Source organism: Leucopleurus acutus (assembly GCF_964270905.1).
Source record: "Leucopleurus acutus genome assembly, chromosome: 20".
Lineage (NCBI taxonomy): Eukaryota > Metazoa > Chordata > Mammalia > Artiodactyla > Delphinidae > Leucopleurus > Leucopleurus acutus.
In genome coordinates, this window is record NC_139162.1 from 43967756 (window position 1) to 44081207 (window position 113452).

The 113452-nt window shown below is 51.4% G+C and overlaps 9 protein-coding genes across 16 annotated transcripts; 4 read left to right on the plus strand and 5 right to left on the minus strand.

The window, feature by feature from the left end:
* Positions 1-6033: 6033 nt before the first annotated feature.
* SDHAF1 (succinate dehydrogenase complex assembly factor 1) lies at positions 6034-7172 on the plus strand. Its single transcript, XM_082862609.1, has one exon. It carries the CDS (start codon positions 6102-6104, stop codon positions 6456-6458), a length of 357 nt encoding a protein of 118 aa, XP_082718735.1. The 5' UTR covers positions 6034-6101; the 3' UTR covers positions 6459-7172.
* Positions 7173-13329: 6157 nt separating this feature from the next.
* On the minus strand, positions 13330-17241 carry SYNE4 (spectrin repeat containing nuclear envelope family member 4; the record flags this gene model as incomplete). Its single annotated transcript, XM_082863593.1, has 8 exons — positions 16958-17241; positions 16608-16758; positions 15971-16111; positions 15544-15738; positions 15224-15472; positions 14362-14439; positions 13600-13658; positions 13330-13507 (listed from the first exon to the last, which is right to left on the minus strand). The coding sequence occupies exons 1-8, from the start codon at positions 17083-17085 to the stop codon at positions 13330-13332; spliced, it is 1179 nt and encodes a 392-aa protein (XP_082719719.1). The 5' UTR covers positions 17086-17241.
* Positions 17242-17251: 10 nt separating this feature from the next.
* On the minus strand, positions 17252-22529 carry ALKBH6 (alkB homolog 6). Of its 2 annotated transcripts, none has more exons than XM_082863595.1 (7): positions 22481-22529; positions 21610-21692; positions 21225-21293; positions 19915-19975; positions 19383-19534; positions 19062-19178; positions 17252-17929 (listed from the first exon to the last, which is right to left on the minus strand). In XM_082863595.1, the coding sequence occupies exons 2-7, from the start codon at positions 21688-21690 to the stop codon at positions 17666-17668; spliced, it is 744 nt and encodes a 247-aa protein (XP_082719721.1). In that variant the 5' UTR covers positions 21691-21692; positions 22481-22529; the 3' UTR covers positions 17252-17665. The 2 variants fall into 2 exon arrangements, with proteins under 2 accessions (XP_082719721.1, XP_082719720.1); XM_082863594.1 differs by having other exon boundaries at positions 19383-19555.
* A 1899-nt stretch (positions 22530-24428) lies between these two features.
* Positions 24429-34958, minus strand: CLIP3 (CAP-Gly domain containing linker protein 3; the record flags this gene model as incomplete). The annotated part of the gene is made up of 14 exons (XM_082862245.1): positions 34861-34958; positions 34323-34546; positions 31176-31315; positions 30997-31090; positions 30648-30809; positions 30134-30252; positions 29388-29624; positions 26967-27102; positions 26699-26827; positions 25932-26075; positions 25741-25864; positions 25469-25533; positions 25016-25088; positions 24429-24483 (listed from the first exon to the last, which is right to left on the minus strand). Exons 2-14 carry the CDS (start codon positions 34486-34488, stop codon positions 24429-24431), a joined length of 1644 nt encoding a protein of 547 aa, XP_082718371.1. The 5' UTR covers positions 34489-34546; positions 34861-34958.
* Positions 34959-36786: 1828 nt separating this feature from the next.
* On the minus strand, positions 36787-48627 carry THAP8 (THAP domain containing 8). Of its 2 annotated transcripts, none has more exons than XM_082862409.1 (4): positions 48402-48627; positions 39607-39799; positions 39053-39445; positions 36787-37346 (listed from the first exon to the last, which is right to left on the minus strand). In XM_082862409.1, the coding sequence occupies exons 1-4, from the start codon at positions 48482-48484 to the stop codon at positions 37206-37208; spliced, it is 810 nt and encodes a 269-aa protein (XP_082718535.1). In that variant the 5' UTR covers positions 48485-48627; the 3' UTR covers positions 36787-37205. The 2 variants fall into 2 exon arrangements, with proteins under 2 accessions (XP_082718535.1, XP_082718534.1); XM_082862408.1 differs by having other exon boundaries at positions 36787-37270; positions 48402-48526.
* Positions 48628-48865: 238 nt separating this feature from the next.
* WDR62 (WD repeat domain 62) lies at positions 48866-94387 on the plus strand (the record flags this gene model as incomplete). Of its 5 annotated transcripts, none has more annotated exons than XM_082863254.1 (32): positions 48866-49361; positions 52156-52247; positions 53617-53679; positions 57906-57963; positions 58201-58371; positions 59241-59378; positions 59793-59975; positions 61338-61498; positions 62936-63125; positions 70981-71118; positions 72776-72954; positions 74547-74638; positions 76180-76305; positions 79222-79289; positions 79369-79490; positions 80265-80340; positions 81123-81234; positions 81330-81393; positions 81997-82122; positions 83796-83929; positions 86105-86157; positions 88132-88350; positions 90170-90297; positions 90634-90737; positions 91092-91199; positions 91508-91666; positions 91959-92049; positions 92173-92314; positions 92396-92456; positions 92638-93321; positions 93872-94029; positions 94124-94387. In XM_082863254.1, the coding sequence occupies exons 1-32, from the start codon at positions 49185-49187 to the stop codon at positions 94385-94387; spliced, it is 4641 nt and encodes a 1546-aa protein (XP_082719380.1). In that variant the 5' UTR covers positions 48866-49184. The 5 variants fall into 5 exon arrangements, with proteins under 5 accessions (XP_082719380.1, XP_082719379.1, XP_082719381.1 ...); XM_082863253.1 differs by having other exon boundaries at positions 91508-91642; positions 91935-92049; XM_082863255.1 differs by having other exon boundaries at positions 62951-63125; positions 91508-91642; positions 91935-92049.
* Positions 94388-98986: 4599 nt separating this feature from the next.
* On the plus strand, positions 98987-100923 carry OVOL3 (ovo like zinc finger 3; the record flags this gene model as incomplete). The annotated part of the gene is given in 8 exon segments (XM_082861888.1): positions 98987-99050; positions 99125-99189; positions 99971-100037; positions 100040-100077; positions 100081-100171; positions 100687-100829; positions 100833-100883; positions 100885-100923. Coding segments are annotated over 8 exon segments (558 nt in total).
* A 27-nt stretch (positions 100924-100950) lies between these two features.
* POLR2I (RNA polymerase II subunit I) lies at positions 100951-102342 on the minus strand. The gene is made up of 6 exons (XM_082862182.1): positions 102104-102342; positions 101971-102025; positions 101605-101678; positions 101443-101517; positions 101284-101335; positions 100951-101052 (listed from the first exon to the last, which is right to left on the minus strand). The coding sequence occupies exons 1-6, from the start codon at positions 102160-102162 to the stop codon at positions 100990-100992; spliced, it is 378 nt and encodes a 125-aa protein (XP_082718308.1). The 5' UTR covers positions 102163-102342; the 3' UTR covers positions 100951-100989.
* Positions 102343-102712: 370 nt separating this feature from the next.
* On the plus strand, positions 102713-110855 carry TBCB (tubulin folding cofactor B; the record flags this gene model as incomplete). Of its 2 annotated transcripts, XM_082863596.1 has the most annotated exons (6): positions 102713-102904; positions 103303-103446; positions 106791-106887; positions 107621-107812; positions 110358-110430; positions 110586-110855. In XM_082863596.1, the coding sequence occupies exons 1-6, from the start codon at positions 102791-102793 to the stop codon at positions 110698-110700; spliced, it is 735 nt and encodes a 244-aa protein (XP_082719722.1). In that variant the 5' UTR covers positions 102713-102790. The 2 variants fall into 2 exon arrangements, with proteins under 2 accessions (XP_082719722.1, XP_082719723.1); XM_082863597.1 differs by lacking the exon at positions 110586-110855 and having other exon boundaries at positions 107621-107763; positions 110358-110414.
* Positions 110856-113452: the final 2597 nt, after the last annotated feature.

A 113452-nucleotide genomic window follows, 5' to 3' on the forward strand; every position in this document is an offset into this window, starting at 1 on the left:
AGACAACTGTATTCAGCATGGCCACTGCCTGGCCACTGGGGCCCTGGTAAGCAACATGCCCCAGTGATGGCCTGAGAAGTGCTGTGGTCATTGCAAGGCTGCCACAGGTGGCTGGTATCACTGCCTGTTAGCCTAGTCCCCACCCAGCCCCACTGTCCTGGAGGAGCCGCTGGTCTCCACTGCTACTGGAGACTTCCACTTCCGCACATTCGGAGGAGCCCGCTGTGAATCCCCGGGCTCCTGTGTCTACCGCCTGGTGGGTCTCTGTGGCATAGCCCACGCCAACCTTGACCCCTTCAGTCTGGATTTGATCCCTTTTCTGCAGCCACGTGGCTGCACCTAGGGCCAGACCCTCTCAGCCAGTCTGATACTGGACATGAGTCCGAAAGATCTCAACCACATCTGGGTGAGGTTTCTAAGGCCCACACTGACCCACCAACCCTCACTGTCCCCACTACCCTCAGGTAACCCATAGTAACCCCTTTTTCCTGCTGGTGCCCCCATTATTGACTCTCCCACTGGTCCTGAAAGATATCTACTCCAATTCCCTAGTGGCCCTATTCATCCCCTACCAATGGCTACTGACCCCCCTCTCCTCATTGACTTGCTTGTTGACTCCTTCCTACTGACTCTCACTTGTCATTATTTACCACCCTTGAGACTCCTATTACCCTCCCATTAACTCTCCTTTGAGTCCTCATTTGACTCCCTAATTGACTCCCCTTTAACCCACAGGCTCAGCCCTGACCTCCGCATTGACCCTCCCTTTCACCTCCCCATTTAACATCCCCTTAAGCCATTGCCTCCCCAAGTGATGCTTCTATTGTTATATCCACTTGCCCATTAACCCTACTTACTGTCCTGTTGACCCCACCCCACACCCTTCCCCCATTTATCTGTACTGAGCTATCTATTTGACACTCCCAGGGATCCATGACTGGCCCATTAATGGCCCCATTTACACCGCTGTGGAGCTTCCCATTGAGCTTCCTAGTGATACTGACTCCTCCATTGAATTCTTGGACCTTTCAGTTATCCTAATTCAGCCTCTTTGACTCATTGTCTCATTCACTGAGACTTTCAAAGTGTCCTATTAATTCATCAACTCACCTTCTGACTCCACCCGAATTTACCCACCAGCTGAGTCCTCCCATTGCCACCCAAAGCCATCTAAGCCTTCTCTTGACCCTCAGTGATGCATGGATTTGTCCATCCACTTCTTCCATTTGCCCTCTTCATGATCCTCCCCTTGATCTCCCACTGACCCCTCCCTACTGACTCCCTAATTATCCTTTTTACCCCTCATTGATCTTCCATTGACCCCTCATTAATTCTGACGATCTAGTCACTCTACCATTGATTCCTCATTGGGTTCTTTATTGACCCTCCATTTAGCCTCCAACTGACCTCCCACTGTAGTCTCTTTTGATCCCTAATGACTAAACCCCCGTTAACCAACCAGAATGTTCTCCTTGATCCCTCTCTGATCCTTCATTGACATTTCCAAGAATGTCTGCTGACAGCCACTACCCCCTTCCCTGGCTGTTCTCCCCTCCCGCATTCCCTCCCTGGAGGTGGTTGGAATTCTGGAATCACCACCCTTCATTCACAGCTGCCGCCTCCTCGCCTACCGCCGGGGATGCCTGCCCTACATGTGCGCCCCACGGCGTCCGCTGCATAGTCGACCAAGCCCTGGTCGCCTACATTGTCACCTGTCAGGCTCTGGGCGTGCGCCTGGGCCCTGGAGGACGCCTGAATTCTGCTGTGAGTGTGTGGGGCTGGCTGGAGATAGTGGGTGAAGCTCTGGAAACTCAGATTTGGGCCACCAGAGGACGGACGCTGGAGGACCAATGGAGAAGTTTAGGCCTGGTTGAGCGGGGGCCAGGCGAAGAAGGGTGGGACTTGAAGAGTTAAGACTACGTTTGAAGAAGCAGCCAGACCTGGAGGGACAGCAGTTTAACAAGGTCTTTCTGTTTTTTGTGCCTGTCTCTTTTTCTCACTATATGTCTCCCCTTTGCCCCCCAGCCTACACTGCAGGCTCGCCAGGAGGCTGGGATCCCCGTGATACCCTGGACGGGTCCCCAACTACGCTGTGAGTGCTCTGGCTGGGTCTGGGATGCATGCCGGGCGGGTTGTGGGCCGGCAGGAAGAGCCCGCTCTCCTGATGGAGATCAGAGAAGACCTGACATAGATGGAATTGGCTGGAGAGTGTGTGGGAGGGGCATCCAAGGGAAAGGAAACTGTAATTGCAAAGTTGTGGAGGTTGGAAAACACCAATGGGAAGCTAGCCTGACTGGATGCAGGAGGCAGTAGGACTGGAAAAGGAAACTTGAGTACCAAGCGCTCACCTTTGCCATCCACCTGCAGCCCTGACTTGTCCACCTGAAGCCACTACAGCATCTGTGCATGGACCTGTCATGGGGGCTGTGTCCCACCTCTCAGCCCTGCTCACTGTTCTACCCAATGCCATGAGGGCCGTGAGTGTGACCCTGGCCTCATCTTTGATGGCACAGACTGTGTATCCAAGGACCACTGTGGCTGCTTCCACAGTGGATGCGACATCCCTGTCAGAGAGGCCTCCAGGCCTGGGTGGGTAGGCACAGAGTCTCCCGTACCTCATCATAAAATGTTCCCTGAAACACACCATATCAGTAAGACTTTCAGCTGTAACTGACAGAAAATGATGCCAACTATCTTAAATACAACAGGGAATTTATATCCTTTCATTTGTGTAAAGTTGAGGCCTTCAGACATGGCTGGATTCAGGGACCCAAATAATGTCACTAGGACTCAAGTTTCCATCTTTCATCCCTGCCTTTTCCTTTTTCTGTGTTAGCATCTATATTAAGTAGGCTCTACATCCAAATGCTATAACAGAGGCTCAACATTACAGTGGCTTAAACTTGATAAAAGCTTATTTCTCATGAACAATCCAAGTATAACCAGTTTGTTTCCTCCGAGTCAGGAACACCGGCTCCTTCTATCACACAACACAGCAGGGGTCAGCTCCTGGATTGCAGGGTTGAGGAATGAGACAGCTGGAGACAGCAGGTATAGACACCTCTCTTGACAAGTTGTCCATGCAGAAAGGGGAGAATAAAGATCAGCTAGAAAGTTCCAGAGGGCAAAGGTATCTTAGAATTGATGATGATGACGATGATGATGATGATGATTTTGAGATGGGAGAAACTCAGGGATGTTTAAGTGCTGATGGGAAGAAGCCAGACAAGGAGAGGTTGGAAATCCAGCAGGGAGAGATGCCAGGGTGGAGGATGCATGGCTCCCCCAGGAACTTGGAAGCAGGAGAGCAACAGGAGAATTGAAATTTGGGCAGGCAAAATGGATAGTATTTCTAAGTAAGAGGAAAACAAACCTGAAATCTCATGATGAGAAATAGAAACATCAGTGAGTTCAAGGTTAATTGTAGGAGTGGGAGGATGGGCCAGCAAGAGAACAGCTGGGTATCTGCCACAACCTGGCAGGTAAACTAAGCCAGAACCTTTGGTTAAAGGATCAAGAAACCCCCACTATGTCTCTTAAACTTCTAGTGTAACTTTGGGTAAGTGACTCAACCTCTCTCTGTGCCTCAGTTTGCTCATCCACAAAAAGTGGTGATAAGAGTGGTGCCCACCACATAGGGTAGCTGTGAAGATACATATAAAGTGCTTGGGGGACTTCTGTGGTGGCGCAGTGGATAAGAATCTGCCTGCCAATGTGGGGGACACGGGTTCGATCCCTGGTCTGGGAAGATCCCACATGTCATGGAGCAACTAAGCCCGGGAGCCACAACTACTGAGCCCATGTGCCACAACTACTGAAGCCTACACACCTAGAGCCCGTGCTCCACAACAAGAGAAGCCACCACGATAAGCCCACACACCGCAACAAAGAGTAGCCCCCACTCGTAGCCCCCACTCTCCGCAACCAGAGAAAGCTGGCGCCAGCAACGAAGACCCAATGCAACCAAAAATAAATAAATAAATTTTTTAAAAAATTAAGTGCTTGGTATAAGTAAGTGCCCACTAAGTATAAGCTGTGATTGCTCTTGCAGCCATTTTTATATTATCTTTGGTGAGGCAGTATGTATAGCAGAGTGGTTAAAAACACAGGCCATAAAATCAGATCCCTGGGGTTTGAAACCTGGCTCTGCCACTTACCAGCTATGTGAACCTGGGCAGGCTATGTTACTGCTCTGGCCTTGGTTTCCTAAGAGGCAAGAGGCATATGGTCCTGCAGATCTACCTTGTCAGAGTGTTGGTGAGGATTTAATGTCACTTAAAATATCAAATGTTTAGGGACTTCCCTGGCAGTCCAGTGGTTAAGACTCTGCCTCCCAATGCAGTGAGCGCAGGTTTGATCCCTGATCGGGCACGGCCAAAACTTAAAACAAACAAAAAATGTTTTAAATATTCACTATTTTAAAAATAAACTGTTTTAAATATTCACTATTTTCAAATAAATGTATTATATAATATAAATTAGGTGACAAGATATTAAAATAGCATCATATTATATTGCATATTTTATTAACATACTGTGTCATACATTATCTTATAAATAAAATATTAAAGCACTTGAAAGAGTGCCTGGCACAGAGTAGTGCTCAGTAAACAGTTACTAGATTACGAAGACACAGGTGAGAGAGATGTGACAGGATCCAAAGGCTTTTTTTTCTCTCTCTCTAAATCTCCCTTTTAAGAAAGTGTTTATTACGGAAAATTTCAAGCATCACAAAAGAAGAGAGAATAGTGTTATGAAACCCCATTACAGTTACAAATATTTTGCCACTCTTGCTTTCTTTTCCTCTCACTCTTTGTCGCTCCGCGGCATGTGGGATCCTCCCGGACCGGGGCACGAACCCGTGTCCCCTGCATCGGCAGGGGGACCCTCAACCACTGCACCACCAGGGAAGCACCTCCTCTCGCTCTTTTTGTTTTGTTTGTGCTGGAGGATTTTAAAGCAAATCCCAGACCTTATTCCTCTAGCAAAGACCTGGATATGTATTTCTGATAGAGACACCAAGGGGATTCATAGCGGTTTCAGATCTCCCGTTTGACTCCCAAACTCCGACCCTCTCCCCAGTCCCTGACCCGCCTCCCTTCTAGCATAAGAACCCACGCCCAGCGCAGCTCGCCGCCCAGGTGTGCCGGGTCGTGGTCGCACGCTGGGCGGAGGGTTCTGGGTTATTGTCCAGCGGCCCCCCACGCTCCGGGTGCTGGTAGGGTCCGAGGGGGTCGTGGCATTGCAGGTCTCCCAGCCCTACAAGTACGCCTCCGCGTAGCCTGCGGGGACTCTAACGGAATTGAGGCTGACCTGATACTCCCTGGACATCGGGGTGCCAGCCTAGTCGAAATGTGCCATGTGGGCTGGACTCTGGACTTCAACAGCTGGGGAGGCCGCTCCCTCTCCTACCCTCGGACCCGACTCATGTCGGTAGAGGGCGCTAAGAGCCCAACTCCCTGCGCTACAGGCTGCGTCTGGGGGCTTACAGCCCACACCATCTCTCACGCCATCTTCTCAGCACCGAGAAGCTTGTCCTGCCGGCTGTGACCCAACACTTCACCGCGTGACCCCGTCTCTCTGCCCGTCCCCAGGGTTGGGACTCTCGACGCACACCTGCTCTGCGGGTGGGAACGCATGGAGCTTCCCGAGATTGCTTTAAAAAATAACTGAGGACAAAAGCATGCCTGTGCCTGTCTTCTCTCTCCCAGTGCCCCCAGAGCCCTGAGGCTCACAAGGGCTCCAACCTCTAGCTCTCTCCACTCGCAGGACCCAAGAGTCAGGTCAGGATCCCCTGGTCCCTTCCGACCCCAAACCTAAGAGCCTCAGCGCCTAGCGCCCTCCTCATCCAGGCCCTCCGAAGTACCGTCCTCTAAAGGACACTGATTTCCTGTGGGGCGGGCCAGTGAACCAGAAGCTCCGCCCCTTACCCACAACATTGTGACGTAGCAGCAGCGACAACCTATGGGACGCGACGGCGCCGCAAAGCTGGGGGTGGGTGGTGAAAGCGTCAGTTGTCGCGTTTCACCGCTTCTTCCAACTGTTCTGCCGCGCCACTCGGTGGGGCGTCCACTGTGTGAGCCCGCGGCCCAGCTGCTACCATGAGCCGGCACAGCCGGCTTCAGAGACAAGTTCTGAGTCTGTACCGCGAGTTGCTGCGCGCCGGGCACGGAAAGCCGGGCGCCGAGTCGCGGGTGCGGGCCGAGTTCCGGCAGCACGCCCGCCTGCCACGCTCCGACGTACTGCGCATCGAGTACCTGTACCGCCGTGGACGGCGCCAGCTTCAGCTGCTACGCTCGGGTCACGCCACGGCCATGGGTGCCTTTGTGAGTACGCGGGGCCCGACTGAGGAGTCCCCCGGCGCGGGGGCCCCAGGGACCCCACCTGACGAAGGTGACGGCCCAAGGAGACCGCTGGACAGCATGGGGGTACCGAAGACCGCGCCGGATGGACGGTGACCGTCACCCGGTGGCTCAGGGGAACCGGGGGCCCGCCTGACTGCGTGGGGGGACCGGGGAACCGGCCTGATGGAAGGTGAGAGGTCTTGAGAGACCAGATCGACAGATTGGGGGAATTGAAGAGCCCTCCTGGCGACGTAGGATGCGATGGCGAGAGATGCCCGACTTTGCCCGATGTATGGTAACGGGTCAGACTTACCCATGAGGGCTTGGGGCAGCCTGGGTCGCCGGCTGGCTGGACTGTCAAGCTGAGAGCTACTTACCCGAAGGCCTTGGGGAACCAGGACGCCCCGCTGTTGGACAGAAAGAGACAGACACGCCCTTCTCCAGACCCGGGAGAACATACCACTCCTGGCTCCTCAAGGAGACTCCCTTCTTTGTAACTATGAGGAGAGCAGACTTTTTTGCTGAGGAGTTTGGGAAGATGCCCTGATGGCCAGTGAGAAGCCTGAAATCCCCTTAGAAAAATCTTTCGCCCATTGTGACAAACTAGGATCGATGAGGAAGCGGGTAGGGAGTCTCTCACCCCAGCTAATCAATTAAAGACCCCCTCAAGACCTCTACGTGATACTTCTGAGGGAGACTCCGGATTCCTGCTCCTTTCCCTGCTCAGGACTGTTGGACAAAAAGGCAATAAAATTGGGGATGTGCTTACTTCCCTGTTGGTGGCCTTAAAGATTTAATGTTTGGGGGGATTTTTGAAGAGGCACACACACACACACACACACACACACACACACACACACACACACACACACACACACACACACACACACACACACACACACACACACACACACACCCCAACTAGTGACCCTCTGGCAAGGGATGGGTGTGGGGAGCTGTCTCTTCCCCTCTGGAGCCCTCTAGAATGGCAGATTGGTTGGAGCCGCATAGTTCTCTCTCCTGGGCAGATCCATGGAGGGGACCCAGCCTGGCTTGACCCCAAAGAAGCCCCAGTAGACTCCTTAATGGAGGGTAATGAGGCAGGAGAGGAATAGTGGAGCTGAGGAGACCTGGCTGGTAACCCCTGAGGTAGTAGTGGGGCCCTCAAACCTGGCTGAGGAGTCCAGCCTCAGCTACAAGCTGGGATTTTTGTTAGCAAGGCTGAGGGGTTGGGGAGGAGAGGTGGACCCAAAGGCCGCAGGCATGCCTCCCCCCATAGACCTGCCCTAGGTATTCTCTGGAGTACTGCACTTTGCAGCCCTCAGCTGTATTTGCACTGATGTCGGTTAAATAAGTGGAAAGCAGTTGAATGCAGTTGAGAGGAGGAGGAGGACCTCAGGAAAGGAGCCCAGACCTCAGATCAAAGGTAGTACGGACAGAAGAGAAACACAGTCTCTGCCCCAATCCCAGTGGGGGAGGCAGGAACCCAAATAGTAATAAAGTTGGGGTGCAGTTTAAAGAATTATAAAGTGTTTGCCAGAATGTAGGGATAGGCTTCCAAGCAGGGGGACCAGTGTGGGTAAAGGCCCGGAGAGGGCGAGGGGAGAAATGCTGGGGCCTGGAGTGCCCCAGAGCACAGGCTGTGCTGTTCGCGCAAGTGACTTCTACTTCAGCTTTGTCTCTGGTTGGTGCTTGGCCTCCATGGGCATGTTCGTCTCTCTGCCTCAGTTTCTTTGGCCAGGGTGATGCTGTTAATCCTGGCCTGACTCCATTTTGGAGTAAAAGCCAAAGTCTTGAAAGTGGCTTAAGGGGTTAAGTCCTACCTATCCAGCCCCCATTACCTCTCCACCTGCATCTCCCTCCTCTTCCTCTTGCTCACTCCTGGCTCCAAGATCTTGAGCCTTAATAAGCTCCAGGATGGGAGCTTCTGGCAGGGCTGCAGGCAATGACTGAGTTCTCACTGGGGCTGGGTATCCCTGTCAGGAAGGGAGACATTCACTCGGGTATTACAGAGGAATGGAGTTTGTCTGGTAGAGAGGATGAGGGAGGGGATTGCCTGATTTGAGGGAGGAGGTTGTAGGTGAGTGAGCAGTGATTAAGAGCATGGACCCTGGAACTGGAATGCCTAGGTTTGAATCGCAGTTTCAACACTTACTGATTACATGATCGGAGGCAAGTGATTTAACCTCTTTGTGCCTCAACACCCTTATCTGCAAAAATGGGCACACTAATAGTGCCTCCCTCCTGTGGCTGTTATAATGATACAGTGAATTAAATACATGTGGCAGCAGGTGATGATGTCCCAACCCCACTTGTAGCTGCAGAGGAGGGTTCCCAAGAGGCAGCCAGCTTCCTGCTCTGAGCCCCTGCATCTCTGCTTCTCTGCTTGAGGGCTTTTGGGGAATTATGGGGGGTGGGTTAATACCCTTAGGAGCAAACTACAGCCTGTGGGGGACAGCAGTCACTGGATAAGTGCCTGTTGTCTGGTGGGACAAATGAAATGTGTTCTACAAGGTGCCCCCATGGGACTGAGCCCCAGTTGCTCACAGTGGCTATCACTCCATGAGCACGTTTTTTGATCTTCCCCTGCCCTGTCTCACTCTCCGCACTCCCGAACTCCTGCCTCCTGGGATCACATCCCAAATAAACCACCTCACTTCAGTGCTGACGTTAAAGCCCCCCCGCTGGTAATCTCTGTGTCTGCTGCTGTGTTTTTCACTCTTCTAAGGCACAGGGTCAGTGCCTCTCAACCTGTCTGTTAAAAGAATCTCCTGATGTAAGAAAATTGCTATAAAGGACTTAAGGGGCTTGGAATAACTTGGAATATGGATTGTGGGTTAATAATAGACTTGAACTGAGTTTTTAAATTTCCTGATTCCAATAACTGTACTCTAGTTGTATAAGATCTGTACTTTTGATCTTAAGAACTATACACTGAAGTACTTAGGAATTAAAAGTATCATGTCTACAACTTACTCTCAAATGGTTCCAAATTATGTGCACATATATATTAGTGAGAGTGTGAATGGTGAAGCCCATGGGGTAAAATGTTAACATTTTATGTGAATGTGGGTAAAGGGTATATGGGGGTTTGTTGTACTCGTCCTAAAGCTTTTCAGTAATTTGAAACAAAACAAAAAGTTACAAAAAAGACAATGGTCATATCACTGGTCATTCCTCTTTGGGCACCAGAGATCTTCACACAGAGGATACATTTTTACAAGAGGTTTGAGAAGAGTAAAGTCTGCACCTTCTGAGACTTTATAAATCTCTCATGCATACCTTCTTCGCAGATTTAACAATCAATTTAAATTAAATTTCTGACCTTTGAAATAATAACATCTGCTCTCCCTTACAGATTCTGATCTCCACCCTATTGGGAGTGATGGGTCACTAGAATATGTTCCTGTCTTGGGTCACAAGCTCAGTGGTCCCAAAGGGGCGACCAGGTGCATGAGGTGGCCCAGTGGGGCCTTGGGGAATTCTGGGAAACTCATAGTACCTGATGAGGATGAGGAGCCAGCCATACCCTCAGATTCCCAGCACTCCTGCTCAGCTCCCTTCCTCAAATAGTGACATCCTAGGTGTAAGTGATGTAGAGGAATGACTAGAATTTTTTTTATAGTAGTAAGAGCGTTGTGATTGGATTTTTTGTGGGGGTGTGGGAGGGGCACGCGCAGCACAGCTTGTGGGATCTTAAGTTCCCCGACCAGGGATCGAACCCGCAAGCTCGGCAATGAAAGCATGAAGTCTTAACCACTGGACTGCCAGGGAATTCCGTGATTAAATTTTAAAACTGAATCGATCTTCTGGAGATGGTCCATGAATTGCTGGTGAATAGAAAGATACAATGTCTAGAATTGACTTCAAAGTAGTAATCTAGGAAGAGGGGAGTGAGCACCTGGGAGCATTAAACGGGATTGGCCCTGAGTTGATAATATTTGGAGCCAGTGATGAGTTCACAAGGACTTGTAATGCTGTTCTTTCTCCTTTTGTACAAGTTCAAAAATTATCAGAATGAAAGCTGACACAACAAAAGCCCCTCCAGTGCCCATCTTACTCAAACTAGAAGTCCTCACTGTGGTCCACAAGGCTTCACCTGATCTGGCCCTACTGCCTCTCTCACCTTACCTCCTTCCATTCTCGCACTCCAACCACACTGGCTTTCCCACGCGCCAGGCACACTTCTACCTCAGGGCCTTTGCACTTGCTGTCCCCTCTACCTAGAATGCTCTTCCTCCAGGCCTGTACTGTCCAGTATGGTATCTGGGAAGTACCTGTGACTTGAGCATTTGAAATGTGATTAGTGCAACTGGGGAATTTTTTTTAACTTTATAAATTTTAAGTAACTTAAAATTTTAAACTGTAGCAGTGTAAAATATTTTGTCATTAAACACAGCTGTATTGTTTTGGTAGCACTACATTTCATTTTATGCGTTGAAAATTAAGCATCTGAATTGAGATGTGCTATAAAGTATAAAACACATACCAGACTTCAAAGACTTAGTAAGAAGAAAGGATTGTAAAATACCTCATTATTTTTATATTGATTACATATCGAAATGATAATATTTTGGATATGTTGCGTTAGAGTATAAATTAAATTAAAATTAATTTCACCTGTTTCTACGGTTTTACTGTGACAGCTAGGAAATTTAAAATTATATTTGTGGTTCACATTATATTTCTTTTGGACAGCACCCCTCTAGGAGTCCTCCTGGTTTGTGTTCTCACTGCAATTTGGTATAATGACTTAATTATAGCACAGTGATATAATTGTCTCCCTGATTCTTTCTTCAACCATCCTAATTGTACCCCTCCCCCTTTGCCTTTGCCCACATTAGTTTTCTCCTTAGCACTTAACCACTCTCTGACCTGTTACGTATTTTACCTGTTTCTTTTACTTACTGTTGTTTTCTCCCACTAGAATGTCAGCTCCACAGGGACCAGGATTTTAGCCTGACTTGTTCACGATCATAGCCCTGCTCTTTGACCAGGACCTGGTTCATAGCAGACTCAGTCAATATTAAATGAATGAATGAATGAATGGCATGGATTTGCTCCATTACCCAATCGGTTGGGTCAATATTGCCAAGACTCTGCCTGTCCCATTTGCTGGTAACCCCAGGAACACCATGCCTCCTCAGGGATAGGACCTGGCCTGGCATTTGAAACAGAACAGATCTACGTTTGCATCCTGACTTCTCCCCGAACTTGGAGTCACTCCCAGAATCTGCTGCTTCCTGCCCCCTTCCCTCAGTGTCCATCCCCCCTTCTGGTGACAGCTCCCTGATTTTTTTTGGAGAACAACTTCTCCCCCTGTTTTCAGTACACATGGTTCAGTCAAGGCTGACTGCAGCCCCCAGTGAAGTATGTGACACTGGCTTTGGGTCCTTGGCTGGAACTGTAAGGGAAGAGTAACTCTCCTATTGGCTGCTAAATTGGTGGGATGTAGGCTTGGAGGTTTTGAGGGGCACTCTGGCGATCACTTGCATAAGAGTGAAGCCAAAACAGAGGAAAGAACTGAGCCTCTGGATCCAGCTGTGCTTCTGGTCCTGAACTTTTCAGTTACCCACGAAAACAAATTCCCATTTCTTTTTAAATCAGTGCGGATTTGGCTTCAGTCACTTGCTCCCTGTGTGGCCTCAGGCTGGTGGCTTCCCGTCTAGAGCCTCAGTTTCCCATTCTGTTAAGCGGGGCCACATCATCAGGTGGTTGTGAGAATTAAAGGAGAAGGGATCTGTCTTAAGTGCACATCCAGGAGCCTAGCACAGGGCTTCTGCCTCTGTTCTTGAGTCCGGTTCTGCTCTACCCCTTGTCCTGATACCTTAAGCTCTGGGGAGAGGATGAGCTTAGACACCTGGGGCTGGGGACTGGACTTCAGGACTGAAGCCTGGCAATTCAGCATGATGACCTGGGAGAAGGGGGCTTTCACAGTCGTGCATCAGTGATGGCCAGCCTGGGAGCCCACCACGTGGAGTGTTTGAATAGAGCACGTGGATGAATGCAGGTCAGGGGCTATAGCAAGTGCTGTCGGCAACCCAGCACCAACATCACCTGCACCCCTCCTGCACACCTGCACCCCTCCTCTAGCATCCTGTAGCAAGCACCTGTGCCTTTTGCCTGAGGGTCGTTTACAGGCAGGAGAGGCTAGAAGTGCTGGGGAGTTAATATCTCTAGGAATAGTCCTTAACCAATGAAAGATGGGAGCTGGTACATATATGCCACAACTTCTTCACCTCTTGGGTGGGACAATTTTGAGTGTGTCTCACAGTCTCCCAGAGGTCCCTAGGGGGATGGCACTCTAGGTGCCCAGAGCAGCAACCAGCTCATTAACTCCTTTCCATGGCTCACTTCCCATTCCCCTATCCATTTGCCTAGGATCAACTCCCTAAAAAACTACCTGTGCTTGAATCTTTGTCTCAGGGTCTGGGGGAACCCAACCCAAGATGGGCTGATTCAGTTCCATGTTCTGTGCTCAAGGCAAAGGGATCTGTGGAGGGGGCTGTCCAGATGTACCAGGGCCATACCCAAGATTCTCAGTACTCAAGCACCCAATATCCCCACATATCCTGCTATAGACTGAATGTTTGTGTCCCCTCAAAATTCATATGTTGAAATCCTAACCCCCAAAATGATAGTATTAGGAGGTGAGGCCTTTGGGAGGTGATTAGGTCATGAGGATGGAGCCCTCATGAAAGGGATTAGTGCCCTTATAAAAGAGACCCCCAGAGGATTCTCTGCCCCTTCTTCTATGTGCAGATACAGTGAAAAGACAGCCGTCTATGAAGCAGGAAGTGGGTCCTCATCACACACTGAATCGACAGGCACCTTGATCTTGGACTTTACAACCTCCAGAACTGTGAAAAATCAATTTCTATTGTTTATAAGCCACCAGTCTATGTTATTTTGTTGTAGCAGCCCGAACAGACTAAGACACATCCTTTGACAGTGACCCTTTATTACATATGTCTGGACTGTGTAGTCAGATTGGGGGAGGACCATTGACATAGCTGAGCACCAGGTAAGGTGTCCTGGCCAGTCGGGCAGGAGAGCAGCAGGAGCCCCCTGACATGGGCAGGAGCAATGTGGCACCCACCAGCAGAAGGAAAAGGAGGAGGAGGAGGAAGGTCAGGGGCCTCCTGGATGCAGGAGTGGGGGATCTGCAAAGGGAAATGCAGTGTTCAATGTATGGGTGGGCTGCCACCATGAGCCCTACCCCCACACCCCCAGACCCATCTCCCAGGCATCTCACCCAGGGTCTACCTCCAGCATCACATCCTGGACATTGGGAGATGCTTGCCTCATCTTGTCCTAAAGGTAGAGAGCAGCCAGCAGTAGCACGGGTGGAAGTGATATTTAATGTGGCCTTTACCTTACTCCCACAGACCTACAGAGTTGGGCTTATTTCTCCTCCTTTCCTAGCACTCCCTCCATCCCCAAGACCCCACATGGACTTGGAATATCTCCAGGTATAGTGGATGTCTGTCAGTGCCTGCCCTCCAAACAGTCTCCCTTTTCCTGGTAACAGTGGTTCAATTTGGGGAGAAGGGTATCATACCTCCCTACTTTCCTGAACTCAAAACTCCACCTCCATGGTTAGGCATGTGACCCAGATCTGGCCAACCAGAGCCCTCCATCAGCTTGGCTACTGTGATTGGTTCAGGGTGTAGGCCATGACCCAAGCTGGGGAAGCAGAAGTCAGCCCTAGGACTTGGCTGCCGTAGGTCAGTGGCAGTCTCTCCTCCTGGGGTGGGTAAGCCAGTGGGAAGTGAGTGTGTAGCTGCTGGGGCAGCCATTTTGCTGAGAAGGAATCCACCTTGGAGAAGTAGAGCCCAAGACAGGGAGGGACTGAGCCCTGACAGTATTTGAGGTCTTGAATTCAACACCACCTGGACTTTTCAGTTACATGAAAAAAACAGCATCCTCTTTTTTGTGTGTAATTCAATTTGGGTCGGGTTGCTGTCACTTGCCATCAACATTCCTGAGTGATACACCTGGCCGAGGACCAACTCACCTGAGACTTCCGGAGCAGGGACCGTCTTCGGTGACCTGTTAAGTGTTTCCGGTGGCTGAGGCCTGACATGAGCATGTCCTGTGGGGAGAGAGAGGAGTGGGGTCCCTGGAGAATCAGTGACAAAGAGACACAAAGTTGGGGAAGGGCCAAGAGGGGGGATGTGTCACAGAGATTAGATTCTGTGGGAAGAGAGAGATCTCAGGGAGAGATGAAGAGAGGGGCAGAGCCAAAGAAACCAAGAGAAGAGAGACATTATTTATTCATTCATTCAACAAATATTTAATGAGCATCTGTTACATGCCAGGTGCTATTCTAGGAGCTGGGGACACTGTGAGCATGGAAACAGGCAAAGTCCTGGCATCCATTGAGTTTATATTCTAGTAGGAGAGAGAGAGACCATAAGTTAATAAATGTATAATGTCAAGATGTGGTAAGTGCTGTTAGGAAATAAAATAAGAGGATAAGGAGTGATAATGTTTGGAGGCCAGGGCAGGCCTCTCTGAAGAGGTAACATTTGAGGAGAGACTGGATGGAATGAAGCGAGGAGGTGAGCTCGGTGTCTCTGGGGGCTTTGAGATGGGAGTGTATTTGGAATATTTGAAGAGCCAGGAGGCTAGTGTGGCTGTGGTGGGGTAAATGAGGGGGAGAGTGAGAGGAAATGAGGAAATATAGGTACAACAGAGACACCTGGAGGCCAAGAGAGGCAGAGGGATGAGTGAGGAGACCACTGAGACACCAAAAGCAAGAGACACCGGGAGAGACAGAGCCATGAAGACCTCCTCGGAAGGGAAAAGGGCCCTGCTGGGAGACACACAGAGGGTCCCTTGGGTGCCTGGGGGGAGGTGACCCCACCTGCTCTCACCTCAAGGCTTTGTCCCCTGCCCTGGGGGCCCCTGCGGCCACACAGCTCACAGGGAGTCCCTGGTGTCCAGGCTGTCCTTTGCCCCAAAGGCCCGAGGCCCCCAACGTCCCCCGCCGGGTCCCACTCCAACTCTGCGGGAGTGGGGAGGCTACTGGGTGCCCAGGGCCCCCAGACCCCACCAGGTCCTGGCCCGTCTGAGTCCCCCTCGACCTCCAAGTCCTGCTCCAGTGTGCTGGCCTCCTCAAACACCTGGTCAGAGGACAGAGGTCATGAGGGTTGGGATCGGCGCCTGCGCCAGGGACCACCAGGGTGGGCCATACCAGGCTGTAGCTGACCAGCTGGGCCTGCAGCCGCCACAGCTGCCGGAGGATGCTGTCTCGGTGGGCTCTGAAGGCCCTCAGGACCTGCTCCAGGGATGCCCGGGCCTGAGGCTCACTCCGCTGTGCCAGCCCCTCACCGAACACCAGCAGTGCATCTAAACGCTCAGCTGCCCCACGCAGGTCTGCCTGTAGGGCCTGGGTACACATGGTTGGACATCACCAACACCACACCAGCCCATCCCCACCCCCCGCCTCCATACACACACAGCAGGGGCACCAGAGACCTGAGACCTGGAGTCACTATCCCCACCCCCTCTGCCGTCCAGACACCTGGAACATGGAATAAACCCATTTCCCACCCTGGGAAGCTGGCACCCACTCCTGAGGCCCTGCCCACCCTCCCACGTCTTGGCTTCCCACTGCTCACCTGCAGCTGGACCATCCTGCTCTGGGCTGATGCCCAGGGCCCCAGGCCTTGCTCCAGGTCCTGCAGCCGGAGGCCCAGCCCCAAAAGGCAAAGATGCAGGCTGTCCTGCTCAGCCTCTAATCCCCAGCCAGAGACGGGGCGCTGGGGAACACAGGGGGCTGAGTCAGAGCCAGTGAGCCAACCAAGGCCTGGCCCGCACCCATTGCACCCAGGCTCCTGCCCTCTGGGTGCTTCTCTGCAGCAGAGTCCATCTCTGGGTCTGCACCAGGGTTGCTCCCACCTAGAGAAACTTCCCAGTGGAGCCAGGCCTGAGAACCTCTAGTTCAAATTCTCCAGGTTTTCAAGGCTCCTAGTAACTTGTACATATAGGGCCTGGGGCTCTGGAGAGGGAGAGGGTGATGGAGCTGGATAGCCCCACGAGGAATGGGGCTACACCAGGGCCAATGATGAAAGAATTCTCTCTCAGTTGGTAAAATACTGAATAGTGATAGTTAAAGAATCATTGTCTAGAGCATCCCTCCCCACACAGATGCCCAACATTTTTCCAGAATCACCTCATCCCCGGTGTGGAAGCCAGATCCTGGGAGACAGACAGGAAGTAGGGACTGGCACAGGGGCCTAGTTCACCTCAGCTCACCTCACGGTGTTTGGCCCCAGCCGAGTCCTCATGAGAAGGGGGCGTTGGCAATCTGGGGAGGCCAGCAGCAAGCTCAGTGCCCCTCGGCCCACCCTGGAAGGGCTCGGGAGGGTCCAAGGAGTCCTGCCCCAGCTTCTGGGCCTGTTCTGACCTGGGATGGTGGGGGGGGGGGCATTGACAGGCCCCTGGGTGAGCCTAGGTGCCCGTTATCCACCCTACCCTACCCCTGTCCCCAGTTACCTCTCTCATGTCCCCAGGTGATCTTAGCTACAATACCTCCTACCCTCAAAAGGCCCCTGCTACTGCCTCCACCCTTTGGGGACCACAGTTTCAAAAGCCCCAGCTCGTACCTGATTCTCTCCTCTCCAGAGGCGGAGCAGATGGTGCATCCAGATGTGTTCAGTTCCCTAGGGGCTCCAGGCGGGTGGCTGAAGGGCTCTGAGGGGGGTGTAGGGCCCAGGTGTGGGGGCAGGGCCATATTGGGGAGCCTGAGGACAGAGAGTCAGTGAGTAGAAGCCCTTTTCCTATCCTCCCAGACTTCCTCAGTAGGACTCACCCAGGCCTGAGGCAGCCAGAAGCCCAGGGGCAGGCTCAGCTCCACCTCTTTCTAGGAGGAACCTGGACCCAGGTAATTTGATGCCCAGCTCAGGTGATAGTAGCACCACTTAACTCCTTCCTCCCCAGCGGACCAGTAGCTGAACCTCCCAAGCTCACCCCACCCACCTAAGGGGTTTCCAGATATAACCCTGCCCCTCAAGAGCCCTGGGTTCTTCTCCACTCTGTGACCCGAACATCTGACCTCGGCAGCCCACACCATCCATCTAAGGTCCCGGACGCAGCGCCCCTCAGGAACCCAAACATCTGGCCCCCCACCCCCAAATGTCCAAAACCAGAGTAAGATTGTTTTGTTGGTGGTTTATTTGGAATGGGGCCTTTTCCTGTGGTTCCCTCACAGGTACTGGGAAAATAACCCGGGGGGAACCGCCTCTGCCCACAGGGAGCCAGCAGTCCAGAGCAGGCGAGAGCTCGGGAATCCGAGCGGGTCCTGGGTCCTGGCGTCACTTGCTGAGCAGGAGGCCAGCGCGCAGCACGCGGGGTACGCGGCGGATGGTCAGCGAGACGCGGGTGCCGCGGACCAAGCGGGCTCCAGCTTGCGCCGAGGGGCAAGCGGCTGCGTTGCGCGGCAGGGAGGCGGCGTCGAGCGCGTCTACGCTGGCGGCTGCGATGCCGTGGAGGAGGCTCGTGTAGGCGGTGCCACGGAGCACCAGCAGGCTGCGCGGTTCAAGCAACAGCGAGGTGGCCGGCCGGGGCGGGGGCCGGGGCTGCAGGGCGGGTTGAAGGTTAGCGGGTCCCCAGAAGTTAGGAGTGGGGTGGGCGAGAGGTCAGCGGGTTTGGGGGTTCAGGGGGCGAAGGTCAGCGAGTCCCAGGGGCAAAGGCTGAGGGGCAAGTGTGCTCCTAGGGATCGAGGCTTTGGAGTGAAAATCCCGCGGGGGCCAGGGCCAGGGCCAGGCTTCCAGGGAAGTGGAGACGGGGTGGTGGTGGGGTGTCAGCAGCCCCTCGGCAGGGACTATGCTGCAGATAGGGGTGTCTAAGGGCCTAAGGGAACTGCAGCTGGGCTCTGCAAGGAGCTGGGGCTGGGACCGAGGGATCAGTGGTCCCAGGAAACTGAGTGGAACTGGGCTGAGGACTTGGCTGAAGCCAGGAAGGGAGGCAGAGATGAACAGGTGTGGTCTGGGAGGATGTGCGGATATCAGGATGTTCTGAGGACACCAGCAGAGTGGGAGGGGGTGTCAGTGCATCTAGGAGCGTGTAGGATTAAAAAGGGCAGCCGTAAGGAGCAGTTGGTGTCAGGGTGTCCAGGGGGTGTCAGACATACAGCAAAGAAAGAGGTCAGGAAAGCTGCTGTCATGAGCAACACAGAGGGGAGGCAGGATATCTGGGGGCCCTTGAGCAGCAAGTCATGTGTTGAGGTGCCAAGGAGAATCTGGGGGTGTCCGGCATGACAGATCACATTATTGGAGGGGGAGGTAGGAAGTCAGTGTTGGGGTGCCTGTGCAGTGGCCACTGAAAGTGTGTCTGGCAGGATGTCAGCGACAACCCTGAGTGGCTGGTGTTGGGGTATCTGAGGATATGTGTCTGTTGGAGAACTGGGGAGCCCTGCATGCGGTATTGGAGCGCTCTGAATGTATGGAGCCAGGGGATCTGTAGGATGTCAGGATATTCATTCAGCAGATGGGGGTACTGGGGTACCCGTGGATATCATGATTTCTAGGGCACCCTGCAGGCAGATGGGCTGGGCATCTGGGCGGATGTGGGTGTCCTCCATGAGGGGACAGAGGAAGATGCCTGGAAGGGTATCAGGGGTACCCCGCAGGCAGGTGGGATTGGGGCCTCTTAGAGGATATGGGGTGTCAGAGTGCCCACAAGCAGCTGGGGCAACGTCTCAGGGCCCACCTGCTCTGTAGGGTCGTCATCCTCTGGCTGCCGAGGCTCGTAGAGGTCCAGCATGGTGTGGGAGCCCAAGCTGATGGTGCTGACAGTCGGGTAGTACAGTGGCCCATCCTCGTGGGGCTGGGGAGTGGGTACCAGGGCTGGACAGGGCAGGAGTCCACACACCCCCACCCTCAGGTGAAAGCGGGCCTCCCCAGCTGGGGACAGGGAGGTGAGTGTTTGGTTGGGGTATGTGGCTGCTTAATGAGAGTGGATGTGGGTCGACAGGATGCCCTGCCCCATGATGGATCCGAGGTCTGGGGGTCGGGGTGAGAGTGTGGTTACCATGATGCCCTCCCCAGGCAGATACTGGTTCACAAGGACGTGGTTGGCTGGGAGACCCCCAAAAAGGCTGAGGTCAGACACTTTGTCCACGTAACGCTGGAGCCACGGTGGCAGCCGCTCAGGAACCATCCCCCGGGGATGGGGGAGCCCACCTGGGGGAGGGAAATGGGGTGCTGAGGGCACCCAACAAGGAGCTCTGGCATGTGGAGCCCCCATTAGGGATATCCCAGTGGTTGGTAGCACTCTGACCTCCTCGGGGACCCCTAACTCTTTGGAGATCACCACTCCACCCTTCAAAGGTTTCCTGACTTCTCCAAACCCCTAGAGATACCCTCCAACTCATCAGGAAATCCCTAAGCCCTCAGGACCTCCACTGACCCCTGAGAATCCTCCTGGCCCTTGGGACCCCTTGAACCCTCAAGGACCTCCCCCCAGCACCCTGACGCCTCAGTGTCCTGAGACTATCCAACCTGAGCTGCCTACCCCAGTCCCCAGCCCTAAATCATCCATGCCCACAGCCGGAGACACTTACCCCAGTTCTGTAACTTCCTCCCGGAGAGCTGGGTCCACTTTGGTTTTGGGGCATTGAAGACCTGGGAGGTGGGAAGGGGGTCAGTCCTTTTCCAGGACCACCCTCTCTGATTCTCCCACCCAGGCCAACATAGGGGTTTTCACCTAGGGTGGAAATGGGTCATCTCAGTGTCTGTGGGATCATTCTCCGAGACAGTGTTCCCAGGATTTTGTTCTTGCCCTTTCCCCCTGTGGAGGCCGCTGGCCTCAAAGCACCTCTGTGTCTAGGGATTGAGGGAGGGAACCAGAGCTACACAATCAGGGTCTGAGTCTACTCAGAGCTCTGGGCTGGGTTGGGCTCTTTCAGCCCAGCAAACAGTCTGCACTCTGTAATTTCGTGATTCCTGGGCTATCTCAGCACAGTCTGAGTCCTGGAACCTCCTTGTTCCTCTTGCCTGGGGGAGAAAACGTGCTCAACTGGGCTATTCAGTATAGCCAAGAGAGTACGTTGAAAATTCTCCACTGCCAAGACCCCAAGGGTCTAAAAAGGGTTATCTCAAAAAGTCTAAGAAATCTCCTTATTTCCATCATTGTTATGGGGCTGGAAGCGGCTGTCTCAGTATGAGAGTCTGAGTTTTGGAGCTAACTCATTCCTGGGACTCAAACTAGACAGGACTAGTTGGGATAGCACAGGGAAGATCTGTGCTCTGTAACCAAGGCTCTGGGGCTGCAAAGGGCTATCCCAGTGCACAGACTCTGAGCTTTGTAAAATTCTCCTTTCCCCAGACCTTAAGAATAGAGTACAGACTGGGCTATCTAACACAGGTGGTCTGTGCTTGGTAACCTTGTTCCCAAGACTCTGGGTCTATGCTGAGCTATCAGCACAGGGAAGCGTTTAACATTCTGAGGCCTGGGTTATCTCAGCACAGAAATCTGAACACTGTAAATTCTTCATTCCCCAAATCTCAAGGGAGTGAACTGGGCTATCTCAGCCTATGTTATAACCTCCTTCTCTCTAAGGTAGCCGGATAGGGCTGTCTTAGTACAGGCTGTCTTGGCCCAGGTTCAATCCCTAGGGGAATGAGATCCCACAAGCCGCGTGGCGTGGCCAAAAAAAAAAAAAAGAATCAGTTTGGTTTCCCCTAAGCTTCCTGGGAAAAGCCCTTTCTGACAGGCCCCAGCAGGTGCTGAGAAAGGAATAGGGAAGGTGGTGAGGGATGGGTGCCAGGTGGCACTCTCCCTCCTGCAAGAATCCTCACTGTGACCTTTCGGGCTCTCCTACGAGAACTGGGGGTTGAAGAGGGTTCTGGGAAGAGGGGATAAACAGGTCACCTGTCGAAGCAAATACTCCTCCTCTTCCTTGGAGATGAAGTCAGGGACATAGTAGATTACAGGTGGTGCCTAGGATAGAGAGATCCCCCCTGAAGGTGTGACCTTTGGACCCACACAGGAATGCTGCCATCCATGAGCAGCCCCTCCTCTGGAGCGTAGCTCAGGATGTCCCCAGACAGGCCAGGGCCTTAAGTCGCGGGACCAATGGCTATTTGGGGGATGGGGAGGTGGGGGTGAGGGTAGGGCTAGACCCTGAGGGTAAGGATGAATTGAGAGGGAGGGGGCAGTCCCAGCCCACAAACCCAGGAGTCAGCCTGCCTATCCCCACTCTATCTCCCGCCCTCTAGTTCCCACCTTCACCCTCTGCACCCCCGGTCCTGACAACCTGCTCCACCCTGAATGGTTCCAGAGCTGGAACCCTGGCGTCCTGATCCTCCATTGACATCAAGTCCGTGTGCCCAGTCATTCCTGTGGGGAGGGGAGAACATGCTGAAATCACCAAGCCTCCCACCCGCAGACTGTGATCCAGCTTTCTGGTCTCAGCATGGGCCAGGGCCTCACCTCAGCCCTCTAGTGAAACTCACTTGGTTTTGAAAACCTAGACGTCCTCAGCATCTCAAAAGCCACACAGTGCACCCCTAGGCTCCCTGCCCAAACACAGTGAGCACCCACAGTACTCCCCCCAGACTCCGTCCACCAAATACCCATCAAACTACACGTCTGCCGTCTCAATCCTCTACAGAGAACAGCCTCAGACTCCACTGGGAGCCTTTCTTAAGAGCTCCACACGTATCCCCCAGGGCTGCACCCCAGACCCCCTTTAAACACCTTCATTTGAGACCTCATCCTAAAAACTTCAGACCTGCAATCCCGAGCCCGGCTCTCTAACAATATTCGAGGTCCTCATAGACCCTCCTTCCGCCTCAAGCCTTTTCAGACGCCCCATTCTGAGCACGCTTGTGCCCCCATCTAAGCTTCCTCAGACACATCCATTTTCAGTCTCCTTGTATCCTCCCCACTCTAGACTCCCCTCAGACTTCTCTTCCCGAGCGCCCCTTCGCTGAAGCCCCCTTGGACCTTTGACCCTGAGCCTGACCCCTCTCACACCTTCCCTCCCTGAACCCCTTGGTTCCCCCCGACTCTGTCTTCTAGAACCCCACAATTTTAGCTTCCTCGGACTCCCATCTGAGCTTCCCCGGATCCCCACTCTCAGCCCTCTTGGACCCCCATCTCCGCCCTCGGCGCCCCAAACTGACCGTCCACCAGTGACCCCTCCAAAATCCAAATTCAACACCCCCATTCCCTTCCCAGCCACTTCCTACCCACATGGCCGACGCAGGAATTCTCAGACCAATGGGAATTCTCAAAGGCTCTAAGGCTCCTCCTTCCACCCAATCGGCGCTCTCACACACTGTTGTTCCGCCCCCTCGCCCTCCTTCGGTGACAGGCTGTGCCTCCCGGCCTCTGAGCCACTGGGGCCCCTTCAGAGACGGGTCTTCGTCTGGCATCGACCAATCAGAGCTCCAGAATCGAACCTGTCCACGCTGCGGAGAGCCCAGAAAGGAGGGGCAGCCGTGGCGGCACAGGAAAAACGCGATGGTTGGAAGGACTCCCCGCAGGTTAGGCCATCCTATATAAAGCCGCAGGGATGCGAGACTGCTGTACCCAGCAAGGGTACGGAGGCAGGGCCGTAACTCCCTAAACACCGACCCGACACAGAGAGCCGTAGAAACGTCTTTATTGAAGGGGGTAGGGGTCATGCTGAGTTTGGGGACATGCAGTGAAGGGGCAGTCGTGAGCTGTCCTTGGTTTTCAGGGCCCCAGGTCTGCCCTGGACCCCTGGGCCTTCAGGGTCTCCGTCGGGCTGTTAGTCTGGCCAGGGTGCTTTGAGGTCCTTCAGGGCCAGTAACTTAGATTTGGTGTTTTGGACCTGTGACCAGAATGTAGATTGAAATGGGGACTCCAGGATTTGGGATCCCCTCAAGGCCTTGATGCCCCTCATGTATGAGATGGAGGCTTGAGGATTTGGGGTTCCCTTGGGGCTGGGGCTCTTGGAATTTGGGTGTCTTGAGATCCGTGGACTCAGGGCATTGAAGTCCTCTGGTTTCCGGGGATGAGAATTCCTGTTTGGGGTTTCTGGTGCCTATGAATAGGGTTTGAGGTGCCCTGGGGGCCCAGGATGCGTATCTCCTCCATCCCAGGCACAAGAACCTCCATGATTGAGGTTTCCTGGGGGCTTGGGATTGGATTTTTTTAATTTGGGATTCCCTGGGGATTTGGGGATTCCATGATTTGGGGATCCTGGGAGTTAGGGCTTTGGGGTCTCCTAGGGGCTCTAGGACTTGCGGGCACAGGGGAGTTTAGGACATGTACTCTGGGGTTTGGATCCTCAGAGTCCCAGAATGGGACCTCCAAATTTTGGGGTCCCCCCAAAGGGGGAAATAATTACTTTAAAAATAGAGAATTTTCTGGGAGCCTGGCCAGCACAGGTGCTGTGGGCCACATGGGGTGGGCTTTGTACAAGGCACTGGGGGTTTCTTGAGGGTGCAGAGGATAGGAAGACTTGGGGGTCCTGTAATTAGCACTTCCAGTACTGTTTTGGTATCTGTAAATTGGGGGTGACAGTGGGCTGGTTAATGTGGGTCTCTTCTTGAGGGGTAAGAGCAGGGGAGTTCGTTAATGGAGGGAGTCTCTGATTGCAGCGTAGGGGGTTTGGGGTGACCACGGGGGTCACAACATCTTGAGGGGACTGATATTAAATGTGGGTTTGTTACTGTTGCTTTGGAGGTGTTTCTTTCAAGGGACTTGATGGTGGTGGTGGGGGGGCCTTTGTTAACAGGGAAAGGTTCTGATCCAGTGACTAGTGACTCAGGAATGTTCTGCTGTGGAGCATTATGTAGAGAAAGTCACCGTCATTTGGGGTAATGTGGAAATCTGTTATTGGGGGGTCTCCTCTGAGGGGTTGGGACTAGCCTGAAGGTACTACACTTAGGGAATCTCTTTCTGGGTAACATAGGGTCTGTATTTGGGGGGTTATCATGAGGGAATCTGTTAATAATGGGGCCTCAGTGATCGAGGGCTGGCTAATGGGGGTCTCTATTCTGGACGTGTTACTGGGAATCTCTATCTCAGGGTGACTCGGGGGCTCCTTGTATCAGGAGATGCTAGAGGAGGCTCTGTGTCTCTCTCAGATGTCCAGAGCCTCTAAGACTGCATCTCTGCCCTCAGCATCCAGGGAAACCAGCAACAGAAGAGCAACCTGGGGAAGAGAACTGTGTCACACGCTGGTGCAGGATGCGGAAGCATCTGGATCCATCACCACCCAGCTCTTCCCCGAGTGTCTGGGATTTGGCCTTTCTGGATTCTGCTCTGTCTCTCCAGCTGTGCCCTCTCAGGCTCCCGTGGAGCCGAAGGTGTTCTGTCTCTTTTACCTGCCCCTTAAAAGTTGAAGTCACCAGGGATTTCCCTGGCAGTCCAGTGGTTAAGCCTCTGTGCTCACAACACAGGGGGCCCAGGCCCGGCGCAGCCAAATATATATATATATAAATATATATATATTTATTTATTTATATTATATATATATATATATAAAAAAAAGTTGAAGTCACCAGAATTCATTATGGGGCCTCACTCCCTAAAGACTGCTTCTGGGTAAGCTAACTAGTCGTATGTTTTCCTAACTTCTATTTCCAGCCCCAACCCAGAACTCCAGACTCCCTGTGTCCAATGGCCTGGTGGATGCCTCTCCCTGAATATCGCACAGGAGAGGGGGACCAAGGGTTGCTACGTACCTGGAGATGGAGTTCTCTGATGCGATGTCCTTTGGGGTCCGGACTGTTGTGAAGGTGCGTTTGGGCTGCGTCACTGAAGGGAAGGGCAAGGTCTCGGGTGAGGGGATGATAGACCCACCTCTGTCCTCAATATCTACCCAGACTCTTTTTCATTAATATTTATCCACGTCCCCAATATCCTACATTCCCAATAGCCATCTAGACCTCTTGTCAATAATATTCCCTGTGTCCTCCAAGACCTACCCATGTCCCCGGTGCCTGCTCAGAGCCTTGTCGTTAACATCCCCATCCCTATAGCGCCCATCCTTTTTGGGATCCTGTCTCATCATTTTCCTGGACCCTGTGTCCCCAACTAAATACTGGAGATTCTGTCACCAGCATATACCTGAGGACCCAAGACCTTTCTTCCTATCCCCAAATCCACACTCCTCCCACAGCCAGCCCCCAACTCACTTGTCACTTGATGTACTTTTTTGGCTCCAACATTATCCCCAGGGGGGTCAGTGGATCCACCAATCCTGGGGAAACACGAGGAGTGGGAGGAGTCAGAGCCACAAGAGGCCAGGGTCTGACCAGGAGCGGAGCCCCGGGGGGCCTACAACGAAAGAGCTAGGGTGTGGGGGTGGATATCCACACTGTCCTCCTGGTCCAAGAGAAGGAGACATCCAAGCAGGGGATCAGGATTCTGGGTGGTGCCCTGAGTTGTGGCCAGAGTTTGGGCTCACCTCTGAATTCGAGATGCTGGTGCAAAGACTCCATGCCGTGGGGGGCAGGTGAAGTACCGGACACCAAAGACAGAGCCATCATGTTTGCCGGTGGGCTGGTCTAGCTCTATGCCGTACCAGTAACCTGCAACAGGAGAGTGTCAGGATGCCTCAAGGCCCTGCCTGCCCCCCGCCCAGATAGCTATCCTCACCTGGGGCAAAGTCTGTCTTCCCATAGAAACGCACGATCCCTTGCTTCTGGCCTGCGACAAGCACTTGGTCTCCAACCTCAGCCTTAGCTCCTTCATGCTGCTGCAGGCTGCCCAGAGATGGGGATGATGAGGGCTTCTTCTTACCTGGCGGGAAGGGGACAAGGGGTGACGGTGAGGCCTCCAGATGCCAGCCCTGGGGGCCCCGTGTCACCCAGAAAGCCACAAGGTAGAAACTATCCTGGTTCAAATGAGACGAGCCTTCCCCTGAAATGGGGTTGGGGGGTGGGCTTGAAAGGAAACAATCCCAGCTGCCAGAGAATGGGGGTGGGGGCTTTGGGCCTGAGGGACAACTAAGTCAAGAACCTACAGAACCTCAAAACTCTTTCTCAAAGTTGAAGGTATTTGGGCCAAGGGAAAAACTGAGTCTCAGAAGTCAGAAACTGTCCTTCAGGGGGGAGTTAGGTCTGAGGATAAATCAAGTCACTAAAGCCAGGAACCCCATAGATTCTTCCCTAAAACTGGGAGAGAACCTTTGGGTCTAAGGGGAAACTAAGTCATAGGGGGCAGGGAACACACAGGTCCTTGCAAGAACTGGGTGGGACCAGTACTGAGTCAAAGGAGAAACTGAGGCACAGAAGTCAGGAACTCAGAGGTCATCCTCTAAAATGGGAGTTTGAGCCTGAGGAGAAACTGAGTCACAGAAGCTGGGCTATCCACAGAATATCCTCAAGAATGGCTCTCGTCACCCCTAGGGCTCCCCCTCTGACCTTTGTGTTCCCTGCGGCCTTTGCCTGTGACACGGGAGAAGTCCATCCGGGGAGTCCGCGGTGTGGAGGTGACAGATGAGGGAGGTGCATCCACTGCCTTGGAGATCTTGGACACAGAGGCAAAGAGACCTGGGGGGACAGAGCCTGGGCTGGGAGTTGTCCAAGCCTCTGCCCTCTGACCCCCCTCATCACCTCCCAACCCCAGCACTCAGCAGCAGAACTACTGAGTGGACCCCACCATCACCTTCTGGGCCCCAGTGGGACTGACCCTGCTTGGGAGGGCAGATGAAGTACCGGACACCCCCAACACTGCCATCATTCTTGCCCTCAGGTTCATCCAGTTCCACGCCCACCCACTGGCCGCTGGCGAACTCCGTGGTCCCGCAGAACCGCAGTGTGCCCGTCTGAGGAAACAAGGGAGGAAATGGCTTGGGTGCACCTTGAGAGGCCGATAAGATCACCGGCACACAGGTAGCATGGTGGGATGGATGAGGGAGCCCCAGGCTTAAATCTCAGCTTGGACATCACCATTCACTGGTTGTATAACTTAACTGTGCCTCGATGTCCTCATCTGCGAAATGGGAAAAGAAATCTCACCCGCCTTACAGGATTGTTACAGAGCTGCGCTGTCCGACGCAGTCAACGGCCACTAGCCACATATGACAATTTAAATTAACTAAAATTAAATTAAAATATCATTTCTCCAATCACACTAGCCACATTTCAAGTGCTTAATATCCACATGTGGCTCATGGCTAGTTCACTGGACTACACAGACATAGAACATTTCCAATCTCACAAAAAGGGCTACTGGACATGAATGCTATAGAGACACAAAAGCCCTCAGAACAGGGCCTGGTGCTGAGTAAGGGATCAGTAAGTGTTGCCTGTTAGTATCCTGTAACTTTGGTAAAGGGACCTCACGGGGCCTGAGTTTCATTTGGAAAATGGGGATCACAGTCCACCTCCGAGGCTGGTTATCCGGTGGAAACACTTTTAATATATGTGAAGCTGCTTGGCTGCAGTGAGTGTGGTTATTATCGTTTGTGAGAGGCTTCACTGCTCTAAGCCTCAGTTCCTCATCTATAAAATGGGCTAAATCATAGCACCTACTTTGGAGAGCTGGTGTGGGGATCAGAACAGTGCCTGGCACACAGAGCCAAGCCCTATTCTAAGGGCTTTACACGTTTTAACTAATTTAAACCTCGAAAATAATCTTAAAAGAGAGTGGATATACGTATATACATAACTGATTCACTTTGCTGTTCAGCAGAAACTAACACAACATTGTAAATCAACTCTATGCCAATACAAATTAATTTAAAAAGATAAAATAAAATAAAATAAACCTCAAACAACCTCCCTCAAGTGGGTACTATCAGCTCCATTTTACAGATGAAGAAGCTGATGCCCAGAGAGGTGAAATCACTGGCCCCACAGCTGGTAAGTGGCAAAGCTGAGATTTGCCTGAGCAGATCCCTGAGCCCGAGTTCATAACCTCTGTGCTATGCTGCTTCTCTACAGGCAGAGATTGTTATTACATGTCTTCAGACAAAGAGTTGCACCTCTTGGGCTTCTTACAGTCTTCTATATTGTAAAATGGAGAGAATCAACCCATCCTGCTTTCAAAATTGTCACACTGATTTGATTAAATCATGTACAGAAACTTTCCAGGTGGGGCTGATGCATGCAGAACTCTTGATTACAAAACAAAATGTGACTTTTATGGCTTCTCACTGTACAAAGAAACAAAATTCAAATTCACTCCAGTGGCCTGCAGGTCTGGTGAGATCCAGCCCCTGCTAACGTCGCCACTTCACCCTCCCTAGATAACTCCCCTCCAGTCACACTACCCCTCCCCTCCTCTGGGACTTTGTACCTGCGGTCTCCTCTGTCTCCATATTTTTGCAAGGTGAGCTCCTTCCCCTCTCAGCTCAGATATCACCTCCTCAGAGAAGCCTTCTCAGAAGACCTTAGCTAAAACCACCTCGGCCCTCAGCTAGGGCCAATTTATTAAATGCAAGCATTTAATGGTTTTCAAAGCCTTTGTTGCTACTGGAAATTATCTTAACTATGGGTATACTTTATTGACTGTCTCTTCCTCAATAGAAATGGAGTTCTATGAGAGCAGGTCTGGGGCTAACACAGGCCTTCATCCCCAAGGACAGGCTGGGTCCAGCATGGAGCCTGAGGGACACCAGGTAAATGAATCAAACTTGGAATGATTGAATGAATAAAGATCTCTCTGTCCTCTGGGACTTTATACCTGCTCCCCCTCCCTAGGGCCCCCTTCTCCCTTTCTTCTCCTGGCTCATTCCTCAGCATCTTCAAGTGAGCAAAGTATTGACCACTCTGGGAACACAAGTGGCCCCTGGATGGGAACAAGGCCCAGGGGGACCCAAATGGGGCAGAGTTGCGCTGATCACTCTGCATGTGCTTCCTCGTGAGCCATGACAGCTCTGGGCTGTCACTGTCAGGAGATGGATCTGTCTTCCCCCTTGGACTGAGAGCTCAGCTTGGGTGGGGCACAAAGGAGGCACTCACAGAACAACTGTTAGACAAAATGAATACTGTGTGCATGACTGGGAGGGTGGGCAGGCAAAGGGGAGAGTCTGCACTCTGCCCAAAGACCCAGCTCTGAGGGATGAGGGCTGAGTCCTGCCCGCCCTTCCCTGCTCCAGTCCCTGACCTTCTGGCCATCCAGTAGCACGCGGTCTCCCAGGCGCAGGCCCAGTGCACTGAGCATGAGATTGCCTGGGACGTTGTCATAGTTGGGTAGCGTAACCTTGGGGAGGGCGCAGGAGAGCGGCACAGCCTCCTCCAGTAGCGTCCGCAGCTCCTTGGCCACCAGCGCTGCCTCTGCCTTGTCCAGGGACATGTCCATGGGGTCTGGGACCACCTCCGCTGGCACCTGTCCCTTTCGGTTCTGGGGGCCAACAGGAAGAGAGGGAGCAAAGGCTCAGCGGCATAGGCTGCACTCCCACTGAGCCCATGCCCCCAGAGACCCCGGGTCGAGGTGAGGCAGAGGTGGGAGTAGGTCATACCCTGGGCCAACTTGGAAAGAGGAAGGGATGGGGCATTAAGGTACAGCCCACGATCCCCAGGGAAGTCCACCTCTGAGACCTCAGGCTGGAGATGTCAAGTATGGAGCCAATAGGGAATGAAGGTCCCACTTCAGTGCTGTAGGTCATGCCCTCAGGGCCAAGACCCCAAGCCCGGAATGGGGCCATGTGAAGGACAAACACTGAAAATGGGCTCCTGTGGTACCGGGTTAAGGATCCAACTGGGCCAATGGGGAATGAGAGTTTCAAGAAACTCAAGTGGTCCTGCCCCGCCCCCTCCCCCGCTCCCATCCTCTGCAGAGGCCTGCTGGCCAGAAAGTGGTTGGGGAAGAAGGAGAAGGAAGGTAACAGGACTGGGCCAGCGTGGCAGTACCCGAAGCGCCGGGTTGGCACCGTGTTCCAGCAAACATTTGGCCGCGCCCAGGCACAGGTTGGAGGCAGCGATGTGCAGGGCTGAGCCATGGTTGAAGTCACTGCACGTGGAGTTCACCACTGGGAAGTGGGTGAGAGGAGGGTTCCGGGTGAGCGCCCTCAGCACCCCAGCCCTCCCGCTGCCTTCCAGCCTCTGAAGTCCACCTCTTCATCCATCTCTTAACCCGCAGGCCCCAGGCCCCTCCACCCAACGGCAGCCTCTGACACAGAGCCCCGCCCCTCCTCGGCCACCCCCCTCCCAACCAGCTCCCGCCAGGCCCTGACGTTTTGGACCCCTGAACTCCTTCTCCCGCACCTCCCGCCTCCCACCCTGGCCTCCCATGCCAGGCCCCATCAGTCGCCTTCCCTGCCTTCTCACTCGTCTCCTCCCCCCACACCTGGGTACCCTCCTTCTGCTTCCAGCCCTCCTTCCTCGCCTAGGTCCTGCCCCTCCCAGCCCAGCCCTTCCTCCTCACCTCGGGGCCGTGCACCCTTCAGTAGCACGCGCACGAGATCTGGCACATCAAAATAGGCCGCGTAGTGAAGCGCGTTCATGTTGGTCCAGCGGCTGCGCAGGGTCACGTCTGCACCCAGTGCCAGCAGCTGCTGCGAGAGGCGTACAGCCGCCGCGGGGTCCCCTGCGCGACAGCCCAGGTCAGCTTGGGTTCCCTCCTCCAGAGTGTGGGCCCAGAGCATGGGGAAGGCCCAGGGCTTTAGGGACTGCACTTTGGGATCTTAGGCTGTGGGGTCCAGGATGGAGGTCTGAGGGCCGGGGTTCTGAGAGTGTTGGGCGTGGCAGTTAGGTTTGGGGGTTTGGACCCTCACCGACTCCGTGGGCCCCCGCCTTGCACGCATAATGGAGCAGTGTCATGTCGGTCAGCCCATCACGATCATTCACGTGGCAGCCTCGACGCAGAATCTGGGAGTACCAGGGGACCAGGGAGGGTTACCCAAACACGTGAGGAACCCCTTCCTCTCCTCCCTCGCTTCCCCAGCGCTCTCACCTCATTGCCAATGACATCAATCTTGTGCTGGACTTGGGGCACCCACTGGCGCACAATGGCGAACAGCTCAGGGATGGTGGTCTGCGGGTCAAACAGAATCTCCTGGCAGGCAGGGTCGTTGGGGTCGAAGAAGGTGAAGGCTGGGGTGGTGAGAGGTCCAAGATCACCCCAGGCAAACTGTGGACTGACCCCCCCCTCCTTCCATCCTAAGGCAGAGGAGCTCTAGACCTTTAAAACCTTCTAATACAGAGTCTCAAACTGGTGGCACATGGGCCACAGGTATTTTCTGTGTGGCCAGCGTGAGGTTTCAAAATCAGGTCTCACATAAAAATGTGGATGCCTGGTGTGTCTTGAAAAACTGGAAGATCATATAGCAGCAAACTCCACCCCATGAAACAAGAGTGGTAAGGAGTCTGCATGCCCAAGGGGGCTGCTACTGCTCTAGCGCATGTTGCCCTGTCGGGGCATGCTTTAGCCAAATCTCCAGGGTAAAGAAAATTAAAAAGGCAGAAGTCACGGTTTTTAAGAAAAATCTCCCCGAATTTCAATTACTGTGCAGTCCACATAAAATGGATCCATGGGCAGGACCCAACCTGTGGCCAGCCAGGGGGTGCCCAGAGGAACTTCCATCTCCCCCCTTTAGAGTGTTGCCCTGTAGTAACAACGTCAGCACCCAGCACAGGGCTGGCACAAGGCAGGAGCCCAGTGCATGTTGAATGGATGAGCAAACGAATGACCAGATGACACAGAGCCCAGGGACGTACCGCATAGAAGGTGTCTCCCGGAAGCAGCCTGTGTGCTCTTTTTAAAACCCCAGTCACAGCACAGCTCTCCCTGGCTAAGCCTGCCCTGGCTCCCATCACACTCAGAGTACAGACCCAAATCCTCAGCCCGGCCCGCAGGCCCTCAACAAACTGGCCTCATCTGTTCTCTGCCCTCTCCCCCTCACTCGTTCCCCTCCAGCCACACTGACCTCCTTCTGTCCTTCCAACTCACCAGGCAAATTCCTCTCTCAGGGCTTTGTGCTTGCTGTTTTTCTTGCCTGGGCCCGTCTTCCCTGAGATCTTCCTAAGGCTTCAGAGAGGCCTCCCCAGACCACCCTGGCTAAATCAGCACCTCTGCCATTCTTTATCTCCTGCCCTTTTTCATTTCTTTAAAAATATCACTACTTAGGGATTTCCCTGGTGGTCCAGCGGTTAAGACACTGTGCTTCCTATGCAGGGGGCCCGGGTTCGATCCCTGGTCAGGGAACTAAGATCCCCATATGCCACGTGGCGTGGCCAAAAGAAAAAAAAGAAGAAAAAAATCACTACTTAACATTACTTGTTTACTCCTTCCTCCCTCCCTCTTTTCCTCTCTTTCTCTTCTTCCTCATTCTCTTCTTTTCTTGCTTGTCCCCCTCACTAGGACGTTTCCAGGCTGCCTTGTTCACTCCCCTATCCATGCAGGAGGCGATCTGTCAGTCTAGCTGAATTAATGTACAAATTTAATAAATACACGAGTTTCTCTTGGAGTCCACCTTAGCCCTCTCTCTGTCCTAGACTACATTTTCAGATTCCTTCACATTCTGTGACCAAACCCTCCTTGTTCTACAGGCAGGATTCCTGGGGGCAGGGGGCAGATACCCTAGACTCTCTGACTTCCCAGCAGGCCACAGGTCCCAGCCACATCCAGCCACATTTCCAGTGGAGATTTTCCAGTTTCCCAGGGTGGATACCCGGCCCTAGACACCCAGATAACGTTCTTATTTTTCTATCAGACTGAGGGCAACTTATGGCCTCTCTGACCCACCTCTAGTGGGTGACATGTCCACAGATGCCACCCCTCCTGCCCTATTCTGATGACACCTACTCTCTGAACTTGGAACCTCATTTCCGAACTTACAGCTGCCGGGGATTCCCAGCCAACATCTTTTAAAAGCCTCCTCCTATATCTAATTCTGGCTGAGCTCCACCCTCTCTACCCAGTAGCCAGAGGGAGCTTTTAAAAATATAAATCAGACCTGCCCCCCCACAAACTGCTCTCCCCCGCCATCACACTTAGAATATATCCAACGTTCTCACAGTAGCCTTTAAGGCCCTTCCAGATCTAGCCATTGCCAACCTCTCATCTCAGCTCCAATCACTCCCTAACAGCAACACCAAGATTTTCCTTCTGCTCCAAGCTGTCCTGCCTCAGGGTTTTTGTACTTGCTGCTTACAGCCTGGAACACTCTTTCTCCAGCTCTCCTATGGCCGATTCCTCCTCATGCTCTGGGTCTCAGCCTAAATGCCACCTCGTCAAAGACCCACCCTGACCACTCTGTCTCCAGGTGCTGCCCCCTAGCCATTCTCTATTATATCTCCATCTTTTATTTCTTTCATAGCATCCACTCCAATCTGAACTTATCCGATTTATATACCTGTTACTTGCTTAGTCTTGCCTTCTCTCCTGAGAGCAGGGATCATGCCTGGATTGCTCACCGTTAAATCTTCATCTCCTAGCACAAGGCTTGTCACAGAGTAGTAGTGACGGATAAACAGTGCTTGGTGAATGAGTAGACACTTTCCTTCTCTCCAAGAGGCCACCCTCTCAGCTCCACATCTTCCTACCTCAGAGCCTTTACTCCTGCGGTTACCTTGCCTGGGACCCCCTTCCCCTAATCTTTTCCCTTGTTAACCCTCAATTCATTCTTGAGTCTCCCTCAAATGTTCCTTCCTCAGGGAAAGCGTATCTTAAAAAGCTCTTGCAGAATTCGGTTCTTAGCAAACACAATTCTCATCAAGGCTTGTAATTATGTACTTATATTTTTATACTTATTTGTGTGGTTGTCATTGAGGCCTGTGAGTTCTCTTAGGCAAAGACTAGATCTGTCTTGCTCCATGCTGTGCCCCCAGTTCCTAGGTCCATAGCAGGCTTGCCAAAAATGCTTGTTTAATGACTAAATGACTGAATGATGTGTCATGAATCAAATATTACGATTATCCCAATTCCATTCTCCAATGGGTGAATGAATTAATGAGGGGGGGGAATCCAAGGGCCACGACTCCTCCAGAACACCTTCAGATCCTCCAGATTCCTCCCACCATCTCCACCAGCAGAGTTCAGCCAAACCTCCCTGGCAACCCAAGGCTCCAGGCCATATTGCTGAGTGGGGAGGGTGGTTACCGTAGTCCTTGGGGAGGGGGGCAGGTGCCGAGGGGTGCACAACAGGCTTCTGCCGGCGCTCCTGGGTGGGGCTGGGGGGCTCTGGGACAGGCTCATCCTCCTCCTCCTCCTCTTCTCCCTCCGCCCTGAGCGGCGGGGCCATCGGGGCGGGATCTGTCTTAGTCATGGTCCTTGGTGGCCCTCAGTGGGCAGGTGCAGAGTTGGAGGTGGCCTTCAGGCAAATCCTGGGGGCAGAGGTCAGCTAGAGAGGGTGCCCCAGTCTCTGGAATCTGAGCCCCCCAGACGCTCACCGGGCTCCGGGTGGCTCCCACGCCCCCAGCTCTGGATTTTGGGCAATCATAGGGACGCCAGTCACCCATCAGAGGACGCTGGTTTGTGGGCCCAACGCCTACCACTTCCCCCAGGTCAGTCCCCCATTCTTCTCCTCCCGCGTCAGGGCCCTCAGTCTAGGCCGCCCCCTCCCCCGGTTTGTTTATCTCAGGATGCAGGATGCTTTGCCCCTCCCCTTCTCCGCGGGCCTCCCCTCTACCCATCTTACCTCGGGTGTCTGGGGCTGGAGACCAAAGCTGAAACCGGGGAAGCTGGAGTAATGGGGTGCCAGTGTCTGGGGAAGTGATGGGGGAGAAGAAGACAGAGAGAAGGGGACGAGGCCCGGACGCCGACGGGGGATGGGGGTGGAGAGGGAGGGGCGCTGACGGCGCATGCGCTGTCACCCCCAACCAGGCGTGGGGGCGGAGACACTGCGAGGCTGCTTGCATTGATGAAAAGGCTGGAGGCAGCGGTGGGAAGGGTATAGACTCCGAAGACGGGGAGTAGAAGAAATGGCCACGAAGAAGGATGTGAGGCATGGAGACAGAAGAGAGAGGAAGCAGGGACAAGGGCAAAAAGAGAGGGATGGGAAAACGGGCACATGGATCATTGTCCATCCCGCTGTGATAGTGCCTTTGCGAAGGCCTGCAAACCAGACCAGTCTGGGCAGGGGTCTCGATGTGTGGTAGTGGTGGGTGTTGTCTCTCTCTGACATATCAGACCTGACCTCTACTCCATGTCCACCCTAGACAAGGGATGTCTCAGAGGGATGACTTTGTGGAGACTCCTATAATCGCTGTCATTGTCATTATCGCATAGTGCGCACACAGCATTTACCCAGAGAAGTTAAGCCATTTACCCAAGGGCATACAGCAAACAGGTAATGGAGCTAGGACTTGAATCAAGTCTTAGTGGTCTGGCTATAGAGCCTGGGCTTTTAATCACCGTGCTACATGGCTTTGGCAGTGCCTAGGGGATAGATCTGCCAATGGACTCCTCCCCCCAGAAAGGCCTCCAGGAGCCAGCCCAGGGATGAGGCCTTCCCAGCCCCATCATCCTGGCTGGGCTGTCACACCTGACTGGCTGTGGCCTGCACTGTCCACAATCATCCCAGCCTGAACAGGGCTAGCTGACTTTGCCTTCCACCTCTCATCCTTCTAATGTGCAGGCCCAGTAGCTCCATTAAGATATTTCCAGAATTTCATCCCTCACCCCAGTCCCAAGCCCTAAACCTGGTCCATCCTTCATCCTCTCCCACCTGGACTATGGCAGCTCCCCACAACACTCCAATATGCAGCCAGAGGGACCTATTAATACCTATCAGGGCTTCCCTGGTGGCGCAGTGGTTGAGAGTCCGCCTGCCGATGCAGGGGACACGGGTTCGTGCCCCGGTCCGGGAAGATCCCACATGCTGCGGAGCTGCTAGGCCCGTGAGCCATGGCCGCTGAGCCTGCGCATCCGGAGCCTGTCCTCCGCAATGGGAGAGGCCACAACAGTGAGAGGCCCACGTACCGCAAAAAAAAAAAAAAAAAAAAAAAAAACACCTATCACATCAGGACCTTCCTAAAGGCATCTGCTTGCTGCACCTCACTGCAGGTAACAGCCAATGTCTCAACCACAACCCACAAGTCCATGTGTGAACTTCCCTGTCATCTCTCCAATCTCACCTCCTCTCACTCTCCCCCTCAGTCACTCCACTCTAACCACCCTGGCCTCCTTGTTCCTCCTCACCCCAGGACCTCTGCACTGGCGTTCCTTCTGCCTGGAATGCTCTTTCCCCAGATACCTGGTTCCCTTACTCCTCTCTTTTAGGCTTTCGCTTATTGGTACCTTTCCAATGAGACCTTTTCTGCTCTATCTAACATTGCATCCCAACCCCACCCTCCTCACACACAAACTCACTCCCTTCCCTGCTTCAGTGTTCGCCATAGCAACACTGTCTTCCTCCGGCTTATACCTTAGATGGTAGGGTATGCGCAGAGGCCGTTCTTCTCCCTGGAACATCCAGTCCACGTGCCTTCCAGGCCAGCTCCTTCTCATCATCAGGTGTCTGCTCAGACATTGTCTCCTTAGAGAGTCCTCCCTCCCACCCAGCCCATTACATTTTCATTCAGTCTTTATGGCACTTATCACAACCTGAAATTATACTGTTTATTAATTTACTAGTTCATCTTCTGCTCAAGCAGAAAGTGAGCACCACGAGGACAGGACTTTTGTCAGCTGTGTTCACTGCTGTATCCCCAGCTTGGCACCAGCCTTGGCAAAGGGTACAAGGGGCTCTTCAGAACCAGGTACAACTCTCTCCAAACAAACAACCCTTGCTCTGCTCTGAGAATGTTTTACTGACCGCAAAGATTGAAGGTGGGGTTGGGACCTGGTTCCCAGGGTAATCACTGCTGACAGGGGTCTTGGGCCCACGTCAGCCCTAAGGTTCAAGGGGTCCCTAGGAGGAGGTGGTGGGAGCCAGGGCCCTGAGGGAGGCACTGCTATGCCCCAGGCATGGGTCATGGGGCTGGGCCAAGCCCACGTTTGATGCGTCTCTCTTCCTCTGTCTTCTGTCATCTGTCCTGGTCCTTATGCACTGGGAGTCTGAGTGTCCAGGAGCTCAGGCTTGGCGTCCAGGGTGGGAGGTGCAGGACCTTGGGCAAGGACCACAGCTATGTCAGGCCCTCCACAGATGATGGTGAAGGCTTGGGACTCCTCAGGTCCAGGGAGCTGGGCCGTCCCAGGCAAAGAAGTAGTAGAGATGGAGGACACAGGGGAATGAGGGGAGTGAGGGGAGGGAAGGAGGGAAGGAAAAAGTGGGGGCAGGGGGAGAAATGGTGAGGAACAGGGAGGTAGAGGTGGGAGGGGGGTGTCAGGAGACAGAGAGAGATATGGGCAGAGAGAGATGTGAGGAGAGAGATGTGAGAACCAGAGAGACATTCATGAGGGTATAAAGAGGTATGGGGAAACAGGGAGAGAGATGTGGGGGAAGAGAGACACGGAGAGACAGATATGGGGGGTGGGAGAAATGTAGGGGCAGGGAGACAGGGATATGGATATGGGGGATAAAGATGCAGATGAAGAGAGACACGGGAAGTGGGGAGATAGATGTGATGACAGAGACATGGGGGCAGAAAGACAAAGATGAATGTGGGAGAGAAGAGAGACATGGGAAGTGGGGAGATAGATGGGAATGACAGAGACATAGGGGGCAGAAAGACAAAGATGAATGTGGGAGAGAAAGGAAGAGGTTGAGAGACAGGGATGGAATGGGGACAGGGGAGGCAGAGAGAGACACTGTCAGCCCAGGGGCCCTGGCAGGCTCCATGAAGAGCCGCAGGCCTGAGCCTGAGTTATGTCCTTGCCCCCACCCCCACCCCCTCATATGTCCCTCTTGTGCTCCAGCATGGTTCAGGCCACAGTCTCAAACATGAAGCCTCCGGGGACAGCCACTGCAGCTCTAGCTGACTGCTACTATCTGGGGATGCGAACCCAGTGCTGCTAGATCTGCTGAGCCTTCAGGAAAGACCAGAAAATATTTTACAGCATTACTGAGGCCAAAAGAATAACATCTGTGAGTCAGGCCCAACCCACTGGCTGTCAGGTTGAGACACCTTAGCTACAGAGGTACCTCAGGGGCTTTCTGAAACCCCCTCCCACCTCCCTTGTCCAGGCAGGAACAAGGGCCCTGGGACCTCAAGCTTGACCCTGGGGTTTTAAGCAGGAAAAAGGCCTGGTCAAATTTTGATTTTTAAAGACATGGTCCCCTTGGGAATTCCTTGGTGGTGCAGTGGTTAGGACTCTGTGCTTCCACTGCAGGGGGCATGGATTCGATCCCTAGTCGGGGAACTAAGACCTCACAAGCCGCGTGGTGTGGCCAAATAAAAAAAGACATGATCCCCTCCACTCCCCACGCCAGAAAATACTCAGCAGTAAAACATAGGGGCAAAAGGGCCTTAGATAGGGCCTGGGAGACTCTAGTATAGAGTTGCAAACTCAAGCTCTATAGGGGCCAGGCAGGGAGCTCTCCCACAGAGGAGCACAGGCCTCCTCTGGGGCCAGACACCGGGGTTTGAATCCTGGCTCTGCAACTTACTGACTGCCTGGCTTTGGGCAAGTTACTGGACCACTCTGTGCTTCAGATTTTTCATATGGAAAATGGAGACAAGAGCAGTTTCAATATCAAGGTCATAGTGAGTTTTCAATAAGTTATTTACTCTGTGTCTAGAAGAGAGTAAGGGCTGCTTAAATATTATAATATTATTAATAAATGGAGCAGCCACTACTCAGCTCCCACCGATAGTTGCTTGGCATTGCCATACTGATTTTTTTCAAGCCAGAAATTTGGAAACACGGGTGAAATGTTCTGACTTTCAACTCTGGACTCTAGTTTAGCTGAAAGCACACCCACTGTGTGGGCCAGGCAGGGCACTCACCGCGCACAGCCGGCCCCGGTGCGCCGGCGCCAGTAGGCTCTCCGCGCGCAGCTGCTTCGCCAGCTGTTCCAGAGCCCGCAGCCGCGCCTGGTGCCGCTCGTGGCGCCGCTGGAGCCTCCGCACCCGCCGCTGCAGCGCTCCCAGCGCCGCGCCCAGCCCGGGCCAGGGGTGCTGGGCCGACACTCCAGGGCGCGGCCCCGTGGGAACCGGCGGAAGCGGCAGGGGAATCAGGAACACGGTGGCTGGGACCTCGGGGCCCCCGGATGCTGGCCCCAACACCACAAGCTGTACGGGGCCAGGGGCCGGGACGGCTGGACCAGGGGACAGGGACGTGGCCTCCTGCGGAGTTGGAGGCACGACTGGTTTCTCGGTGCTTCGGGAATTCGTCTGCCTCTGGAAGACAAGGCAAAGGATGGGGGATAGAGGACATCAGGGCCGGACTCCAAGGAAAATTCCTCAGGAGTGGAGGGCTGAGAGTCAGCCTGCAGGAGGGACCTCCCTCAGAGGGGAGGGCGGGGGATCAGACTCCAGCAATGGGACTCTCCTGAGCTCACCTTGGCGGGCGGCGCTCCGGAGAAGATGGAGGGCACAGCATCCGGCCGCAGGTAGCGCACGCCCCAGCGCCACTGGAAGCAAGAGGGGGCGAAGTGCTCGCTGCACAGGTGCTGGTGGCAGCTAGGCACCCAGTGCTCACACCCCATGTGCCTCAGCCAGGCCTGCAGCCGGGGACCATCCTTCAGGGGGAACCTGCCGGGGGGCGGGGTCAGCGAGATCAGGTCCAACCCCACCCCTCCATGAGGATACGCACACCCAGAGGTCCCTGAGCTCCAAACCTCTGCCTCCCCTGGGCCAGAATCTGGCCCTGCCTCCCAACCAGGCTCTCAACCTCCTACTCACATCCAGTTCTTCAGGCTCCACCTTTTAAACACCCAGCATCAGCCCACCTCTCCCACCTCCGCTGACCCTCGCATCCAGCCTCCAGCCTCCCCTGGCTGGGTTTTTGCAACAGTCTCCTTCCTGGTCTCTTTACCCACTGTCACTCTCCCTTCCCCTCCAGTCTGTTCCTCCATATGAATCTCAGGAGGCAGTTTACAGAATTGGACAAATCTAGAATGTGGGAGATCCCATATTCATGGGGGTAGGGGTGGGATTATAGATTAAAAGAGATTTAAGAAACATCAGTCCAAAGGCAGATGTGGACTTTTGTCTGCAACAAGCCATTCTGTAAAAAGACATTTTAATACAATTGGGGGAAACTGAGCATGAATTGGGTATTAGATGATTGTAAGAAGTTAATTTTGCTAGGTGTGATAATTATATTGGTTTAACCTTCTAAATAGTCATCTGTTGGAAAAATATTCTGAAATATTTATGGATAAAAGACCTAATGTCTGGAATTTACTTTAAAATACTGCATTAAAGATGTACATGGGAGGAAGGTGGATGAAAAACATTAGCAAAATGTTGACAACTGGTGTAAATGAGTGATAGATGCACGAGGATTCATTTAAACAACTCTATTTTTTGTGTATGCTTGAAAACATGTTAAAAAGTTTTTAAACAACAACAACAAATAACCCGATTAAAAAATGGGCAAAGGACTTGAATAGACATTTCTCCAAAGAAGATACAAATGGCCAACCAGCATATGAAAAGATGCTCAACATCATTTATCATCAGGAAAATGCCAAACAAAACCACAAGATATCACCTCATAACCATTAGAATGACTACTATACAAAAACAAACAAACACAAAATAACAAGTGTTGGCAAGGACGAGCAGAAACTGGAACCCTGTGCACAGCTGGTGGGAATGTAAAACGGAGCAGCCTCTATGTATGGCTGTTCCTCAAAAAATTGAAAATAGAATTACCATATGATCCAACAATCCCTCTTCTGGATACACACCCCCTAAAAATTGAAAGCAGAGTCTCGAAGAGATATGCGCATACTCATGTGCATAATAGCATTATTTACAATAGCCAAAAGTGGGAAGAAACCCAAGGGTCCATCAACAAATGGATTAGCAAAAGGTGGTATATACATACAATGAAATATTATTCAGCCTTAAAAAGGAAAGAAATTCTGACACATACTATAACATGGATGAATCTTGAGTACATTACGGTAAGTGAAATAAACCAGTCACAAAAAACCCAAATACTGTATGATTCCACTTATATGGGGTATCTAAAGTAGTCAAATTCAGAGAAACAGAAAGTAGAATGGTGGTTGCCAGGGGCTGGGGGGAGGGGGAGGGAAATTGGGAGTTCTTGTTCAATGGGTATAGAGTTTCAGTTTGGCAAGATGGAGAAGTTCTGGAGGGACTTCCCTGGTGGTGCAGTGGTTAAGAATCTGCCTACCGACGCAGGGCACATGGGTTCGATCTCTGGTCCAGGAAGATCCCACATGCCACGGAGCAACTAAGCGCGTGCGCCACAGCTACTGAGCCTGCACTCTAGAGCCCACGAGCCACAACTACTGAGCCTGTGTGCTACAACTACTGAAGTCCGTGTGCCTAGAGCCCGTGCTCTGCAACAAGAGAAGCCAGTGCTCGCCCCAGCTAGAGAAATCCTGCGCATGGCAATGAAGACCCAATGCAGCCAAAAATAAATAAATAAATTAAAAAAAAAAAAAAGAAAGAAAAAGTTCTGGAGATTGGTTGCTCAACAATGTGAACATGCTTAATACTACTGAATTTAAAGATGGTTAAGAGGGGAGATATTATGTTATGTGTATTTTACCACAATTAAAAAAATTTTTAATTTTAAAGTTATTTTTTTAATGAATTAAATAAAAGCTTTCACAGTGGGAGTGGATAGGGATTATCTGATAAGGCACCCTCTACAGGCGCCCAACTACTTCTGTGTCCATAAGAAGTAGTGCCACCCGTTAACTGGTGCCACTGTCCCCAACATCTCTTTTTGCCCTCTTTTACAGCAATTCACTTTCTATTTGGACCTTGGTTCAAGACTGTCCACAATAAAGACCTCATTTCCCAGCTTCATTTGCAGCTAGAGGTGGCCACATGATTAAGTTCTGGCCAGTTTGTTCTGTGGGAGCTGCCAGAAACTGTGAAACATTAAAGGTTTATTTTAAGCTGCTAAATGTTGGGATAGTTTGTTATGGAGCATTAGGTAACTAATACAGTCAGTCATCCACATCCCACCTTCACAATGTCTTCCATATCTGTGACTTTTTTTTTTTTTTTTTTGCAGTACGCGGGCCTCTCACCGTTGTGGCCTCTCCCGCTGTGGAGCACAGGCTCCGGACGCGCAAGCTCAGCGGCCATGGCTCACGGGCCCAGCCGTTCCGAGGCATGTGGGATCTTCCCGGACCAGGGCACGAACCCGTGTCCCCTGCATCGGCAGGAGGACTCTCAACCACTGCGCCACCAGGGAAGCCCTGTGACATTATTTACTTAATATTTTTCTTAAAATTGACCAACTTAAGTATTAAATGAAGATACCTAAAAGAGAAACTTTAAACCACAATTGAAAATGGAATACCAGTATCAATTCCATAAATAGGAGTTAACCATAAAAACACCTGATACCTTTACTTGCTGAGGGCTATAAGGCCTGCTCTCTCTTTGTTAAAAAGGAAGAGTAAGGAGTGTTAGAGGGTGGGGGGCAATCCCATCCATAGGAGACAGGACAAATAAACTCAGGCATATGCACACAAAGAATACCATGCAGCTCTAAAATAGGCTGAAGGCACTGTATGAACTGATATGCTATTGTCAGGCATACATTATGTGAAAAAAGCAAGGTTCCAAATAGAGTATATCAGCTTTTAGTAATTGTGGAAGCCTGAATAACGGTCCCCCAAAAGACATCCATGTCCTAATCCCTGGAGCCTGTGAATATTGCACTTCATGACAAAAGATGTGATTAAGTTAAGGATCTTGAGATGGGTAAAATTATCCTCTACATCATCCGGGTTGGCCCTAAAAGCAGTTGCAAGTATTCTTTTAAGAGGGAAGCAGAAGAACATATTACCACAGATAAAAGAGGAGACGCAATGTGATGATAGAAGCAGAGATTGGAGTGATGTGGCCAAAAGCCAAGGAATGCCTGCGGACACCAGAAACTGGAAGATGCAAGGAACAGATTTTCTCCTAGAGCCTCCTGGGGAATGCAGCCCTGCTGACACCTTTATTTTTGGCCCAGTAAAACCGATCTGGATTGTGAGAGAATAATTCCTATTGTTTTAAGCCACCAGGAGTTTGTAACAGCAGCCATAGGAAACTAACAAAGTAATAAAGGGGGAAACAAGAACATACGTTCAGATTTGCTTGCATTTGCATAAAGAAACACTGGGAAAGACACATAAGAAAGTAAAGAGGCCACCAGTGGGTAGGAGGTGGATGGGATGGACAGAGGTTGTTGGTGGGGAGCAAAGGAAGGCTTCTCAGGCGAAAGGCAGACAGAGAGGGAAGTGGGGGATAGCTGGTGAATGAGGACAGAAGGGCTGACTCAGAGGAGAGCCTGGCATCCAAAGAGCAGAATCCCAGGGCACAGAGCCAGGAACTCTGGCCGATGCAGTTCCTTCACCCTCAAACTGAGATCCAAATGTTCTCACCAGCCTCCTTCTGCCTGGACACGAACATGAAATCCCTTGTACCAGCACTTCCCACCTACTCCTGGGCAGAGACTGCCAACTGATTACTCCACGTCCACCCTCTTCTTCATCCTAACAAACTCCAACTTTTTTGAGGCCATAATGTGCCCTGTTAGACGACTGTCTCCCAGGTTCCTTTGCAGTAGGTGGGCCACGTAACTAAGTTCTGGCCATGTTGGGTGAGACATCTAGGATGGTACCTTAAATGTGAGAGGGTTCTCAAATGGAATCAGAAGCAGCTCAAGGCGCAAAGGAGGAAAGTAATATCATAGAAAACCTCTTCCTAATTTGGTCTTGGTTTTATTCTCTTTTGTTCCTCTAGATGGCAACATTTATGATAGGAAATGTCCCTCTCTAAAATTCTACCTTAAGTGCACAGCCAGTGTCCTCCTGTTTTTTATAGAATATTTTAGTCTTGTTGGCCATTCTATCTACAGCACTGCTAAGAGTTCTTTTCTTCCTTACTAACATAACTCAGAATGTCTTCAGGGTGGTTAACTGCCCATCAAAAGACTACATTTCCCAGGCTCCTTTGCAGTTTTTTGGGGGGTGACCAATGATGAAGAACCTACCGTTGGGTGGGATTTCTGAGGCTTTGTAAAGGGGACCAGCTCAGTTTAGAGTTGTGTCTGTTTTGCTCTTCATCCCTTCTCTTTTCTCCCTACCAGAAATGGTTGGGCATAATGGCTGAGGTACTTGGCAGCCACTGGATGCATATGAAAGATGGGACCCTCATCCCTGATGACTGTGGAACTGCCACACCAGTGCTCATCTGCCAACCTCTATACTTGCTTCATGTGAGAGAAAAATAAACCTTGCGGTAGACTGTATTATTGTTCAAGACATTTGCTGCCCTTCCCCACACGAAGATACACGTTTCCACTCTACTGACCTGACGCTTGCCATAGACTTGCTGTGGCCAAAGAAGTAAAAGTGATATGGGCCACTTCTAAATATGCAATTTACCAGGAGCCATTGGGTGATTCTCCCCACTTTCTCTCTTCCCCCCTCCCACAAGACCACCAATATTCCAGGTAGGGGAGGCTCCTTCAGCCTGAATCCCCAATTAAGATACAGTAGAGAAGGGCCACAAATGGCCGACAAAGGACATTAGTGTGAGTGAGGAATAAACCTTTGTTGTGGTAAGCCACTGAGATTCTGTGAATTTGTTACTGCAGCATAACCTAACCACGCTGATTCCTATAGACCCCGTAATTTGGTAAAGCCACTATTATTTCAGGACTTTGTTACTGCCAGACAGATGCAATTCCTACCTGTGAGACACCTCCCCCTGCCATGAGAGATGACTGTCATTTGTTCCTGAAAGGGCCTAAATCACAACTAATGAATGTTTCCTTTGGCACCCAGGCAGGAATTTTGAGTTACTTCCTAGCAGCCACTTCCCTCAGTGTTTCACCTTGTTCCTTCCTAGCATCCATGCCCTCTCTTGAATCTCCTTTGGAGACTGCTCCTCACCAAACTCTTAGCTAAATGGCTTCTTCAAGAGTGACTCAGGGATGGACCTTGAGGTGGGAATGGGTCAGCCTGTGTGAGGAACAGCGTGGCAGCCACTGGGGGATTTAAACAACACAGGCATGAACTGATTTTTATACGGTCGCCTGGCTGCTATGCACAGTTCTCACTGTTCTCCTTATTATTATGTGTGACACACTTAGAACACTTACCTGGCATACAGTAAGTGCTCTTTAACCAAGTTATTATTGTCATCGCTGTAAGGGAAGCAAGTGTAGAAGTAGGGAGACCAGCAAGCATCTATCACAGCGTCTCATTAAGAAATGATGGGGACTTCCCTGGCGGTCCAACGGGTAAGACTCCGTGCTCCCAATGCAGGGGGCCCGGGTTCGACCCCTGGTCAGGGAACTAGATCCCACATGCATGCCACAATTAGGAAGTCCACATGCTGCAACTAAGAAGTCCGCGTGCCACAACTAAAGATCCCACATGCCACAACTAAATATCCCGCATGCTGCAACTAAGACCCATCACAGCCAAAATAAATAAATAAAGAAAGAAATATTAAAAAAGAAAGAAAGAAAGAAAGAAATGATGGCAGCCTGGGCTATGCTGTGACAGCAGAGGTGATAAGAAGTGGTCAGACTAGGAATGTGGTGGGTTTTCTTTCTTTCCTTATTTCCTAATAGTTTAGTGAGGATTCTGCCATTTGCATTTATAACTGTATTGCCAAGGAGTTAGGGCTTTTGTTGTGATTGCTGCAGGATGGGACTGTTTTGGAGGGTAGAGTCAAAGGATGGATTAATGGACTAGATTGGGGGCAGTGGTGCTGAAGAAGAGAAAGGATCAACTTGTGTCCTCAGTTCTTCAATGACTGACCCCGCACCTATCCATGAGCTCTGTCAGGGCAGAAACAAGATCTGTCAGGGTCCTTTGTGTCCAGCAGGAGCTTACTTACTACAGGAGACACTCAGAGTTGCTGACTTAATAAACGATGTCAGAGTGATATATATTAAAAAGCAAGTCTGGACATACTGATTTAGGTTCAAAAACTCCTCTGCCCTCCTCCTCCCCTGAACCAGGGTCCCTCAAGGGATAGCTGGGACATGGCATTCTGAGTTTCCTGAGGAGCCCACCTGAAATGCATTCATCGAATTCATCCAACAAATATTTACTGAGCACCCACTACATGCCAGGCACTGTTCTAGGTGGTGGGGACACAACAGGAAATAAGACAGAAAAAAATCCCTGCCTTCATGGAGCTGACATTCTAGTGGAGGAGCCAATAAATGAATATATCAAATATGTGGTATGCCAGAAAGTGGTAAATGTTAAAGGAAAAAATAAAGCAGGAGGCGAATAGGGAGAATATGTACGTACGGGAGAGGGTTATCATTTTACAGAGTGGTGGTCATAAAGGGAAGATCTTTCCAGGCAGAGGGAACAGCACAGGCTGTTCAGAACAGGGAAAGGCCCTGGGGCAACACTGTGCCTGGCATGCTAGAGGAACATCGAATAAGCCAGTGACACTGGAGCGGAGTTAAGTAAGGGGCAGGAGGGAGGAGATGAGGTCAGACAGAGAGTGGGGATCCAGCTCCTGTAGGGCTTTGTAGGCCTGTTCTCTGCCTGCTCCAGCCTCACCTTCTTGTCTTTACAGAGTCAGGTGGGAGCTGGGGAGGGGATCTGAGCCCTGAACAGACTGTGGGAGCAGGTTGACAAATGGAGAGGCTACTAAAATAGTGCAGTCATGCAGTCGGGAGGTGACACTGGCCAACACCAGGGTGGGGGCAAGGAAGGGGGTTAGAAGTGGTAAATTCTTGATAGACTTTGAAGGGAGAGCCAACAGGATTTGCTAATGGACTGGCCCACTTAGACTAAGGCCACCAGGGACAAACATGTAGTCTAGGGAAGTCAGGTTTATTTACCACAGCAATAAGGGAACTGTACACCAGAGATACTGTGGGGAGTTTCATCCAACAGAGGAAAATAATTATTATTTGGGTTTGGTGAATAGGTGAAATTTAGGTGAAATGTAAGTGAAACAGTGTTTGGATAGGCTCAAAGCAAAGCAGAACTGTGTGTAAAGGGATCAATATCAGACCTGGATTACAAAGTGGACCCAGGGTCCGTCTCCTTGGAAGCAATAAAGTTTGGATAGATGTGGAATACTGTGTCCAGAAACCCCTTACCTGAAGCTCTGCACCTGGACTGTAAATCAAGGTTGCTTCTCTGTGTCAAAGTGACTCAACTTCTCCAAACCTTAAGATGTTTCATTCTTACTGATGTAATTTCAAACAGCAGTTTGTGATGGCCTACGATTTTAGAGAACAAAGCTTCCTAGTAAGAAAGCAGCAGTCACTCAAAAGAAGGGGAGTTTTGGGCTTCCCTGGTGGCGCAGTGGTTGAGAGTCCCCCTGCCGATGCAGGGGACACGGGTTTGTGCCCCGGTCCGGGAGGATCCCACATGCTGCGGAGCGGCTGGGCCCGTGAGCCATGGCCGCTGAGCCTGCGCGTCCGGAGCCTGTGCTCCGCAACGGGAGAGGCCACAACAGTGAGAGGCCCGCGTACCGCAAAAAAAAAAAAAGAAGGGGAGTTTTGTCACTTTACATCTGCAACACGTCCCTGAGAAAAATATAGAAATTTTTTTCCTATTAACTCTTCAGCTAGCTTTTCCCGTGTCTGTCATTCCAGCCAAATAAATAAGAGAGCAGGTTTTTTGTTATTGGGTTTTTTTTGTTTTACAGTTCAAGCTAATATTTACTTTCTCAAGTGTGAGAAAAGAGAAGAAGTAAAGATGACTCTAAGGGTTTCTAGCCTGAAAGACGGTAAGGATGGAAAGCTATTAACTAGGATAATAAAGGATATGGGAGGTTTTAGGAGAGACAAAATCAGGAGCTTGGTTTCGGATATTTTGAGTTTGAGATGCCTCAAATCCGTGGGGATGGCGAGTGGGCAACTGTAGGCTCTTTCTGAGCCTGGACCAACCTCACTTCTGTCTACACGGCCCTCCCATTCCTCCGCTCGCCCCGTTCACTACCTATCGTCTACCCCTGCTGTTTCACACATCTGCACCTTTACATGTGCGGTGTCTACTGTTAGTGAAACACTGGGAACACGGTCTCTTCAACCTGCTAACCCTGCTTCCAGACACCGGCAAAATGGACTAGGTCCCCCGCACTGCTGCATTTACCCTCGGGCCCGCCCCCACAGGGCCCCGCCTCCCTGCAAGGCCCGCCCCTCGCTTGTGCTCACTTGTAGAAGCTCACCGGGCGGTTGTCCGCGCCCAGTTGGCCCGCATTGTTGGAGCAGTTCGGAGCCCGGCAGTACTTGGGCATGGCTGTCCAACCCAACTGGGTTTTGCCCGGTCTGAAGACACACTTTGGTCCTCGCCGGGCGCCGCCGAACCCCGCCCGCCCGCACGCTTGCAGCGTGCCTGACGTAAGGGGCCTCGTCACGTGCCTGCGTACTGCGCGCCAGGCCGTGTTACCACAGCTACGCCCTCATCGCGTGGCAAATGGAGACAAGCGAGAATGTCTGCGCAAAGCCGGCTCTTAGCCACCCGGACCTCATCACATGATGGGGGAGAGGTGGAGTCAAGGCGTTTCTGAGTCTGCGCCAACTCTTCAGTCTATTTCGGCTCCACCCTACGCTTACATCCGGGCGACTGCCACTGCGCGGATAGTCGCCCTTGGGTGAGGGTGGGGGGGCAGCAAAAAGCGAGGCGAGGAGGCTTTGGCATTAGCTTCGTAAAAGTTAAAACCTGATATTTATTGAATGATGAAAACACAGACGGGATTTAAAAAAAACTCCACAACGCTCGATCAAGTATCAAGCTGAGGAGCCGTGGCTCCACCCTGCCAGACCCTCCGCTCCGAATCTTAGCTCTCATTGGTCAAAAGCGCCGGCTGGCAACCCTGAGATTGGCCAGACCGGCAGCCGGCCGCGTCCAATGGGCGGCGGCGCCGGCTTTCCCGCGGCCGTTCGCTGTTCGGTGGCAGTTGAGGAGTGTAACGGTCGCCGGGCTCCGGAGTGACGATGGCGGCCTTGGGGCCCGGAGGCTACGCGCGGAACGATGCAGTCGAGAAGTTGCCATCCATCATGGCGGGAGTTCCGGCGCGGAGGGCCCAGTCCTCCCCGCCCCCCGTTCTACCGCTCTGCCTCCGGCGGCGGACGAGACTCTCGGCGGCGCCCGAGGACACGGTGCAGAACCGGGTGAGGAGCTGCTTGCCTTGCCCATCTCAGTTCCAGGTTCCCCTGGGTCTCCCTTGGTCCCGCCCTTAGATCTTTGGCCCCGCCTCTCAGCCCCCGGTTGGTACCCCCTCTAGTTGCTCTCTGACCCGACTAGTCCTCTAAACCCCGCCCCCTTAGCCAAGGCTCATCCCACTGCCCTGTCTCCTCCTCTCTCGGGTAGTGCCCGTCGTTCCTACTCCCACTTCTCAAACCCTGGCCCCACCCTTAGCCCTTGGAGCGTTGCCGGGGTTCCTCCCTGGCCTTGTACTTTGGAGCGCATTTTAGTTTTGCTAATCACCTCCTAGTTCTGTTTATCCCTTTAGTTACCTTTAGACGTATCTCTGGGCCACTTTTGTATCCTTCCACTTTTGTTGACCTCACCCCCCTCTTGGTCTTTAGGGTCCCTACCGGGGTTCAGTCCCGAGTCCTACTTGTTCCAACTCTTCCTCAGCTCTAGCCTGCCTTCCTTCATCCGCTGCCTTCTCTTTCCTTCTCCTTTACCAAGGTGGGATTCTTAGTCCATATTGCCACCCTAAATTATGGACAGGATGTGGGTAATATTTGTAAAATCTCAGCAGCACTGCCGGAGTTAGGGAGACGGCGTGTGGAACAGTTCCTTAAATCCTGAGACACAGAAACGAAGATTTTAGAGTAGGTAGAAGAAATTCCAGTAGCACAGCAGCAATTTAAAAAATCGTTTTCCAACTCCCTGAGCTGCAAAGTCTGTTTTTATAAAATGGAGATAACGATAACCATGGTGTTGCAGGGAGATGCGACAAGATTGTGAAAATGACCTACTTGGCACAAAGTCCAGGTAGAGGGTCAGTACTTGGTAGCTGCTGTGGGTCTTGTTCCTCCTCCGTGGCTTTCTGCTACACTCTGATTATATCACCCACTCCTGGGTGCAAGGCGCTAGGCAAGTGGCCTCTGCCCACTTCTGTCGCCATACTTCCCTTGGCCTCCCTCTCATGAAGGTTTAGTCACACTGGCCTGCTTTCTGTTTTCCTGAGGCTCCAATCTCTTTTCCGCCTCTTAGCTTTTGTGTTTGGTGAGTCCTCTCTCTGGGCTTTTTGCTGCAGTCTACCTGGCTGGCTCCTATCCCTCGAGTCTCAGCCTGAATATCCCTACCCTGAAAGGCCTTCTTGAACCCCAGCCTAAAGCAGACCCCCACCTAAGTCTCTCACCCAGGACCCTGTACTTCATAGCCCTTATCTTGTATGTTCCTGAAAGTGCCTTGTGGGCTCTAAAGTGTATAAAGGAGAGGAATAACAATAGTAATTTCAGAGATGCAGTATAACAAGGTGGTTAAGAGCACCGCCTCTGAACCCAGACTGCCTGGGCTTTAACCTTAGTTCTGTTCTTCCTTTCCTGATCTTTTCTGTGCCTCAGTTTCCTCATCTGTAAAATGAGGATAATAATATAAGTGTTGCCTTATAGGGTACTGGTGAAGATTAAGTAAGCTCACATATCTTAAGTACTTAGAACAGCAGCTGGCACACTGTAAGTACTCTCTTGGTGTTAGTTACTGCTGTGATTGTGTATTCAATATTTTGGGTGATTGATGTCATTTATTTTTCTTGTTTGGTGGTGTAGGGGTCCATCCAGCTTGCGAAAGACCTAGTCTAAAAATTACCAGCTAGCTAATGCCCAGTAATGCTGATTAACAGATTAAAAAAACGTGACTGCCGTTGCCTGGTTGCCTGGGTTAGTCCTGGCACTGCTCCTTCCAGATGGATTACCCTCATGGGCCTCTGTTTCCTCATCTGTAAGGTGGAGATGATGATGATGATAGTGACCACATCACAGGGTTGTTGTGAGCATTAAATAAGTTAATACAGTTATAGATATTTAAACAGTGCCTGTCTCCTGGTTAGATGCTCAATAAATATTAGTTATTACTATCTTATATTTGCCTTTCATTTCTGAGGCCCACCACCTTGCTTGAGAATGTTTTACTTTATAATAATTAGAAACTAGTCTCTTCAGAATATGAAAATACCACAGTTTGTTAGTTCATCCTCTAAATTGTTTAATCAGCCATGATGGGGACTGGCTTATCTGACTTATCTTGCTTAGAGAATTTTAAAATTTTAAATGCGATTGTTCAAGTTCGCTTGTTTCTTTACTCGTTGAACCTCTAGACTGTGAATTTATTGAGGGAACGGACAGTGTCCACTTTTGTTCACTGCTGTAAGCAAAGTGCTGCACAAAGTGCTGGCTTTGAAGCCAGAGACTACCTGGGTTTGTATCCCAACCTTGCCACTCCACGGGGGTGGGACCTTGGGCCTCTGTCCTCATCTGTAAAATAGTGGTGATAATAGCACCTTCTTTGCAGTGTTGTGGGCTGTCAAGTCTTTCATTCATATAAAATACTTAGAGTCTTATTCACCTTCTCAGTGAGGCCTTCTCCCCTTCCTCTGTACTCTCAATCTCCCTCCTTGCTTAATTTTTCTCTAATGCTCCCATCGTAACCTGACATCTGTTTTACATATTTGTTCTGTTCATTTTCGATGTCCACCATCCCATCACCCCCAGAATGGGAGCTCCAGGAGGACAGGGATTTTTTTTGTCTATCTTCCTCACCATTCTGTGCCCTTCACCTAGCACTGTATTTATCAAAGCAGCATTTGAGGAGGACAAGCTTTAGTTGCTGGCAGATGACTCGAGACGCTCAGTGAATGTGTTGGAGTGACAGGGATTGAATGGGTGGCTGAGGTGACTGTGCCACGTGGGGCCTGCTGGGCAGCTGCTTCTAATTTGGGCCTTTTCCCTGCAGGTATCACTTGAGAAGGTGCTTGGCATCACAGCCCAGAACAGCAATGGCCTAACCTGTGACCCCAGCACAGGCCACGTGGCCTACCTGGCAGGGTGAGTGAGTGGGTGGGCCTCGGCCTCTGATCACTGATCCTGAGTTCAGAGCCTGAAGTCTTCAGTGAATCTCTCTGGGCCTCGCCTTTTCCGTCTGTAGAATGTATAATGCTGCCTACCTCTGAGGGCTGTGGGAAGGGTTCCATGGGCCCTTCTGTGTATAGAACAGTACCTGGCATGCGTGAGTGCTAAGAAAGCCTTATTGTGACTGCAGGCGGGAGGTGGCAGTGATTCTGGGAAAGGTAGGTGGTTAAGATCCAAGCCATGGTTGGTGTCAGCCATCTGGATTTGTGTCCCAGCTCCACCGTGTGTGCCCTGCTCCAAGCCTCTGCTTCTGTAAAACAGAACTAGTGATACCCTCCTCTTGGGTAGTTAGTTGAGAGGACTGAAGGACATTTGCAACTGTTTATTCCACAAATACTGGTCTAACCTGGCACTCTTCTAGGCACCGAAGGGACCCCTCACCCCCACAGGGCAGGGCAGAGCAGGGCCATAGTAATTCCTGATGAACAGTATCTGTTACTGAGTCTCTGGGAAGCAGCCAGAATAGAGGACAGGGTTGGGCTCTTGAATCTGACAGGTGTGGATTCACTTACCCACCCTGTCCCCAACCTGCTGGGGAGTCTTGGGTAAAGGACCTCCCTCTCTGTAAAGGGCTTCAGTTTCATCATCTATGAAAAGCAACAAAGATTCCTGACCTCATCTGGCGGTTGTGAGGATTTAAAGAGATTGTGCACAGTATGTCTTTATTAGCCCAGAACCTAACAGTTACCACAGAGGAAGTGTTGGCTTCTATTTAAGATTATATTGATATTAATAATAATGTTGGGACTTCCCTGGTGGCGCAGTGGTTAAGAATCCGCCTGCAAATGCAGGGGACACGGGTTCAATCCCTGGTCCGGGAAGATCCCACATGCCGCGGAGCAACTAGGCCCATGTGCCACAGCTATTGAGCCTGTGCTCTAGAGCGCACGAGCCACAACTACTGAGCCTGCGTGCCACAACTACTGAAGCCCGTGCGCCTAGAGCCCGCACTCCGCAGCAAGAGAAGCCACCGCAGTGAGAAGCCCACGCACCACAATGAAGAGTAGCCCCCGCTCGCTGCAACTAGAGAAAGCCTGCATGCAGCAACGAAGACCCAACACAGCCAAAAATAAATAAATAAATAAATGTTTAAAATAATAACAATAATAATAATGTTCAGTGCCCAGAATCCTCAGCATAGATAATGGGGGAGGAGGAGACTGAAGAGAGAAGCATCTGTTCAGAAAGAGCCTTGTTTATATGTGGGCTCTTGTGTTGGGAATAGAGTCATCCCTGGACCCCAATACTCCCCTTAGTTTGGGCACATTTTCCTCTTTCTCCCCAGCTGTGTGGTGGTGATTTTGAACCCCAAGGAGAACAAGCAGCAGCACATTTTTAATACAGCCAGGTAAGCTGGGACGCGGGCATGGGGTAGGGGTGGGACCAGGGTCCTGGCACATCCCTCCTTCCCCACACTGCCTGGAAGTGCTTGTGGGTGGGTGACTCATTCATTCACCTGGTGGTTCAGTGACATTCACCAAGGGTCTGCTCAGTGCTAGGTACTGTTCCAGGTGCTGGGGACATGGAAGTTAACAAAAGAGATGAGAATCTGCTCTCGTAGAGCTGACAGCTTGGGTGGTGGGGGGAGGGACAGACTAAACTAGTTGGCAATTCCTAGCCGACCATGAGACCATGACTGTTGCTATGGAGGAAATGACGAGGATGTGTTAGGGCAGGTTCGCAGGCAAAGGACTCTCGTCAGAGTCTTATTAGAGCCTCCCTGAGGCTGAGAGCTGAAGAAAGTGAGGGGGTGACCCATGTGAAGGTGTGGGGAGAGCATTCAGGCAGAGGGGACAGCAAGAGCAAAGGACCTGCAGTGGTTAAGAATCTCAGGATGTTTGAGGAGCAGTCAGGGTTCCATGGGTGAGGGGGAGGTGGGGCTGGAACCAGCAGAAGCCACATCACAGGGGCCTTGGGAGGGGTTGGCTCTCATGCTGATTGCAAAGAAAAGCCACGAGAGGGCATTTGCAGGCTAAGGATATACTTCACGCACCCCAGCCCTCCAGTACACTCTATCTCCCTTCCTTGCTTTACTTTTTTCCACAAAATGCACTCCTTTTTGATATGCTGTCTGATTTCCTCAGCAATGATATTTACTGTCTCTTTTCACAGTGTGAGCTCTCTGACGGCAGGGACTTTCTCTTAGTTAATTTCTGTGTCCCTATACCTTGGGTCAGTGTCTAGCACATTGATAACACTTATCGTTTCCTGAGTGAATGAGTGTGATTTGGGTTTTAGAAAGATCTCTCCAGCTGCCAGTTTATTGAGGAAGGCCCTTGGCTTTGAGCAGGCCCAAGATGATGCCCGGGTCTGCCTTGGGGCTGATTGAACACTGTGTCCTCCTGGGGCTTTGGTCCCAACCGGGTTGTGACCTTTGGGAGGCACCTCACTGCAACTTTTTATTCCACAAATACTGCACAAATAGCTCAAGCTTAGCTCCTTTGGCCGGGCTCTCCAGGTGGACGGATAAGTTGTGGGTTTTCTTCTTCCCTTACGATCCCTAAGGCAAGGTCCCTAAGATACGGTTTGGTAGATACAGATTCCCTCTCAGAAGGGGCTTCTTGGACCCTTGACTCTGACTGTGGGTTCTGTCACTGGTGGTGAGGGCAGAGATGGGTTCCAATCCAGACTTAAGTGTTTATTCACTATGTGATCTCAGGTGAAATACTTCTTGTCAATAATCACAAACTAGGGGCCCACAGACTTATCTGACAGTATGTTTTAAATATCGGACTTACTTGACAACGTTTAAAGTTTTCTGCACAAAAATTCAGATGCCCTCTCATTTTAGAAATGTGAGAGATTCAGATCTCTGGGGCCCACATTCTCCTATGGCAGGGATGGGCTGGAGCTTGGTGGCATTTGTCAGAATGCCCCTTGCCCAATTCTTCTCATCCTCCCTGTTGCCTCCCTGAGTCCTGTAGGCGGTAGAGTAGGTAACCTTGATCCGAAGTAGATAGCATAGAAGTATCCACTCTCAGTCACAGATGGGTCTGTCTTAGGAGGCAGTGTGGCCAGAGTAGAGGTGTTCATTGTGGCTGCATTTCAGAGTCACCTGATCCCAGGCTTCACCCCCAGAGAAGGCTGAATAAGTTAGTCTGGAGTAAGACCTAAGCACTGCCAATTTTTAAACTTTTTATATTGAAATAATTTCATACCTACAAGAATAGTACAAAGAGCACCTGTACACCTTTCACCCATATTTCCCAAATGCTAACATTTTACCACATTTGCTTTATCATTCTCTGTCTATGGGAATTCCCTGGCAGTCCAGTGGTTAGGACTCCGTCCTTTCACTGCCGAGGGCCCAGGTTCAATCTCTGGTTGGGGAACTAAGATCTCGCAAGCTGCACTGTGCGCCCCCCCCAAAAAAAGTATCATTCTCTGATTCTTTGTCTATATACATAGTAATTTTTTTCTGAACCATCTGAAAGTAAGTTGCATACCTGATACCCCTGTACCTCTAAATACTTAAGTGTGAATTTACTGCAAAAAAAAAGTATGACCTTTCAAAACCACAAAGATTGAGCAAAGTCAGGAAATTAAAGTTGGTACATCACTACCATCTGCTCCTCATTCAGCCTTCACCATTTGTCCCAAGAATGTCCTTTACAGCAAAAAGGATTCTGTCCAGCATCACGCATTGCCTTCAGTTGTCTCTTCAGTCTCCTTCAATCTAAAGAGGTTTCCTCCATCTTTTCTCGACTTTCATGACCTTGACACCTTTGAGGATTGCAGGCCAGGTGTTGGGTAGAATGTCCCAGCGTTTGGGTTTGTGTGCTGTTTCGTCATAGGTAGAGTTGGGTTCTGCAGGACCACCTCCGAAGGAATGCTGCGTTCTGCTCAGTGCATTCTGTCAGGAGGTGCGTGATGTCGTTCTCTCCTGTGGCTCGAGAGCCCTTGGTTGAGGTGGTGTCTGCTGGGCTTCTCCACTTGAGCCCTTGGTTAAGGTGGTGTCTGCTGGGCTTCTCCACTGGGAAGCCTCCCTTTTCCCCTTTGTGATTAGTGAGTATCTTGAGGGGAGCTTCTCTGAAACTATGCAGATACTACCCTGTTCCTTACCAAACTTTTACTCACTAGTTTTAGCATGGCTTTGATATCTTTCAAAAGCTCCCTGGGGAATTCTCATGTGCCCTGTCTGGTTAGGTAACCTTGGTACGACTTCCTTGTGTTGAGGTCTCCTCATCTCAAAACTGGCTAGGAAGGGTCTTGACTGCACGGAGTGTGCGTGAGGAATCAGAGTAGCGCGGGCCCATTTGGCAGAGGGCCAGGCGCAGGCTCAGGCGTGCAGTAGGCTAGGGGCAGCTGCAGACGGCAGACCTGCCCTCTTCCCCACCCCCAACAGGCATGGCTTAAAACACAAGGGTGTGCTCTTCCTGCACAGACAAAACCAGGAAGTGGGCACTTAGGGGGCTGGTGTCTCTGCCAGCATCAGGGGCCCCACTCCTTCTGTTTTTCTGTTCATCATGCTTATTGGGAGGCTTAAGATCACCTCCTGGCCCAAGGTGAAATTCTGGTTGTCATGTGGGAGCAAGTGGGGAGCAGGGCGAAGAGTTCCCTTTGAGAAGCTTTTCTGGAAGTCCCACACAACACTTCAGCTTACCTCTCATTGGCCAGACTGCGTCATGCAGCTGTGCCTGTGTGGCTGCAGGAGAGGTGAGGAGATGTACTCCAGCTGGGGCCATTGCCATCCCCATGAAAACTGGGCTTCCCTTCGTGAGGAAAGAGAGGCGAGTGGATATTGGATGGGCAGCACACCTTGGCTGCTACCTTAAGGAGCAGTGGAAGCTGCAGAGGGTTGAGTTGATGAAGATAAATGTTCTATGAGATTTTCAGTGACTCACTTAGAGGCCTCGACTTAGTTATCTGCACAGCAGTTTACTCATTCGAGGTGGACAATTACTAGACTGCTAGGGAACAGAGGTAAAAGCAGGATTAAAAGAGAGAGAGGAGAGAAAAAACAACACAGTCTGGGAACAGTGAAACTTGCTGCCACAAAACATGCAAACTAGACTGATCATTCAGGGTTCTTGCAGGCTAGCTGGGAGTGTCGAAGAGAAATGTGTTGGTTGTTTATGGGTTTTCCAGGACACCTTCAGCGTTTAGCAGTGGAGCACAGGCTGCAGGCTGTCTCAGTGTGATGTCTGCCAGGATCCTCCATCAGTACCACCTGCATAGTTAGGCCAGATCTGTACCATTTCCTGCATCTAAATTTCTCAGGGTTACAGGGTACATGGGGTCTTAGGGAGCCCACCCTGTCAGAGGGAGAGGGAAGGAGGGTTTCCATACAGCATCCACCCCGTCAGGGTTTGGGGTTTTGGGGAGGAAGGGGCCTTTGCTTTTACAAAACCCCATTTCCCTGTGCTGCTGCCCCCACTTCTTCCAGCAGGAAGGAATGCACTGGGTGCTATGCTGGGCAAGGACGTAGCACTCGCTCTCTGGGAGCTGCAGGCGCTCACCTCTCCCGGCCTCTTGGGAGTGAGGAGTGGGCCGAGTGCTGTGAGCACAGCCAGGCTGGAGTCTGGCTGCCCACCCTCAGTGGAATCAGTAATCAACCCCTTTCCTTGCCCCCAGGAAGTCTCTGAGTGCCCTGGCCTTCTCCCCTGATGGAAAGTACATAGTGACGGGGGAGGTGAGTCGTGATCATGACTGAGTGGGTGGGGAGGGGCCTTGGGGCCATTCCTTCTACCCCCAGGAGGCCTGAGGAATCCCTGGAATAGCTCCTTCCTGGGCTAGAAAAGCCCCGTGACAGATGGGGGTGGTGGCTTTCGGGCGCACTCTGGGGCAATGCCAACTTCAGCCCCTCAAGCCCCTCAAGCCCCACCTGGGTGCCGAACCCGGCAGCAGTAAATGGCCCCATCTTCCCCAGAACGGGCACAGGCCTGCTGTGCGCATCTGGGACGTGGAAGAGAAGAGTCAGGTGGCGGAGATGCTGGGCCACAAGTACGGTGTGGCCTGTGTGGCCTTCTCCCCCAGTATGAAGCACATTGTGTCCATGGGCTACCAGCACGACATGGTACTCAACGTCTGGGACTGGAAGGTAAGAGCTGACTGGTAGGTATGTGACAGGCAGCCAGCTGCCAGAACACCCTGAGTCTTGGGCATTGGGAGAACTAAATAAGGTAACTTGGTAAAGTGTTTAACCAGCAAATATTTATTGAGCATCTACTACATGCCAATGCCGGTTCTAGGCACCTGTTGCAGGGCATGTGACAAGTTGTCAACCCAGGGAACATACAATTCTTTTTATATTGACCAGCTGTGACCTTAAGCAAGGGACCTAACCTCTCTGTGAGTCTGTTTCCTCATCTGTAAAATGGGTATAATAGTATCTGCTTTGTTGAGTTGTGAGAATTCAGTGAGTTGATATGTGCTTGAAGGCTGGACTTTGGAACAGCTTGGGGAGGACTTGGAGTCGGGAGAAGTGGGTATCAAGTCCTGCCTCTGTTCATGACCTGCTGTGTGACCTTGAGCATGTGACAGCCCCCTCTGAGCATGACAGGGTGGTGGGGAGATGCACTTCCCTTGTAGGACTGCTGAGGGGATTCCACGAGTTATCCTGTGAAGGGCTCAGCAGGGCCCAGAGTAAGAGCCCAATATCCGGCAGCATGGGTCGTGTTGTCCTTACCTTCCAGCTGTGGCTGTCCTCAACACCATGTGTGGGCTGCAGGGCTTGGCCTCTTGAGGAGAGCTCTGGAACTTACTCTCACGTGGGAACCTTTCCAGGCCTCAGTCTCCTCTGTGTTGGGAATGATATGAGTGTCACACGTAGGTTTCCCCAAAAAGGAGGGCCCAAGAAAAACAGACTTGGAGCAGGGGAGGGTGGAAAGACGCAGGGCTGAGGGCAAAGGCTCAAAGAGTCTGATGAGGTGGGTGCTGGCGTGAACTTCTCTGCACCGATTCTTCCAGAAAGACATCGTGGTGGCCTCCAACAAGGTATCATGCAGGGTCATTGCCCTCTCCTTCTCCGAGGACAGCAGCTATTTTGTCACTGTTGGGAATCGGCATGTGAGGTTCTGGTTCTTGGAAGTCTCCACTGAAGCAAAGGTGAGTTGCTGTCCTGCCACCTCATCCGGGCCCAGGGGAGGAACTGTCAGGGGCAGTAGGGACTCCTGGTTCTACCTGAGATTCAGGGGCAGGGGTCTCAGAGGCTGTCTAGCCTCTCAGGGTTCTGCCTTCTGCTTCTGGGCCTGCTCTCCAGGTGCTGACTGACTGGTAGGCCCTGCTGGGTAACCTCCCCTGCTGGACCCCGGGGCCAGACTTCATCCCTGGCCTGCTGCCTCAAGCCACTGTGCCTGGAAGTGTGTGTTCTCTTTGTTCTTCCCTTCTCCATTTGGAGGAGTTTCTGAGAGTTCTCCTGTTTAGCTGTGTCGTATCCACTGGTCATGAGAAGCCCGCCGTGACCTTGCTGGGGGCTGGGCCATGTGGACAGTGTCTCACTGTGCCCTGCTCTGCCTCCAGGTGACGAGCACAGTGCCCCTCGTGGGGCGCTCAGGCATCCTGGGTGAGCTGCACAACAACGTCTTCTGTGGTGTGGCTTGTGGCCGGGGCCAGATGACAGGCAGTACTTTCTGTGTGTCCTACTCGGGCCTCCTCTGCCAGTTCAACGAGAAGAGGGTGCTGGAGAAGTGGATCAACCTAAAGGTACCCCAGCCTCCCTCTCTGCTCTCAGTGGGGGAAACACTCCCCATGACATGTGTCTACAGGGACACTCAGCAGTCCCCCTGCGTGATAGTTGGTCACAACAGCTCTGGGTCTGACTTCCTGTTCTGCTTGTACAACTCTGGGAGAGTGACTTTCCCTCTCTGAGCCTCAGTTTTCTTATCTGTAAAATGGAATTACTGCTGCCTACCTCACAGAGTTGACAGGGGAGTCATGCGAGATAATATATGTAAGGCACTTAGCACAGTGCCTGGTTCCCCTATAATGGGGGTCAGGGTTACAATTGCTTTCCCATCACCATTTGACCCAGTTCACGTTTCTTTTCTTCACTGGGCACTCTTGGCTGGTGGGAGGACCGCTTTTTTTTTCTTTTTTAATCTAAGGTATCATTGACGTAATAACTTTTATATTACTTTTATCGTTAAAGACTATATAAAATACATAAAATTTTAAGCTAAAAGGTGACATATCAATAAATTACAGAACCACTTTGCTTCAGGATCTGAGGGTCTGAATCCAAGCAGTCTTCCTATCCTGGGCTTGGATGCCTGTTTGGCTGTTAGCAGGAGCATCACAGTTGTCCTCCTTGTCCTATTCCTGCTCTTATGACTCCCCTCTGGAGCTCAGCTTTAGGGTTAATGGCATGGCAAGAGGTGTGTGGAAGAATTCCGAGCTTCATCTGTCTTTCCTAGTTGGTTAAACATCATTTATTTCTCTCATTTGAATCCTCTTGCTAGAACTCATGCAGCTTTTAAGCAAGTCAGAAGCTTTGGATGGATAGATGTTTAGCCCCTGAGCAGGTGTCTTAAATGACCCATAAACTTAGTCCCTCTAGATTTGGAAAAGCTCCTCTAAGCTCTATCCAGAGATCTGGCAGTTCCTGCCCCTTCTATCTGCATGCCCTGGCAGAAGAGACAGTCCTTCCTATATATAATAACTTCTTTCTATGCTGCTTTAAAGTATAATCTCTATGAAGGTATTTTTAAGCAATAAGGAATAAAGCCTAAAATTTAATTTAAGCCTAAAATTCAACGCTGCTACTGCAAGCAACGTATCTGAAGTCACAATCGGCTGAGATATTTTCCACACACAGCTGAGTTCCTCTATAACAATGATAACTCTGTCCCAATTTGTGCCTCTGTCTGCCTGCTGCCCCCTTTCCTTCCATAGTGACTGAGCACTATATCCTGATTTCAAAAATCTTAACATTTGCAAAAATGGGTTTCTTAGACCCCAAAGCTGTAAGGCTTTTCTGGAGGCCCAAGGCTGTTCTGTCAGCCCCCATATCCCTGAACTGGGCCACACAAAACACGAAGTCCACTTGGGTCCCCTTTGCCCCCACAGGTCTCGCTGTCTTCCTGCCTCTGTGTCAGCCAGGAGCTCATCTTCTGCGGTTGCACAGATGGGATAGTCCGCATATTCCAAGCCCACAGCCTGCAATACCTCGCCAACCTGCCCAAGCCGCACTACCTTGGAGTGGATGTGGCCCAGGGCCTGGAGCCCAGGTACTGCCTGGCACGGGGAGGGAGAGGGGCCTACCTAGAGTCTGTCTGCTGGTATCCATCCATGCTTCCAGATCCATCTACCTACTGGCCAGCCTTGGGCTGGAAGCAGGATACAGGCTGTAAGGAGGCAGCAGGATCTCGTGAAGTCTGCAGTCTAGTGGGTGTGCTGGATGATAAATGAGTGCATAAACAACATCATTTCAGATAGTCGTAAATGCTTTGGTGAAATAAAGCAGGGACTCAAGAAGGATAGTGTCTGGGAGTGGGGCTGTTGACTGGGTGGCCAGGGGAGGCCTCTCTGGTGAGAACAAGCCAGCTGTGTGGAGAGTTGGGTCCTGACAGCAAATGCAGAGGCCTTAAGGGGACAGCACACTGGGCTCCATGTGTCACAGGAACGGCTGGGGGCTGTGTGGCTGGAGCCCAGTGTGCTGTGGGGAGGGTGGTAGGAGACAGGTGTAAGCATTGATGGAAGCTGCTGAGAGGAGCTTGGAGCCTATTCTGAGGTCACTGGGCAGCCACTGGGACCTTAGGCACTGGTGTTACTGGGTCAGGCCTTGAGTAGTAGCTCCTCTGGCTGCCCTGTTGAGAGTGGGTGGAGGGGCTGAGCTGTGGTGTATCTTCCCTTTTGTAGTAAGTCTGTTTTGTGGGGGTTGGGGGGCTACCTAACCAGAGAGTTCGGGGTGCCTGGGGCTGCCTCTTCGTAGGTTGCTGGACAGTGCCTCCTGGGTGTGCCTTTTCTAAGAGAGCGTGTGGAGGGGCTTACTGGATGTCGCAAAGGAAAGAGAAGGTGGGTGAGCAACCCACAGACAGTAGTGTGTTGTAGTGGCCGGGGCGCCCAGCTCTGCCACCTTCTGCTGTGTGCTGTGTGGCCTCGGGCAGGTCACTGTATCAACGAGTGCTTCAGTTTCCTCATCTGTAAAATATAGTACCTACCTCTCATGGAGACTGTGGGAATTCAGCACAGCTAAAGCTTTCGGCTCGGCACACAGTAAGTGCTCAGTCAACTATAGCCTTGGTAGGAAGGCCCCAAGCCAGGGGACGGCTCGCCAGCCCCCTTACACAGGGAATTTTGATCATGTGTTTGTGAGGCTGAGAGAGAGAGGGCCTGATCTTTGTGCCCATTATCCTATGCTCAGAGAGAGAGGATGGAGCTTGGGCCGAGTGAAAAGAGGGGAGAGAAATGTTAACAGGAGTCGAAAATTCAAACACTCTTAGGGGCTAGGCAGAAGCTTCCAGTTTACAGTCTTTGTATTAGAAGCAAAGCAAAGAAAGAAGATGGAGGAGTGAGAAGTGGAGTTGGAGTAGGAGAGATGGGTCACCACAAAGATCATAAGGGATGGCATTGCCAGGCAGGAGGCAGCTCAAGCATCACCAGAGGCAGCTGTTACTACTCACAGTGACATTGATGGTCATTGATGACTCACGTGGCCTTGTCAGCTTCCTTTTCAGCAGGAGGGCAGGAGCCATCTACCCGGATACAGTGGCGCTGATCTTCGACCCCATCCACCAGTGGCTGTCCTGTGTGTATAAGGACCACAGCATCTACATCTGGGATGTCAAAGACATCAACAAAGTAGGCAAGGTGTGGTCAGAGCTCTTCCACAGCTCCTACGTCTGGAATGTGGAGGTGAGCCCCTCTCTCCCTCCCCCTCCCCCTGCTTAGCCCCCAGCTGGGGCTCAGCTGAGGAAGCTTCTGCAGAGTTTGGGGAGCCCATTCAGCCATACCTGCAAAAGATACTCATGGACCCCTACTATGTGCCAGGTGCTGTTCTGGGTGCTGGGGACACAGCTGGGCAGGAAACTGACACAAGTCCTGATCTCCTGGAGCTCACATCCGGGTGGTAGAGTAAACCTGTAAACATATCAATATGGAACGTGCCAAGTACAATACTTCTCTGAAGAAAAACGAAGCCACCTAGGGGAAAGGGGGTTCAAGAGTGCTCTTCTAGAAAGGAGAGTGGTCAGGGCAAGCCTCTCTGAAGATGTGACATTCGAGTGGGGGACCTGCAGAAAGTCAGGGGTGAGGCGCGCCACCATTGTGGGTACGGCAAGTGCAAAGGTCCTTCAGCAGCAGCGTGTGTACCCCAGGGAGCTTTCTGTCGAGGGTGTGCGTAGTTCACGACTGTTTTTTTTTAATTGATTGATTGGCTGTGTTGGGTCTCCATGGCTGCGTGCGGGCTTTCTCTAGTTGCGGCGAGTGGGGGCTACTCTTCGTTGCAGTGTGCGGTCTTCTCATTGCGGTGGTTTCTCTTGTTGCGGAGCAAGGGCTCTAGGCGCGCAAGCTTCAGTAGTTGTGGCACGCGGGCTCAGTAGTTGTGGCGCATGGGCTTAGTTGCGCCATGGCATGTGGGATCTTCCCGGACCAGGGATAGAACCCGTGTCCCCTGCATTGACAGGTGGATTCTTAACCACTGTGCCACCAGGGAAGGCCTTTTTTATTTAAGTGTTGAAAAAGCCTTTATTTTCTGAGAATGAATCTGTGGGGATTTTTCATTCTGAAGCCGTTCTAAGTATAATACTTCTTGCAGATAAGACTTGTAGATAAGATAAGGTAGAGAAAGAATTGTAGTCTGCTTTTTTTTTTTTTTCCTGAAAATTTCTTATTATTAGGAATGTTTGTTCTAGAGAAATTATGTTTTCAGTGGCGCAGTTCAGGATTGTGAGAAATAACTTTATCCTTTTGAATAGGCATTATTCAGCCCTTTGCTTGAATACATCTCCTTTCGTGGATCTGACATGTCTGTTGATAGCACTTTTCTCACTTAACAAGAATGTTTTTTAAATAACTTTTGAAATTTATATATAAATATATTATCCTTAAAAAAAGGTGAGATATTACAGATCAAGCTAAAGTCTTTTTTGATCACCTCCCCAACCCCCACTCTTGCTGTCTCTCTCACCCTCACTCTTGTTATCAGTTGATTATGTGTTTTTTTTTCAATTCATTTTCTTTGCATCTGCTGGTTATTTATATATATATTCTCAACAGAAATATCTGTGGGTAGATCTTTTAATCAGTTCTGGAAAGTTCTCAGCCAATATGGATTTAAGAGTTGCCTCTACCCCATTCTCTCTTTTTCTGTTACTCTAATTTGCTGTCTTTTTCTATCCTTCATATTTTTTTTCAATAAAACAGAGATCTAGAAAACCACATGAAAGAAATGTGCAGTTGATTGATTATTGTTAGCAGCTGTTGACACTCGATGCCTAGATCCCTTTATTCATTGGGGTTGCAATATGGTGATATTCTAATTCTATCATTTCTTTTTATTAGTTGGACTGCTTATATGAAGAGAAACTTCCCTTCATCTACCATTTGGTCACCCAGTGGTACACTTCCTATAGGAAAGGCAGGATAAATGCTTGATTCTTTCCCTTTAATTACCAGTTTCCAAGATAATGAATTGGTTCCTTGTCCTCTAAAGGTAACTAGTTGTTTTTATTTAATATCATTATAAATTCACATATTTGAATATATTGGATATATTTTAATTGACTGCAATTATTAACATTATTGGAGCTCAAATTGTCCCATCTCTGGCCAGTGGAAGCCTCTTCAGGTTGGCTCCTGAGTCCTTTGGACATGATGCCAGTCGTCTTTGATTAGCTACCTTGCTAATGACAAGGGATGACAAGGTGTTCTAGCCTCATCTTGTGCAGTTCTTGCCCCAAACCTGGAATCAGCCATTTCTTGAAGAAGCCCTGTTTTTTGTTTTGTTTCGTTTTTTCACTTTGGATTGGTATGTCAGAGTCACAGTCTGGGTGCTGGGGATGCTTATAGCTGTTGGATTGATCCTTCCAGAATCCTAGTTCTCAAAGACATAGGGGGATGATGGAGTTAGAGTATCCCCAGTTAATCATTTCCTTGTTCCCACATTATAATACAACAGCCTAAGAATGATAATTCAATTCTGAAAACAGTTAGAACAATTTTTTTTGCAAATGTTCTCCCCATTCTCCCCTAATTTTTAGATTAATTATTCTGTATCTATATGATCTGATCATATAGTCATTATATACTATATTCTCTCCCTTTTGACCCCATTTATTTGAGGGGAGTATAAGTGTACATATATATTATGGTAAAATATACATAACATAAAACTTACCACTTAAATCATTTTAAATATACAATTCAGTGTTATTTAGGACATTCACAGTGTTGTACAACCATCACTACTGTCTAGTTCTGGAACTTTCTCATCACCCCAAAAGGAAACTCTGTACCCATTAAGCAATCACTTTCCATTCCTACTCTTCCCAGCCCATAGCAACAGCTAATCTGCTTTCTGTTGCTATGGGTTTGCTTGTTCTGAATGTTTCATATAAATGAAATCACAGAATATGTGGACTTCGTGTCTGACGTCTTTCATTTAACAGTGTTTTCAAGGTTCATCTATGTTGTAGCATGTTTCAGTACTTTATTCCTTTTTAAGGTTGAATAATACTATTCCATCATATGGATAATACATTTTGTTGTGCATTTATCAGTTCATGGGCATTTGAGTTGTTACTTTTTGGTTTATTCCCTATTAATAATAGCCAAAATAACATTGTGGCTATTGTGAATAGTGCTATTGTGTAAAAGCTTTGTTTGAACACCTGTTTTCACTTCTTTCGGGTGTATACCCAGCAGTGGAATTACTGGTCATGTGGTAATTCTATGTTTAAGTTTTTGAAGACACCACCGGACTTTTCCATGGCAGCTGCATCATTTTACTTTCCCACCAGCAATGTATGAGAGTTCCAATTTCTCCACATCCTTGCCAGCACTGGTTATTTTTCTGTTTGGTTTTTTAAAAATTATAACTATCTTAGTATTTGCAAGGTATTGTGGTTTTGACTTGTATTTCCTTAATGATTAATAATTTTGAGCCTCTTTTCATGTGCTTGTTGGTCATTTGTATATCCTCTTTGGAGAAATGTCTATTCAAGATTTTTGCCTATTGCTTTTTTAATTTTAATTAATTAATTTTTAAAAATTTATTCTTGGCTGCATTGGGTCTTCGCTGCTGTGCACGGGCTTTCTCTAGCTGTGGCGAGCAGGGGCTACTCTTCATTGCGATGTGTGGGCTTCTCTTTGCGGTGGCTTCTCTTGTTATGGAGCACAGACTCTAGGCGCAGGGACTTCAGTAGTTGCAGCACACAAGCTCAGTAGTTGTGGCATGTGGGCCCTAGAGAACATGGGCTTCAGTAGTTGCGGCTCTTGGGCTCAGTAGTTGTGGCTCATGGGCTAGGTTGCTCCACAGCATGTAGGATCTTCCCGGACCAGGGATTAAACCCATGTCCCCTGCATTGGCAGGCGGATTCTTAACCACTGCGCCACCAGGGAATTCCTGCCTGGTTTTTTTGGTGTTTTTTTTTTTTTTTTTTTTTTTTTTTTTTGCGGTATGCGGGCCTCTCACTGCTGTGGCCTCTCCCGTTGCGGAGCACAGGCTCCGGACGCGCAGGCTCAGCGGCCATGGCTCACGGGCCGAGCCGCTCCGCGGCATGTGGGATCCTCCCGGACCAGGGCACGAACCCGCGTCCCCTGCATCGGCAGGCGGCCTCCCAATCACTAGGCCACCAGGGAAGCCCTTTTTGGTGTTTTTTTAACATCTTTATTGGAGTATAGTTGCTTTACAGTGTTGTTAGTTTCTGCTGTATAACAAAGTGAATCAGCAATATGTATACATATATCCCCATATCCCCTCCCCCTCCCTATTTCTTAATTGGGCAGTTTGTCTTTTTGCTTTTGAGTTGTAAGAGTTCTTTATATATCCTGGATACTAGACCCTTAACAGGTATATAAGTTGCAAATATTTTCTTCCATTCTTTTTTTTTTAGAAGTTTTATAGTTTTATTTATTTATTTAATTTATGGCTGTGTTCAGTCTTCTTCGCTGTGTGCCAGCTCTCTCCAGTTGCGTCGCGCGGGGGCCACTCTTCGCTGCAGTGCACAGGCCTCTCATCGTGATGGCCTCTCCTGTTGTGGAGCACGGGCTCCAGGCGCATGGGCTTCAGCAGTTGTGGCACACGGGCTCAGCCACTCCACAGCATGTGGAATCCTCCCAGACCAGGGCTCAAACCCGTGTCCCCTGCATTGGCAGGCGGATTCTCAACCACTGCGCCACCAGGGAAGCCCTTCTTCCATTCTTTATGTCGTCTTTTCACTTTCTTGATAGTGTCCTTTGATGAACAAAGGTTTTTAATTTTGATGAAGTCCAATTTCTCTATTTTTTGTTTTGTTGCTTGTGCCTTTGGTGTCATATCTAAAAAACCATTGCCGGGCTTCCCTGGTGGCGCAGTGGTTGAGAGTCTGCCTGCCAATGCAGGGGACACGGGTTCGTGCCCCGGTCTGGGAAGATCCCACATGCCACGGAGCGGCTAGGCCCGTGAGCCAGGGCCGCTGAGCCTGTGCGTCTGGATCCTGTGCTCCCCAACGGGAGAGGCCACAACAGTGAGAGGCCCACGTACCGCAAGAAAAAAAAAAAAAAAATTGCCAAATTCCTAGTCATGAAGATTTACTCCTGTGTTTTCTTCTAAGAGTTTTATTATTTTAGCTCTTCCACTTAGGTATTTGACCTCTTTTGAGTTAATTTTTGTATGTCGTGAAGTAAGGGTCCAAATTCATTATTTTGCATGTGGCTGGATAATCCCAGCACCACTTGTTGAGCAGACTGTTCTTTCCTCCTTGGGTGATCTTGGCACACTTGTTGAAAATCAACTGGCCATAGATATATGGGTTTAGTTTTGGATTCTCAATTTTATTCTACTGATATATGTCTATCTTTATGCCAGCACCACATTGCTTTGATTACTCTAGTTTTGTAGTGATTTGTTTTGACTATTTGGGGATCCTTTGCAATTCTATATGAATTTTAGGATCAGCTTTTCCATTTCTGCAAAAAAGACTGTTTACGTCCATTGTAATCTTTATATTTTCCTTTCTTCTGCTAGCTTTTGGTTTAGTTTTCTCTTCTTTTCCTAGTTCCTTAAGGTGAGAAGTTAATTGATTTGAGATCTTCTTTTTTTGTAGGCATGTACAACTGTAAATTTCCCTCTGAGCATTGCTTTTGCTGCATCCCATAAGCTTTGGTATACTGTATTTTCATTTTCATTGGTCTCAAAGTATTTTCTAATTTCTTTTTTGATTTCTACTTTGACCCATTGGTTATGTAAGGGTGTGTTAATATCCACATATTTGTTAATTCTCCATATTTCCTCTGTTATTCATTTGTAATTTCATTCCACTGTGGTTGGAGAAGATTGTTTATATGATTAAAGCCTTTTAAGTTTATTGAGACTTATGTTGTGGCCTATATGTGGTCTATTCTGGAGAATGTTCCATGTTCATTTGAGAAAAATGTGTTCTGCTGTTACTGGATGTTCTTTATCTCTCTAGATCTATCTTTTTTTTTTAAGCTGAAGCAGTCATTCATTTTATTTATTTATTTATTTATTATTTGGCTGTGTGGGATCCTAGTTGCGGCACGTGGGATCTTGCGTTGAAGCGCGTGGGCTCTTTGTTGTGGCACGCGGGCTTCTCTCTTGTGGTGCACGGGCTTAGTAGTTGTAGCATGTGGGCTCTATAGGTGTGGCACGTGGGCTCAGTAGTTGTGATACGTGGGCTCTCTAGTTGTGGCGTGTGGGCTCTCTAGTTGTGGTGCACAGGCTCTAGAGCACACAGGCTTAGTTGCCCCATGGCATGTGGGATCTTAGTTCCCCGAACAGGGATCGAACCCACGTCCCCTGCATTGGAAGGTGGATTCTTAACCCCTGGACCACCAGGGAAGTCCCCTAGATCTATCTTTTATTGAAAATGGAATATTGAAGTCCCCAACTATTATGTAGAACTGTATATTTCCTCCTTCAATTCTGTCAACTTTTTCTTCATATATTTTGGGTCTCTGTGTTAGTTGTATGTTTGTATTTGTTATATCTTCTTTATAATTGACCCTTTTTTGTCACTTGTAATAATTTTTTACTTAAAGTCTATTTTGTCTGGCATTACTATAGACATGCAAAGCTCCCTTTTGGTTACTATTTGTATGGAATATCTTTCCATACCTTCACTTTCAACCTGTATGTATATTTGGATGTAAAGTGAATCTCTTGTGGGCAACATATAGTTGGATTTTTTTTTTTTTTTTTTTTTTGCAGTACGCGGGCCTCTCACTGCTGTGGCCTCTCCCGTTGCGGAGCACAGGCTCCGGACGTGCAGGCTCAGCGGCCATGGCTCACGGGCCTAGCCACTCCGCGGCATGTGGGGTCTTCCCGGACCGGGGCACGAACCCGTGTCCCCTGCATCGGCAGGCGGACTCTCAACCACTGCGCTACCAGGGAAGCCCTGTTATGTCCTTACTTTTATCTGTACTTCTTAGTCTCTCTTGTCCCTATCCTGATCAATTTTGTTTCCATTCCCAGCAGTTTCTCCTCAGTATAGGCCTTTGTCCTGAAAGGAGCCCTGGTAGGTTAGTTTTGAGAGCTCACCAGGCCTTGATTTCTCCAGCCCCTTCAGGCCTTACTGCTGAGCCCTGCACTCAACCACTATTGGAGTGGATGACCCCCCACCCCCACCCTGCCAAGTTCAACTACTGTTCAGTTTGGCCAGTTGTGCTTTCCAGTGAATACCTGCTGGCTACTTTGAGGTTAGAATACCTCATTGCTCCTCTCTGCTTTCTCCCATATACATGTTGAGAACATGTAGGTCTTATGACTGGAGGTAGTTTGTTCCTACCTGCTTGTATTTGGGGAGTTATGAGAATATATTGTTCACCTACTTTTGTTATAAATATTGTCCATGGGGTTTTGGTTTTGCTTTCAGGTTTCTCTTTTTCACGTGGGAATTCTGAATTAAAAATCTGTGATGCTGCTGTCATCATCATCTCAGAATCCAGGCTTCCATATTTTGAAATTTCTTTATATGTTATCTCTTTGTCTCTCTGAGTTGCATTCTGAATAACGTCTTTAGTTCTTTCAATTCAGTTAATTTTCTTTTCAACTGTGTCAAATCTTTGGTTTTTAATATGTTTTATTTTTCATTTCTAGGAGTAGTTCTATTTTGTTCCTTTTCAGCTCTGCTTGGTTGTTCTTTATAGTTTCTGGTTGGCTACTCATACTTTTAATCTTGTCAGAGTTCTTTTATTTCTTTAAACATAGTAAACATAGTTATTTTAGAGTCTGTTAGATAATTCCAGTATTTGAAGCTAGACTCTGTTGTTTCTGCTGCTTGCTCGTGGTACCTTGTTTCCTTTTGTGCTTAGTGATTTGCGCTACCCATTTTCCTTAGAAATTGATTTGTGGGGATGTTTTATGGACTGGACTGAAGATGGGGCATGGTAATATATGGTAGCATTTTGTGTCTTTTTTTTCTTGCAAGGCGTTACACTAAGGCTGTTTATCTGCAACTTACTTTTATTTCACCATGCAATAGTATATCATAGTGCTGTCATTGAAGTGCTTGTAATGAATCTCCTTTGCCTTGTTCTCTGGGGACTGTAGGTGTATCCTGAGTTTGAAGATCAGAGAGCTTGTCTGCCATCAGGATCTTTTCTGACTTGTTCCTCAGACAATACCATCCGCTTCTGGAACATGGACGGCAGCCCTGACTCTCACTGGCAGAAGAACATCTTCAGTAATGTAAGGGGCTTCATTGTGAACCATCTTTTAGGAGGAACAAAGGCCTGCTTGAATCTAGGATAGGGGGGTAGGAGGGAGTTTTATGGAACCTCAGTGTTAAACTTCACTAGGGACAGGAACCAGGAACCAAGGCTGGTCACTCTCTGTCTCCTATCTCATTTCTCTCTCTCTCCCTCTCTTTCTTTCTAGGTTACATGGTCTTTCCTGTCTGCTTTTTAAAAAAAAAAATATATATATATATATATTTATTTATTTATTTATTTATTTATTTATTTATTTATTTTATTTTTGGCTGTGTCGGGTCTTGGTTGTGGTCCTCTCTGCTTTTCTTTACCACTCAGCTCCTGCTGTCTCGGTGTGTGTGGACACAGCCACTCCAGGCAACCCGACATACTCAACAAAGAAGAAATTGCTCCCCAAGTCTTGAGTTAGAACTCCCTGGGAGAGCACCTGATGGGCCAAACCAGGCAGGGGTGTCTACTGTCTAGCTAGCTGCCACGCGGTGAAGCCTGAGGTGGAGGTGCTGGCAGGATCCCAAAGAGAGCCATGATGAGAGGCTGGGGAGAAACACTTTACTGAAGAAATGGTTGGTGTTGCTAGGTCAGTGAAGGAGCTTCTCTGAGGAGCTGAGGCCTGAATCATGCATTCACTGATTCTACAGATAGTTATTAAGGTCAGTGCTAGGTGCTGTGCTGCATGCTGGGGACATATCAGTGACTAAGGCAGACCCTTCTCCTGGCCCCGTGACACCTACAGTCTAGTAGGGGGAGGCAGCCAGCCAATAACTGCACAAATTATGATATAATCACAAGCATAATAAGCACCATGAAAGAAAGTTGTAAGGTGTGAGTAAGATATATCTAAAATCAGTCATCTGATTTTATCTGTGGCATTAGGGGCAGCCTCCTGGAGGAGGAGATAACTGAACTGAGATATGGAGGATTGGGAGGAGTAAAGAGGGGAGGAGAGAGTGTTCTACACCAAGGGACAAAGGCCTTATGGCTGCAAAGAGCTTGATGAGTTGGAAAGCCCAAAAGAGGTTAGTGTGGCTGGAACAAAAAAAGCTCTTAATGCAGAGTGTGTATAGCAAATGCTCCTTTACAACTCCCCTCACCAGCGCCCCACGTCCCCCTGCCATACTACCATCTTCTCTTCTGCATCTGTGATAACCATGTTATATTTGGTTGCACACAATAGAAAAACCCGAAGCGAGGTAAAAGTTTGATTTTCTGACTTGTAAAAATAGTCTAGAGGTAACTAGTCCAGGCTGTTTTGGCAGCTGTAGGAAGCCCTTAGAGACCCAAGAGCTGTCCAGCTCTCCACTCTGCCCATTTTGAAGGAGTGGCCCTGGTCATCGTGGTCCAGGATGGCTGCTGGTGCTCCAGTCATCACATCCAAGTTCCAGGCAGCAGGATAGTGGGAAAGAAGCAGAAGAGTTTTTACTTGCTTTACACCTCATTGACCAGAATTTATTGACACAGCTTCATCTAGATGCAAGGGAGTCTGGGAAACATAGTTATTATTCTGAGTGGTGAAGCTCCCAGGTCAGAATTGGAATTCTGTTACTAATGAAGAATGGGAGACTATCAAGAGAAAAAATTGCGGAGGTGCTCCAGAGCTTCTCATAGCACTGACCTAAGTCCTTTCCCGCTTGCAGACCCTGCTGAAGGTTGTGTATGTGGAGAATGACATCCAGCACCTGCAGAACATGTCACACTTCCCAGACCGGGGGAGTGAGAATGGGATGCCTGTGGACATGAAAGCTGGGGTACGAGTCATGCAGGTCAGTCCTGATGGCCAACACTTGGCTTCAGGCGACCGAAGTGGAAATCTGAGGCAAGTGGGCCCTGGCGTTGTCTAGTGTACATCTCCCAGCTTGGGCTCAGGTACTAAGGGCAGTGGGGAGGAGCCCTGGCCTTGGCACCTCCAGCTGCCTGTTGGGAATGAGGGACTGTGAGTAGCAATCTGGTAGCCAGCCACCCCTGGGAACATAAGCTGAGAAGGGGCTTCCAGAAGGGCTAACTCAGGGTAGATCAGGGTAGCTACCGGGGCCTCAGCAGCTGGGCCATGTGAACTCTGCCTGCAGGGTGGACAGGCAAACTTGCATGACTCTCGGGCATGGTGACACCTTCTCAGCCACATGGTACCACTGCTGAACCATCAGAGAAGATGCCAGCTGGAGCTTGGCATTTCTGGTGGCCCTGAGAGAGGGACCAGAGGATGGGACATCTGAGGGCTCGGGCTGTTTACCACCCTGCAGAGGTTTTTCAAGATGTGACAGGCCCAATAGGTGCTGACAGAATATGAGTCCTGTCACAGGGATCAGGTTTAAGGTGGCGAATGTCAGCTATGACCCCCTGGGTAGTGGAGCTGTTGCAGAATGGGAGGGACTGGGGCACTGGAGAGCATGTGCCCCATAACGGGGCAGCCACCACGCAGCACCAGTAGTATAGCCTCCAAGTTGTCATATCTTCCCATTGTCTAAGAAGAACATAAATTGCAGACTTTTTCTGTGAAATTCCATGGTTTTTAAATGTTGGCAACTGTTGTGATGTCACTCACTGCATGAGGCAAACTGAACGTGTCAGGGGGCTGCTCCCGTTGACAGCACTTGGCTGTGAATGGTGAAAACAGTGAGGAGAGGTAACATGGGCATAGCGATCTTCCCCCAGGCTGGCCGCTGGCCTGAGTACCATGGGTATTGACTGATTTAATCCTCTCACCGACCCTCTGGCGTAGGTGCTGTTATTCACTCCACTTTCAGATGGGTTCCCTGAGGAAAGAGAGGCCAAGTGGCTTGGCTAAGGTCACACGGGTAGAGAGTGGAGAAGCTGGAATTATTGTTTCTTATTTCAGTCCTGGATGACCTGTTGTCTGATTTCATTTGGCAAGAATGTGAGGAAAGTCTGGATCTGAGACTCTTTAAGAATGAGAGGGAGTTCCCTGGGGGTCCAGTGGTTAGGACTCCATGCTTTCACTGCTGAGGGCCTGGGTTCAATTCCTGGTCAGGGAACTAAGATCCTACAAGCCACAGAGTGCAACCAGAAAAAAGAAAAAAAAAAAGAATGAGAGATTGGAATCAAATGTTCCCACCCATGGGTCCTATCCTTGAGTATGACCTCTGACCCCTGCCCCAGCCCCAGGAATCACCTCTGATATATCCCTACCCTAACCTTTGTTCCCCCAGAAGACCATCCGAGGTGTTACCCATGGAACCAGAAGGGGCGGGGTGCCCGCTGAGGTTCTCGCAGGCTTGGCAGGTTTTTAGATGAGAAACTGGTTGGGCACCTGTAGACTACTTGGCCAGGGTAGGGTGTTCTCCACGTCACCTACCTGGCTGCTCTGACCTTTTCTAGTAGTGGCAGAGCACCTGGAGCTGAGGGGTGGGGGCGCCAGGCAGGGTACAGCAGGCAGTGTGTATCTCTCAGGATCCACGAGCTGCACTTCATGGACGAGCTGGTCAAGGTGGAGGCCCATGATGCTGAGGTGCTGTGCCTGGAGTACTCCAAGCCTGAGACAGGTGAGCCCATGGCAGGGGAGCAGCCTGCCTGGCAGAGCCACAGGGAGGAGTAGTTGGTGTCTGGTGGGACCGTAAATGACAGGGCAAGACTCGACTTGTTTACCCTGGTCCCCAGTGCCCCGAACAGAGCTCAGGCTAAAGAGGTGAAGGTTGAATGAGTGAATATATGAATGAGCTCCTCCTCTGCTGGAGAAGATAAAGATAGATCAATAGTCAAACATATTCTTTGGAAAAAGTTTGACGCTTACAGAAAAATTGCAAGAATATTATAATGAATATCTGTAGCCTCTTCACCCAGGCTCCCCAAGTTTTTTCTTTTAAATCTTGTCTGACCTGTGACAGAATTATCTGCTTCCCCTCTTTCCATTTCTATGTATTTGTGCACCTGTGTATATATACACTTGTAATAAAATAATAGCATGTGTATTATTATTATTAAAGCGTGTATATTATTATTATTATTATTATTTGCTGAACTACTTGAGAGTAAGTTGCAGGCATGCTGTGCTTTCACCCTTAAATGCTTCTGTGAGCATTTCCTTGGAACGGGGACATCTATTTACATGACCACAGTGCACTTATCAAATGTGCATCTTATCAAATCTGTCAGCTGTCTGGGGTTCTTATTCACATTTTGCCAGTTGTCCCAATGCTGTCCTTTATAGCACCTTTGTTTTTCCAGTCCAGGTTCACATTTCAGTTGTTGTGGCTCTCCTGTCACCTTTGTTTTGGAATATTTCCACAGCCTTATTTAATTTGTCTTTATGACTTTGGCTTTCTGCAGAATATAGATCAGTCATTTTATAGAATTTCCTTCAATTTGGGTTTGTTGTTCTCCTCATGATTTGATTCCGATGATACGTTTTTGGCAGGAATATAATGTAGGTGGAGTTCTGTCCTGATAATGTTAATGTTCTTTCCCATGCTCTTCCTTCCCCCACACCCTCTGCCCCACCAAATTTTCTTTAAATTTCTTTTCATTCAGTACACCTCTCCCGAGCTCCCCTCCACCTCAGGTCATGTGTTAGGCCTCAGACATAGCAGGTGTCCCGGCTAGGCACTGTCTGAGGGGGCCAGCACGAAGGTCCAGTGGCTGAAGGAAAGGTGGCAGCATGTGGTCAGTAGGGCCTAGATGAGGCTCGTGTAGCCAGAGCTCAGAGAGTGAGGGGGCAGTGTTTTGGGGAGGTTGAGAAGTTGGCAGGGCCTCACGTGGCTGCCAAGTAGCTGGACTTGGTAGGGAGGAATGCTGGGCTCTGCTGGAATGTCTGGTGTGGGCACAAGTGGAGGAGTGTCCACGTGTACATCAAGATTCATCCTGCAGGAGCTGGTGGCAAGGGATGTGAAATGCCAGGGTTTGGGGCTCTGGGGAAAGACTGCACAGAGTGGGGGAGTGGCCCCTTTCCGGGTTTGTGGCAAGTTGACTGCAGTTAAGAAACCGAACTCCTTCTTCAAGGCCAGGAAAGCTCGGTCACACTGCTGTCTGGGAGGCCAAGCTATCAAGCAGCCTCCCAGAGACCCAGTGGCGCCCTTTCCATCCACAGGGTTGAGCTTGCTGGCCTCAGCCAGTCGGGACCGACTGATCCACGTGCTGAACGTGGAGAAGAACTACAACCTGGAGCAGACCCTGGATGACCATTCCTCCTCCATCACAGCCATCAAGTTTGCTGGTGAGCCCTTTCCTTCTGCGTCCTGTGCCTCATTAGATGGGCTCCTTTGACTGCACGTAACAGCGAAAGCCACCTTTAGCTTAGAGAAAAAAGGGAGAGGCAAGCTCTGGATTCAGGCACAGCTGGATCCAAAGATTGCATTTTTATTTATTTATTTAAAAAATTTTTTTAGACTAATTTTTTTTAATGCTTTTGGAGTATCGTTTATTTTGGCCGCTCCACGTGGCATGCAGGATCTTAGTTCCCGGACCAAGGATTGAGCCCGTGCCCCCTGCAGTGGAAGCACAGAGTCTTAACCACTGGACCACTAGGGAAGTCCCCAAAGGTTGAATTTTTTAAAGTTACCTGGACTCTCTCCCTCTGTCAGCTGTGCCTTTCTCTCGTGGGCAGGATTTCAGTGGTCACTGTGCCACTGGAAAGAGATTTCCCCTCTTCCTGTCAATTTTGGCAGAAATTGGTAGCTGACTTACCTTGTGCTGGCTTGAGGCACCTGCCCTTTCCAGAACAGTTATTGGTGCCAAAGCTTTGGAGTATCCTCTTGGGCTGGGTGTGACTCGTGTGCCCCCAGCCTCCACCTGCCTCCACCCCTGATCCAGGAGGACTGACATTAGGTGAGTGCTAGTCCACAGAAAGAAATCAGAATGCCAGTCCAAGGTGGAATGGGTTTGGGTGACCTTGGCTGAAAAATAGATGACGGTGACAATTGCTGGAGACTAATGCTGTGCTGGGTGATGTGATCCTTGCACTGCCCCAGCAGTTACCTTACTTTACAGCCAGAATCACACAGCCAGTAGGTGCAGGCCTGGTATTTTGCATAAGGCTGTCCTTCTTTATAGCCCTCGCTCAACCAGGCAGTTGAAGGGATCCCTCCAAGACTCGAAAGATCCAGTACGGAGATCCCTGGCCCTAAGGGATTCCAAGAGGAGGGGAAGTAGGCCCTGTGGGGGTTTAACTGATCAGAACCCAAGAACATGTTCAAAACTATATTCAAGAAGAATCCATTCATGGAGGGAATACGTCCACTGACTCCAAGTTCTTGACTATGAAGTGTTTTGTACATATAATCTTGTGGCTGAGAACGTATTAATGTCCTTGGTCTTCCCCACTTTCTGCCCTGTCTCTGTCTAACTCAGGTGGTCGGGAGCTGGGCAAAAACAGGTTAACACGTTTGCTATGTCTTGATGAGGACCTGACAAAAGCTGATCAGCTCAAACTTCTCAGACACCTGTAAAAAACTGTTCAGACCATCCCATTCCACAGGGTACAGGTAGTTAGAATAGATTGGTAAATCTAGCAGTTTGGCCAGCAGTGACCTCACCTTTAATGAATGGTCTGGATCCAGGAGAGGTGATAACTGGCCAAGGGGGTGGCCCAGGAGTCGGTCCTTTAGGTCACCTTCTGAAGGCATGGGCCTCTGTTAAAGCCCCAGCCGGTCTGAGAGGATGCACATCCTAAAACCAGTCCTGTGAGCCCTGCTCTGGCTGGGCTGACTCAACTGGGCGTTACACTCAAAACATTGATAGTTCATATAAACTGGGCACCAGCCAGTCGGAAACTGTCTGAAGCTATCCAGCTAAAGAATGAATCAGTCTCTTAATTCTTTTCTATGAAACATATATCCAAAAAAGTGAACAGAAAAATCTGTGAATAGTTTACAGAATAATACAATGAATATCCACATCAAGGCTCATAGTCAGTAGGTCTGAACTAGACACACCCATTGTTTATAGCCAGCAACTGTTCTGATTGGTCCTAGTCCTAATATTGCTAAATACTTGGACTTACCACCCCAGGTTAAGAAGCAAAACATTACCAGTAGTAACTTGCAGGCCCCCTCTGGATTCCTCGCCAACATAGGACTCGTTCCCTTCTATAAACCAGTGACTTCTGCTCGAGTAACATCTTAACTTGTATGTCGGGCCTGGGTGCTCTCAAATGTCCTGTCATGAAGGAGCAGTGTCTATTGTACCAAGGTTGTACATGTTTTATATTTGTTCTGTCTCTTCATCCTCACCACAACTCTGCAAGGTATTTGTGCTGTGATTATTCTTATTCTATAAAGAAAGAAGAATAAAAGTAAGAACATCGATTGTGCTTACCAGGTAGCAACCACTGTCCCAAGGGCTTCATACCACTCCACGGGGCAGTGGCTGATACAGGCTTATTGAACAGACGGGAGCTGAGGCTCGGAGAGGAAGCCTGGCTTCAGAGCACAGTGTTTAACCAGAGAATGCCTGGGACCAGCCCTGGCCCCATCTTGACTCTCTGCACCCTGGGACAAGGGCTGTGTGACTCTGAGCCCCTGGGTTCACATTTGTACAAGTGGCTGGTGACAGTCAGGAAGGGGAGGCACATGTGGCACAGGACCTGGCCCGAAGTCTGTGTGGATAGTCCTTTTTATTTTGGCTGCACCGCATGGCTTGCGGGATCTTAGTTCCCTGACCAGGGATCGAGCCTGTACCCCCTGCAGTGGAAGTGCAGAGTCCTAACCATTGGACCGCCAGGGAAGCCCCTGTGTGGATACTCTGATCCTTCTTGATGGTGTGAGCCTCCCAGTGGGCTGCCTGTCTCCTCTTGCTCCCTGCTTCACTGACGCCTCCATTGTGAGGCCAGAGTCACCTCTCCAAATCCCAAATTAAACATGGTGCCCCTGCTGTGTCCCTGGCTTCTGTTTCCCTGTCTGCTCTTGCTCTGCAGATTCCTGCCTTGCCCACTGCGCCATCTGTGCCCCCCTCACACAGAGCTCACAGTTTACAGAGTCCTACCGGCACCCGGCACTTACCTCACCTCCTCCGGGAAACCCTCTCTGACCCCCAGCGGAGTGCCCTTATAGTAGAGTTCCCTAGCTAGGATCCCCAGCCCCAGTTGGGCCCAGCAGTGGCCCAGCCCTGCCTAAGGCACTGCTTCCTCCTCCAGGCCACAAGGACATCCAGATGATCAGCTGTGGGGCAGACAAGAGCATCTACTTCCGCAGTGCCCAGCAGGTAGAGTGGGGCAGCCTCCTTGGGAGCTGGGTAGGGGGCTTGTCGGGGTATCCTCTGAAGGCCCTGCCTGCCCTGCCAGGCCTCAGATGGACTACACTTTGTTCGTACCCACCACGTGGCAGAGAAGACCACCTTGTATGACATGGACATTGACATTACCCAGAAGTACGTGGCTGTGGCCTGCCAGGACCGCAACGTAAGGTGAGGAACTGCCCTGGACTCTTAGTCAGCCAGACTAAGTGGGGCCTGGTTGGGTCTGTCTTCTCATGAGCGCTCTGCTTTCCTCCCCCTGCTCACCTGGTCCCTGAGAAGCTGGGTGGAGTGGTGGGACCCAGTGGGTGTTTCTTAGGAGCTGGGTTCACCCAGGCCTAGTCTCCAGGTCAAACAGAGGGTTCTCCTAGATCTCAGGAGCCTGTGTGGGGCAACTGAGAGCTGCTGATGTGGCTCATAAACTCACTCATCCTCGTTCCCTGAGCTCCTGTCTGGGAGGGACAGTGGGGGAGTCACAGGCCCTGTCTTCGTGGAGCTCACAGTGCAGTGGAGGAGAAGACAGACTGACCAGACAGTGACAGCACAGAGTGGTCAGGGCTGGGATGCAGAGAGCCCAGGGGCTTTGGGGGCCCTGGGAGGACATCTGAGCTTAAACTGGGAAGGATGTGGAGGAATAAGCATGTGCAGAGAGGTTCTCCATCTCCTTCATTTGCTCACTCAAGTTGGGTGCCAGGCACTCAGCTCGCTGTGTGGCAGGGAGATGGATGTTAACTCAGTGGACACTCCAAGACGTAACCTCTGTGACCTCAGCCCAAGACAGGGTCTCATTCCCTGATACGGGGTTTCAGTCCAGGCATCGGGTGGGGGACAGGAGGTACTGGGGGCTTCCAGGGGAGAGGAGGGCAGCAGGTAAGGTTGGAACAAGGGAGCAAGAGAGGGTGGTGGGCAGGGCCATTTTAGCCACTTCTGCTCTCACCTTCCCAGAGTCTACAACACCATGAACGGGAAGCAGAAGAAGTGCTACAAGGGCTCCCAGGGTGATGAAGGGTCCCTGCTGAAGGTGAGGAGCTGGGGCCCCGGGTGAAAACCGTACACAGACACCCACACACAAGGCCCCCCTGTGTGTCTCCTGCCCTGCTGGGCCTCCGGAGACCTGGGTCCTCCTTGGCACCTGATCAGAGGGATGAAAGGATCACACGCTGGCCAGCATCCACTCAGGCCTGGCTGACCAAGGGTGCTTGGGAGCCAGGGCTGGCCCTGACTGCTCTACCTTTACTTACTGAATCCTTCCCCACGTGGGGACATTTAAGTGGCTTCCATTGTGAGTGGCAGTAGAGAGTGGTGGGAGGAATCAGAGAGGCCTCTCCAGGCTTGCCCCTGTCTATGTTATCCAGGATGAGGTGGGGACCTTCTCAAGAGCCTCTGGACTAGGGGAGTTATGAGCTCAGGCTCCAGGGTCAGACCCTCTTACAGCTCTGCCTCGGGCTGACTGTGACCTTGGGCAAATGTCATCTCGTCTCGAACCTGTTTCATCATGTGTAAAATGCAAATAAAAATTGCCTCTATCACAGGGTTCTGTGGGGGAAATAAGTTCACACACGTACAGCTCTTAGCACAGGGCCTGGCTGCCATTAGTACCATTGTTGTGGTTGGTAATTTCTTCACCTATGAAATGGGAGCAGGAGCTTCTGCCTACCATGGTGTGTGTCGTGAGGGTTACCTGAGTCCATGTGCCAAGCGCCCAGCACAAGGCGTTCCTCAGTTAGTGGGGTTGTGTGTTGAGACCCAGGCCTATTCCAGAAGGAGGCAGCCCAAGTGTCACGTGGGTCCTCTTCTCGGCAGGTCCATGTGGACCCCTCAGGCACCTTCCTGGCCACAAGCTGCTCTGACAAAAGCATCTCGGTGATTGATTTTTACTCCGGGGAGTGCGTTGCCAAGATGTTTGGCCATTCAGGTGGGTTTGCCTCCTTGCTTGGGACACCTCCCCACCTACCCCAACCCAGCCTTCTGGCTCAGAAGGCCAGCACGGCTTCTCTGCTCTGCTTGCAGAAATCGTCACCGGCATGAAGTTCACCTATGATTGTCGTCACTTGATCACAGTATCCGGAGACAGGTGGGAAAGGCCTGGAGGCTGCCCCGGCTGGGCCTCCCTCTGGGAGTGGGTGGGACCTATCCTGCTGGGAGAGCAAGGGCTCAGACACCGGAACCCCATGCCCACAGCCTGCCTGTGCAGAGAGCTCTCTCTGAGCATGCCAGCTTACTCTTCTCGGATAGTGTGTGCCCAGCCCTGAGTTCAAATCCAGCTCTGCCACTTATATTTCCCCTCTCTGACTTTGTAAAAGAGAGATGACCCCATCTACCTTGAAAATTGTATGGTGAGAGTCAAATGAGATGACATAAGTTCCTTAGCACATGGTTGTTATCCAAGGAAGTCCCTTTTGACGCTCTCCTCAGTTTATCAATACTACACTCCTTCCTCACAGCCCCCTTCCTTGGGTCTCAGGGTCTTCAGAGCAGCCTTGGTTTGCTGGGATGCCCTGGACCCCTCCCAGGGTGTAGACCTGACTTGGTCCGGAGCCCTGTGCTAAGCTGATGAGGGTTGTTTTCCGGGCCAGGAAATAAGGTCTTGGCAGTGATGAACCAGGTGGCTCTGGGGTCAGATGGCTTCCATATTCACTGTTCCTCCCTCTTCCACATCCCTCCTTGGCCTCTGCAGCTGCGTGTTCATCTGGCGCTTGGGCCCGGAGATCACCAGCTGCATGAAGCAGCACTTGCTGGAGATTGACCACCGTGAGCAGCAGCAGGAGAACACGAAGGGCAGGAACTGGAGCAGCTACCCCAGGTCCTGGCAGCCACCTGTCCATTCACCAGAGGGATGTCTTCCTGCCCTGGGCCCCGTGAGCAGTGAGGCTAGGGAAGCAACCATGGCCCAGACAGCCCCCGGCCCTGCCCTCTGTGCCCTCGGGGCCTAGAAGGGGAGATGTACTTTGAATAGGAAGTTACAATAATGCATATGAGAAGGGTTTTGAAGTGTAAAAGCAAAAGTGCTTGGAGAGCCCAGGAGCACTCTGGTGGGAAGCCCCAGGGGGCTGTGGGGGCCAGAGGAGGCCCCAGACCCAGCCCACCCAGCCCATGGTGGGGAGGGAGGAGATCAGAGAAGGGTCCAGTGGAGCAGAGATGTCTTCTTAATCTTTTTTTTTTTTAAGGTATTTTTTTTGTTTGTTTTTAATCTTTGGCTGCGTTGGGTCTTCATTGCCGCACACGGGCTTTCTCTAGTTGCGACGAGCTGGGGCTACTCATCGTTGCAGTGCGCGGGCTTCTCACTGCGGTGGCTTCTCGTTGCACAGCATGGGCTCTCGGTGTGCGGGCTTCAGTAGTTGTGGCACACGGGCTCAGTAGTTGTGGCGCACGGGCTTAGTTGCTCTGCGGTATGTGGGATCTTCCTGAACCAGGGCTTGAACCCGTGTCCCCAGCATTGGCAGGCAGATTCTTAACCACTGTGCCACCAGTGAAGTCCTATCTTAATCTTTTTTTTTTTTTAAGATGTTGGGGGTAGGAGTTTATTAATTTATTTATTTTTGCTGTGTTGGGTCTTCGTTTCTGTGAAAGGGCTTTCTCTAGTGTGGCAAGCAGGAGCCACTCTTCATCGCGGTGCGCGGGCCTCTCACTATCGCGGCCTCTCTTGTTGTGGAGCACAGGCTCCAGACACGCAGGCTCAGTAGTTGTGGCTCACGGGCCTAGTTGCTCCGCGGCATGTGGGATCTTCCCAGACCAGGGCTCGAACCCGTGTCCCCTGCATTAGCAGGCAGATTCTCAACCACTGCGCCACCAGGGAAGCCCTTCTTAATCTTTTAATGTAAGTTATTCCTTCACTTATATCTTTGAGTTTCCTAAACATATTTCTTAAGTCTTTATGTTGCAAGACCAGTTTTATTTGGAGTGAATTCCTGTTCTGGTTTTTGATTTGGGATTTTGGTTTGGAAGTTTCAGTTGGAGTGGGAGGTTTTGGATTTTCTTCTCTTCCGCCTCCGGAGCTGTCCCTATCTCTCTCTCTGTGTCTTGAGGCTTTGCATTGCTTCCCCACGGGGACCAGGCCTGACATGGACCATCTATTTTGCAGTGATCTTGAGGTAATGCAGATCTAGGCACCAAGAGAGTGGGCAACTCTTTGGCTTGTGGAGCTAGAACCTCATTGCTAACCCCACTTCCTAGAACAGAAGCCAGCAGCTCAGGACTCATGCCCTACTATCATCTGCTTTGCTTTTTGTTCCATTGCTGTGGCCCTTGAAGAGTTTGTCGTATTTCTTGAGCCCAGCCTTTGTTACATCTCATTTTTTGTGGCAGTATGTTTCTAGCAGAGGGGGTGTGGCAGGTGAGACCTTCCAGCACCGTCTTGACCAGAAGCCAAGAGTATGTTCACATGGACCCCAGCACAGGGCCCAGCCCTAGGCAGGTCCCCTCTACCACCCCATTTACCTATGTTTCTCTCCTTGCTGTCCTTTTTCCTGGCTTCAGGCAGGAGACATATGCATCCATGCCCAACGAGATTTGCTCCCTAAGCCCTGGAGAGCAGACGGAGGATAAGCTGGAGGAAGAATGTGAACCTGAAGAGTTACTAAAGACACCGTCGAAAGAGAGTTTGGATCCAGGTTGGGAAAGGGGCCCTATTTTGACCTCTCAGTGTAGGGATCGTTGCTGGGTTTTGGCCACTACTCTGTTTTCACAGCCTGGCACATATTGAAGCTCAGTAATCATATCAGTCAGGACTTTTTCAGGGTAATAGCACCTAGACTCTCACTGGCTTAATTTGGAAAGAGAATTTATTGGTTCTTGTAAATGAAAATTTGAGAGTATTGGTTCAGGCATGGCTGGATCCAGGTAGTCAGGTGATGTTAAAGAAATAGATGTATCTCTGTCTCCTGGCTCTGCTTTTCTCCATGTTGACTTTGCTCTCAGGCAGAATCTCCCTGTACAAGGGGCAAAGTATCCCCAGCAGCTCAAGGTTATAACATTCTAGAAAAGAGAGCACTTCTTTCCTAATAGCTCAAAGTCCTGTGTTCATGACTCATGTTCCTGCTGTGAGTCACCTGCCCATTTCTGAGTCACTGTGATTGGCCAGGCCTGAGTCATGTGGTCATCCCTGAGGGTAGGAGGCTTTAGTCAGCTCCACTTGAACCACCTGACCAAAGGCGACGGGTGGGTGTAAGGGGGTGTCCCAGGGGTAAAACAGGGTGATGTTCACCAGAAAACAGACCAGATTCTCTTGTTCAGGCAGAAGGGAGAGTGGTAGCTAAGCGACTTTATGAGAGGCCAGGCGCTCTATAAATTTCTGCCCCTCTGCATATCGCCTTGGCTTAGACCCATGTTACAAGATGGCTGCTTAAGTTCCAGGAATCAGAGACATTTTTTTTTACATCTTTATTGGAGTATAATTGCTTTACAGTGTTGTGTTAGTTTCTGCTGTACAACAAAGTGAATCAGCTATATGTATACATATATCCCCATATCCCCTCCCTCTTGAGCCTCCCTCCCTCCCACCCTCCCTATCCCACCCCTCTAGGTCATCACAAAGCACTGAGCTGATCTCCCTGTGCTACGCAGCAGCTTCCCACTAGCCTTCCATTTTACATTTGGTAGCTTATATGTGTCAGTGCTACTCTCTCACTTTGTCCCAGCTTCCCCTTCCCCCACTGTGTCCTCAGAGACATGGTTGAAAGAGGACATTCCCTCCTGGAATCTCCTGTACAGAGGAAACTCTTTCCCAGAAGCCCCTGCAGGCTTCTCACAGGTCCCATTGGCCATGATTGCTCCAGCTGTGAGAGAGGCTGGGAACAGTGACCAGCACTGGGTGCTCTTAGTGAGGGTAGTGGGCTGCCAAGAAGGAGGAAACAGGCAGGGGCCAACTGGATGGCTGACTAGTAGGCAACAGCAGTGTGAGGATTCAGCCTTGGGAAACAATCAAATAGAGAGTAAGTTCATTCTCTTTGTCACCACCCACACATCCAATTCAGCGTCCTCTCCCAGGTGGCCACTTTGATGAGTTTGGTGTGAACCCTTATAGGCCTTTTCCTGAACATTAATATACACGTGTGCATATCCATAGGAAACATCTGTGTCCACAAATCGTATTATACTGCAGATATCATTCTGTATCTTTTTCTTCTCAAAACTATCTTACTGACCTGTAGGTTGGTGAATACAAAACAGAGGCCTCCCTCTTTTAACCAGAAGCATAACCAGTGATTTTGCTCTGGGTGGGCACTTGTGTGTTTTCTAACTTTACACTGTTGTGAATGAGGCTGTGCTGACCACTCCTTGGCCTCAGGCCGAGGACTGGCATTGCTAAATCCTGGGGTTAATACACTTTTTTTTTTTTAACATTTGTTTTATTTTTTTGGCTGTGCCATGTGGCATATGGGATTTTTATTCCCCAACCAGGGATTGAACCCATGCCTCCTGCATTGGGAGCACAGAGTCTTAACCACTGGACTGCCAGGGAAGTCGGATATACTTTTTATTTTAAAAGAGAACCCCAGCGGCCCTCCAAATCCAGTTACTGCCCCACCCAGCAGTCAGTGTTAAGCCCTCTGTTTCCCCACACTTTTGCCAACATTTGATAGTTTGAAGCATTTTAATTTTGGTCAGTCTTAGGGTAAAACATTATATCCCATTGTTTAAATTCGCACTTCCCTGACAGTTAGTGAGGTTGACCATCTTCGGATGTCTGTCGTTTCCTGTGTTGTCTCTGGAGAACTGCTGTTTATGTTACCCGTTGTCTCTTGGGTTGCTTATTCTCTTTGCATGCATTCCATGTGTCTCTCCAGATCCTCGGTGCCTGCTGACCAACGGCAAGCTGCCACTCTGGGCAAAGCGTCTGGTGAGTCTGCCCGGAGAGTGGGACGCCTAGGAGCGGACAAAGAAGGGGTGCCCTCCTCCATGTTCCTCATTCTTCTGGGAACACTTTTCCCCTCCACATGTCTCCTTTCCCTGGAGAACCCCTGTCATCCTTCCACTCTCTGCTTAGACAGTCCTTCTTTCATGCAACACATATTTACTGAGTGCCTACCCTGGGCTAGGCCTTGCTGTGGCCCTTAGATACAGCAATCAGCAGGGCAGATGAAATCTCTGCCTTCACAGGCTCATTCTCTACTTCGGGAGGAGGACAATAGCCACATTAAACAGGTAAATTATATAGTGTTTGGGGAATCAGTGCTATGGAGGACAAAAAAGTTGAGAAGGAAAATACAAAGTGTTGGGGGTGGTGACAATTTTAGGGTAAAAAGAAAAGGCTTCACTAGGAGGACTTCACGTATTTGAGCAGAATTAAAGCAAGTGAGAAATACAGATCCTGGGAAAGAATGTTCCAGGCAGAGAGACCAGTCTGCAAGGGTGAGGGCCGTGAGGCAGGATCATGCTTATTAGCATGTTCCAGGAAGTGCAGGGAGGCCCGATGCCTGGGTCGAGGGTGAATGAGGGCAGAATGGGGGAGAAGGGCTCGGAGAGGCAGTGGGGGCCAGGTGGTGAGGAACCATGTGGGCTTGCTGTGTCCCCTCAACACCCCTTATTGTCCTTCTCCACTTATTTCTTCCCCTGTAGCGCTGAGTGAGATGGACAGGAGGGAGAGCTCTGAGCCAAGGAAAGTCGTGTTCTAACTCAGGCGTTAACAGGTCCCTATGGCTGCCTGGGCAAAACAGACCTTGAGGGGCAAGCAGGGGGACCAGGGAGGAGACTGCTGTGATAATCCTGGCAGGAGAGGTTGGAGGCTGGACCTGAGGGGAGAAGTGGTTGGATTCTGGATGGATTTTGAAAGTGGAGCCAAACAACTGGATGTGAGAGAAAGAGAGGGACCAAGATGAAGGTAGGATTGAATGAGTGATCATTAATTAAGGGAGGGGCAGGCCAGGCGCTGGTGGGTTAGAAGTTGGCAGCAGAATCCTAAACCCCAGGTTGAAGGGTTTATTTCAGGGACAATGTCAGACCTCAAATCAAAGCCTAAATGTCAGCTCTTCAGGGAAATCCTCCCTGTTATCAGCCCCTGCACTGCTGACCAGGTCAGGCATGTGACTGTACTCTCTCAGGCCCCCAAGCTTTCCCTTATCAGTGCATATTACAATTGGAGTTACATCCAACAAATATTCACAGAACACTTACTCTGTACAGGTTCTATTGAGTCTTTTATATGTATTGTTTAATCCTCCTGGATGTACGGGCTTTTCATATCCCCTGTTATTTCACAGATAGGGAACTGAGGCCCAGAGAGGTTAAGTAACTTATCTGGGGTCAAGCTAGGAATTAGTGGAGGTGGGGTCGACCCTAGAAGGCTGGCTCCAGAGCCTAAGTTGTCAAGCACCCACCCTCCACTGTCTCTCAAGCAAGTCTTGGTAGGAGGCAGTGGTGGGCAGGACCAGGGTTAGGGTTAGGGACCGTGGAAGAGAAGTGGCCATATCTTGGATGTGTTTGGGTGGCAGAGTTGAAGAAATACAATGGGAAGTGTGAGGGACAGAATAAGAGGAATGAAGGAGAACCTCAAGGTTTGGGGCCTGAGCAGCTGCAAAGAATCACTGAGACAGGGAAGGCGTTAGGAGGAATAGGTTTAAGGGGAAGGTCAGTTGTTGTCTTCAACATGTTTGCTTTGAAAGATCACTAAACATCCATGTGGAGATGTGGAGCAGTTACATGTGCACTTACAAAGTTCAAGAACAAGGTTCAGGCTGGAAACAAATATCTGGAAGTTGTTTCTGATTGATGTTTAAAGCCACGAGCCTGGATGCAGGTCCATGCAGTGTCCCGGGCCCTCACTGGAGTTGGTGAGCACTTGGCTAGCTGCCTGACCATCCCCTGTCACCCTCAGCTAGGAGATGATGATGTGGCAGACAGCTCGGCCTTCCACGCCAAGCGCAGCTACCAGCCACATGGCCGCTGGGCGGAGCGGGCTGACCAGGAGCCTCTCAAGACCATCCTGGATGCCCGGGACCTGGATTGCTACTTTACCCCCATGAAGCCCGAGAGCCTAGAGGATTCTGTTCTAGATACAGTGGAGCCGCAGAGACTGGCGGGCCTGCTGAGCGAGGTATAGACTGCCTGCCCCAGCCCGGCCTACAGCCCCTGCACCATGACTGCCGGCGCAGGACCTGGGGCCTCAGTGCTCTCGTTCTAAAGATAAAGCTGACTGTCCCACTGCAGGGGTGCGAAAGGGTTACATGTGGTGGTAGAGGGCAGGAGGGTGAGCCTCGGACCTGGTGCACAGTGAAACTTCCCAGGGCAGACCAGAAAGCGGAAAGATGGGGTCGCTCGAGGGTTAAGAGCTTGGGCCCGAGGGCAGGCCTGTGCCTGAGTTGGGGGCATTTGAGCAGGTGGAGCCGTGGACCTACCCCTTCCCGGCTCTGTAACCTGCAGCAAGGCTTGATTCTCTGGGCTTTGATTTTCAACAATATGGTCATTTAAAAAAAAAAAGAGAGAGACTTCCCTGACGGTCCAGTGGTTAAGACTCCGTGCTCCCAATGCAGGGGGCCCGGGTTCGATCCCTGGTCATGCCGCAACTAAGAGCCTGCATGCTGCAACTACAGATCCTGCACGCGGCAACTAAGACCCGGCGCAGCCAAATAAATAAATAAATATTTTTTAAAAAGAAAGGTGACTGGGGCTTCCCTGGTGGCGCAGCGGTTGAGAGTCCGCCTGCCGATGCAGGGGACACGGGTTTGTGTCCCGGTCCGGGAGGATCCCACATGCCGTGGAGCGGCTGGGCCCTTGAGCCATGGCCGCTGAGCCTGCGCGTCCGGAGCCCGTGCTCCGCAATGGGAGAGGCCACAACAGTGAGAGGCCCGCGTACCGCAAAAATAAATAAATAAATAAAACCATTTAAAAAAAAAAAAACTGACTAAGAAAAGATTTCAGAAAAGGTCATTTTTAAAAATGGTCATAAAAAAAAAAGTGCACAGGGGGCTTTTACAGTAATCCAGTTCTAGAAACAGGGTCTGGGCCCTAAAAGGTGCTGAAGCAACTTTAGCTCTTATTCTATTATTTTTCAAACAAAATTCTTTTTTATTCTATTATATAAGTTTGCTTATGTGGCATAATATAAATAGTTATGTGCATAAATCATAAATATATAGTTTGATGAATTGCTACCTGTGTACACACCAATGTATCCACCACCCAAGTCAAAATATAGAGCATTTTCTACCTCTTGGAAGGGGATCTTGGAGGACCGCCTTGTGTCTCTTCCAATCAGTACCCCACTGAGGTAACCAGCATTCTTTTTTTTTTTTTTTTTGGCTGCATTGAGTCTTCGTTGCTGCACGCGGGCTTTCTCTAGATTCGGCGAGCGGGAGCTACTCCTCGTTGCGGTGCACAGGCTTCTCATTGCTGTGGATCGTCTTGTTACGGAGCACGGGCTCTAGGCGCGCGGGCTTCAGTAGTTGTGGCTCACGGCCTCTAAAGTGCAGGCTCAGTAGTTGTGGCACCCAGCTTAGTTGCTCCGCGGCATGGGGGATCTTCCCGGACCAGGGCTGTAACCCGTGTCCCCTGCATTGGCAGGCGGATTCTTAATCACTGAGCCACCAGGGAAGCCCTGGTAACCAGCATTCTGACCTCTTTCACCATGGATTGGTTTGCCTGTTCTTGAATTTCATATGAATAGACTCTTAGTGGGTTCGAGCCATACCTATTCCTTATCTGTAAAGGGGCTGATGATAATGCAGGGGCAGCACAGAGTGAGCTCATCATGGCCCCAGCCCAGGCCCTGGCTCACAGGGAGCATCCAGCAGTGAGGGCTGCCATCACTACCTACATCTTTACCGTTACCGTCGGTGTTGGCGGAACACCTAGCAGCTTGGGAGGGCCCTGGTTGCCACAGCTGCCTCTGATGTCTGTGCTGTCTTCCCCCCCAGTCAGAGAGTCCCCAGGACAATGGCTGTGGGCCTCCCTCCTTACCACCCCTACAGAGGGAGTCTTCTGAGGCCAGCGAGCTCATCATCTACCCCCTGGAGACAGAGGTGACAGTCACAGGGACAGACAGGTGGGTGTCTTTTGCACCAATGGGAACCTTAGTTGGAGAGAGGAAGCGTCAGCTGGTAGGTATACCGTGGAAGAACCACTCTCCCAGTGGGCCTGTGGGAGGGAGGCGGGCGGGGGGTGAAGCCCAGATGGTGCAGGAGCCCAGCCCTGCAGCTTCTGCTGCAGCCTGTCTTCCTGGCTCCAGGAGAAGGTGCAGGGGCCTCTGGAGGCGGCAGGAGAGGTGAGGCTGTACTCCCAGCAGGAGCAGGTGCAGATGTCTAGGCGTTCTGGGTGGGGGCCACTTGTTTACTAACCAGTACATTATCATTCCCTCACCCCACGCCCACGGGCACTGCAGCAAGTACTGTGCAGAAGAAGTAGAGAGGGCGCCAGGAGACCAGCAAGGTGACTCCTACCTCAGGGCCCCCTCCATTGACTCGAAGGACCAGAGGCCACCTGAGGGTGAGTGAGCACCAGGCAGTACACCCTGCAGTAGTCTGTTCATGTGGCCAGGTCCCTTTCTGGGCACTGATGGTGACCTTGACCAAGCCTTTCTGAAGCCCAGAGTCTGTCACAGAGACAGGCATGGTCCCTGCTATTGTCACTCTAGAATTCTGGAGCCCAACTTCCCACCAGTGGGAGCCCAGCTCTGCACCTTCCTCGAAGTGTAGCCTTGCTGGTCCATAAAAATAGGGGGCGGTCTTATCATCCCCTTTCTGCAGATGAGGAAACTGAAGCCCTGAGACCCAGAGCGCCTTACCTGACTCAGTCAGGGCCCAGCTTTGGACTCCTGACCCCTCCCACCCTGTTTTCCAGACTCAGGGGAGTCAGAGGCCGACTTGGAGTGCAGCTTTACCACCATCCATTCCTCCCCTCCACAGCCAGACCCAGACCCTCAGTTTGATGTGACGCCCCCTACACCAGGTAAGTAGGGGCCAGATGTGGGGAAGGGCAGTGTGTGGGCCTGGCCAGGGGCTGGTCACGATAGATAACCACTGGCCCAACATCAACCCTGCATTTGGTGGCCACTGAGCACCAGTTTCCTCCCCTGGAAGACAGACGCATTAGCCCTTCCTTCTCCACCTGGTGGCAACAGGGTGTGTGATGGGCAAGTCCAGCTTTCTCCATTGTTAAGTGGCCAGTGGCTTTTTCAGAGCATCTGCCATGATTCATGGTGTTGATGGTTCTCTCCTGCCCACTCCCTCTCCCAGACCCCCTTCTCCTCTCCCCAGGATGCCCAGGTACCACAGAAGAGTTGTCCCAGCCCGAGGTGCCAAGCATATCCAACGGCTCCCTGCCCCAGACCCCTGAGCAAGAGAAGTTCCTCCGCCACCACTTCGAGACACTTACTGACGCCCACCCTGAGGGTAGACCATGCCCCTCTCTGACCCGTGCCTGGGCAGCATCCAGGGCTGAGCTCAGTGTGGGCTTCTCTGGGGCTAGGCTTTCCCTGGCAGGACTGGCAAGGGTGGTGGGAGGGCGTGTGTTTTACTTGGGGGCCCAGCTGTATGGTTTCTCTGCCTGCTCCATTTGCTCCCAAAGTGTGTGTTGTCTATTGATGGGGGTTTCTGAGGATTGTCTGCTGGTCTGTGGGTCTGCCTGGGCCCAGGGCTGGCTGGCTGGAGGGATTCTGAGGGCGCCCTCGGCATCTTACCCTAGAGCCCTTCCACGGATCCCTGAGAGACCTGAAGGCCTCTGAGGCTGAGGACAACTTCTTCAATCCCCGGCTGAGCATCTCAGGCCAGTTCCTCTCCCGCCTCCAGAAGACATCCAGGTGGGAGCTGGTGAACTAGTGAACCCCATCCCGCCTTCCAGCTCTCTGTCTCTCCGCGGGAAGGGGCTGTGTGCCCTCAGGTGCCCCCAAGGCAGCCACAACCACCTGTTTTCCCCCCTACAGGTTCACCCACACCTTCCCTTCCCGGCTGCCCCTGCACCTCGTGAAATCCCCAAAGGTCAAACTCATGGATCTCAGGGGGAGCCCGCCCAGAGCAGAGCCCCTGAGAGCAGGTACTGGCTACACCTGCCCAGGCAGGACCAATGTGAGTACTGGGGCCGCTTCCCTCGAGACATAGGGCTGGGAGCCTGGTGGCCTTATCCTCACCTCAAGGCTATGCTTGCAGGTCATCTCTGGGGGAAAGGCTGAGGAGCCCCTCGAGACCCTGGAAGCCTGGTCCCCACTGAGTGAGTGTCCCCACCCCCAGGTGAAAAGCCCTAGCCTTCTCAGCAAATGGCCCTGGGTGCCTAGCTGAGCCATGGTGGGGATGGACAGGATCCACTCAGACCCTGCAGCCACCCTGGCTGGGGCTCCCTGTCCATCAGCTCTGAGCTGGGGTGTGAGAGTAAGCTGCCTCTTCCTTTCTAGCCCCCTGCCTCACAGGCCTGGCGCCCGGCATCCTGCCCTCCTCTGTGCCGCCCACAGACAAGAAGCCTCCGACACCCACAGCTCTACCCACTCCAGGCCTGGCTCAGGGTTTCCACACCCCCGCCGCCCGCTCCTGCATGGAGGCCACTGCCAGTTCCTGTGCCAGGATACCACACAGCATTTCCATTGAGGACAGTGAGGGCCCTGTCCTGGCTGAGCTGGCCAGGCCTCTGTGCAGGTCCTCGTCCCTGGGGGAGCTGGCCTCCCTGGGCCAGGAGCTCCAAGTCATTACCACCACAGTGACACCCAGTTCTGACAGTGAGGGCCAAGAAGCTGCCCTGCCCTCCCGGGGCAACCATGAGGCCCGCGCCAGCCTGAAACTCACCCTGCCAAGCATCTGTGACAGGCTCGTGTTGCCCCCACCCCAACTGGAGCCTCCCACCACGTGTGTCTGGTCCCAGGAGCCTGTGGCCATCCAGCCCAATGTCATGGTCACAACAGCCAGCTTCCTGGCCCCCAGCCCTGTGGATGGGAGTGCCCCAAGACTCCACAACGCCACCTTTCTCCCAAGGTTCCTGGCCACCGAGTCCCTCAATACCCCTTCCCATCCCAACAGCCCCCCACTTCCAGAGGCCAGGCCTGGGGTCCCTGGCAGCATCACCTCCCTCCTGGAGCCCACCCCTGGTGAGTACCATCCTTGGGACAAGGGATTGTCCCCTAAGCTCATCCCATGTAACAGCTGGCTCAGCTCCAAAGGTGGGCACTTGACCTGGCCACAGGCGCTGTGCCACTCATTCATTCATTGCCTTACATATTTAGTGAGTACCTCGTTTGTGCTGGGCTTTGTTCTGGGCCCTGGGGACGTGGGACCTGGTGGTAAACAAAACTACAGAGAATTGACACCTTAACTGGGGGAGACGCCCAGACTAAATCTAATAAGGAAAGTGTTCAGTGTATCACAAAGCGATGTGTGCTGAGAAAAAGAGAAAGAAAGGGTTTAGGGAGTGACAGGTGGGAGCAGTGGTTAGTTTTAAACAGGATAATGAGAAAAGGCTTCAGGGAGAAGGTGGCATTTGAGCAGAGACCTGCAGAAGGGGTGGGAAGGTAGCCTTGGGGACTGAGGGAAGCATCCCAGGCAGAGGGACAACAATTGTGGTCGGCCCAGCAACACTGGCCTCTTTAGACCAGCTAAAAAGTAGAAGTGTCTTTCTCATTTCGTCCCCTCCACCCCCAGATGCGCTCAGTCCAGTCCAGGGCTGCCCTGGACACTGCGGGGAACCGAGGGGGCCAGCCAGGGTACTGTCCCCAGATCCCCTTGAGTTGAGCAATGTGGGGACCGTCGTGCACAGACTGCAGACTACCTTCCAAGAAGCCCTGGACCTTTACCACCTGGTGAGCCAAGCCCCAGGGTCAGGGGAAAGGACTGAGGGGCTCCCTGGCACTGCCTGGCCCAGGTGGCCCCTAACAAGACGGGCGCCCCTTGCAGATGGTCTCCAGTGACGAGGTGGGCGCCGAGCAGCGGCAGGCACGGACTGAGCTGGCCTCCACTTTCCTTTGGATCCACAGCCAGTTAGAGGCCAGCGACTGGCTGGTTGGGACCGATGTGGCCCCAGCCCAGGCCCTGCCCAACCCAGGCCCCCCCTCCCCACCTACACTGTGCCCCCTGGCCAGCCCAGACTTGCGTGCCCTGCTGGAACACTACTCAGAGCTGCTGGTGCAGGCCGTGCGGAGGAAGGCACGGGGGGACTGAGAGCCAGCAGCCCCCTCCACCGCAGCCCTGCTGCTTCTGAAGAAATAGTTACTTTACGCAAATAAACTGACAGCTTGGAGGAGTGGTTCCTGGTGCCTGTTCTGGCGCATCCACAAAGCCCCCTTCAGATGGATGCAGGGAGAGAGGGTAGAGAGCCCAGGGAACTCACAGATGCCCCAGTGCCAGGCCCTGTTCCAGGACTCTGTCGTGGGCAACACAGGACTGTTGGGGAGCTGGAATAATGATGACCCCAGCACCTGGCTCCCACGTCACCTGTCCCCAGCCCACTGAGCTGCTGTGGAGTCACGTGTGGTCCTTGCCCAGTGGGGCCCAGCTGTACTCTAGGGAGGGGCCAGCCCTTCTTCTCTGCCCCCTACTGATGCGCAAGAACCCACTGGAGCCTCTGTGATCACCATGTCCCAGACCCTGGCCACCAGTTCACATACTGCCACAACACTGGCTCACGGCCCCTGGGCCAGTCCCATGCTGGATCCTGTGAGCTTCAGGCTTTTGTTCCCATTTGCAGCAGGGTAAAGTGAGGAAGGACAAATCCAGGGAGCATACCTAGGCCACCCAGCAGCTGGGACCAGTAATTTCTTCCCCAGCAAGACTGTGTCCAGCTTCAACATCCCATGAGCTCCCAGCACTGGTACCAGCTTCCCTAGGCAGCAGGCATCTAGCCATGTGGCATGTCTGCTAAGAAGGACACTCTTGTGACAACAAAAGCCCTCACTGTCCCAAGTCTGTAAAAAGGAAGCCGGCAGGAGCAGAACCCTCCTAGAGCACAGTCGTACTGTGCAGCCTGCTTGGCCTGAACCCCCACTTGCCTGTGAGTTCCTCACTGCTCTGTTTGGTGATCACGGCCCACCAGAAACAGGCTCAGAGAGATCCAGTGCCTTGCCTCGGGTCCCATAGAGTTGAGAGTCAAATGAGGCTTGCCTGGTGGCAGAGCCAGACTCTTTAACATGAGGACGTGGCTCTCTGTTGGCCCTGTAAACACTGAACCAATCATGCAGTTGTTGAAAAAAATCCTACCAGCCCCGAGGAATTGCTGGTCCCAGCTGCTGTCACTGCTCTACACGGTAGGGGTGGATCAAGGAACAGGACAAGCAAAGCATCTGCCCTCGTGGCATTCACCTTCTAGAAAGCGAAACACGACAGAAATTAAAATAACTGTCTAACTGTAGGTAAACTGAGGGCATTCCCTGTGCTGGTTACAGGACTTTCTTAGGTGATGTTGGAGCTGAGGCTTGATAGAGGGCACAGGCCGTGTGGACACTCAGGCAAGTATCCAGGCAGACAAAGGCCAGTGCAAAGGCCCCATGGCAAGCTCAGACGCACATGAAAGGAATAGCAGTGAAGCCAGGAGGCTGGAATGGAGTGAGCTCAGGGCGAGGGTAGGAGAGGAGGTGGGAGGAAGAATGGGTCCCACTGGGCAGGGCCTTGTTGCTTCATGACATTTAAGTCCAAGACACATTCACAATACAGTTTTTTTCCCCTAAATAAAATGCCTGATCTTGGTGTTTGGGAAGATGCCCAGTATTGTTTATTTCTCAAGGCTCCCTCTCCCTGCCCCGGCCCACTGGCCACCCCTGCAGACTGGAGACCCACTTGACCTGCCCCTGCCTGCCTCGGCCACAGGTGCCTAAGATCTCTGAGGTGTTTGGTTTCCAGGACCCTGGACACCCAGGGGACCACCTTGAGCCTCGGTCCCTCATTGATTTTACCCCTCCTCCCACTCTGTATCATAGTTAACTCTTCAACTCCAGGTAGCAAACACCTGGCTTAAGGGGCCCCAAGCTAAAGGGACATTTGTTACTCTTGATTCTGTTCCTGCTGTATTTCACCCTCTGTGAGTCTGAGTTTCACTCTCCAGCTTAGGCCCTCATGGTGGCAACATGGCTGCCATAGCTCCCAGCAGTACACCTTCACCCAACCAGGAGCAAAGACACAAAGCAGGGCAGCCACCAGGATAGTGGGGAAAAAGTGCAAAGCCTTCTTAGATGCCTCCGCTTTCAGAGCAGTTGCAGGCAACAGGATTGGAGATGCCTTTAATTTGCTTGGACCAGCCACCTCCCCTGTCCTGGGCCTGTTACTGTTGCAACAAAATTGGGTTCTCTCAGCACAAAAGGAAGGTGGGCTGGTAGGATCCAGTGTGTCTGCCAGTCTCCACCTCGTAATGCCAAGCTCTTCAGCCCTGGAAGGACCAGACTTTCCTCAGACAAACCGACTGGTTAAGAAACCACAGCTGATGAATGTGTGTGCATGCGACAGTGCGCCAGCAGCAATAGGACAGCATGCTCACGTGGGATATTTGAAAGAGAGCTTAGCAGAGGGATCATTTGCAGAGAAGTGGACAGGGAACAGGGAAACCTCAGGGCCAGTGCATGACCCTAGACTGGTAACAGAGGAGAGGTGTTACTCCCCACACAAGGCACAAGGGAGCAAAGTGGAACCCAGAAGAGCAAATCCTGGAGACAGCTGCCCTGAGGGGAGTTGTGTTCCTGGCAACCCCACAGGGAGGGAGTTGGGGGAACCCCTCCCCCATCTTCTGCCAGGCTCCCCATTGTCTAAACCCCACTGGAAGCCAGAGGGCCCAGGAGCCCAAATGATACTGACCACCCAGGTCAGCTTCCCAGGACATAGAGCAGGACAGAAAAGGGACCTGGGGGCAAGTAAAGATAGCCGGCCCCAGGGTTTTTCCCTAATGTGTTTTCAGCAAGAACTCAGGAACCAGTTGTCCCAAGAGATGTGGTGTTGGGCATGGAGAACTGGGCACCTGAGACAAACAAAATGGCTCCCATAACCTGCTCACTGGCTTGTTCTTCAGTGCATCTGGCCCCAGTGCATCTGGCCCTGCGTCGGTCAGGTCCTAGATACTGGGCTGCCGACCCAGGCCAGGCACACCAGTCACAGCTGCGTTAAGTCCAACAATTGGGAGATGGAGACACTTAAAATCCCACTTTACAGGGACATCCCTGGCAGTCCAGAGGTTGAGACACCACCCTTCCACTGCAGGGCGCACAGGTTCGATCCCTGGTCAGGGAACTAAGATCTCGCAAGCCGTGCAGTGAAGCCAAAAAAAAAACCCCATTTTACATGGGCTGATTGAAACTCAGATGCTTGCCTAGCCACCCCACCCTTCAAGACTTTTGAACAACCCGCATTTATATGTCTGCTGCATGCCAGATCCTCTCCCTGGGTGATCTACATGGATTTTCAACACAAACCATTGATAGGAAGACTCAGTCCCATTTCCAGATGAAGAAACAGGCTCAGCAAGACAAGATGTGACTTGCCCCAGGTCCTGCAGAGAGAAAGTGGCAAAGCTCTGGGCCAGCAGGCTTCCAGCGCTTCCTCTGTTGCTTCCGCAAATGAATTTAGCTGGACTGACTCTCAGGGAATGTGAAGAAATGAATAAGTATTGCTTCTTGCACCATCAAGCCTTTTATAGACTGTTCCTCTGCCTGGGAAACTCCTTGTTTACCAGAAACCTCTTCTTCCTTCAAGGCTCACACCTAGGAAGTCATCCCTGAACCTTTAGACTGGATCAGGAGACTCTTCTGGGTCCCCTGAGCCCCCTGGTTTTTCCCCATTGAAGCTTGGGTCACTCTGCCTGTGCTTCCCCCATCACAGCCTTGGTCATTCTGGACTGTCACTGGTGTGTCTCCCCCATGGACCTTTATGTCATTTTCAGTGCTGAGCTAGGCCAGGCCTATAGTTGGAGATCAGAAAATCGTTGGGTGAATAAGTGAAAGTAACTGCATGGGGAATATTCAAAATCCTTAACCCCTGGCTAAGAAGCCAATGACCAATCTAGAACGGAGCCTGGCCAGAGTGCTGGGGTAAGGGTCCTGGGAGCCCCTGGCTGTCAGGTGACCCTTATAGTTCCTGGACCGTAGGAGAGTGAGGGAGTTACTAGGAGCTGCACTAGTAACAAGCCAGTATTGTGATACCCCATACACTTGAACAGTGCTTCCGGCTGAACGTCAGCTCTGGGCATCTGCGGATCAGAGAGGTAGAGTTTCCTGCCTGAAGATGCACAGGCTGGATCCTCACTTTGACCTTACCAATTGGACCCTGCTGTCTCTCCACCCTCTGGAGCAAGCAATCAGTCACCCCCTCCTCTGCTTCCTCAGACGGCTGCTGTGATTTGAATAACCAAGCAGGCTGTTGGATGTCCGGTAGTGACTGATTTGCTTGGCAAACAGACCCTCAGGTCTGCTGGTAATATGGAAAAACACTCAGCCCCACTGGGGTCTCTGTTTCCTCTCTCCACCCCCAAGGGCTGCTTAGGTTCCAGTCTTGCCCTTGCTTGACCTCCCTGGGGGCCCTAGTGCTCGTCTTCCCCTGGAGGCTGGAGAGTACCCTCAGGAACCTGGCAGAGGAGAAGGCGGAGGAATGGCAGGGCCCAAGGCAGAGGTAACTGGAGCCAGCTAAGTCTGCCCCCTGGGCCTGTCACAAAATTTGCATGGAGAGAATGAGACCTCTCTGTGACTTCCCCCTCCCTTCCCACCTGGAATAGTTCTCCTGGGCCTGAGGTCTGACAGCAGGTGGAGGAAGCAGCCCTGTGTGGGGGGGGAGCTGTTCCCGGTGGTGATGCCCCGTGCCTTGCCCCGTGCCTTCCTGGTCAGGAGTCGGCGTCCACATGCCTATGTCCCAGGTGGGCCCCCCACTGGGCCTAGAGGTGAGGGGCAGGGGAGACACAAAGCATCACCATCTGGCTTCTCTCCTCAGACTGCAGCAGCCTGGGGGGGCCACTGGCACACCAGTCTTCTGGCCTCCGGGACTCTTGGGCAGCGGTGAGTCTGCAGCTGGCCCACAAGACCCTGCTCAGTTTCACCCCTGCCCGCTCTCGGCCTCCAGAGAACCTGCCTGCCCCTTACCCCCTCGTGCCACTCCAGCCTCGGGACCTTTCCACCCACTGTCCTCTCTGCTGGAAATGCCTTTTCTTTTTTAGTAGTGGGCTCACTGTTAGCCCTCACCCCAAGTACCCTTTCCCCAGGGTGGGCAGCCACAGCCCCTGCCCCCAGGGAGTCCCTGCCCAGTGGGGCAGAAGAACAGGATTCAAACCAATAATGGATGGTGGTTTGCATTATGTCAGAGAATCAGACAAGGTGACAGCTGGATGGGGGATGGGGGAGGAGCTTTGGGGTCTCTCAGAAGGGATACTCAGCTGTGCGTGCACTGGAAGAAGGAAAGCCTTAGGCGGGATGTAAATGTGCTTGAGGTTATTTCAGTTTTTATTGGGAGCCAGGACTGTCCTAGGCAATGGGTGTTGAGGAGTAAGACAAAAACTCATTCCTTCCTGAAGCTTAAAATCTGGTGGGAGCTGCAGGTATAGATAATAAAATTAGGGAAAAAAATATTATGTTGGAAGATGGTATGTACTATGGAGAAATAGAAAACAAAGGGCGATGGGGGGCAGGGTGGTCAGCGAAGGCCTTGGGGAGAGGGTGGCATAAGCACGCACAAACTGCAGTCTCCAGCCTTCCCAGACCTCCTTGGTTCCCAGTTCTAGGTGCTCCATTTGGTCCAGTGGAGGGGTGGGGTGGGGTCCTAACTCCCATGTCCCTCCCACAGCCCTCCCAGGGCACACTGACTGCCACTCCTAGGGGCCCTGGGATGCTTGGCTGGCCCCTCTGCCCCAAGGCTTCCCGTTGCAGTGCATGCTGACCCGGCACCTCAAGTGACACAGCCCTGCCCACCACCACGTGTGCCACTGCTGTGGCAAGGGCTTTCACGACGCCTTTGACCTCAAGCGGCACATGAGGACTCACACGGGTAAGCGGCGGCAGGGACTGACTGGGAGGCGCTGCTGGGGGGGGATGGAACGAAATGGAGAGAGGTGCATGAGATGTGGAGTTTCCGTGCACTTGAGTTCTGTGCACAAGTGGGGCATGTGTTAGTGGGGCAGAGACTCAGCCTTCAGGAGGCTGGGAATACCATGCACCTCAGCTCCCAGCCAGTGGGTGTTGGGGTGGTGCCAAGGTGGGGGCCTGCTGAGGGATACAAAGAGAAAACAGGTACTGGTTACAGGATTCAGGTCCCATATTGAAGGGTGCAAGGGAAATCCTCCCTCCTTCTCCTCCAGGGGAAGGAACATCCTGGTGAGGAGGGTGGGGACACACAGCTCCCACGTTTGCACAGGGTGGAGGTAGAGGATGGTGGGAAGCAGGCCGAGGTCTGGCGAACTTGGAGTAGGAAAGGGGGAATGCTCACGGAGGGTGAGGTCGGAGGGTGCTGGTCTGGGGGCCATTGCCCTGTCTGTCCTCTCTCCCTCTGGCCCACCTGCGCAGGGATCCGGCCATTCCGCTGCGGAGCTTGCGGGAAAGCACTCACGCAGCGCTGCTCACTTGAAGTGCATCTTGCCAAGGGACACGGACAGCTGGCCAGCTACACTTATCGTGAGCGCCGTGAGAAGTTACATGTGTGTGAGGACTGAGGCTTCACCAGCTCGAGGCCTGACGCCTACGCGCAGCACCGCACCCTGCACCACGCTGCTTGAGACTGGGAACCCTGTGTCCAACCCATGAGAGGGAAATAAACAGAGGAAAGGCACGCATAGAACACAGCATTTATTACACAAGGGGGAGAGTGGTTCACTCGGTCCAGCGGTGGCCGCAGTGTGGGGCTGTGCACACGTAATACAAGCGCATGGCATCCTGGCAGAAAGGATGTACGGTTAGGAAGGGTCTGGATCCACAGGGCTGGGTACAACACGAACCTCCATCCAGAGAAGCCTCACCCCAAAAGAACAGACTAGGGGGCTTTCCCCACTACTAAAGGTCCAGCTCGAGATGCCTGGAAGGGCAGGATCTCCCCAATATTGGTATCCCCACCCCTGGGAAGGACCAGGCCCAGGTCACTCCTAAAGCCTTGCTCTCACCACTCACCTCGGCCCGGGCACTGTGTGACTGGAAGAACACCGCCTCCTTGTGGCCGCACCTGAGGGGACAGTCAGCCACTCAGAGCCTGCCATACCCTTCCCTCCTCCCTTCTCCGTCCGGTGAGGATGAGCCACCTTCCCTCCCCAATACCAGCTGCGCGCTCACTTTTGGCAAGGGTGGTCTTCGGTCCGCGGCAACGTGGGGTCCTGGGACACGTCAGCGATGATCTGGGTCAGTTCGCTGAGGGAATAAAGGGTGAATAAGTATGCTTAGACCGGGCCTCCCAAGCCAACAACCCCGTCTCCGAGCTCGGGCCCTGCCACTCACTCCACTTCGTGCGTGATTTTGTTGACGTAGATGCAGCTGTTGTCGGCTTCCTGCTGGTAATCACAGTTCCGGCACTGCGAGAGGGCGAGAGTGGCGGGAAGGGGGTCACAGAGAGATCCCCGATGGGACTGGGAGGGCATGGCCTTCCCCCGAGGGGATGACTAGGGGATGGAGTCTTGAGGTTGGGATCATTGGGTGCAATCGAGAATCACCTCGCGGATGGGCAAGACGAGAAAGTCGGGTTCACTAGGGGGACAGTTGGGAGGGTAGACCAGGATAGGGCGGCACTGGGAGTAGGGCCGGGCCACGTTGGGAACCTGTGGGCCGGTCACGGAACACCGGGGCGCCCGGCTGGCTCGCGCTCACCGCGTACAGCAGAATGCGGTTCTCCTTGTCCTCCTTGGGGTAAAGCATGTTGTTACTGTGGGGAGGGGGGAGGTCTGAGGTCAGTACTGGGGCCACTACTTGCTCCCCTTCCACAGTGCTGGCCGGGTCTCACCATTCCTGGCAGAATCGAATACCCACGAAGCCCGGCTCGTAGGTCCCATCGGGTTCCATGGCGACTCACTGCCCGCCTAGCCTTCAGCGCTTGCTCAGCCGCGCGACAGGTCGCGGGAAGGGTCAGATCTCTTAGCTTCGCCAAAAAAGGGGAGGAGCTGCGCACATGTAATGGCTCCCAGTGGCTTTGTGCTGGCTGATCTGAGCTGAGGTTTGATTAATTACTTGCTTCAATCTTTTGATATCCTAGAATATGGCTTCCAACTTCTGGGCCTTTCTTCCCCAGTTTACAGAATAGTGTGGTACGAGAACCGGGAAAAATGATGCGTCACGTAACCCTCAAAGTGCTGAGTGTAAATGGAGAGGCCTTGGCTCTTTGCAGGTTGAAGGCCAGTGCACATGCGCGGACAGGGGTAGCTCTTGCCAGTCCTTCGTCTCGGCTTCAGCCTTCGCCCGCCAGGCCGTTTCCCGTGACGCTATTGGAAGAACTGTGCACTGTGAGAGACTTCTCAGGATTGGCTGGGCCTACCCAGGACTTCTTCCAGGCGGCGGCGAAGAGACGCGGCGATTGGCCAGGTCTGGGAGCAGGGGGAGGGGCTGATATCCCAGAAGCGGCGGCGGCGGCGGCGGCTGCGGAGCCGGTGTGAGGCGGCAGACTGGGTTGTGGGACCCCGCAGGGCGCGGCGAGATGGAGGTGACTGGGTTGTCGGCGCCTACAGTGAACGTTTTCATCAGCAGCTCACTCAACAGTTTTCGCTCCCAGAAGCGGTACAGTCGCAGCCTCACCATAGCTGAGTTCAAGGTGTGGCCGTGGGGGCGGGGTCCTGAGGGGCGGGGCTAGTGTTGAGGAGGCGGGACCAATAAGAAATGGAGGGTCTTCCCCAGCGCAGGGAAGGGGCCAGAGATAAGCCGAGGTTGCAGAGGTTCTGGACTGGACCTCAGCGGGGCGGGGCCAGAGGGAACCTGAGGTTCCAGAGAATGGGTGCGGGGCCAGAGAAAAAAAGAGGTTGCAGGGAGTGGGGGCAAGACCAGAGGAGGTGGGGCCAGGGATAACCAGGTGGGTCCTAAATGGTAGGTCTCTTGGAGGAGCGAGGAATGGGTGATGGTTATTGATACAAAGGGCGGAGCCTCAGGGCAGAGAGTGGGGCCACTGACAGCCTTCCACCTCGTCCCCGCCTCCCCATCTTGTTATCCCCACAGTGTAAACTACAGCTGGTTGTGGGCAGCCCTGCTGCTTGCATGGAATTGGAGCTGTATGGACCTGACGACAAGTTCTACAGCAAGCTGGATCAGGAGGATGCACTGCTGGGCTCTTACCCCGTAGATGACGGCTGTCGCATCCATGTGAGGCCTCCCTACCTGGGATCCCTCCCCTCCGTTCATTTATTTATTCAATAGATGCTTGATGTGCTTTGCGCTGTGTGATAACCAAAATAGGCCCTAACCGCATGGAGCTCCCAGTCCAGCAGTGAGGGAGACAGACCCATCACCAGACATTGGCAGCCAGATTGGTCTGGACTGGGCTGAGAAAAGCCTAGGGGACTGGAGGCATCCAGAAGAGGTGCCTGACCCCACCTCAGGGTATCAGAAGGGACTTCCTGAAGTTAGGGATGCCTGAGTTGAGATCTGAAGGATGACCTAAGAGAAGAGGCAGGAGGGGCATTCCAGGCAGAGAGAACAGAGTGTGAGGTGGGTCAGGGTGAGCAAAGAGGCTCACATATTGGGAGAAGCCAGAACAGAGAGGACCTCTGCATGCATCAGCTCACATCATCCTCTCTGTCCTCAGTCTCCCCCGCACCCCCAAAACTGCAGACGTCCTAGCATCCCAGGTGAACTTTGCATGTGCTGTTCTCTGTGCCTGAATGTTTCTTTTTTCTATGCCCACATGGCTCACTCCTTCCTTCCAGTCTTTACTTAAATGTCACCTTCCGGGTGTGAGGGCTTCATTGCCCTCAGTATAAAATTTAAACTTCCTCCCTTTCCCACTTTCTTTGATTTTTGTCCTTCTCACTAATCACCTGTGGCATACTATGTATTTTTCTCCAATACCTGGAACAGTGCCTGGCACAGAGAGGATGCTCAGTGAAACATTGTTGAATGATGAGTTGAATGCATAAAATAATACTTGGAAAATGGCGTAATTAACCCTATTTTGTGGAAGAGAAAACTTAGTTTCAGTATGGAATTTACTTTCCCGAGGAGAGACTTAGCTAGAATTTTTACTTCAGTCTGCATGGCTCCAGAAGTTAGTGTACCCAGAGAACTGGGTCTTTTTTGTCTCTTTCAATTATTCATAACTGTTCACTGAGCATCCACATTATGCCAGGGATATAGCTGTGAATCAAGTCTGAGAAGGTCTGTGTTTTAGCTCTGTCCAGTGAGTGTGGTAGGCGTTAGCTAAATATTCACAGGAACAAATGTAAAGGGTCAGTGAGATGAGGGCCATGCAGGAGGAGATCACAGAGCTGGGAGATCCTATACTGGGGAGCCTGACCCATCAATGAGATCCAGGAGGACTTCCTGGAGGAGGTGCTGCCTGAACAGAGACCTGAAGTTAACTGAAGAAGGGGAAACCATGCTTCAGGAGGAAGGCACAACATGTGCAAACACTCTGAGGTGGGAGGGAGCAGAGTGGGGTACAGGGACTGAAGAGTGACCTGTCCTGTTTTGGTGGGAAGTGGAAGCCAGGGGAGGACTCTGAGCCAGGAGGGTCCTGGTCTGACTCAGGTGTTCACAGGCTCCCTCTGATTGCATGTGGGGAACAGACAGTGGAGGACAGAGGAGTAGGGAGACCAAGGAGGAGACTGCTTCCATAGTCCAGTTGAGGTTATGGGTCCTGGACCATTGTGGGAGCAGGTCGGGACTGTGCTGAGCCCATAGGACTGACTTTGGACTGACCTGGGCAGTCTCAGCCTTGGGATGCTGGGGGGTCAGGCAGGGCAGTGGCGTCCTCAAACAGGAGGTTTCACACATGGATTCAGGTATAGACAGGGTGCTGACTTCTGAGGCCATACAAGGAAAGTTTCCCAGAGGTGGAGCCTCTGGGGAATTTGTATTTTTTCTAAAATTCTTTTTCTGTTTATAAATATCACCCATATTTCTTTTCTTTAAATTTATTTATTTATTTTTGTCTGCGTTGGGTCTTCGTTGCTGCACGCGGCTTTCTCTAGTTATGGCGAGCGGGGGCTACTCTTTGTTGCAGTGAGCGGGCTTATTGTGGTGGTTTCTCTTGTTGCGGAGCACAGGCTCTAGGCGCGCGGGCTTCAGTAGTTGTGGCTCGTGTGCTCTAGAGCACAGGCTCAGTAGTTATGGTGCACAGGCTTAGTTGCCCTGCGGCATGTGGGATCTTCCCGGACCAGGGCTCAAACCCGTGTCCCCTGCATTGGCAGGCAGATTCTTAACCCCTGCGCCACCAGGGAAGCCCTCACACATATTTCTTGCAACAACGAATGACAGCAACCTCAAACTTAGAAAAAACCCTGATATAGAAAGTGGAAATTCTTAGTGATCGTTAGCCAGAAATAAGGGCCGTTTCTGTTTTGCCCAGTGACTCAGGCCAAACGCTTTAGGCTGTTCCTCACCCCTGTCTTTCCCTCACACCCACATCTAATCTGTCTGCAGATCCATGGGCTCCACCCACAAAAATCTATCCAGAATCCAGATTCTCCTCCCTCACTGCCCCCACCCTGGCCCAGCCTCCATCCTCTCCCTCCTGGACCATCACACAAGCCGTCTCCCTGCTCCCATCCCTGTGCCCCTCCATCTGCTTCCCACACTCAGCTGAGGGAGCGTGTAAACACTTGTGTCAGATCAGAGCCTTCCTGGCTGAGCCCTTCCCTGGCTGCATCTCATTCTAGGTAAAAGCCAAAGTCTGCAGTGATCTGTTGTGTCTCCCACTCTCTCCCTGGCTCACTCCACTGCCGCCGTGCTGGCCCTGCTGTTTCTCAAAGGAGCTAAAGACATTTCTACATCTGGGACTTTGTGCTTGTTCCTTCAGGCCTGTCTCAGACATCCCCTCCTTCCAGAAGCCTCTTTGTTGTATTTGTCTGCATAGAACCTTGTCGTCATCTGGTGTTTAATACCCATCTCTGTGCATTTGTTTCTGGTTGGCCTCCCAGCAGAATGAGCACTCCTTGAGGGCAGGGATTGATCTATTTTTGTACCGTGTCCCTAGTACCCAGCACGGGGCCCAGCTGGGTGCCTTGGAGGAGCTCAGCAGGTGATGAGTGAATAAATGTTGGGGGTGGTACAGAAGAGATGCACCAGGATCTGGAAGTTGGGGTCAGCCTAGGAGGGTCCCAGAGGTCCAGAGAGGATAGACACACTGCCCGGAGGGTTCACGAGCAAGGCCCGAGCTGTGCCCTTCAGTTCCAGTGTCCTGGGGCCATCAGTGATGTGGATGCCAGTATGTAGGGGTCATCTGGAAGCAGATGCAGCCTCCAGGGCCTTGGATGGGTGGTAGAGAGGGAGATGGCCATTGTAGACACCTGCTCTCACCCCTTCGGCTGGGCTCAGGGCAGGCAAGAAGGCTGGGGTAAAGGTGAGGGTAGAGTTATGTGGTTTTTCCGAGACGGGAGAGACTTAAATCTACGGAACGCTCCAATGTGCAGCCACACTCGCCCCCCGCAGCATCCCAGGCCTCTCTGCCCAGACCCTGATCCCCACTGACCTCCCTCCCCTCACTACAGGTCATTGACCACAGCGGTGCCCGTCTTGGGGAGTATGAGGACATGTCCAAGGTGGAGAAATATGAGATCTCACAAGAAGCCTATGACCAGAGGCAAAGTACGGGGTGCACAAGGAGGGGTGGGGGCTAGGGGAGGGGGTGGGGAGCAGACAGGATAGACGGGGACACTGAGGGCGAGTCGGTGGTGTGGGCAGTGGGGCAGGCAAGCGTGGGGGAGTGGAGGGGGCGGGGTGAGGTTGGCGTGGGGACAGACGGCTCATGGGAGAACAGTCGGGTGGACGGGCATGAGGTGTGAATGGAGGCTGGGGGGTGTGGCCGAGTGCAGGCAGGCAGACAGGGCCATGAGAAAGTAGAGGGGGCCTGAGAGGAAGGTCTGGGGTGTGTATGTGGGGTCAGATGGGGGGGCGGTCAGGGTCACACTGGGGGCACGGTGTAGGGGACAGAGCATGGTAGAATACGTGGAACCGACAGGACAGTGGGGTGCGGGCATGTGGGGACAGGTGAGAATGTGTGGTGGGGAAGATGAAGGTTTCCGAGCCTGGGTGGAGGCAAGCATGATACTTAAGGGACGGGAGGATGGGGTACCGCGAAAGACTGCAAGCAGGCACCTTCCCTTTAGTTTTGGGATTGTGGGGAGGCCCAGGGGTCCTGGGGAGAGGCCAGGGCTGTGGTGGGAGACTTGGGGGGCTTGGGTGACAGCCCTTCAACACCCAGCACGGAAGTGTTTCCCTCGGAGTGTTGGCCCCGTGCGGGTGGCAGATTATCTCATTAGGCCAGAGGTCTCCCAGGTGGTCTCCCATGTCTGACCCTCACCCCCTACCCCACCCACAGACTCAGTCCGCTCCTTCCTGAAGCGCAACAAGCTAGGTCGATACAGTGAAGAAGAGCGGGCACAGCAGGAGGCCGAGAGCTCCCAGCGCCTTACTGAGGAGGAGGCCCAGGCCAGTGCCATCCCCGTGGGCAGCCGCTGTGAGGTGCAGGCGCCTGGGCAGCCCCCTCGCCGGGGCACCGTCATGTATGTAGGTACGTGGCTCACCGGGGCCTCGTGTCCTGCCTTGAGGTGGGCAGTGCTGGGGACCCAGCCCTCAAGGGGATCTCAGTCCAGGAAGGGAGACGGACCCAGGGGCTAACTCTGACAGCCTGGTATGTTCACGGCAGTGAAGCGGGAAGCAGAGGCCACATGACCTGAATTGTGATGGAGGAAGTGGAGGCCAGAGGGATCAATTCTGAGGTGAAAGCCTGGGGCACAGTGGTCAGAGCTGAGATGGGGAAACAGGCAGAATTATTAGGCCTGTGATAGGGGAAGCACAGACCGAAGTGATCAGGGCACAGCTGGGCCATGGGCAAGGCTGGACTGTGCTGGGCCTCGGAGACAGGAGAGAGCAGTGTGGGGTTTTTTTGGGTTTTTTAATAACAGTTTTATTGAGATAAAACTTATATACCATAAAATTCACCCATTTAGGGAACTCCCTGGCGGTTCAGTGGTTAGGACTCCACACTATCACTGCCAAGGGCCCACATTCAGTCTCTGGTTGGGGAACTAAGATCCCCCTAGCTGCACCACACGGCCAAAAAAAAAATCACCCATTTAAAGAGTATCATTCATTAGCTTTTAGTTCACAGGAATCGTGTAACCATCACCAGAGTCAGTTTTACATTTTCATCACCCTAAAAGGAAACGCTATAACCATTAGCAGCTACTCCCCATTTCTGAAACCCCAGCGCCCCCAGTCCACATAGCTGGCTACTAATCTATGTTATGTCTCTATAGACTTGCCTATTCTGGAAGTTTCATTTAAATGGAGTCATATAATACGTGGTCTTTTGAGACTGGCTTCTTTCACTAGAACCATAATTTCAAGGATCATCCATGTTGTAGTATGTGGCAGTATTTCATTTTTTTTTATTACCGAATAATATTGCATTGTATGCAACACCACATTTTATTTATTCATTCATCAGTTGAAGAACATTTGGGTCCTTCCCACTTTTTGGCTATTACAAATAACGTTGCTGTGAGTATCCTTGTTTAAGTTTTTGTGCGGACATGTGTTTTTATTTCTTTGTACCTAGCAGTGGAATTGCTGGGTCACAGAGTAACTCTTTCACTTTTTGAGGAGCTGCCACACTGTTTCCACAATGGCTGCACCATTTTACATTCCCACCAGCAGTGAATGAGGGCTCCAGTTAATCCACGCCCTCATCAGCACTTACTATTATCTGTCTTTTTGATTACAGTCATTCTAATGGGTATGAAGTGGTAGAGCATTATGGTTTTGATTTGCGTTTCTGTGATGGCCAATGATATTGAGCCTCTTTTCAGGTGCTTAACAGCCATTTGTAGATCTTCTTTAGAGAGATGGCTTATTCAGATCTTTTGCCCAGTTTTTAATTGGGTGGTTTGTCTTTTTGTTGTTGATTGGTGTGTTAGGGCTGCCGTATCAAAGTACCACATACCAGGTGGCTTAAAAAACAGAAATTTGTTTCTCACAGTTCTGAAAGCAGGAAGTCTAAGATCAAGGCTTTGGCAGGTTTGATTTCTTCTTAGGCCTCTCTCCTTGGTTTGCACATGGCCACCCTCTCTGTGTGTCCTCACATGGTCTTTCCTCTGTGGGCTAGCACATCCCTGGAGTCTTTGTCCAGATAACCTCTTATGAGGATGTTAGTCAGCCTGGATTAGATCCCACCCTAACGGCCTTATTTTAACTTAGTTATCTCTTTAAAGGCCCTGTTTCCAAATGCAGTCACATTCTCAGCTACTGAGGGTTAGGGCTTCAACATGTGAACTTGCGGGGGACACAGTACAGCCCATAACAAGTTGTAAGAGTCCCTTATATATTCTAGATACAATTCATTTATCAGATATGTGATCTGCAAATATTTTCTCCCATTCTGTGGGTTGGTTGTCTTTTTACAGTCTTGATAGTGTCCTTTGAAGCACAAACATTTTTGGTTTTTATGAAGTCCAGTTTTTTTTTCTTTTTTTGCTTATGCATGTGGCATTATATGTAAGAGGTCAGTGCCTAATAGAAGGTCACAAAGATTTAAACCTGTGTTTTCTTCTAAGGGTTTTATAGTGTTACATATTACATTTAGGTCTTTGACCCATTTTGAGTTAATTTTTGGTTATGGTGTGAGGTAGGAGTTCAACTTCATTCTCTTGCATGTGGATATCTAGTTGACCCAATACGATTTATTGGAAAGACTGTTCTCTCCTCATTGAACTGTCTTGGCACCCTTGTCAGAAATCATTTGGCCATAAGCAGTGTGGGTTTTATGCTGAGCGAGACGGGCAGCTTTTGAGGAATTTGGGACAAGGCAGTGGTGCTGTTTCCCTTTGATTTTTACAGACCCCCTTTGGCTGGGGTTGTTGAGTGAATGGGGGTCAGGGTAGGAACAGGGAGATCAGTGAAGGGGGCTACCATATTGACGTGGGCAGGAGGTGGTGGTTGTCCTGGGTGGTAGCAAGGAGTGGTTTTTGCCAGGACAGGCTTTATACTCAGTGGGCAGGTGCGAATCTGGGGTGAGCTGCTTAAGGAGGTTTCATTGGGATTTCTCCCCTGGGCAGGACTTACAGATTTCAAGCCTGGCTACTGGATCGGTGTCCGCTATGATGAGCCGCTAGGGAAAAACGATGGCAGGTAGAGATCCCCCCTGTAGTGTCTGTGTGTGTGCCTGTGTGCGCGTATGTGTGCATTTATGTGTAAGTGCATACATGTACTACTGGGGGAGCCCAGCCATGCTGGCATCTGGAGTAGGAGCCCTCTGACACTGCCTTCCCCGTCATGCCCTGCAGTGTGAATGGGAAACGCTACTTTGAATGCCAGGCCAAGTACGGCGCCTTCGTCAAGCCATCCGTTGTGACAGTGGGGGACTTCCCCGAGGAGGACTACGGTTTGGACGAGATGTGATGCCCAAGGAAGGGCACCCCCCTGCTCCAGCTAACTCACCTATTGCCCTTCCCTGTGTGTGTCCATGGCCCTTTCTCCATGACCCCATTTTTATTTTATTCACTTGACCCTCGCCATTGACTTTTGAGACACATGTATTAAATTTGCCGGAAACCTGGGAAGTGTTTGGAAGACTCCGTGATTATGGGGGGGCTGGGGACAGCTGGGTAGGTGAGGGGAGGGAGAGGGGATACCCCTTGTTTTTAAGGAATATGTATATACAACTCAAAACTTGTTCCTATTTCATAGGCCAGAATTCTGTCTCACGGCTGCTTGTAGTTGCAAAGGTGGCTGGGAAATGTAGTTTTTATACTGGGTGGCCATTTCCTTGCCAAATATCAGAAGTTCCTCCAGCTACAGAAGCTGGGGAAAAGGGATATTGGGGTCAACAAGTAGTTCTACCACTGTCCCTGTGGGTGGGGGACCCGTTCACTTAATATTTAAAAGAAAAAAGAAATCTCAAGTCTTTAGAAGTAGCATGAGGCCCCTCACAGCATCGTAGAGCTGGGCAAAGAGGTCTGCGCCCTCAGGTATGTGACGTGTGCATGCAGCCCAGGCATTCTCGGGAGCCTGTTCCACCATGTGTATGTCTGCATGTGCAGTGTGACTCCTCATTAGCTCATTGAAGGGATTCCTGATGGAATGACTATTCGGGAGGTTCTACTTAATTGTTAAAATGACTTTATTATAGCTTCTGGAGAAGAAGTTGGCACTGGTGGGAGCAACCGCAGTAAGCAGAATAAGGTTGAAATGCTTGAGAGCTGAAGGGGTCCTTGGGGAAGCTGCTCACGTGCACATACAACCTGATGCATACATCCTCTCATGCCCACTGTAAGGTACGTGGACCCACTCAGATACACAGAACATTCACACACCTGGACTCATACTCAAACACACCGGAAACACAGACACTAGAGGTCACATGTGCAGAAATACAGTCAGTGCACAAAGATTCTGTCCCCCACACACAGGGGAGTCACACTTACAGGATACGCTCAGATTCACATCAAACACCCATCTGGGATAGACATACACCTACACACACGCGCACACACACACATCAATGAAGTTGTCGATCTACAAAACAAAACTGGTTACTTTATAAAAGGACTCCAAGGCTTAGATCCCTTTCACATGAGGGAGTTGTCGGAGTGAGGAGCATTAGAGGGGGTGTCCCCAAATTCTCAACCAGAATCTACCAACCTTAGTTCAGCCAGAGCTCAGCAGAATTAGCTCAGCATTGAGGACCTGAGGCTCACTTTAAGATCAGGCCCAGTGTGCACCCCCATGTGATGAGGCCAAAGAATAAGGGCAGGAAGACGATCACGTGCTCTCCTGGACACAGTGATCACCCAAAGTCATACCTCCAAGCTCCAAGCAAGGGTGACAGCATCAGTGTACATGAGGATTTGTCAAGCTGCAGTGGAAGATCTAAGCACAGACTTCCAGGGTGTGCTTTAATGCCTTCCAGCTGTCAGCATGGAAGAAGCTGTACCCATCAGAACATGGGAAACATTAAAATTTTTGATGACAATGGAAGGGATCATGCTGGTAATTTCTAATTAGGAAACCTACACTTGCTGTGTGAAAGTCAACCACAGTTAGGGATTGGGGAGGCACATTTTACAGAATGACCTGGTGCTTAAGCTTTAAGGGGTCCAGAAAGGAAGGGGGACAGTAGTCAATGTGTTAAGGCAATACCAGCTGCTGTAACAAATATCCCCCTACACACACAGTCCGGTGCAGATTTTCTGGTTGATTGACAGCAATCTCCATGATTCACACACCCAGACTCCATACTGGGGCTCCATCATCTTCATGTGCCTGGAATTATCTGCTTCCAGGTGGCAGATAGGAGAAGACAGTGTGGGGATGTTTCACCATTTTCTTTAAAAACATGTTCTACATGTTCCATTTCTGCTCATATTGTATTGATGAGTACGTGTCAGTCATGCAGCCATCCTAGATGCAGAGTGGGCTTTGGAACATACTCCTGGGCTGAGCAGCTCCCTCCCAGCCACTACTATGAAAATGGACCGTGGGTTTTGGCGGCTCCAGCATTGACCACCCTTTACCAGGTCCCCAGATCCATAACCTCAGGGGAAGCGGCAGGAAAGGGCCATGGGATCCACCAGGCCCATTAAATCCACCTGTCCCCCAACCAGCTGCCTGTGCCTGACCTGCACTATCCACCACCCTGCCCTTAATCCTCAGGTCAGTGCAGATGGAAGACACTGAATGTCCAGCACTCTTTCCCCACATTTTTTGAGTCCTCCCAATCCCCACTGTATGTCAGGCTTGATACTGGAAACACACTCATGAAATGAACACAGTACTGGCTTGGGAGTTGAAGGCAGACAAACATAATTACCAAACATTTCCTCTTTTTTATCTTTTTTTTTTTGACTGTGATATTTCATTATGAATAAGGTTGCTGGCAGTAGGGGAAGGGAGAATAAAATCACTAAATTTGCCAGGTGGTGCTGGTATGAGGGAAGGGATGGGATGGAGGAGACTTGAATAGGAGTCATGTGAACAAAAGGGGACTGGGCTTTGTAGGCTTGAAGTAATCCCTTCCGTGATTCATGCTGATCAGAAACTTGATCCCAGTGCTAAATTTAGGCTGAATACCTTTGTCCTGGAACTGAGCTAAATTGCTCACTCAATATGCTAATAGCCCACTTGAGTTCATTCACGTACCAGTTACAAACTT

Excerpts from the sequence above, each read along its gene's own strand:
- ALKBH6 (XM_082863594.1), bottom strand. The coding sequence starts at position 21,690 with ATGACTGGGCACACGGACTTGATGTCAATGGAGGATCAGGACGCCAGG. Across the intron at positions 19,976-21,224 it reads AGGAGTATTTGCTTCGACAG|GTCTTCAATGCCCCAAAACC; the intron begins GTGACCTGTTTA and ends CCCACCTCCCAG. Across the intron at positions 17,930-19,061 it reads ATGACGACCCTACAGAGCAG|CCCCGGCCCCCGCCCCGGCC; the intron begins GTGGGCCCTGAG and ends CCCGCCCTGCAG.
- POLR2I (XM_082862182.1), bottom strand. The coding sequence starts at position 102,162 with ATGGAACCCGATGGGACCTACGAGCCGGGCTTCGTGGGTATTCGATTC. Across the intron at positions 102,026-102,103 it reads ATTCGATTCTGCCAGGAATG|TAACAACATGCTTTACCCCA; the intron begins GTGAGACCCGGC and ends CCCTCCCCACAG. Across the intron at positions 101,053-101,283 it reads CACACAGTGCCCGGGCCGAG|GATGCCATGCGCTTGTATTA; the intron begins GTGAGTGGTGAG and ends CCTTTCTGCCAG.
- SDHAF1 (XM_082862609.1), top strand. The coding sequence starts at position 6,102 with ATGAGCCGGCACAGCCGGCTTCAGAGACAAGTTCTGAGTCTGTACCGC.
- THAP8 (XM_082862409.1), bottom strand. The coding sequence starts at position 48,484 with ATGCCCAAGTACTGCCGGGCTCCGAACTGCTCCAACAATGCGGGCCAA. Across the intron at positions 39,800-48,401 it reads CGCCCGGTGAGCTTCTACAA|GTTCCCCCTGAAGGATGGTC; the intron begins GTGAGCACAAGC and ends GCCCCCCGGCAG. Across the intron at positions 37,347-39,052 it reads ACCGGGGCCGGCTGTGCGCG|CTCCCTGGACCTGAGGAGTC; the intron begins GTGAGTGCCCTG and ends GGGACGGCCCAG.